This window comes from Oncorhynchus clarkii, chromosome 27 (assembly GCF_045791955.1).
Source record: "Oncorhynchus clarkii lewisi isolate Uvic-CL-2024 chromosome 27, UVic_Ocla_1.0, whole genome shotgun sequence".
Classification (NCBI taxonomy): domain Eukaryota; kingdom Metazoa; phylum Chordata; class Actinopteri; order Salmoniformes; family Salmonidae; genus Oncorhynchus; species Oncorhynchus clarkii.
Genome location: NC_092173.1, coordinates 12,794,419 through 12,916,314, shown reverse-complemented (window position 1 = coordinate 12,916,314; position 121,896 = coordinate 12,794,419). Strand labels below are relative to the sequence as shown.

The window sequence follows — 121,896 nt, the reverse complement described above, 5'->3', positions numbered from 1 at the left end:
TTTTACAGTGCAAGTTAATTTATACACACACACACTCAGTTCATACGCAAGACCTTTGTCCACCAGTCACTGAAACATCAACCCTTCAAGTGCTCCTCTTAATAAACCATGACATAGAATTGGTAGGGTCAGTGGTAATCAACTGTTAATATAAATTTGGTATGTTTTAAATCAAGCAACTCCTACCCCCATTGATCACCTCCAAGACTCTGTCAGTCAGATCCACAGAATGAAGGATGAAAGGAAGAACAGGAGGATGGATTAAATAAAGAGAACACATGAGTCAAACAGTTACTTTATTTTATGTTCAGGTAAAAACATTAACCTGATGCAGTAAATTATTGCAGATCTTAGAAACCAGCACATGAACGATTGGGCCAGGAGAGAATTGAGTGGGGCCCTCCCCTGGCCACAGACTGCAGGTGCACAACAAGGTTTGTTCCAAGCCAGCAGTCCAAAAAAAAGACAGCAAGAAGAAATTGAAAATTAAAAAAAGGTGAAGCAGACATCCCCACCTCAAACCGGGCATGAAACTGCATATAAACTCTTATTCCATAAATGAACTTGAAATGCTATCTGGCCGTGAAACGATAAAATTAGTCCAGCCAAATGGGTGCGCTCAGCTACAATAGGGATTGGGGGGGGGGGGGGGGGGGGGGGGGGCTCAGAGCTTGGCCTAAGCCAGTCAGTCTGTCAGAGCGCACTCCCTCAGCGTCCATCTGAGACACACTACTACTATCAAAGTGAGAGCAAAAAGTAAGTTAACTTATTCAACACACTGGATAACTCTTATCATGTTTGAGCTGAAGCTCTTTGTAATTATAGACTAGAACACAATTTCAACTTGGGAAAAAAAAAAAAGATATATATATATATATATATCTCTATAAAACAAAAAAAGCTGTCATCACTACCCGCAGTCAACCAACTCCAACTCTCATTTCCAAAAAATGTATACGCAAACACACACAAAAGGAGGGGAAGCAGAACCAAAATGCAACAAACTGGGGCCGGGCCGTATAATACAGGAGAACAGAATGGAAAACAGACAAACTGAAGGGGAAAGGAGACATGAGAACAAAGAGCTATTCTATCAAATGTGTAGAATGAGCAGTCTGGAATTTTTTTCTGTACAAATTATCTTTGGAGCTAAAGTGAACCTAGCTTGCTCTATGGACCTCCACCACAGACATTCACCACTAAGGAAACATCCCTTTAAATATCACACAGCAACGCATTTTAAAATGTAACTCAAGTTTTTTTTTTCCTTCTTGTTTTTTTTAAACATTACTCAACTGATAATTTTTTTGTTTTGTTCTGTGAGTCATTTAACGCCTTTTTTGTAGGAGACAGGGGCAGCAAATATATAACTCAAGTCCTTCTTTAATTTCTGCAAGCTGTGTTCTCTAACAAGAAGGCTGTACACACTTGGCCTTGATGTAGGTGATTACAAAAAGAAAAACTAAAAAGGAAGTCATGATTTCGTCAGTTTGCTGTAGAAGGCATTTTGAATGGGAGAGACTGCGAGATCAGGACAGGTGGAAGGACTGCTGGCCCTCACGGGCCGCAATCAACAGTTTCTTGCGCATTATCTCGATGCTGGAGTAGTCAGGCAGCTTCAGGTAGTTGACACAGGTCATAACCGACGGCAGGAAGTCGTCCGGGTTCTCCGTCGACTCAAATGTCTTCCGCACGATGGTCAGCGGCGGGTTCAGACTACGGAAACCTGGCGAGAAAGTGGTGGCATGATCAGAATCAGCTCAAAACTGCCATGGCTGGATTTGTCTGTCGACATAGTTTGTTGTCTTGTCCTATTCTCTGTACTTGAGGTCTGATATTTTCATGTGCATTTGTGGGTTTCCAGTAGAGTGAGCAGTGTCACATTCATTTATTTACTAAGTGCATGAGGGTACGACATAACTACAGCATCAGTTAAAGTGCATTGCACACTGAAAACATGTCACCCAAAGTGTGGGATTGTTCAATTCTCAAATCGGAGAATGGGACCACTCAACTTCGGAGCACAACAAATCTTTAAGTGTGTATGGTGAGTATGTATCCATGACCACTCACCTCCAACAGGCAGCCTTGGGCTTCCTGTTACAAATTGCAGGAAAAGTCTCTGCTGCTCTGCATCGAAACTGCTGAGCACGTCAAACAGGAACCTCACAGCACGACTGTGGAAAAAAACAGACAAAACGTCAAACCACTGCACTCTGACAAGTCCTAAACATGACACTAAGTGTAGGTCTGGTCAGAGCTCTGGTCGGTGGAGTAACTCACCTGTCATGCGTGTAGCCGTGGTCGGGACGACAGCACTCCATCAGGGTCTTGACGTCCCAGGTCTCGGACTTGCTGCCACAAAGCAGCTGATCCAACTACAGGCGGAAGGAAGAGCAAAGAGGGGGTTGGCAACGTGACATCCTGAAGATAACCAAACACCTAAATAAATGCCTTTTGGGATTATTGATAGCAGTACTCACCTCTTCAGGGTAGAAATACTGCAAGTGATGCAGGGGGAAGACTGACTCAAACCCTTCCCTGAAAGATTCAAACTGCCGGGACACACCTTCGTTCATCGTCCAGTAGACCACCAGCTGTGGAGAGAATGGGACCAACGGTCAGCTCCATAAGGAGGTGGACACTGGTTTGTGGAGAGTCTATGTAGGAGCGATGTATGTGTGTGTCTAAGTAAGTGTGTGTGCACAAGCTACCCACCCTGAGGTACTCCTCCAGATTGTAGATGGTGACAGGGATGTCCTTGCCTCCCTTCTTCAGCTCAATGTTGGGGAAACCGGGGAGGGTAAAGTCCAGGCCCAGATCCTCCACAGAGCAGCCGTTCATGTTGAGACTCTCCAGCGCCTGCTGCAGGGTCTCCCTCGTCTAGGAGGAAACAGGCCTTTTATTAATATGGGGAACGTAACATGAAAAGCATCATCAATCTGATAGGGAGGGGCCATAACAGTTTCACACTCCACCAAGCACTCTCCTTAGCAAAACATCACTGACACTTGAGTACAGCTGCAAATTCTGACACACATTACATTTACGTGTGGACTGCAGCACCCTTTGCGCAGTGCGTGGGGAGAGCCACTAAGCGGATGTCTATTGGAGTGTAAATCAAGCCTTACTAAAGCTACCACTATGAACCCCATCTCTGAGAAAGACCTCCATAAGAGTATCCAAGTTCTCATCACCAAAGACAAATTGTAATGACTGAGGTTAGCTGCATCTGGGGAGGTTGTGTATCGGGGACTGACTTGGGAGCGGTCCTGCTCCAGCCTTCTCTTCTGGCGGATGATGTCCTCCAGGTGCTGGATGGACTTGGCCACGCCCGGGTCGATGTTGATCAGGTCGTGGGAGCTGATGGACGTCTCGTGCCGCAGCATCCACTTGTAGAAGGGCAGCCCCAGGGGCAGGTCCAGCTGGGAGGGAGACAGGTGTTAGATCAGCAGAGGGCTCCCTACTGAGAGGTTCAGGTAAGTGTACAATTCTGCTTGAAAGGTGAGAGCATGTAGGAGGGCTTTAGAAGAGGGGAGTTAAAGTAGGAGCGCAGAAAAAATTAATATACAAAATCACCCAAATACAAATCATCCTTATTCTGGCAAACAGGGCTTAAGGCAAGTAATGTAAGTGTAAAATCCACTCCAAAACAACTAAAAGTGAAGGTCTAGAAGCATTAGCAGTGTAGACTACACAGAGACTGGTCCACTGGTCAGAGGTACAAAGTGTTACTGTTTACCAGTCTGAAGTCCATTATAGCCTTGGCCATCAGCTTGCCCAGGAAGCGGAACTTCATCTTGATTTTGGCGATGTGTGCCGGTTTGGTTGTCCTGCCAAAGGGAACGGCAAACAGCCCTCTGGAGCTGAACATGTACTTGGTCCCTTCTTGGCTTCCTGGGAGAAGAGGAAATTTAGGGAGAGGAAGAGTTGTTCCAATGTAGGTCTCTAAGACAAGCTACTCAGCAATGATCCGTCCTCTTTAGGAGCCCATATCTCCGCATGTGACTTAACAGCTGCCACCCAGGCACATCTTGGAAAACTGTAGGAGAGCCTTTATATCTCAAATAAATCATATATTTCTGTCCAAATTACATTTTGTTGTTTGTTGCAGAAATCACTTCTAAAATTATTTTAGGAGCTCCTATTTAGAGACAAATATATTCCCCAGAGGGTTGGAGTAGAAAGTTACCTTTTGGGTTGGACAGGGCGACCTCCTCACCCCTCCACAGCCCGAGGTCGGCCCTCTGCAGCTCCTGGGAGACCAGGGCGTAGAACTCCAGGGTGGGACCCAGCCCTGTGCCCACCTGACAGAAGGACAGAGACCGGGGGAGTAAGGGAGAGCGAGAAAGAAAGAGGCAGGAGAGCGATGGAGCTTCTATCTAGATAAGTCTAGGCTCATGTTCAAAATCTACCCCACCAAATGACTCCATGTTCTGTGGTACCTTATGAGAGGGACAAACTAAAAATGGAGGTGATTGAACAGTGCTCTGTAATTAGGGTGTGAACGCGTGTACTGTACCTCGTTCTCATACTGGATCTCCAGCATGGCTCTGGAGCTGCCGAGGTCCTGCATCACTGACTCTGCCTGCTTCAGCAGCTCCTCACGGTTTATCGTTCGCTAGAGACAGGGGGAAGAGCAGAAATTAGGAGTTAGTGAAAAGACAAACAGGAGTCAGTAGAGTACAAAAAGCAGGCTGGATATTTAATTGGTGATGTTCACTCCTCTTGGCTACACTTATTAAACCAATTCCAGAAAGGCATACATCGAGTCGATTAGGTGACATTACACCAAAATATTCAACACCTTTTTTCTGTCGAGGCGGGGCGCCACACGGCTGTCCTGGGAATCTGACTGGTTGATCTCAGGATTGGTGTCAAGGAGGCGCTGCATGGCCCGGTCGCGGTCAAAAGCAGTCACATAGAAGAGCATCTGCCGTGTGTCGAATGGGAAGAAGAAGGGACTGGGGAGAAGGGAGTAACAATGATAGTTGGTCAAAATGCAAAGCATCTATGTACTCACCGGACAGTTTATTAGGTACACCCATCTACACTGAACAAAAATATAAAACGCATCATGTTAAGTGCTGGTCCCATGTTTCAAGAAAAATTGTTAACACATTTGTTCACATCCCTGTTCGTGACATAATCCATCCATCCGACAGGTGTGACATATCAAGAAGCTGATTAGACAGCATGATCAGCACACAGGTGCACCTTGTGCTGGGGACAATACAAGGCCACTAAAATGTGCTGTTGTCACAACACCAGATGTCAAGTTGAAGGAGCATTGACATGCTGACTGGAGGACTGTCCACCAGAGCTCTTGCCAGAATTTCTTTACCGTAAACCTCCATCCTTTTAGAGAATTTGGCAGTACGTCCAACTGGCCTCACAATGGAAGACTGTGTAACCACACCAGCCCAGGACCTCCACATTTGGATTCTTTACCTGCAGGATCGTCAGACCAGCCATCCGGACAGCTGATGAAACTGTGGGTTTATATAACCAAATTATTTGCACAAACTGTCAGAAACAGTTTCAGAGAAACTCATCTGCGTGCTCACCAGGATCTTGACCTGACTGCAGTTCGGCGTCTTAACAAGCTTCAGTGGGCATATGCTCACCTTCGATGGCCCCTGGCACGCTAGAAGTGCGCTTCATGCATGAATCCCGGTTTCAACTGTACCAGGCAGATGGCAGACAGCGTGTATGGTGTCGTGTGGGCAAGCAGTTTGCCGATGTCAATGTTAGGAACAGTGCCCCATGGTGGCAGTGGGGTTTTGATACTGGCAGGCATAAGCTACGGACAACGAACACAATTTTATCGATGGGAATTTGAATACAGAGGTACTGTGATGAGATCCCAAGGCCCAGTGTCGTGCCATTTACCCACCACATCACCTCATGTTTCAGCATGTTAACCTCTCTGGGATACGTGGGACGCTAGCAAATGCAGAGCGCCAAATTCAAATTATTTCCTATAAAAATCAAACTTTCATGAAATCACACATGTAAGATACCAAATTAAAGCTACACGTTGGCTGGATTCACAACATGTCAGATTTCAGAGAGGCTTTTTGGCAAAAGCAAACAATGCTATTATCTGAGCATAGCACCATAGTAAACAAAAGAGAAAACATTTCAACCCTGCAGGCGCAACACAACGCAGAAATATATAAATCATGCCTTACCTTTGACGAGCTTCTTCTGTCAGCACTCCAATATGTCCCATAAACATCACAAATGGTCCTTTTGTTTGATTAATTCCTTCCATATATATCCAAAATGTCAATTTATATGGCGCGTTTGATCCAGAAAAATCACTGGTTCCAACTAGCGCAACGTGACGACAAAATATCTCAAGTTACCTGTAAACGTTGCCAAAACATTTCAAACTACTTTTGTAATACAACTTCAGGTATTTTTTAAAGTAAATAATTGATCAAATTGAAGACGGGATGATCTGTGTTCAATACAGGAAGACAAACAAGCATGCTTTCTGGTCTTGCACCTCTATCAAACAGTACACATGAAGTGACACTTGTTGAAGATGGCCATACTTCTTCATTACACAAAAGGAATAGCCTCAACAAATTTCTAAAGACTGGTGACATCCAGTGGAAGCGGTAGGAACTGCAAGCAAGTCCCTTTGAAATCTGGAATCCCAATGAAACCTCATTGAAGAGAGGGTGAACTCAAAAACAAAACCTGAATGTTTGTCCTCTGGGTTTCGCCTGCTACATAAGTTCTGTTATGCTCACAGACATGATTCAAACAGTTTTAGAAACTTCAGAGTGTTTTATATCCATATCTACTAACAATATGCATATCTTATCTTCTGGGGATGAGTAGCAGGCAGTTGAAATTGGGCATGCTTTTCATCCAAAATTCCAAATGCTGCCCCCTATCCTAGAGAAGTTAATGCACATGTCGCAAGGATCTGTACACACTTCCTTGAAGATGAAAATGGCCCAGTTCTTCAATGGCCTGCATACTCACCAGACATGTCACCCATTGGGCATGTTTGGTATGCTCTGGAATGATGTGTATGACGGCATGCTCCAAATCCTGACAATATATCCAGCAACTTCGCATAACCATTGAAGAGTGGGACAACATTTCACAATCAGACTGAAATTCTATGTGAAGGAGATGTCGCACTGCATGAGGCAAATGGTCACACCAGATGGTTCTCTGATCCACACAACTACCTTTTTTCTTTAAAGGTATCTGACCAACAGATCTGTAATACCATCATGTGAAATCAATAGATTATGGCCTAATGATATTTTTTTAATTGACTGATTTCCTTATATGAACTGTAACTAAGTAAAAACTTTGAAATTGTTGCATGTTGCATTTATATTTTTAGTCAGTGTAGTACCAGGTCTGATCCTTCTTTGCCTCCAGAACAGCCGGAATTCTGTGGGCCATTCTACAAGGTGTCAGGAAACTTTCCTGGTGCGATGGCATCCCGCAGTTGCTGCAGAATGGAAGGCGGTGCATTCATGCGAACAGCCCGATCCATCTCATCCTAAAGACGCTCTATTGGGTTGAGGCCACTCAAGTAAAGTGAACTTGCTCTCATGTTCCAGGCTGCTTTTCCACTCAATTGTCCAGTGTTGGTGATCGCGTACCCACTGGAGCCAATTCTTGTTTTTAGCTGATTGGAGTGAAACCCGGTGTCTGCTACAATAGCCCATCCGTGACAAGGATTAACAAGGTGTGCACCACTACTGGTCCACTTGTGGCTTGCCTGTTTGCACGATTCTTGCCATTCGCCTTCGACCTCCCGTCCGGTTTTCGCTGAAAGGAAAGCCATTAACTGGACGTTTTTTTGTTCATCGCACCATTCTTGGTAAACCCTAGACACTGTCTTGGGTGAAAAGCCAAGGAGTGCGGGGTTTGAGATATTGGTTCCGGTGCACCTGGCACAGACAATCATACCACACTCACTTAGAATGGGCAAAAAAAGTGACCTAACGTTCAATCAAACAGTAACTGAATGCCTCGATGCCTGCTTTATATAGTTGGCGACGTGACTCCCTGTGTGTAGGCGCGATCCATTTTCATGGAAGAGGTGGTGTACCTAATAAACAGGGCAGTAAGTATATATATATATTCAGTTGCTTATGTGGGGTTAACCTTGGGCCTGGAATAGAAAATTGAAGTCTCAGTTTACTCCCTGAATTGAAATGGAATTGTCCCCAACCTTGGTCTAGACATGCGGTTTGAGGACATTGCATTAGTTAGTGAATACTCTGTCAAATATTCAAGAAACGCTAGGGCAGGTTTTTGTGGGTGTTTATGAGCTGAAAAGTAGTTACCAGGTCTTGCCGAGCTCTGTGAGCCAGGTGGGGATGTTGCCGGTCATGATGACCAGAGGGTCCTGCAGCTGTCGGTTGGCCTTGGCTGTCAGCTTACTGTTGATGAACTCACTGGTGGGGATGATCTCCTTAGAAACAGCATTCTGAAAAAAACAACCTCAGTCTACTGGAACTACAACACAGTGCCCCTTCTCTGATGCAAAGAAACAGGGGGTTAGGTTGTTTGAATGCAAAAAGGACCATTATTTTGGGCAACTGTGTGCACTAAGACAGCTGTCTAGCTAGCAGACAGTTATAGTCATATGGTACATTTACCTTCTACAAGCGCACAAAGACTATAAAGATATCTTTAGCATTATGTTGAACATGACAGACAGTGGGCAGACATACAGGCTTGTGTCACAAATGGCAACATATTCCCTACATGGTGGACTACTTCTGACCAGATCCCTATTGGTCCTGGTCAAAAGTAGTGCATTATAAAAAGGTTATAGGGTGCCTTCTGGGACTCAACCAGTATGTTCAGTTAGTGCCAGTATCTGCGGGCTGGAGAGGGGATAGGACAGGCTACTCACGTCGTACAGGTAGAACCAGTAACTACTAATGGAGTGCAGCACCCTCAGCAACAGGTTGACATCCAGAGACGGGTCGTCGAAGGTGATGCTCTCTGGGGGTTCTGACATGAGGTACATCTCCAACGGGCTGGCCATGCTGGGACACACTCCGTCTGGGAGAGGAGAGAGCAAGTCAGGGTCATAATTTGTGCACACTGTAGCAAAACGTTTTGCAATGGGAAACAAAAACAAGCGTTTCTTATTGGACAAGGGCAGGTAGTCACTTGTTCGTCCTTTTCTTCCGTTTTGTGGCCAATGAATACGACACAGATGTGGTAGCTAAACTAACATGATACAATGTATAGTATGAGATAAGGATTTGAGTGGACAGATTTAGTGTAGGTTAAAGAATGGTCAAATATCCTATGTAGTGCACTACTTTCAAAGTAATAGGGTGTCATTTGAGACTGTAAAAGCCCTTTGGCCAGGGGGTTAGCGCAAAAGCAAAGATTTGGAAAGACATTTGATTAATTGATTAGACAGACCATATCTGTGGGTTTGTGTGAAGAGGTTATCTCAGGTCACTAATTCAGACGGTAAAAAAAATAAGTAAATTCAACAGTCACTAAGCACCGGCCCAGAATTTTGGGCACACCGATGGATAGCAACTGTAGTCCAACACCTCGGACAAGCTCATGTTTAAAACCCTTGGAAGCCATGGAGGGCTATGATTTTTTTTATTTTAACTATGATACATGAAATATAGAGCGTGTTGTAATATTTTTCGAAAGCAAAATTATACTGAGGTTACATTGTTTGCTCGCTAGCAACGTACTAGACCATTCGGAGGAGCAGAAGGGAAATATATATTTTTTGCACCAATCTCCGATAGTGTAACGACACTGATCGGCTACCATATGGGGCCAAAAGTGTTTATTGGGATCTCTTCTTGAAGATAGTGGTTTCCTTATGTTTTGATCGCATACAGACCATTCACCAGTGGTTTAAAGACAATGTTACATATAGGGTTAATATAACTGGTTCTCCAAATGCATGTTAGCTAAGTTGGCTATATTCAAAGAAAATAATGCTCATCTGCTGTTGGCATTAGCCAACAATTGAGAGCACTTGGCAGAACAAGTAAGAAAGCTCAGGAAAAACATTGCCACATTTATCCTCTTATTTTTGTTGCCACAAAACGACCTCCATATTTCCATGGGTTACCTTCAGATGAGTCCCATGATACTCGTGGGGGTCGTAGAGCAAAACAGAGAACATCCTCGTGAGTCATCTTTCCACTACAGACGTTTTCATGAGAAGACCAATTTTCTGGTTGGAAAAGCACCGCTATAACTCAGCCAACTTCCATCGCAGATGCGGAAGGACGACATGGGCAGATAAGGTGGATTTAGACGCAGCCCCCCCCCCCAAAAAAAAACATCTCTAGCTTAAACTGACATTTCGATGGGGATTCTTAATTGTTTAATTTTTTTTTACTTAGATTGACGCACGGGTTCGGAAATAGACTTAAGGATTAAAAACAGTTTGAGGGGTTTTCTCTTGTGGTTTGAAAGATTAATTGGGCTTCGTGAAAATGTTGACCGAGGCAAGGCTTAGCGAAGGGTCTGTTAACTTGTTTCAAACAGAAGAAGCAGGTCAGCTCACTCCCTCCCCACTGTAAGGAGTACATTAGAGTTGCACTATGAAATAAACCAGCAGAACTTGTCTCTCAGTCTCCAGGCCAGTAGACAACACAGACACCCACCTAGGCCCAGAGGTGGTGGTAGTGGTTCCTACCGTGCCACAGCTCGTCCTGTTTCTTGGCATTGCGGGGCGAGGTCTTGGTGGGGGCAGTCTGTGCCCGGCCCCTCTTCCCTCCCACCACATCCTTAGTGCCATCCTCATCCTCCCTCACTGGCTTATACCTAATGGGATAGAGAGTCTCTACGTAAAGCATATCGTGGAACATGACTACACTGCCATGTCAGTTGCATTTGATCACTAACTCAGCCACCTATTAGACATGTGTGTTTGTGTGTGAGACATCTCAACCCTAACAGCCACCCACTACAAGCATCAGTCAGATATGTTCAGGGCCAAATGCAGGTAGATTTAGGTATTGGCGGGCAAGAACGTCTATTTCACCCGCCACAATTGTCAATTTGCAGGGCTCTAGTGTGAGCATTACATTTGCGACTTAAAATAAACAATTGCACATGTGCTTATACTTAGAAAAATGCTGTAGTAGCCGTTTACAAAGTATTTCTGCTGTTGTTTCATAGCCGTTTATTGCACAAATAAAAACGGATCCTATATCCCACCTCAAGCAGCAACACTGCCTGGCAGGGGAGCTAAGCTCACTGAGTGAAGTGATGATAGATACATTTTTGGAGGCACTGGGCACAGGCAAAATATTGTCTAATATACTCTATTTACATAGTTTTTTTCACAAGTTCAGTTGTTTTCAACGTTAGTTTGAGTCTGCTGCGTCAACTGAGAGCGAAGAGAAGCCTTAAGATGCCAAATTTTAGACATGTGACTGGACTCGGGTGGCCCCGTTACTATGATAACCATGTGCCCTTAAAGAGGCAGCATAACATTTTGTGTCTGATCATTTTAATTAAAAGAGAGGTAAAAAAAAAAAATGAAATTGAGCAACACACTACAATACTTCTTTCTAATACATTTCATGTTTTAGAAACATGGTCATCTGTTTTATGTAATTACAGCAAAAAGATATTTGGGCTGATAAAACAAATCTGAGGGGCAGGTAGATTTTCACATCTACCTGCCACAGTGGCTGGTGGACAAAAACACAATTTTAGGCTATGGTTGGGTTCGTTAATCAGTCCAGCCTATAGACTGGTGTGTGTGGACAGCCAGCGTAAAGGAATTACCATATGGTGTGGGTTTTGGTCCAGATGCCGGCCCGTCCGAGCGGGTTGGCCTCGTCATCTGTTGACTCCCTCTCCTCCTCTGCCTGCAGGCTGAACTGCCGCACCGCCTGGTAAACCGTCATGTTGTAGGGCAGCAGGTGGTCGCCGATGTAGAACTGCAGCCGGTGGCGCACGCTGCCTGAGTTCAGGAACTGGGCCGCCTGGACAGAGATAGACGGTCAAGTTAGGGTGGAAGGTAACATCGTTATTGGTGGGGGAAAGAGGTATTATCCAATATGGAGAGTATTTTGCAAGGACAATGTAGCTACGTACCAGAGATTCATCAATTTCATCGTCTGAACCATCATCGTCACTGTCCTCATCCTCCTCTCTTATTCGTCCGTAACCTGTAGAGACAAAAGTCCCATTGAGCACGTCAGCATGTTAACCATAAATGTCAGTAATACAAGGAGACATTCTATTCTGCCAGAAGTGAAGGACAGAAATACTCTGGGAAGGAACTTGAGAAAGCAGCCCCGTTGGATGAAGATCATTTGTGGGTGACCTATGTTCCTCACAGAGTGAAAGGGCTTAAGTCAAGTCAGTAACTCAATGCAAAGAGACAGTTCCCAGTGCTCACCTCGGACCACCAGGTAGCGTTCAATGGCCTGTACCAAAGCCAGGGGGTCAATTTTCACCGGGCCCCCCTTCCACTGCTTCACATTGGTGCAGTCCGGGTGCCTCTGCAGCTGACACTTGAGTTGGTGTGTGTTAAAGAACTTCAGAGCCTGAGAACCTCTGAAGAACACGCATGTCAACAGACAAGATCACAATGATACAAAAGAGGTAAATACGGGCAAGTCCCCTTCCTTGACCTAAACCCATATAGACTTCAATAGGGAATCACACATTAAGTAAACACACATTAGTGAATGGCTGACAAAAATAGGGTTTGTGGAACAAAAGGAAGGGATGGAACTTGGTAACTGAACTAACCTGCTCCCGTTGCCGTTGCCACTGGGGAAGTCGTGCACCTTGACAGGGAACTGCTCCATCTGGCTTAGGCAGTTGTTCATCTTGCGCACCAGTGACAGCAGGGGCCCGTTCTCAGACGGCTCCAGGCGGCCTGCCGGCTCCATCCCCGGGGTCTGGACAGGCATGCACGGGAGGGACACACTTCAAACAAACTGCAAAGACTTGTCGTATTAAAACAGGGCACACCGTAGAAACATTTTTGAAACAGAAAAATGTTTTTTTTAAAGCATTTATTTCTGGGATAAGGTAGTTCCTCCCTTTGTCAGTTTTATTCCATTTGTTTCCTACTGAGTACAACCAGGGTTGAATATTGCCGTTGTAAAAAAAAAAAGACAAAGCATGGTTTATCAATCAATTGTCATACAGTGCAAGGAGCTATAAAAAAGTTGAGCTGAAAATGATGAAGCTTTTTGTCCGTATGGAAAATGTCTGCAATTCCCTAAAATGCTGTGCACAAATGTGTTTACATTCCTGTTACTGAGCATTTTTCCTTCGCCAAGATAATCCATCCACCTGACAGCTATGGCATTAATCTTTCAAGGAGCTGATTTAACAGCATGATCATTACACAGGTGCACCTTGAACTGGGGACAGTAGAAGTCCATTCAAATGTGTAGTTGTCACAACACCATGCCACAGATGTCTCAAGTTGAGGGAGTGTGCAATTGGCATGCTGACTGCAGGGATATCCACCAGAGCTGTTACTAGAAGTTTGAACAGTCATTTCTCTACCATAAGCCGCCTCCGTGGTTTTAGAGAATTTAACAGCATATCCAACCGGCCTCACACCCACAGACGACGTGTATGGTGTTGTGTGGGTGAGCTGTTTGCTGACGTCAACGTTGAGAACAGAGGTTATGGTATGGGCAGGCATAAGCTACAGACAAACAATTTCATTTTATGAATGGCAGTTTCAATGCACAGAGATATCATGACGAGATCCTGAGGCCCACTGTCGTGTCATTCATCCGCCGCCAACTCATGTTTCCACATAACACACAGCCCCATGTCGCAAGGATCTGTACACAATTACTGGAAGCTGAAAATGTCCCAGTTCTTTAAAATGACCTGCATACTCACTAGACATGTCACCCATTGAGCATGTTTGGGATGCTATCGATCGATGTGTACAACGTGTTACAGTTCACACCAATATCCAGAGGGACAACATTACACAGCCCACAATCAACAGCCTGATCAACTTCATGCGAAGAATGTGTCACGCTGCATGAGGATACACGTCTAATTTTATTAATATTTTTCTTATTTTTAAAGTACCAACTCTATTCCCAGTCATGTGAAATCCATAGATTAGGGCCTAATGCGTTTTTTTTTTCCAATTGAATGATTTCCTTAAATGAACTGTAACGAAGTAAAATCTTTGAAATTGTGGCATGTTGCATTTATATTTTTGCTCAGTATAAATAAAAAAAGGAGCATACATTTCAGCCTTATGCCTTCAGTGCTGTACAAACAAATGAGGATACTTATTTAAAACACCTGCTGTGTGTAACAGGAGCAAGCAGCTATAGTTCATCAGATACGGGCAAATTGGGAGTTAAATGTATATTAACAGGGAATATGTAGAAGAACATTAAACTGACAATTCAAATGTCTTTTTTTCAATTATATGTGACAACAGTCTAGGCCAGTGTTTCCCAACTTCCATTGTGTTGTAGCCCAGGACAAAAACACCCGATTCAACTTGTCAACTTATCACCAAGGCCTCAATGAGCTGAATCAGGTGTTTTTGCCCAGGGCTACAACAAAAATGTGTGCTGTTGCGGATACTTGAGGACCGGAGTTGGGAAACACTGGTCTGAACTTCATAATGTAGGGCTCCCGAGTGGCGCAGCAGTCTAAAGCACTGCATCTCGGTGCTAGAGGCGTCACTACAGACCCTGGTTCGATTCCAGGCTGAATAACAACCGGCCGTGATTGGGTGTCCCATAGGGCGGCGCACAATTGACCAAGCATCATCCGGGTTTGGCTGTCAACTGATTTGACTAGTTAAATAAAAAAGGTTTAAATTTTTTAATAAAAATAATACATTATGTAAGCAATAGATATAGATGCAATACTCTAGTAGGCCACAAAACTTGAGGATGGGGCTCAGTTGAGTGAGTACCTTTTGAACTGTAGGAGAAAAATATACATATACAGACCAGCTGCCATTCATTCTAGCCTGAGTGCAAACCCTCATACTGGCTTTATACTGTATTTAGAGCCATGAGATGTATAGCCAATAACTAGGGCCTTGAGTTTATCCTGGTCAGGTCAATCTGAAGTGGTCAGGGAAAAACTTGGATGCCCTACTAGCGCAACATGGCCCATTTGTTTGTGTGACAGCCTTCCTAGACAGATGTTTTTTTTATTTTTTAAATGCCCTCAGCTCCAGTCTCTGCCAAAATGGCCTATTAGACTGGAGTTGGCTACATTCAGTCACTGGATACTGAGAAAGGATGAACGTCTTCATCGGGCGAAAGACAAACTTCTGATAATAGAAACAGAATCTCATTATAGTTCTGTGCTTCAGACCAGCCGAACAGCCTTACCGGGCAGCCGTAGAAGACGTGCAGGAACCTCTTGAGGCGGACGTCACGGCTGACCAGGTCACGGTCACTGCTGGAGGTCAGGTAGAGCAGCAGCTGCTTGACCAGGCCGCTGTGCTGGATCTCGAACGACGACACGTCCGACTCCGACACGATGCTGCAGATCTCCACGAGGCACTCCACGCCACCGTCCATCTGGTGGGGGATTGGGGGCGTGACAGCCCAAGTCACTCACCATCATACCTTAATGACCTTGTCTTTAGCTAGCAATGTAGATAGTACCCTGTACCGTCAAAACAGCAAAGCAAAACAGCTGTTCTCAAGTTAGTATTAGCAAACAGGGTTTCCAAAGCAGTCTCCAAGCAGTCTCTCATTTACTTTCATCGAGTGCAATACTACAACGTGGGTGAGTGTTGGGAAGTACAGTACCTGTAGGCTGAGCTGTTGCGTGGCGGTGCAGAGTCTCTGGAGTACATTTAGTGCGGGGTTGCTGCCATCAATGTTTTCATTGTTGAAGTAGCGTGCCACAAACTTACAGGCCTGCTCCTTGATCCAAGCCTTGATCTTGTCCCTGTAAGGGGATGACCATCTTCATCACCACTACTACTACTACTACTACTGGCTGTCTTGTTTTCTCAATTCCCAACTCTCAACTCCCACAAAGCCCATTGGAGGAGGTTGTACAAGGGGAGAGACCTTGGAACCAGGAGGAATCTAAGATTTGACAGCTTGGGTGCAATCGGTTTGACTAAACCAGGGGTGTCAAACAGAGCCCAAGGGCCAAATCCGCGAGCCCATTCAATTTTAAGTGCTGCCCTCAGGACCGCCAAACGAGGGGCACATTTTTTGGGATTAAACTCGTGTCGCGTGACAGTCTGTACTGGATGACACCTTCCCCCAAATCATTCAATGTTCTTGAACAGACTGAGGTACGTTTGCACCGTGTGGTGGGGTGTGGCATGAAGCAATGAGTGAAATATTTAAAGGGTAACGGTGCATTTTGAATGCTCATATTTACAACCAAACCTCTCCATGTTTTCCAACTGATCTTCAGGAACAGCACCGTTGCACACCAATTTTCATACTGAACACAGCCCTAGCTACATTTTCTGAGCGAGCCAATGGTAATCTCCACCACTACTACCAACACGGCGATAAAATCATCATCACCACGGTTTCCGTCGTACCTGTTGTTGGAGACCGAGTCCTTGGGAAGGGCGCGTGCCAGGCCACTCACACTGGCCGTGCGAGAGGGCTCAGAGTTTGTGCTGTTGGTCTGGGCGCCCAGCTTGCCCCAGGTCTTGGGGTTCAGACTGGCCAAGAAGGAGGATTTGGGGGACTGAGTAGTGGTAGGACTCTTGGCTGTAGGAACAGTAGAATGGTTAGTCACAGGATGAAACATGACAAAGTGGGTCTCAAATGATACCCTATACTTCAGTGTTTTCCAAACTCAGTCCAGGGACCCCAAAAGGGGTGCACATTTTGTTTTTTGCCCAAGCACTAGACAGCTGATTAAAATAATCAAAGCTTGATGATTGGTAGATTTGAATCAGCTGTGTAGTGCTAGGGCAAACACCTAAACATGCACCCCTTGGGAAACTCTTATATTTGTTTGAAACAGACACCAGATATTAAAGAATGAAGTCATGCTGTATGTATTTATTTATTTATGTCAAGAAATCATAAGGATCAGTTTGCATTCTGCATAAATGTCCCAAATATACCAGGACTCCAGGCACAAAGAGGCATGTAGACCAATGATGCCACAAATGAGAACCAATTTTGAAGCGTTGACTCGTCATGGTTTTACACAAACAAACAGTCAAAAGGTTGTGACACCTACTCATTCCAGAGTTTCTTTAAAAATATATATATACTCTGCATTGTACAATAATAGTGATGAAATTAAAACTATGAACTAACACATATGGAATCATGTAGTAACCAAAAAGGGGAAAAAAGCGTTGAACAAATAAAAATATATTAGAGATTCTTCAAAGTAGACACCCTTCGCCTTGACAGCTTTGCACACTCCCGGCATTATCTCAACCAGCTTCATGAGGTAGTCGCCTGGAATACATTTCAATTAACAGGTATACCTTGTTGAGTTAATGTGTGGAATTTATTTCCTTCTTAATGCATTTGAGCCAATCAGTTGTGTTGTGATAAGGTAGGGTTGGGTATAGAGGATAGCCCTATTTGGTAAAAGACCAAGTCCATATTATGACAAGAGCAGCTCAAATAAGCAAAGAGAAACGATAGTCCATTACTTTAAGACATGAAGGTCAGTCAATGCGGAAAATATCAAGAACTTTTAACGTTTCTTCAAGTGCAGTCGCAAAAACCATCAAGCGCTACGATGAAACTGGCTCTCAAGAGAACCGCCACAGGAAAGGAAGACCCAGAGTTACCTCTGCTGCAGAGGATAAGTTCAATACAGTTACCAGCCTCAGAAATCGCAGCTCAAATAAATGCATCACAGAGCTCAATTAACAGACACATCTCAACATCAACTGTTCAGAGGAGACTGTGTGAAACAGGCCTTCATGGTCAAACAAACCACCACTAAAGTACACCAATAAGAAGACGTGCTGGGCCAAGAAACACGAGCAATGGACATTAGACCGGTGGAAATCTGGTCTTTGGTCTGATGAGTCCAAATTGGAGATTTCTGGTTCCAACTACTGTGTCTTTGTGACGCGGTGTGGGTGAACAGACGATATCTGCATTTGTGGTTCCCACCGTGAAGCATGGAGGTGGTGTGGTGGTGCTTTGCTGGTACGCCGTCTGATTTATTTTGAATTCAAGGCACACTTAACCAGCATGGCTACCACAGCATTCTGCAGCGACACGCCATCCCATCTGGTTTGAGCTTAGTGGGACTATCATTTGATGTTCAACAGGACAATGACCCAACAAACTTCCAATCTGTGTAAGGGCTATTTGACCAAGAAGAGTGATGGAGTGCTGCAGCAGATGACCCGACCTCATCCCAAACCATCTCAATTGGGTTGAGTTGGACCACAGATGGATGGAAAAGCAGCCAACAAGTGCTCAGCATATGTGGGAACTCCAAGACTGTTGGAAAAGCTAGGTTAAGGTGAAATTACAGGTTAAGCTGGTTGAGACAATGCCAAGAGTGTGCAAAGATGTCATCAAGGCAAAGGGTGGCAACTTTGAAGAATCACAAATATATTTTGATTTAACACTTTTTTGGTTACTACATGATTCCATGTGTTATTTCATAGTTTTGATGTCGACTACTTTTATACAATGTAGAATAGCCTAAATAAAGAAATCCTTGAATGAGTAGATGTCCCCAAACTTTTGACTTGTACTGTACGTATGCATACATGCATGTATACACACACAGGAATTTCACCTTTACTACTACAAATGTATCATTGACATTTAGCACTATTTGTATCACCTGTGAGAACCATGTGCATCCAGGCTTAGAGACTGATTGTTATTGGAACTATTACCCTGATTGTCTACTTTGTCGTCGTCCCTGGGAGGAGAGTACTTGGGCCTTCTGGGCCCTCTCTTAGGCAGACGTTTTCTCTTCAGCACATCACTTAACCGCCTAGGAGAGAGGGAGAGATTAATGTTGTTCTATGGAGGAGTGTGTGAGTGTCCTTGCGTGTGGTATCTGACCTATCATACATGCACATTCGCATGTATTTAGTATTTGTGTTCTCTCACCCCTGTGGGCTGAGGTCCAGTGAGTCATCCATGCTGTGCTGGAAGCTAGGTGAGCCCAGGTCTGGGGTGGCGGTGGTGGCCGCCGTAGTGTTTGCAGTGCTGATGGTGGTGGTACACAGGCTAGCCGTGCCGCTGGTGCACGCCTTCGGGGGACTAGTGAGGAAGGCCTCCGACTCAGCCAGGTTCTTCACCTGGTGCATCACACCTGGCAGGGGAGGAGGGCAGAGGTGAGGGCTGATGGAATACAGCGAAATTCCTCTTTTCCCAATTCTCTGATATTAAAGAGGTTGGTGTGAGAAATTGTGATTCAATAAATCAGGCATTTAACTAGATAAACAGCGTTCTGTGGTCCACGACATAAGTGCACTGTGGTGTGACATCCCAATTTTGTGACCTCAGTGTTGACTTCGCTAAAAATACATTGAAGCTCAAATAGCAGTGGAGGACCAATCATAACAGGTCCTCTGAACAGCAGCTCCTGGTGCTAGAAAAGAGCTGTGTGTTAAGGATCATTACGGGTCAGCTCCTCTAGGGAGGAGACACCGGCTCAGGCAAGATTTATCACCTTCTCTTCTGAAGAAGACACTGAATACGTCGGGCAGCTTCTGCATGAGGATCTCAGCCATCTGCAGAGAGCCCACTACAATTTTCAGGTCCTGGCTGGACAGCATGGAGGCAATGTGACTGGGAGAAGGAAACAGACAAACACTGAGGTTCAGGTGTGATGTGAAGACGCATGTCGTACTGACTATTTATTTTTGTCAATGGAGACAGCAATCGTGACTCAAAAGTTCACCTGGACACCGCGTGGTTCCTCAGCACGTCCTTGAGGAGCTCGGCATCGGCGAAGAAGATGATCCTGAGGATGGCTCGGAGGCACTTATGTCTGACGGCTGGGCCTGCCGACGAGCTGTACACCTCGTACAGCACCCCAAAAAGGGTCTTGATGAAGCACTTGGCCAGCTCAGGGTCTTCCTTCATCAGCTGGGCCCGTGCATCCTCCCGCCTCACCTCCTGGTGACCACCTGGGGGACAGACAGGGGAAGACTCACGTAAGATTTGATAGTTCTTTTGACTCAATAGGAGAAATTGGATTCCATCAGCTAGTGCAGAAGACACAAAGCAGCCTGTTCAATTTCACAAAAGATGCGTTAAGAGCACGTCTGCATTGGGAAAAAGGTAGTCTGCCCTCAATGGGATTAACTGGTTCAAAGGCTCAATAAAAATACCAATAAGTTGGGGCACTGACCCCTTTCTCCACTGGGTCGGTCTATAGCGATCTATAAAATGTATATTTTCCAGTGAATAGAGCTAGTCTCAGAACCCAATCAGGGCATCATACAATAGCAACTGACATGAAACGCATACAACTGACACCAGTTTGGGGATAGTCTATGACTAGAGGTAATGATGGTCTCTCTCTCACCAGTAGTGGGGTTGGCTAAGGGGTTGGGTTTCCTCTGGATACCCCGTGCTGTGCCAGTGTCCTCGTTGATCTGCTGCATAGAGTTGAAGTCGATAGTGTAGACGCGGCCCAGGGTGGACAGGCTGATCTCGTCCTCTCCGTTCTGGTGGGCCGTCTGGAGGGGAAGAGAGAACCAGACACCCCCAGACGTTAGTGTAACACTGGGCTGCACAGGGGATTCACACAGCTCACAACATATCAAGACGGAAACAGTCTACTTCCTTAGTATAGGTAGGGCATAGTTTTTTCTGACTACCTGACCTGAAGAGGACAAACTCTGGGCCCCAAGTCTGGAAGGAAATTCCCTAAAATGGAGCGGAGCAGCATGTCTGTTCTTTACCTCAATGATGCGGCTGTCGATGCGGTTGTAGGGGTGCCACAGGCCCCGGTCGTCCCTCCACTGCCAAATGGCCGCCTCTGTGGCCTGGGCACTGCCCTTCTTCAGCATGAGATCCACAGCAAAGATGCCTTCTCTGGGCAGGCAGGGCATCAGCTCGCTGGTGGAAGGGGAACAACAAACAGTTAGCAAAGTGCATCAAGGAAATTCGCAAACAAGCCATCTGTGACGGGTGCATGGAGGCCGCCATTTTTATGCACATCCACCATTAGGGTAGAAAAGGTTGTTGTAACGTTGAGAGCAGCAGAGGGGGTTCCTTACCAGATGAGTGAGGTGAGTTCATAGAGCTCCTGGGGGCTCCGGGGCACCAGGTCAATCTGCTCCTGGCAGCTACCGTTGGCCGCTCCGCACAGAAGGAAGCGCAGAGTCTCTGCAATATCTGAACAAAGACAACGTGCTTAGTTTGTCCTCTTTCCACAGGCTATTGGCTTGATACAGTCAAGGACTTTGGCCTTGGAGGCATTTAGACTGTCATTATATAGTTAACTTGCCCAAGATTTTGTAAGCTGCATTTTTAGGCTTCATTCATGTGAGCAGTGTAAATGCGTACCAATAGAAAGTGTGTTTGTCTGCATGAGCCACTTACTCTGCTTCATGAGCTGCACGGCCAGACAGGGGCAGTTGGAGCACATGAGGGAGAACATACGCACCACCATGATGAACATGCCCGAGCTGAGCACGGGCGGGGTGACCACCAGCAGCTGCTGGATGTTGGTCAGCAGGTCCCGCGAGGCCACCTGCTGTAGCAGGTTCTGTGGACAGCGGTCACACAGAGGTCAGTCATAATGAGTCTGTTCAGGAGGGTGAGAGATGTTAGAGCCATAGAAACGTGTTGAGTAGAACCGCCTCACTCACCTCCTCGTGTTGAAAGTTGTCCACCAGCCTGGCAAAACAGAGACAAGTGCTTTCAACGGATTTCTTATCCTGTACGGGGGGGGGAAGAGAGAAATAACCACATTAGACACGTCTTCACAGGGAACATACCACAGACAACACCAGTGGTGGAAAAGTCCCAAATGTACATGCTTGAGTAAAAGATACCTTGACTCAAGTAAAAGTGGAAGTCACAAAGTAAAATACTACTTGAGGAAAAGGTTTGAAATATAGTTAAGTATCAAACATTTAAAAAAAAATTGATTTCCTTATATTATGCAAACCAGACAGCATAATTTGCTTGTTTCTTTAATTAACAGATAGCCAGCATGTAAAAGGTGAATGTATGTGTACCTGGTGTGTGAGTCTCTGGGTCAGCAGTGGCAGAGAGTCAGAGACAAAGTGGAACTCATCAGGGGTGATGCTCTGGCAGCAGTTGGCTGCAATGGCCAGGGCATTCCTCTGGGCGTTGATGCTGAAGAACTCCAGGTACAGCAGACAGTCGGCTAGACCACCCTGCACGACACAGGAAACACATTTAAAACGAAACAGTTAAACAAGAATTAGGGATAACTGGCACATACAGTGGGGCAAAAAAGTATTTAGTCAGCCACCAATTGTGCAAGTTCTCCCAATTAAAAAGATGAGGCCTGTAATTTTCATCATAGGTACACTTCAACTATGACAGACAAAATGAAAAAAAAAAAAAAAAATCCAGAAAATCACATTGTAGGATTTTTAATGATTATATTTGCAAATTATGGTGGAAAATAAGTATTTGGTCAATAACAAAAGTTTCTCAATCCTTTGTTATATACCCTTTGTTGGCAATAACAGAGGTCAAACGTTTTCTGTAAGTCTTCACAAGGTTTTCACACACTGTTGCTGGTATTTTGGCCCATTCCTCCATGCTGATCTCCTCTAGAGCAGTGATGTTTTGGGGCTGTTGCTGGGCAACACGGACTTTCAACTCCCTCCAAAGATTTTCTATGGGGTTGAGATCTGGAGACTGGCTAGGCCACTCCAGGACCTTGAAATGCTTCTTACGAAGCCACTCCTTCGTTGCTCGGGCGGTGTGTTTGGGATCATTGTCATGCTGCAAGACCTAGCCACGTTTCATCTTCAATGCCCTTGCTGATGGAAGGAGGTTTTCACTCAATCTCACGATACATGGCCCCATTCATTCTTTCCTTTACACGGATCAGTCGTCCTGGTCCCTTTGCAGAAAAACAGCCCCAAAGCATGATGTTTCCACCCCTATGATCATTAAATGTGTGAATTCAAAATGGCTTTTCAACCCCATTTCATTTATTAAAGTGATACCGTTATTCTGTATTGCACAACTATCATATAGCAACCATTTATTAACTCTGACCATGAAATTGTTGAATTCAAAAACGGCTTCCGTTCATCTCATCGGTTTTGCACAGGTGTTATACTAGACATCAGGCCAATGACGGCATTTTTAATATCGTCCGATTCCAATATGCTTAATGCTATATCGTGCATCCCTATTATTTTGCAATGGGATTTTTTTAAAACTCCCATAAGGTGGCCTACAATTGGCGACGTCCGTGTTAAGCATGGTTTGGCCGGGGGGGGGGGGGGGGACCGTCATTGTAAATAATTTGTTCTTAACTTTTCTAGGGTAGATGGCAGTATTCTGAATTTTGGATGAAAAGCATGCCCAAATTAAACGGCCTGCTACTCGTGCCCAGAAGATATGATATGCATATAACTGGTAGATCTGGATAGAAAACACTCTAAAGTTTCCAAAACTGTTAACATAGTGTCTGTGAGTATAACAGAACTGATTTAGCAGGCGAAAACCTGAGAAAAATCCATTCAGGAAGTCGTTTTTTGTTGGTTTTGTAGTTTTCTATTCAATGCCATTACAGTACCCATTGACTTAGGACTCAATTTACAGCTCCTATGCTTCCACTAGATGTCAACAGTCTTTAGAAATTGTTTCAGACTTGTATTCTGATAAATGAGGGAGTAAGACCAGTCTGAATGCGTGGACCCTGACGTGTCACAGAGCTTTTTCATACGCAATCCTGAGAGAGTGCATTTCTTGTTTACCTTTTATATTGACGACGTTATTGTCCGGTTGAAATATTACAGATCATTTAGGCTAAAAACAACCTGAGGATTGAATATAAACATCATTTGACATGTTTCTATGAACTTCACGGATACAATTTGGATTTTTTTGTCTGCCTGTTTTGACTGCGTTTGAGCCTGTGAATTACTGAAGAAACCGCGAACAAAACGGATGTTTTTGGATATAATGAGACTTTATCGAACAAAAGGAACATTTATTGAGTAAATGAATATCTTCTGAGTGCAACCATATGAAGATCAAAGGGATTAATTTTCACTATTTCTGAGTTTTGTAACTCTTCTGCTTGGCTGGTTACTGTTTGTAATGATTTGTCTACTGGGCTATGTTCTCAAATAATCCTAAGGTATGCTTTCGCCATAAAGCATTTTTAAAAATCTGACACCGTGGTTGGATTCACAAGAAGTTCATCTTTAAACTAATGTAAAATGTGTTTTGTTTTCTGAATTTTTATAATGTGTATTTCTGTATTTGGCGCTCTGCAATCTCACTGGATGTTGGCCAGGTGGAGCGTCCCACATACCCTAGAAAGGTTAACTATGTTAACTTGTTGAATCTAAGGGTCTTTTTATTTTATTTTTTTGAAATAACATTCCCAAAGTAAACGGGCTATTTTTCAGGACCAGAAAATAGAATATGCATATAATTGACAGCTTAGGATAGAAAGCACTAAAGTTTCCAAAACTGTAAAGATACTCAGACTATAACAGAACTGATATTGCAGGCAAAATAATGAGAAAAATCCTATCAGAAATGCAGCGGTTTCTAAATAAGAGTCGCTTCCTATGCTTCCCTTTTCAGCAGTGAATGGGATATCAACGAGATTCCTTTTTCTATGGCTTCCTTAATGTGTCTAGTATCACAAGACATAGTTTCAGGCTTTATTTTGAAAAATGAGCCTGAGCGACAACATTGCGTCAGTGTCCACCTGATGGCTCTTTGTGCATTTCTCGCGCAAAAGACAGAGGTAGCCATTTTTCCACCCGGTCTTACTGAAAAAAGCTCTGTCCCGGTTGATATATTATCAAATAGAGATTTGATTATAAACAACGTTTGCCATGTTTCTGTCGATATTATGGAGCTAATTTTGAATATTTTTCGGCGTTGTCGTGACCGCAATTTCCGGTTGTTTTCTCAGCCAAACATGAAGAACTAACGGAGCTATTTTTGGCTACAAAAATGATTTTTCAAGAAAAAAGGAACATTTGCTATCTAACTGGGAGTCTTGTGAGTGAAAACATCCGAAGCTCAAAGGTAAACGATTTAATTTGATTGCTTTTCTGATTTGTGACAAGATTGCCTGCTGCTAGCTAGGCATAATGCTATGCTAGGCTATCAATAAACTTACACAAATGCTTGTCTTGCTTTGGCTGTAAAGCATATTTTCAAAATCTCAGATGACAGGGTGATTAACAAAAGGCTAAGCTGTGTTTGAATATATTTCACTTGTGATTTCATGAATATTAATATTTTCTAGTAAGATTTTTTGTCCGTTGTGCTATGCTACTTAGTGTCAGTTGATGACAATTCTCCCGGATCCGGGATGGGTATTTTTTTTACACCCGTTCATTTTGGCCGGCAACAGTTTTATTTATCAACTATTATTTCCGGCTAATGGTAAACCTGAGACATATCTAACATACAGCCACCACCATCACTTATTTTAAGGGGAGTACATGAGAGCCGGGTAGGGAGCAGAGATGAGAGAGAGAGGCAGAGCTGAGCCAGAGGGAGCAACACTTACAGCCTGCAGGATGGCTTTGCTGTGTCGCCTTGACAACATCTCCAAGGCAGTCAGGGCCTGCTCCGCCACGTCAATGAACTGAATCACCTGAAGCTGCAGACAGAGAGAGCTATTATCATATCCACCACCGTTTTATGACTGCATATGAATGAAGAGGGAACAAGAACATCAGAAAGACAAATGGAAGACAAGAGAACAAGGTATGGGCTAGGAAAACCTGGGTTGCATTCAGTAGGTATTAATTGTTGGGACATGTTTTCAAACGTACTAGGCAGTACTGAAATTTGAATGTGTGTGTTTGGTACCTACTGAACCTGAGCAGAGGGGGTTATCCTACCTTCTCCAGGAAGACGGGGATGGCATCCACGACCACAGCAGAGGACCGAGGCAGCGCCTCCATCATGTAAGTGAGAGCACGGGAGGCGTGGTTCATCTGAGCAGAGGCACGGGGTAAGATACAGATTTCACAAACATAACTCCAAAGGAATCCTTGTTGGCTGGAACCACAGTTAAAACACTGTACTGAGGTACAGTTATTTGCAACAAAATATAACCAGGAGAGAGTGTGGCACCTCGCAATGTAGGCCTAATGTCATGGTGAAAAACAAATATCACTCCCCCCCCCCAAAGATATAAGCTCAGGATACTCACAATGTCAAAGTTATGCTCCATCTGTAACAATGTCATCTGTAAAGAAGAGGGGATTAAGGGACTTAGCAAATCAAGTCACGGTGTAAAATGACTTAAGACTAAAGGCAGACAAAGCATTTTGTGACTCACCAGAGCAGGCACCACGCTCTTCACGGGGAAGCCTCCTAGTGTCTCCTCGTTGCCCATCACTAGCAGCTGGCACATCTCGATAGCGGCCTGGAGCTGCTGGGACTCGTCACCGGTGGCCTGCAGGCCCTGCAGCAGCTGCTGAGCCTTGGAGCCTGGGAGGAGAGGAGGGATAAAGCAGGTCAGAGTAGAGACTAAACAGCAGGGCCAGTATTCACAAGAGTAGGAGTGCTGATATAGGATCAGTTTAGCCCTTAAGATAAAAGCTAAACCCCTCGCCATATAATGAGATTATATGGCGAGGGGGAATCAGACCCTAGATCAGCACTCCTCTGAGAAACATTTTTAATATGGGCCCTGCCAAGAGTGCAGTCAGCACACACTTGGATTAGAGTTGAGTGAATAGCAGGTTAGAAGAATAAAGACAGACATAAGTGAACTCAACATGCCTCCCCTGAGGGAGAATGGAAACATCCTGCTCACTCGGGGCTCCCCGAGTGGCGCTGCAGTTTAAGGCACTGCATCTCAGTGCTAGAAGCTTCACTACAGACCCTGGTTCGATCCCGGGCTGTATCACAACCAGTGTGATCGGGAGTCCCATAGGGCGGTGCACAATTGGCTCAGTGTTGTCCGGGTCAGGGGAGGGTTTGGCCGGGCTAGGCCGTAATTGTATATAAGAATATTCTAAACTGACTTGCCTAGTTAAATAAGTTTTTTTTTAAGAAATAAAAAAGAAGTGGTAATTAAATGGATTCTGGACACAGACAAGATGGTGTAGCACTCACTGGCTCCACTGCCTATAGTTCTGTGAAACAGCTGGGACATGCGGGGTCCCAGGGGCCCAAAGAGGTGTGGGGGTAGACCCCTGGCCTCCAGCAGGGCTGTGGGGAGAAAACAGCTAGGTTAGACAACAACCAAAGATCCCGCAACACCAACAAGGGCTGACAGGGAACTCTTAGACAGGAACATTGGCACCTGTATCTAAGGAAAGCTGTGATCGTCATACCTTGGAGTCTGCCCATTTCAGAGTCATCGGACTCACTCTCACCGGATGTGGTCATCCCTACAGCTCCGGCCACTGAGCTAGAAGCTGGAGAAAATTAAGGGGCAATTAAATCACCATTGTCCTCATCAAAATTACAACAAATGTATCAAACAAAGAGTTCAAGTAAGGATCATACACACCTAGGCAGGCCTAGGAAAACAGTCAACAATCTTTTAGTGTACACACACACCAAGCAGAGGCTACATCAAGCTTTAGCTGGCTCCTATGCGTTTAGAACAAACACATACCAGAAATTTGTGGGATAGTGCAAAGGTTTTTATCCACTAAGGGTCAAGGGGAGAGAATCTCTGCTACCACAAGCAGGTAGTGCTACACCTATAATGGTACACCGAGTTTGTCCTTGACCATGTGAGCTGAGAAGGAAAAACTCTGTGCCCTAGTCGCAGTAGGTACCTGTACCCGAAGCCCCCTGCGGGGCCTCATCGGTGCGGGCAGCCGAGGAGTTGGCCCCATCCTGGTTGTTGTCCGAGTCAGCCATCTTCTCTTGTCGGCGAGCTTCGGCTGCCCCGCGCTTGCCCAGGCCTGAGCCTCGCCGACTGGGGGGGGAGCATAGTGGGACTGAGTGACTACACAAACTAGACCACAAAGCCCACAATCAAGCATGGCAGCACACAACTGACATTCCTGGTCATAAGGTATCACTAACTTACACTTGTGTTTCGCAATGTGAACATCTGTTCACACACACACACACACCTGTGAGCAGACATGTGCAGGTACCGACAAGAAGCGCGTTCATAAAATGAGTGAAAACTATTAGGTCATATTTTAGAAACCAGGAAACACTGGACAGTTAATTGAAAGGAATAATTCAACTAAAACCACTAATTCAGTGTTAAATAAAAACATTTTTTTTTGTCATAATAAGGTTATTAGCAACATGTCGAAATCTGTTGCAGCTCAAATCGACCATAACACACGGCACTCTCACACGGGGGGGGGGGGGGGGGGGGGGGGCTAGGTAGCTGGCTAGCAAATATAGCTACAGATAATAATGACAAACAATATTAGCATGTGAAGTAGCTAGCCAGCTGTAAAATCGACAAACTGCAGGAGTCTACAACCATGTTCAACCTGCAGATCGTCTGAGGGGGGTGCTGACCTTGCTATGGCAACAGCCCATACATGTGGTAAAGAGGTTCATGGAACGCCGGGGCAAGAACAAGGATGAGTACTTGGCAGCCATTAAAAAAAAATATATATATATATATATATATATATCAGATCACTTCTAACGGCCTCACAAATGTGGTTACTATAATCCGATATGGATATATTTAGTCCTTTTCGGGTTTGGAAAAATGTCTGCTAAATGCTAACTCCTATTTGTATAAGCTGGTAGCATAGCTAGCCTTAGAGATTGGTAGGTGATGTTTTGAGTGTGATGCAGTTGATTGGTGATGTTAACATGTATTGGGGTTGACATCCACTCAATTATTATACTCGGATGTTACCCGCAACATTGTGTGAAATACACAAATAGCCTAAAAGTAGGCACAATAAGGGATTCTGAATCTTTCCCCCATGGGGGAGTTTCCATTGTTTTGGTCAAGTTCCATAGATCTATTTACAGAATCTCTGCTTTCCCACAGACATAGCCCAGGGCAAGAAGGGAGGAGAAACGTTCATTGCAGATTTTTTCAACCCTTATTTTTAACAGGTAAGTTGACTGAGAACACATTCTCATTTACAGCAATGACCTGGGGAACAGTAACAAGGGAGAGGAATGAGCCAGTTGGAAGCTGGGGATGATTAAGTGGCCATGGAATTTATCCAGGACACAGGGGTTAACACCCTTAAGATAAGTGCCACGGGATCTTTAGTGACCAGAGAGTTAAGAAACCCATTTAACATTCCATCCGAAAGACAGCACCCTATACAGGGCATTGTCCCCAAACCCTGTCCTGCGGCATTGGGAAACTGAGTTGAATCATTTGGTCAACTGTTTAGTTTGAACACATCTAAGCGAAATATATACGTCGTCACGACGACAGACAGATTGATGCCTATACCATCTATTGACTGATTTGGTCATCTGGAGTGCAGGTAATTATTTTAAAAGGCTTATGAAATGTGAGAGTTATTCCCCATCTCCAGTGACAAGAACTTTATGACGATGCTTTACAAGACGATTTCCTGATTCCACACTGTCAACTTAGAAGTTAAATCATGGTGAAAATAGTTATTTTATCAACTCACAGAACATGACATGACACATCCTGTCAATTTGGTTTAGAGTGGATTTTCCCCTTTAAACATGTTATGGCTGACAACACTTTTGAATGCACTGAAAGATCGACTTCTCAGGGACAATTTCATTAGGTATTGCCAAGGAAGCCACCCACTTCCATAAAATATTGGATGTATAGTTTAATACTTTTTGTACACACCGAAATACAGCAGACTACAATTGACTTGGGGCTTTAGACTGGAGAAGTTGAGAGATGACCGAGCAGTGTGAGGCTGTAGTACCTGGTGCTGGCGCAGGAGCCCGTGGTCTTCTGGCGTGTGCTCCGCCGAAAGCTGGGGAGCTCTGCTGGAGGAGACTCGCTGCGCTTCTTAGTGGACTTCCTCAAACCTAATGAGACACGAGGAGTCAATGAGTAAACAGTCAAGGCAAAAGACAGGAAAAACCACAGTGATAGTAAACCACTAGAAATGTGTTATATTGTTCTATCATGATAACCAGTTTATCCATTTCCATCACTTATGAGCAATTACAGTGGGGCTAAAAAGTATTTAGTCAGCCACCAATTGTGAAAGTTCTCCCACTTAAAAATATGAGGCATGTAATTTTCATCATAGGTACACTTCAACTATGACAGACAAATTGAGAGAAAATAAATCCAGAAAATCACATTGTAGGATTTTTAATGAATTTATTTGCAAATTATGGTGGAAAATAAGTATTTGGTCACCTACAAACAAGCAAGATTTCTGGCTCTCGCAGACCTGTAACTTCTTTAAGAGGCTCCTCTGTCCTCCACTCGTTACCTGTACTAATGGCACCTGTTTGAACTTGTTATCAGTATAAAAGACACCTGTCCACAACCTCAAACAGTCACACTCCAAACTCCACTATGGCCAAGACCAAAGAGCTGTCAAAGGACACCAGAAACAAAATTGTAGACCTGCACCAGGCTGGGAAGACTGAATCTGCAATAGGTAAGCAGCTTGGTTTGAAGAAATCAACTGTGGGAGCAATTATTAGGAAATGGAAGACATACAAGACCACTGATAATCTCCCTCGATCTGGGGCTCCACGCAAGTTCTCACCCAGTGGGGTCAAAATGGTCACAAGAACGGTGAGCAAAAATCCCAGAACCACACGGGGGGACCTAGTGAATGACCTGCAGAGAGCTGGGACCAAAGTAACAAAGCCTACCATCAGTAACACACTACGCCGCCAGGGACTCAAATCCTGCAGTGCCAGACGAGTCCCCCTGCTTAAGCCAGTACATGTCCAGGCCCGTCTGAAGTTTGCTAGAGAGCATTTGGATGATCCAGAAGAAGACTGGGAGAATTTCATCTGACCATATGACACCAAAACATAACTTTTTGGTAAAAACTCAACTCGTCATGTTTGGAGGACAAATAATGCTGAGTTGCATCCAAAGAACACCATACCTACTGTGAACCATGGGCGTGGAAACATCATGCTTTGGGGCTGTTTTTCTGCAAAGGGACCAGGACGACTGATCCGTGTAAAGGAAAGAATGAATGGGGCCATGTATCGTGAGATTTTGAGTGAAAACCTCCTTCCATCAGCAAGGGCATTGAAGATGAAACGTGGCTGGGTCTTGCAGCATCACAATGATCCCAAACACACCGCCCGGGCAACGAAGGAGTGGCTTCGTAAGAAGCATTTCAATGTCCTGTAGTGGCCTAGCCAGTCTCCAGATCTCAACCCCATAGAAAATCTTTGGAGGGAGTTGAAAGTCTGTGTTGCCCAGCAACAGCCCCAAAACATCACTGCTCTAGAGGAGATCTGCATGGAGGAATGGGCCAAAATACCAGTGTGAAAACCTTGTGAAGACTTACAGAAACATTTGACCTCTGTCATTGCCAACAAAGGGTATATAACAAAGTATTGAGGTAAACTTTTGTTATTGACCAAATACTTATTTTACACCATAATTTGCAAATATATTCATTAAAAATCCTACAATGTGATTTTCTGGATTTTTTCTCTCTCATTTTGTCTGTCATAGTTGAAGAGTACCTATGATGAAAATTACAGGCCTCTCTCGTCTTTTTAAGTGGGAGAACTTGCACAATTGGTGGCTGACTAAATACTTTTTAGCCCCACTGTATATGTAACGCAAATGATTGAGCTATGCAGAGATGCCACTTTATACAATGTCGGTTTAGTCTACAACCATTACTAACCAAACGGTGGCTTAAGATATTTCACCCAATCAATTCCGGGAGTGATAAGGGGTGTTTTTCCAGTAGAAAAACTGGAATTTCAGTTTACTCCTTAAAGTTTAAATTTTTTACCCCAACCCTGATTTTAACTGACAAGTACAGGAGTAGTTAGTGGTTGACAAGTGACATAACGGTCAAGAGCATAGCAAGGACTGGTTCAGAGGGGGTCGGCACCAGTCACTCATAACAGTAAGGGAGGACAGTCACACACTGACAGCTCTGGTGTTCTTCTCAGTCAAGAGCACAGTACCACCGACACTGGGTGAGAGTATAAATAGCCCATCTCTCATTAGTACAGAACAACCTTCATGCTAAACCTGAGGGTCCCAACAGAATGCAAAAATATGACACCGACTGACCTTTTCAAGTAGCCACAAACGCAACCACACACCTCAGTCATGTCCCCCAGTAACACCAGTTAACCAACAGAATAATCAAAATGGCAATGTGTTGTTGCTACAGCAGGAAGCCTGTTGCGTGCCATCACAGCCACACCGCGCACCCACCATGCAATCTAGCTTACTCACCATTATAGCAGCAGAGAGGACAGACTGAGAAGATGTGTGTGTGACAGTGTGCACTACAAGTGACAAAATGTGCCCCTCCCCCCTTAATAAAAGTGGGTGAATCACTCGCACCCCCCCCCCCCCCCCTAGGTCACATGTTTGGAGCTGGGCCCTGTGGCAGCGTGCCCAGCCTCAGTTACCATCTTGGAATCCCCTACCCCAAACCAGAACACACTGATCATCTTCCACTCACCCGCATGCACTACATTTGTGACAGCTCCCCCCTAACCCACCTAGGAGCTTTAAACTCAAAACAGTACGAGTCTGAACATTGAGCCATGCAGTCACTCTTCTTCAAAACAAACTACAGCCAGTCTGACCTTCACCTTACACTACAATTACCATAATGCATCGCTGTGTTGTGACCTCTAACCTCAGGGCTGATTGTGTCTGATCTGACAGCAAAAATGTAATGTCTCCAAGCACGTTAGCGAGCCCTTACCACCTACCTAACACCTGAGAGGCTGTAGTAAAATCAGTCTGTCCTTTACAAATATCCATTTGCGCCACAGTCCAACTGGCTACAGTAGAGCCACCAGACAGATTATTTACATTTATAGTTTGAGGCTGGCCTGGTACTGAAACCTGAAACAGTCAAGCCAGGTATTTGCAGATCTTTAAGGCACATTTTCTCCCCAATTTCGATCTCGTTTCATCGCTGCAACTGCCCAACGGGCTCCGGAGGCGAAGGTCAAGTCATGAGTCATCCGAAATACAACCCGCCAAACCACACTTCTTAACACCCACCTACCTAACCCGGTAGCCAGCCGCACCAATGTGTCGGAGGAAACACCGTTCAACTGACGACCGAGGTCAGCCTGCCAAAAAGAGTTGCTAGAGCGAGATGAGGCAAGTAAAGCCCACCCTGGCCAAACCCTCCCCTAAACCGGACGACACCAGGCCAATTGCGCGCCGCCTTATGGAACTCCCGAACTCAGCCGGTTGTGATACGGACCGGAATCAAACCCAGGTCTGTAGTGACACATCCAGCACTGCAATGCAGTGCCTTAGGCCTCCCGAGTGGCGCAGCAGTCTAGGCAATGTGGTTAACCACTACACTTATACTAATCCATACACTCCAGATCTGTAAACTTTAAAGGGTTAGGGCCAAAGGGAACAAAGAAGCAAATTTGGACCACCTATATCAGTTACATGTGTGTCTGTGGGAGTTTATATGCAAGGTTCGCTCTGTGTGTCCATGCATGCTTATCAGCACCGACTGTCTGCGCAGGGTTAATCCCTGCCTGGTGTGTGTGTGTGGTGGAGTGTGCCTGGTGTGAGAAGCAGTCACCCCAGCAGGTCCCAGTGCAGAGTGAGTTTCTGTAACTGAAGCCGCAACAAGGGTCCTGTGACATTTAATCCCGGAGTGTAACCTCTACCAGAGCACCACAACGACCCTCCAAAGACTGCTGCTCACACTGCCTTACAACCTTTGAACCTGAAGGAAGCAAACCCTTGGACCCTGGCTGGCTCACCACCATCACAAATATGAGCACCCCAAACCCAACTCCCCCTTGGTTGAAGGGAAATGTGACACGGTACACACAGGTACGAGGAGAGGGCAGGACAAACTCACTTGCTAGTTTGGCTTGTAGTCCTGAGGGTCCAGGTTTGGAGGCGGTCTCTGTCTTGGAGGAGCTGGGTAGGGACAGTTTGGGCTTTGGCAGGTTGACCTTGGGACTGAAGCGGGCCGCCCACTCAAACTTGGACGAGACGGCGGCTTTGGCCTGCTCCTTGTCACGGGTGCTTCGGCGTGGAGAGGGGCTGGAGGCGGAGCGGGAACGACGTGCCCTGTTCTGGTCTTTGCCCTGCTTGAGCCTGGCACCCTGTGTGGCGGTGGCACTGTTGGTGCCTGTGGAGGAGGAGGAAGAGGTGGAGGCAGAAGAGGAGGAGTCAGTCACCGTGCTACACCCAGCTTTGGCTGAGGCGGCCGACTTCGACGCCAGCTTGGTGGGTTTTGCAAATCTGCCGTCGGTACGGTTGGGGAGCGACCCAGCAGTGCTGCTCAGACAGGGGAGGGAGTCAGCCTTCTTCCGTTTAAGATTCGGTGAAGCCCCAGAGGCCCCGCTCTTCTTGCTCTGGCCACGGCCTGTAGGCAGCTCTGGAGCCAAGGGTCTCTTCTTGGAGGATTTGGCAGTGCCTTTCTTGGCCTCAGTGGTATGGTCTCTGGGTGGGGGGTTGGATTTTGACTTCTTGGCTGGGGTGGGGGTGTAGGTGTTAAGGTCAGGTGCAGAATTTCTCTTCAACCCTCGGGTGGTGCCTTCAGTCTTGGATTGGTGTCCTGTTGGCTCTCGCTCTGATGTACCTGCGGCCTCTGGGTTGCCTTGCAGCACAAATGAAGCCACAGACAGTGACAGACTGCTACTCCCAGGGCGGTGGAGGACAGGAGAAAAAGAGAACCTTTTAGCACAGTGTCCAAACTGGAAAGTGATTAAGTACAACGCTTCCATTCAGTTAATTTAGGCCTACAGTAAATAGCCATTGGCGCTATAGATTGAAAAACAATAGTTAGTTACATTTTTATCTAAGCGCAATAGTCTGTCAAAAGCAGACCCCACAAACACACAGTGAGTGCAAAGGAGAGAGGAGGGGTACCTTCTTGAGCTGTGCCCTCTGGACTGGCCGGAGGCTGAGCTGGGTGCGGCTTTGGAAGCCTTAGATTTAGATCTTCTACTTTCAGGAGGGGAATTTGCTTTATGTTTTACCTGCTCTGACTGCAACCTGTAAGGTGGGGAATTAAAGAGCAAGTGAGTGTAGATTTTGTGTAAATCACTCCATATCATTATTAGAAGACTTGATTAAGTCATTCCCACATCATTGTTCACCCATCCTGTACTGCTCCAAGGAATTCCTCTGGAGAACACCATGCAAAAACAATCTAAATATACCTGAAGATTAATACACAAGACACCAAATAATGCTTTTTCCTTTAACTCAACACATTGGAAAGGCTTAAGACATTTGTAATACATTAGAATGAACGTCAAGCATTCCCTTACTTGTTCAAACAGACAGACTCCAAGAAATAAGCACACCAAAACAAACACACAAACATGTGAGAACACAGATATAGATGTTCGGGGGGGGGGGGGGGGGGGGGGGGGGGGGGGGGGGGGGGGTCGACAACGATGACTTACCTTCCTGCGACTGTATGGTCTTGTGGCTGGGCCGCAGCAGTGTTCCTCTGTGAACGGCGCAGTGACCCCCCTGGATTGGAATTAGGCCGGTTGGACATTGGCACCTCTCTCCTGAAGGGACATACCCTTTCTAGACACTACCATTCACTAGGCCGAGGAGAAGAGAGTAAAGATGGGTGAGACATCATGGGTGAGACATCAGGGTGCCCTTGCGATTACCATGATCCCAAACAAAGTAAAATCCAATGGACAGATGTGTTGGCTATTGATGTCAATGCTGCCATTTTACTCAAAGTATTCCATAAACCCCACTAAATGATCACATGAATTGGGATGCCTGTGTAAACACAGACCTGGTAAATGAATCACAAAAATGTACACCTGATACAAGCCCCTGCCTAACAAAACAATCATTACTCACATTACCATTTGTTTGAAGGCAGTAAAGGGCAGTATGCAAGATCAATGAGCCTCAGCCAAACATCACACGGAGACATACACCTCTAAATCTGATCAGACCAAAGATAGATGACAGATTGATCCAATGAGACAATGACAACAGGCCCAAAATAACTGTAAACTAAATTAAAACAAAGAAGCATATAGATTTAAAAGCAGTGATGGACCCATGACAATTTTGGCCAATACCAATATTTTACTTACCAAAAAACCTGATACCGATAATTAAAGTTTTGGGGCCTTTTAAGCATTCTATTACGGTTAAATAGTTAACACACACACAGACACAGCGGTCTAAGGCACTGCATCTCAGTGCAAGAGGCGTCGCTACAGTCCCTGGTTCGAATCCAGGCTGTATCACATCAGGCCGTGATTGGGAGCCCCATAGGGCGGTGCACAATTGGCCCAGCGTCTTCCGGGTTTGGCCGGAGTAGGCCATCCTTGTAAATAAGAATTTGTTCTTAACTGATTTGCCTAGTTAAATAAAAGGTTACACACACTAGAGGTCGACCGATTATGATTTTTCAGCGCTGATACCGATTATTGGAGGACCAAAAAAGCCAATACCGATTAATCGGACTATTTTTTTAAACATTTATTTGTAATAATGACAATTACAACAATACTGAATATACTTATTTTAACTTAATATAATACATCAATAAAATCAATTTAGCCTCAAATAAATAATGAAACATGTTCAATTTGGTTTAAATAATGCAAAAACAAAGTGTTGGAGAAGAAAGTAAAAGTGCAATATATGCCAAATAAGAAAGCTACTGTTTAAGTTCTTTGCTCAGAACATTTGAAAGCTTGTGGTTCCTTTTAACATGAGTCTTCAATATTCCCAGGTAAGAAGTTGTAGTTATCGGAATTATAGGACTATTTCTCTATATGATTTGTATTTCATATCCCTTTGACTATTGGATGGTCTTATAGGCACTTTAGTATTGCCAGTGTAACAGTATAGCTTCCATCCCTCTCCTTGCTCCTACCTGGGCTTGAACCAGGAACACATCGACAACAGACACCCTCGAAGCAGCATTACCCATGCAGAGCAAGGGGAACAACTACACCAAGTCTCAGAGCGAGTGACGTTTGAAATGCTATTAGCGCACACCCTGCTAACTAGCTAGCCATTTCACATTGGTTACACCAGCCTAATCTTGGGAGTTGATTGGCTTGGAGTCAAACAGCGCAAGCTTGAAGCATTGTGAAGAGCTGCTGGCAAAACGCACGAAAGTGCTGTTTGAATGAATGCTTACGCGCCTGCTTGTCCCTACCATCGCTCAGTCAGATACTTGTATGCTCAGTCAGATTATACGCAATGCATGACACGCTAGATAATATCTAGTAATATCATCAACCATGTGTAGTTAACTAGTGAATTTGATTGATTGTTTTTTTATAAGATAAGTTTAATGCTAGCTAGCAACTTACCTTGACTTACTGCATTCGCGTAACAGGCAGTCAGTCTCCTTGTGGAGTGCAACGGTCGTTATTGCATTGGACTTTAACTGTAAGATTGCAAGATTGGATCCCCCAAGCTGACAATGTGAAAATCTGTCGTTCTGCCCCTGAACGAGGCAGTTAACCCACCGTTCCTAGGCCTTCATCGAAAATAAGAATGTGTTCTTAACTGACTTGCCTAGTTAAATTAAGATTAAATAAAGGTGTAAAAAAAGTTGTTTTTAAAAAAAAAATTGTCCCCAAAAATACTGATTTCCGTTTGTTATGAAAACTTGAAATCAGCCCCAATTGATCGGCCATTCCGATTAAATTGGTCGACCTCTAACACACACGCAAAAGTAATTTTGTTGGTATTTACATATACCCCATAACCAGTAAAACAATCAAAAAATGTTTCACTTACTTGCTGTGCAGTTTTGTTGTTCAGTCGTTTCATTCTCAACCAGGATTTCTCATATTATGGAATGCCATTTGGGTCTTTGAGTGTCAAATAAGCTTGTTGACCAATCAGGACCTGAATATGACTGCACGTCAATTTAACACGTTCATCAATTTTGCACATAGTTATTACACTATCACTCGTATTTCACGTCACAACGATTCAGCGATACATATGCCATGATGCCGGTAGAGTTCTCGCGCACCTACAGTTCTGGTCACAAAAAATATATATACGGTCTTCCCCAAAAACATAGCAAAACGACAATCTGTTTCAGTAGCTATATAGCTAGCTAGCGAAAATAACGAATAACCCAAATTTATAACAGTTCTTATTTAATTAATGGTGGTCGGACGCATCTGTGAAGCTAGCCACATTAAGGATTAGCCACAATAGTGGACTTTGCGGTTAGCCTTCAAAATAAAAGTGGCATAATTCAACTATATGTATTAATTTACATCAAAATTAAAGTATGTCATTGACAATGATGTAAATTAATACAAATAGTAGAATTATGCCACTTTAATTTTGAAGGCAAACCGCAAATTCCACTACTCTGCCTAATCCTTATTGTGGCTAGCTTCACAACAACCTGCTCGAGCCTTACTAGCCACTTGAAGCTAGCTGGCTGCTTATAACATTAGCTTTGGGCAACAGGGTTAAGTAGCTGGCTAGCTATTTATTTTCATGAATTAAAGTTAAATTTCAATAGGCGAACAAGTGGCTACTCACAAGATTCCTAAATCATTGCTAAGAATAATGAAAATGACTGCAGTTTCTACTGGTCATTGTTTTCAGGCTGGTGCTAGCTAGGTACCAAGCTAAAGCTAGCTACCCCAGAAGTTGCGGTGGAACAAGTAATGCCTTATTACCAACACGGTATTGTAAACACATCGTTCGTGGCCAGTGTGCGCTTGTTTGCAGACTTCTGTTGTACAGCTTTGACAGTACTACTGATAGTGGTGGCGCTTGGCTTGCACGTGCAAATTCAGAACACAACTTATTTGACATGCATCTTTTTTGACACGCAAAGACCCAAACGACATTCCACAGTATGGAGTGAGGCTAATAGCAGTGACGCTATTACTGTGTAACGCCGGTATGGCAACATGTGTACTGTGCTCAACCAGTCGGCGAAAGCCAACTTCACACAAGACAGAGAATGGTTGATTGTCAAGGGCAATGAATTGCATTATCCTGGCGTTAATGGATTAATGGAGTTGTAAGACATTTTCAGTGAGACTCTAACGGCTGCTCGAATTTGACTGCTCAAGCCACACAGCAGACATTGTGGGCTAGGTTATGAATAATGTGTTGCACGTGGCGTTATTACGCCATGTACCTACGTTACATAGGTATGCACTGTTGCATAGACATTGGTTTTTAACATCGGCGTTAAACTAGACATCGGGCCAATACCGATGCTGGCATTTTTAGCTAATATCGGCCTATTCCGATATATCGTGCATCCCTAGTTATTTTAGATTATTACACGTAGCTATATAGTTAGCTAATTACAGCTACTGAAACAGATGTTTTGCTACGTTTTTGGGGAAGAACAGTTTGCATCCATGAGCTAGCTAGCCTTTTAATTTTTATGACCAGCACTTTAGGTGCCCGAGACAACCAGCATCATAGCATAAGTACTGATGAAACGCTGTGACATATGAAATATGAGTGATAGTGTAATAACTACATTTTTTTTAACGTGTGTTAAATTGTGACGTGCAGTCATTCAGGTCCTGATGGGTCAACCGGCTTATTTGACACATCTAATGTGTATCTTTGACAAACAAAGACCTAAACGGCATTCTATAGAAATCCTGGGTGAGAATGAAACGACTGAACAACGAAACAGCACAGCAAGCAAGTGAAATAAATAGGTTTTGATTGTTTTACTGGTAATGGGGACATATGTAAATACCAACAAAATAACTTGTGTGTGTAACCTTCATTTAACTAGGCAAGTCAGTTAAGAAAAAAATGTTATTTACAATGACAGCCTACCCCAGACCATTTGTGCGCCGCCCTATGGGACTCCAATCACAGCCAAATGTGATACCGTCTGGATTCGAACCAGGGACTGTAGTGACACCTCTTGCATTGAGATGCAGTGCCTTAGACCGCTGCATCCATGTGTGTTTCAACTATGCAACTGTACTAGAACGCTTAAAAATCTGTATTTTCTCTTTTGCCAAGGAAAATATCAGAATCCGCCAAAAATGTTATATCGGCGCATAACTAATCTTGATAGCATGTCTTGTTTTGACGTGTTAACTTATTAGCATAGACGTGAAATATGTCTAAAATATACTCTCACTTTGAGACTAAATATAACTCATGTCAATAATCTTTTACCCCAAAGTTGTGCATGAATCGGTTGTTGCTAAACAACCCACGTGTCTATATCCAAGCCATATTGATGGAGAATGGTGATATCGTACAGGCCACGAATACAAATCATGAGTAAGATAATTGACAGTTCCCTCCAACCTTGATATTGAGATACCAATGGCGTGCTGTTCTGTTGCACAAGACTTGATTCAACCCTGAATTGAATTGCTAAATCTAAAAAGCAAATGCCCAATTTCACAAGAAAAACGCTGCAGTTTGAAAATAAGTAAATCTAGATATTTACATTTGTCTTCTAATAGAGTGGAGGTGAGAATGCCAGGGAGGCTGAAATTAACAGCTTAGCGGGGGTTCCAATTTTATTTCACCTTTTTTGATTCACGCAATGCATCCTCAGATCCTCAAAAAGTTCTACAGCTGCACCACCGAGAGCATGGTTGCATCACTGGTTGCATCACTGCCTGATTTACAACTGCTCGGCATCCGACTGCAAGGCACTACAGAGGGTAGTGTGTACGGCCCAGTACATCACTGGGACCAAGCTTCCTGCCATCCAGGACCTCTATACCAGGCGGTGTCAGAGGAAGGCCCTAAAAATTGCCAAAGACTCCAGCCACCCTAGTCAGAGACTGTTCTCTGCTACTGCACGGCAAGCGGAACCATAGCGCTAAGTCTAAATCCAAGAGGCTTCTAAACAGCTTCTACCTCCAAGCCATAAGACTCCCGAACAGCTAGAATGGCAACCCATACTATTTGCATTGCCCCCCCTGGTATTCTGTTTATTATCTATACATAGTCACTTCACCCCTACCTACATGCACATATTACCTCGACTAACCGGTGCCCCCGCACATTGTACACTGGTACAATGCACCCATGGTATAAAGCCTCACTAGTTATTTTACTGCTGCTCTTTAATTATTTGTTATATTTATTTGTATTTTTCTTAATACATTTTCTTAAAAACGGCATCATTGGATAAGGGCTTGTAAGTAGGCATTTCACTGTAATGTCTACACGTGTTGTATTTGGCGCATGTGACAAATACAATTTGACCTAGGCCTACTGCCATCAAAACGCATTACAGAGGAACTTAACAGCCATGAGTAAAAACCCCAACTGGAAGGAAAGGGAGAATCACAGTGCAAAAAAGGGGGTCAACTTCATGCAAGAATCAGATACTAGTCACTCTTAAATTATGGCTGACATTCATTAATGCACTTCCAAATTTAGGTCATATTGTATTATACGCAAAAATAAAATATAATTTGATTCTGCAACAGGCAACTTTGAGATTCCATATTATATACACTGAACAAAAATATAAAAGTGTTTTTCACAAGCTGAAAAATGAGATCCCAGAAATGTTCCATATGCACAAAAAGCTTAGTTCTCAAATTGTGCACCAATTTGTTTACATCCCCGTTAATGAGCATTTCTCCTTTACCAAGATAATCCATCCACCTGACAGGTGTGGCATATCAAGAAGCTGATTAAACAGCATGATCATTACACAGGTGCACCTTGTACTGGGACAAAAAAAAATGTAATGCTAAAATGTGCAGTTTTATCACACGACAATGCCACTGATATCTCAAGTGTTAAATTGGCTTATTGACTGCAGGAATGTCCTCCAGAGCAGTTTTCATCCCTCCATCGTAAACAGCCTCCAATGTCGTTTTAGAGAATTTGGTGTTAAGTCCAACTGGCCTCACAACCGCATACCACGTGTAACAACGCCAGCCCAGGACCTCCACACTCATCTTCTTAATCTGTGGGACCGTCTGAGACCAGCCACTCGAACAGGTGATGAAACTGTGCTTTTGAACTAAAGAAATTCTGCACAAACCTTCAGGGAAGCTCATCTGTGTGCTCGTTGTCCTCACCGGGGGGGTCTTGACCTGACAGCAGTTTGGCGTTGTAACCGACTTCCATGGGCAAATGCTCACCGTCGATGGCCACTGGCACACTGGAGAAGTGTGCTCATGGATTATTACTGGTTTCAACTGTACCGGGCAGGTGGTGTTGTGTGGGCAACCGATTTGCTGATGTCAACATTGTGAACAGAGTGCCCCAGAGAGGCGGTGGGGTTATGGTATGGGCAGGCATAAGCTACGGACAACTAACACAGTTGCATTTTATTGATGGCAATTTTAATGCACAGAGATACCGTGACGAGCTCCCGAGGCCCATAACCGTGCCCTTCATCTGCCGCCATCACCCCATGTTTCAGCATAATGCAAGGCCCCAATTCCTGGAAGCTGAAAATGTCAATGGCCTGCATACTCACCAGACATGTCACCCATTGGGCATGTCTATTTATTTTGCTCCTTTGCACCCCATTATTTTTATTTCTACTTTGCACATTGTTCCACTGCAAATCTTCCATTTCAGTGTTCTACTTGCTATATTGTATTTACTTTGCCACCATGGCCTTTTTTTGCCTTTACCTCCCTTATCTCACCTCATTTGCTCACATCGTATATAGACTTGTTTCTACTGTATTATTGACTGTATGTTTGTTTTACTCCATGTGTAACTGTGTTGTTGTATGTGTCGAACTGCTTTGCTTTATCTTGGCCAGGTCGCAATTGTAAATGAGAACTTGCCTACCTGGTTAAATAAAGGTGAAATAAATAAATACAAATATTTGGGATACTCTGGAATGATGTGTATGACAGCATGTTTCAGGTCCTGCCAAGATATCCAACAACTTCGCACAGCCAATGAAGAGTGGGACAACATTCCACTGCATGAGGCAAATGTTAGTCCCACCAGATACAGATTGGTTCTGATTAACGCAACTACCCTTTTATATTTTTTTAATTAGGGAGCCAATGTGTTTTCAGCACTGATTTCCATGACTGATCAAAACCTGTTCTCTCATGCATCTCATCACTATGCAGCAGACAGACGTATGGTGAGCAATATTTTGGACCATCAAATCACAATAAAATCTCAGTATGGAATCACAATACATATCGAATCACATTACATATAGTATCAGCAGCTAAGTATCATGATAATATCATAGAGGTCTGTGGCAATTCCCAGCCCTAGAGTCAACACAGTAAGATGGTAGGTAGACAAACATGCTGATTTGTAAACAACATTTCTGCTTCCATTAATTAGCTATGCATTTCTTTAAGCAAAGTATCACCATCAATGATTCACTAAAGATCCTACACAAATCCACATGAGCAATATCCAATGAAATATGGCACTATGACAAATGAATATTTCAGGCCTTGCATTCTAAGTAAAAAAAATAATCATAGGCTACATCACAGTAAAGGGCCTTCACCATGTAACGTTCCAGTAGCTCACCTACAATAAACACGCGAGTTTAAGTAAATGCTCATGTTAAGAGTCGAGGGGACTCAAATATGGAATTTGATCAGACTTATTTCGTGAGTTGATTATGATGCACGTCTTAACATTTGAAATCTGATAAACTAGCTACATGTTCTTCACGCCCGATGTATGCCGTCACTCATGTTAAGACCCAATTTAACTGCGATATTGATCATAAAATAAGAATACAATTGACAAACTCGCAAGGCCATCTTTGCCAGGCCTTCTGACTCCATCCTAGTCTTTATTTATTCGTCCCAACTGACAATTAGTGTTTTACCATGTTCCACTGTAGTCATATACAATAGACAGTTCATTACTTCGATTACTATAATAGCTGTCATTATAACTGGCTTTTATTAGCCTACACTAATTTCAAGCTCGTTTTACAAAGCGGCCTTCATGCTGACGTAGTTAGCACCAGCTAGGTGGTTAGCAAACCCAGTCCCGTAATTTCAATTTGACAGTAAAGTTAGCTACCAATAGACAAAGAGCCTAGTATGGCACCTTCCAGATTGTAAAGCGATAACGTATGACTTGGCTAAAATGTCTGGTTATTAATGTAAAAATACATTTAAGTCCGCAAATAACATGTTAGCTAGCTATGTATGAATGTAAGATGAGCTATGTGACATGAAAATGCGTAGGTGGTGGATTGTTGTCCTAAACATTCAGCTAACGTTAAAGACAACCGCACAAAAACATGTAGTTAACTTTAGCATGGAAACCACCTCAAAGGGAATGGCTAGCAAATCTAAATAACAATTGTCTAATCTTTCCATCGAAAATGGCAACATCGGTAGGACTAACATTAACTTCGCACCAGAGCAAGCTTGCTAACGTTAACTAGCTTTCTTGTTAGGACAGGCTAGCTACGTTAATTTAATAGTTGTTCAAATGGGATGTCAGACCAACTACATCCAACGATATTCACACGGCATTAACTAACGTTAATCTGGTCATTTAAGTTTTGTATTTAGCTGACGTTAGCTAGCTAACAGAATCTAGTTACATAGCTAACGGTAGATCACGCTGGCTAGTTTTGATAATTATTGTATCGCCTCAGTAACTTGCCAGCTGTCGACGTGTAAGAAACGCAAGGTTTAAAAGTAACGTTAGCTATGTAGCTAGCTGAACAAGCGTTTACTTGGTTAGTAATGGCTAGCCAAATGGGAAGCTAACGTTTCTTGCCGCTAGTTAGCAATGTTAAATTAGTTACCTGCTTACTTTCTAGCCTGACGTTATAAATTACTGTAGCTAGCTAACGTTAGCTCTATTAAATGGGGAATGCCATATTCAATAACACGATAACTTAACTTTTACACACAAGTTGCAAGGTGGTAGCCAGCTAACGTTAGTATCTAACATAATATTAAAAAGTGGCTAACGTTACATGTTGACCTTAACCCGAACAATATCGGGTTAGGTAAGTTAGCTAAAAAGTTAGTGTTAACCGGCTAACAAATGTCGCTAACTTAGACAATTGCTAACGTCGTTAGCTATATAGCGAGGTACCTAGCTGGTAGCCAACCAACTAGCTAAAATGTTTGTTTCGGCCACTGGCTAACCGTATGCCATTTCCAATTCAAGAGTTATTGTTTGGTTAGCGAGCTTATTTTGTTTTACTAGCTACCTATGTTTATGGAAGAGAAATTGCAACACGAAATGGCCTCTGAACCTTCTTTGCTGCTTGCATCACACAGAGAAAGCAGGAACAGGATTCGAGAGATGACAATTGGAAACCATATTTTTTTCGCGAGACGGATACTCCATTCCTCACAAGTATTTCAGTCTTATATTATCAATGAGGCCACCCCCAAACTACTGAATAAGACGCCACTGAACGTTAAATATATTATGTTATTACCTATTTGTTCCAGTGTTGTAGTTGTAACAGACAGTGCACCAACTCCACTCTCTCAGCCTTCACATCAGCTGAGGTACCTGCAACTGCAATATACCTCCGCTCTAAAGTGCCCCATTCTTCCGCTCGGAACTACTTTCAATTTAGATGATAAAGTCGACAATGAAACAAACCTGCGCCAAATAAATACATGTATTCAATAACAATTTACTGAATGTATTTACTATTGTCTACAGTTGTGTTCAGAAAATGTACAATTATATTTCACAATAGGATAGCGACGAAATATTAATCCGCTGGGTCGTGACCCCCTAATCCAACTGTTTTCTCGAAAATATACATGACATTGTGGGTTGATCATTATTTTATTTATATACTTAAATTATCAATCACTCAATATACAGTTGCGAATAGAATTCGCTTTCATTGTCACACAAAATATTTCGCTGTTGTTTTCTCTCCGTTGTCATAGAAACTCTTTAGCGTCTAAAAATGGCGTCTTTACTTGGCAAGAAATTGTTTGAAATAAATGGCCAGGGGCCCCCTCCTACAATATATTTTTTTCAGCTTACTGTCACTTAAACTGAGGTAAATTATTATATTTTATCATCCATTTGATATGTATCTTGGGATTACTGAGAGTTAAAAACAGATAGTCTACTTTATCAGCACAATGCTGGACTGTGCCTGTGGAGAAAGGCTACACATCATTAACTACAAGGCTCTGATGATTGGAGAGAACTGAGTTGTATAACGGGCCTATTTATTTTTTAATTTCTCTTCAGGTGATATGGAGATCGTGGAAGATTTCTTTGCGGATTGAATTCAAGGGTGCTGCACCTGGAGAAAATAAGAAGACCCACAATGACCATTTGCATGATTCCTGCATGCAGCGTAAGGTTTCCATTACAAGTCTCTGCCATGAAACTCTTTAAGCCTACATCAGCTACTGTATTTGTTTTTGTGTAGATACACGTGGTTCTGTTGGTGTCTTGAAAAGTGCACTGCCCTGAGTAGGTATGTACTACTCCTTCTCTAGAACAGGTAGGTGTGGTGTTTGGCCAGCAGATTTTACAGTGCACCCAAGCACTGTGCCATGGGAACTTTGATTACCTGGAGTGCCTGCCGAATGACTTACTGCTCCAAATCCTGGCCTTCTTGGAACTGAAGGACGTTGCACTGCTGGCACAGACCACAAAGAGGTTCCACAGGGTGAGCCTGGGCTTTACAAACCCAAAGGACAGGTTTCTCAGATGAAAATGAAATCTACTCCTGGGAAAAGATTCATAATAAGAGAATTTCCATTTTTGAAATATATTTTTTACCCTTTATTTAACTAGGCAAGTCAGTTAAGAACAAATTCTTATTTTCAATGATGTCCTAGGAACAGTGGCAGAACAACAGATTTTTACCTTGTCAGCTCAGGATTCGTTCTTGCAACCTTTTGGTTACAAGTTCAACGCTCTAACCACTATGCTACCTGCCGCCCATTGACATTGCTTGCTTTTAAATCCAGGACTAGTCTTAATGTGTCCAGGAAACCAGTCCATATTGTGCACCCAAATAGTTTACAAAAGCACATTTTACTTTCATATGCACATTCTTTCATTAAGGGCCCTGAGTTTTTACTGACCATGTGAACGGACAAGGAAAACCTCAGGGCTCTAGTTAGGCTATAACATGGCCAGGAAAATATGATCTGGGTTTAGTTAGTGAGCTAGTGTTTGTCTGCCTGTCTGTCTGTGTGTGTGTGTTGTATTTCAATACGGAATGGGATATCCCAGCTCTGCAACTCTCCAGAGTTCTGGGAACAGACTGTGAGGGGTCACTGTGATAAACTCATGCCTGACATTGAGGCCCTAGCCAATGCCACGGGCTGGAGGAAGATATTCTTTGCCTTCAACACCAAAGAGAACCAGCAGTATGTACATGGAGGTAGCTAGACACTTAAACAAGACAGTGTTACTCATCTCATAATAAAGATTTGAGGAAATATAACTTTCTCTGCCATTAGCACAAGGAGTTATTTATGCATTTGAATGGTGTGTTGTGTCTCTGTGTTTAAAATGCACTATTGATTGATTTATGTTGTGAATGTGTATTTCAGAGCTTGTTTATTCTCTCTGTAAAAATAAAAAGTGCCAAATGCTGTAGGCTTCCTTCGAACAAATAACATTAAATTATTTAGTCTTGATTTTTGTTATTGCATTTGAGTTCTAAATCCAGTATGTTATATGCACTGTTTACAAGTAAAGCCATACTATTACTGAATGAATGCATGTTGCAATGGAATTGTTGAGGTGTTTATTATACTCTCTGGGTGTGACTGTGGGTCGTGCTCTTCAGTTGAAATTAGATACTTGGTAAAGTGTCCAATCTTTATCACACTCAATAACAGTAAGAACACATTAGTATGGTGTTTTAAATTGTATTAAACATATTGTTACGTGCATGCCTGTTATAATAAAGAGTAGGCCTAAAACAGATTCAGCTACTTATAATGAGCTCATGGGTCAGACGTAATGCTGGAGATGTTTCCTGTTTGATGATCGATTTAGCGTTCCTGCGCCCTCTGCTGAAAACTAGCTGTACTGAAGGAGCTGTGTGAGGAGGGGGGACCTGATACAAACACTAGCCAGCAGAGGGAGCAAAGTGGCAGAGAAATACACATCCTTACTTCAGGATGTGGATCAAGTAAAACAAAGGTGACGTGTGCAAAACAAGTGCTATCAGTCAGACAAACTTAATCCTGCTGTTGAACTGTAACCACACTGGCATGAGTTCGAAGGTAATCGAAGATAGGCTTATTTAGCGCATGTATCAGAGAAAAATGTGTGAACCCTCCAAGTGCAAGGGAAGTTTGGTGAAAGGGGATTTTTTTTAAGAGCAAACATTTTAGTAGTATAATCAGAAAGATAGGCCACATAACCCCACTTAATTTGTTTAAATAAACGAACTCATACTCACCCTTTACATTATAAGAGGAGAGTCATGTAAAACAGAACATGTTTATAAAAAAAATTGTATCTGTCTTTTACATTGCAACATTACAAAGGACACGATGGAGATAGTTTTTAATGCATGTATGGTTGTTTAAAAACGTGTCTTTAAATTGTAAAAATCGACTAATCATTCAATCTTGTCCAAATACCTCACTTCGGGGGGTGAAATGGATCAGATTCCCGCACACACACGGCCCTCACTGGTACTGAGCTCTATTATTAGAGTTTAAACACCGCCTCCTCAGCTGGGTCTGGGAGGAAAAATATTCATTACGTAACAAAATATCTGTCTCTGGCTCCACTTCCTGAATAGCACAGTGGCTAGGCCTGCGACAGCCGACCAGCCCGGAAGCCTCACTTTCTCTCTATTTATATGTGTGGGCAGAGCTCACTCTCTTTCGTTTATCCCTTGCAACACATTCCCACCACCCCTCCTCATGTCCTCCTCATCTCCTCTTTGTGGGTCAGTGATGCACCAGGAGTGACGCAGCAGTGTCAGCGCCTCATCGGCCTCAAGACGGGCAGCGTCTCAGGAGTGGACTGGAGGGAGAATTTGTGTGCCCAGGCTGGGCACAGACACACACACAGGCAGCCAGCCACCAGTAAACAGAGGAGAAGGCGGAAGGTAAATTATATGGCTAGGCAGAGAGAGAGCAGGCCTGGAGCTGGCTAGCAACAACTCTCCTTCCTACACTCTCTCTCCAGAGGGACTGCTCACTTCCATAGCGATAGCAAAAGGGCCTGTAGGACCATCCGGGAAGAAAAATGTTAGTCGGCTACTGAGCATGTGTGAGTTGGATGTGCCAGCGCAACAGTAATGAGGATCAGTGTTTATATACGCAAGTGTGTGTGTTTTGAGAGAACAAGGCCTAGTCAGGCTTGCGCTATGGGCTCTGTTTCCCTGCCGATCAATGTTCCTAGTCTACTCTAGCTGGGCTCTGCAAGTGGCTCCGGACAGAGGGCATGTCTTCTTTTGTTGTGGTTTTGAAAATATCCCAGCTGTAAAACAGTTGTGTGTGCCAAAAAAAAATAGAGGATGTCAGAAGGAATATATCTAGACAATTTCTATTAAAACAAAATTAACATGTTAAAAGTAAATGGTAAAGTCACATCAAACATTGTTGATATGTGATCTGTCTGACAGGGATGAATCTCCAAGCAATTATTCAAGAGTGAAAGAAGAATTCATCCCAGAGAATGGCAACAATGAATCAGCAGGTTGGATCATTTTAATTTCTCCAATATCCACAAATAATCATGTGTTCATAGCAATATAAATTTGTCCAAATGATTTGTTCAAATTTCAACCACTCTTTATGTATTCTTTGTTTGCAAGACATTCGAAGTACTAACAAATACTGTGGGAGACGGGTTGTGGTAATTGAGACAAACAGTAGGTACTGCAGGCACTTAATTTGCAATTCTCAAAACTAAAAAAATAAAATAAAATAAAAAACAGCATGGATGGTAAAGGAGGACTAGACTTATTATTTGTTTTGGGATGTTGAGTTCCCCTGCAGTGCACCAGTGGAAATCGATTGTGCAGGCAAGACTACAAATACAGGAAAAGTGGGGAGGAAGCAGGCAAGACCATTAACCATACATAGCAGGAATGTCTTAACACTGAAGGAAGAGAACGGAAAGACACCAAAGGAAAAACTGAGATAAAGGCATGATAGTGGCCACTCAAACATGTCAAATCATATTTCCTTTGGCTTTAAGAGGCTCCCTCCCAGAACGTGTAAGGTTCGCAACCTTTACTGTTTCATACCACGATGCTGTTAAGGTAGCACTGTTTTCTTCAAAGGTTGCCACAACAACAAGGTCATGCCAAAGTGCAGCGGCTTACAGAAGTGTGAGGGCTGGTGTACTGCCTACCCAGGCCAATGCAGACAGGGGCCTTGATCGCACTCAGGTAATGTCAACAATCAAGCCGGGTAGGTCTGCACCAGAAATAGCTGGCAGACGGCTGAGCTTGTGGTTAATTGTGTGCGTCTCGATCACAACACAAGGCCATGTGACTAGTAATGAGCAGAGGAGAGAGATAGCACAGAAAGCAGGAGGGGACAGAGGCACAGGGATTTTCATGATAAGCTGAACGAACACTGGTAGAAAGTGCACAACAAATGTCTTCCATGCATTTCATGAGGCAAATCTGTTCTGTGAGACCAAGTAAATGTAAAATGTGCATGGATTTCACACCCGGGTGCAGAAGCCTCATCCCTGACCCCGGAAAGAAAGCAAAGACACGTTTGCAAATTCAAAAACACTTGTAATAAAACCCCTCCGCCTTCATACGCATAAAGCAACTGTGTGCATCTACAGCAGCTGGTGGGGCTAGCATTGCCCTGCCTGCCTGGTTTAGCCCCTCCCTCCTGCACTCTGCAGTGCTGAGGCATCCCTCTGTGTTCCCATCCATCAGCAGCCTCCACAAAGATGACGGTCCTCCTCTCCCCCTGCTCTCTTCTACATCCTTTTTTTCTCTCACTTTCTCTTACTTTGAAAGTGCAGAAGTAGATGAGAGAAATAAACCATATATAGTCACAGATATCTCATTGATTATGCTGCTATATACAAACAAGCTTTGTAGGCTTATCATGTTCATGAGGCAATGCACACAGATGTGCTGACAAAGAGCGAGAGAGGGTTGAGTGTACACAGTAACACACACAAAGAGAAAGTGCATGTGTGCATAGGCATGAGACAGATGGAGAGCGTGATGTGACTGTTTGAAAGTGAGCTACAGATCCAGCTTCCCTTTTGGACTGTGAGATACAGTATGAATGGTGTCGGTGTAGAAGTTGAGCAGAAATGTTATTGTGGGTGCACTTTGTGGTATGGTTGACGTTGTATCGTCGTAACAACGGTAGCAGGCGTGCTACCTAGGTGTTTTCTCTGATCTGTGCAGCACGGCGTAGTGCTGTGTGATGTAGCACTGAGCCGCTCTCTCTTACCGTCCTCAGCCATGATTAATAAAGTTGCCGTTTCCTGCTTGGCGACTGCAAAGTAGATGCCGCTGGGCTTCAGTTGCCCGGGCAGCACAGAGGCAGCAGACAGACCCGTAGTCCAGTCTAGTTATTTTTAAACTTCAATGTGGGAATCCTGTGGTCAATGGTCTGAGAGCTGGGGCAAGCCAGGACAGGACTGGGTGGAAGAGGAGAGTGTGGGAGTACTTGACCAGGACCTAGGGAGAGACGAAGGACGTTGAAGCAGAGTGAGCAGCGTAGAACGAGAGAGGGAGGGAATGAGAGAGGGAGAGGAGGAAAGAAAGACAACAGCGAAAGCTCTGCCTCCAACGGCACCACTGAGCAGCGACGAGTCTAGAAAAAAAAGTGCCTACTTTCGCCTTCCTTTCACAAAAGTTTTTTTTCCTGAACGGTAGAGAATATGAACTATAGTGGAAGGACACTGCGTAATGTTTTTGGCTGTTCGCCTTCTGTGTCAGCTGTTCGCCTTCTGTGTCATTTTATCTGATTCGCAAAGGTATGTTCTGCACGTTTCCAACCAATCTACAATCTATCTTTAACGGAAATACACATATTGCATGGGGTGGCTTGACTGGGTTCTGCTATGCCATTTTCGCTCTTTGTTTGACTAGACAGCTTGTATTCAAGACAGTTTTGTTCTCGCCTTGTGGATCACAGAAATTAGGGAATTTTAATTTTTAAGGTTTTGAAAATGCATATCGCATGATATTCTAAGGCACAGTGTACTAGGGTGTGGCAAAGAGAAAACCGTTCATGACAAATTCAAAATTTCCGCTCAATGTGTGAACAGAGTAAAGCACATCAAGATGAGAGAAAATTGGTCATATCAGCCCTTATTGAAAATAATCAACTGAAACCGCAGATATGCGGGCAATTTCCAGATGAAAATACAAGGAAAGCGGCACAAACCAGGGGAAATCAGCATCAAGGCTGAAGCACATCGCCTGCCATAAGCAGAAGAGAGAAAAGTCCATCGGGCTGCTGCATTTCTGCTGCAGACTCACACACACACACTGACACATATCCAGAGTGGAAACAAAGGGCGGCGAGCCTCCATTGCGGTGGTGTTGGAGCTCTGCGGTGCTGTGGCTCTCAGACAGGCAGGGCTCGCTGCGAGGAAGGACCAAACCAAATCCCCGGACGGCTAATGCAGTCGCCCACCAGCCCCGCCATCCGTCTGAATCTGAATCCCAATAAGTGCTGCGCCACAGCATGTTGCCATGACAACATAGGCCTGTCAGACGGGGAGGCAGGAGGCTGTGTTTCCCAGCGATACGCAAGGCTTCTCTTCTCTGTCTGCTGCCAGCCATATTGTAATCGTGGCACCTAGAGAAAACATGAGCAAAAATATGTATTTTATTAAGATTTCTTTTTCTTCAAACAAGTGTGCTTGATCACTTTAATAATAAGTTAAGTGACTATGCATTTTTATGTTTCAATACGGACATGTTAAGTCAAATTAGTGTTTATGGCCTGGGGCGGAATGTATGGTTTATTGCTGTGCAATTATGTAAATCTAACCTCTGTAATTAGGTTATTCGTTCTTCCCTGCCTTTTCTGAGTAATATGTAGAATGTGATGCTTAGGACAGTCAGTTGAAATATAGAGACTGAAAATGAGTACAGTTTCAATATTAAAACACGTAGATGTAATGTAGTTGAACAAGCAATTGGGTGCAATAGGGATGCCTCTAGGGCAGTATTCAACTAAGGGTATATGGAAAATTATATTTTTGTTACGAAGAGGTGGTCTCATCTCAACATCATGGTCTAATGGCAATCTGGAGCAGGGACAAATGGTACCCCATAAACGGGCAGCCATTTTAACCTACCCCAACAGCTCACCTTCAACAAGGATAAAGTAGACTATAGAAAATGGCCGCTATGCCATGGAAAATTACAGTATCAGCATTTGGTAGTACACATTTATAACCTGCCCTACTATATGCATAACAACAATGCCACAATTGCAGAGCAGACCTATACCATCAGATAGCCTTGTTCTCTCTGTAAGCAAAGCTGTGGTGCGCTCCAAAGCACCTCTGCCGGACATCAGGGATTGCATTTTTAATGTCAGACAGGGAAAGAAGACATTTTGCATTAGGAAGTATGTTGTGACGCTGATCTTAAAATAAACATGTTTCCAGAGACCTCTTTGAATAGAAGTCAGGGACAAAAATCACGGGATGCTAATAAAAATAGAACTATGTTGCCTAGGCTTCAGCAGCATATAGGCATAATCATATTAATAGTCATGCAAAAAGAAAGTCAAAAAGAAATGCTGATAGCCTAAATATAGCCTACCTCTAACTTAGGATAGGCTTTTACACAAGCTGATGCTTAGGTTGACAGAGGTGTTGCCTCAGACCAGTCCACACAGTGACATAGGCCCACTCCCCTGGGAGGAACACACAGGAAGTGCTGTGCTCTTTAATTTCCTTTTAGGTTAGACAGAAAGACAAGAGATATTAAAATCGCCCTGAACCACATGCAAAAGCATCGGAAGACGTTACACACAAACATAAAACAACCCACTGGGCACAGACTCCAATTCAACATCTATTCCACATTGGTTCCATGTAATTTCATTGAAATGACGTGGAAACAACGTTGATTCAACCAGTGTGTGCCCAGTGGGAATGCTCTACAGATGTCTATAGATATAGTGAAGCAGATGGCGTGTTTGTGTAAGCCGTATGTGCGCGCCATGAATGTGCGATTAGGGACTGGATTAGCAACTGAATTCTACACTGAAAAGAGCTAAATGGTCAACATTGGTCGTTCCACTACAGTGGCTCTGTAACCCAGTGCAGCGGACCCGTTTCAATTATAGGGCGTTGGTTAACTATTCCTGTAATTGTATTAGCTCTGTCTCAGCTGTGTGTGGGTGAGAGCAGTCAAAACAATCCTATAATGCTTATAAATAATGAACTAACGATAGGGGCAGAAAGGGCGAATGAGTCAGGTGAGGCAATCTTACCATCTCATTTACTGCCATTAACCCGAGCCCTCAGTATGAATTATGCTGATGTACCTACCAGCCAGTAAGGGCAATGACTCTAGCATGGCTGGTGACCTGGAGTGGCATTGAACCTTTGACTGAAGCAGATAGAGCAACTCCACATCCTGGGTGAATCACGTTTGTCCTCATTCTAGTTTCCACTCCACCAGATATATCACTTGCCAGGTACAAGTCATTTTTCTTCAGGCACTTGACTAGCGCATGTTTAGTCAGTGTTTATTAAGAACATAGTGTGGCACCTCCAGACTGTAGTCTTTCTGCGTTAAGTAGCCTATTGTGCCTCACCAGATTAGGGAACAACAAACCAGAGAAGAGTCTCCAGGAAGCCATACGTCTTCAGGAATAGGTTCACAAATATATACTGAACAAAAATATAAACACAACATGCAACAATTTCAAAGTTTTTACTGAGTTAGTTCATATAAGGAAATCAGTCAAATTAAAATAAAAAAATAAAAAAATGATTAGGCCCTAATCTAAGGATTTCACATGACTGGGAATACAGATATTCATCTGTTGGTCCCAGATACCTTAAAGTTAAAAAAGTTGGGGCGTGGATCAGAAAACCAGTCAGTATCTAGTGTGACCACCATTTACCTCATGCAGCGCGGCACATCTCCTTTGCTCTGCATCAGGCTGTTGATTGAGGACTGTGGAATGTTGTCCCACACCTCTTCAATGGCTGTGCGAAGTTGCTGGACATTGGTTGGGAACTGGAACACAATGTCGTACATGTCGATCCAGAGCATCCCAAACATGCTCCATGGGTGCCATGTCTGGTGAGTATGCAAGCCATGTAAGAACTGGGACATTTTCAGCTTCCAGGAATTGTATACAGATCCTTGTGACATGGGGCTGTGCATTATCATGCTGAAACTTAAGGTGATGGCGGCGGATGAACGCCACGACAATAGGCTTCAGGATCTTGTCACGGTATCTCTGTGCATTCAAATTGCCATCGATAAAATGCAATTGTGTTTGTTGTCGGTAGCTTATGCCTGCCCATACCATTACCCCACCATGAGGCACTCTGTTCACAAAGTTGACATCAGCAAACCGCTCGCCCACACAGCCTTACGCGCCATCTGCCCGGTACAGTTGAAAACGGGATTCATCTGAGAAGAGCACACTTCTCCAGCATGCCAGTGATCATTTGCCCTCTGAAGTCAGTTATGAACCTGGTGATGAGACAGTTTGTGCAGAAATTATTTGGTTGTGCAAACCCACAGTTTCATCAGCTGTCCGGGTGGCTGGTCTCAGACGACCCTGCAGGTGAAGAAGCTGGCTGTCGTGGTTACATGTGGTCTGTGGTTGTGAGGCTGTGGGAAATACAGCCAAATTCTCTAAAACAATGTTATGGTAGAGAAATTAACATTAAATTCTCTGGCAACAGCTCTGATGGACATTCCTGCAGTCAGCATGCCAATTGCACGCTCCCTCAACTTGAGACATCTGTGGCATTGTGTTGTGTGACAAAACTGCACATTTTAGAGTTTATTTTTATTGTCCCCAGCACAGGATGCACCTGTGTAATGATCATGCTGTTTAATCAGCTTCTTGATATGCAACACCTGTCAGGTGGATGATTACCTTGGCAAAGGAGAAAGGCTCACTAATAGGGATGTAAACAAATGTGTCCACAAAATTGGAGAGAAATAAGCTTTTTGTGCGTATGGAACATTCCTGGGTTATCTTTATTTCAGCTCATGAAACATGAGACCAACACTTTACATGTTGCGCTTATATTTTTGTTCAGTGTAGTTCTATTACATGCGAGGCAATTATTCAGAAATGTAAAATAGAAACGTCTGAAAGCAAGGAGTTTAATTGAATTGGTTTTCAGACAATGGTGAGTGCTCATTTCCAGGTGTACACATTTTTCCAATGTATGGTCAATGCTGTTTTTTCCAACAGAGAATCATCAGAAATTCTTCATGTACAGCATTGTAAACATTTTGTAAGGGTAATGTCAATAGGACATTTTTGTACTGTTGTTACTTTTCACTGAGTAAATATTACATTAGTATATTCTCATGAGAACTAAGCATTGTTCTGGTTAATCTATTTAAATAGGCTTGTGGAAAATAAGATAGGGCCTACAGTTCTTAAAGATATGGTATGCCAGCATCATCTCCTTAAACTTTGCTGCCATCTAGTGTGACAAAGTAAGAAGAGCTGGATGGCTTTCTTAAAACTCACACATTCCACTTGATTTCTATAAGGGCATTACTGCCAAATCCAGCCCATGCCCATGCTTAATCAAAGTAACATAGATTATCTCTGTATGAAAGGAAATGTTATTGTTTGCACAATTATAGCCAACTAATATTTTGAATACTAAAGAATCTAACAGAATAAATAACACAATTTCTACTTCCACATCAGAAAAAGTATGTACCCCTTTCATATGTTTTTCTTAAATTCCAGAATGACAATTTAGTCATTTTACATTTTAGTAATTTAGCCGACACTCTCATCCAAAGCAATTTACAGTAGTGAGTGCATATATTTTCATACTTGTCCCCCGTGGGAATCGAGCCCACAATCATGACGTCGCAAGCGCCATGCTCTACCAACTGAGCCACATGGGACTCAGTTGGTACAAATGTAATGATATTTTTCATTGTGACTATAAGCAATGGGTTAGCAATGTTTCGAAACCAATTCGAAATTTCCTTTATGTCCTCTATGCAGATGACCGTGACGTCTCCCTGCACCCAGGGCTTGATGGACAGCTCCCATCCCCAGGCGCTCCTCAGCAGGCTCAATGAGCAGCGCTCCCAGGGCCTCTTCTGTGATGTCACCATCGTGGTGGAGGATGTAAAGTTCCGGGCCCACCGGAACATCCTGGCTGCCTGCAGCGGATACTTCCGCAGCGCCTTCACCTCCACTGAGGTGTGGACTTCCAGCCAGGTGCTGGAGCTCATGGACCTGAGGTCTGAGGTGTTCGCCAGCATCCTCAACCTCCTCTACTGTTCTAAGGTTACATCATCACCTAGCACAGAGGACACTAGATGCCTGATGGCAGCTGGAAAAAGACTGGGGATTCCCTTCTTAGAGAAACTAGTGGAACAAGACAGGCAGGACTCAGGTGGGCCACAGATCCAGACCTCAACCAACCCTGTGAAGACCACAGGCCGTAGTAAGACCCAAGGGCCTCGTAAAGCAAAGAAAGAGACCTCCAGGCCAGAGGAACCAGACAGTGCTAGAGGCCCGAGGATCACCAATGCTTTCTCTATCACTGAGGTGGGTCCCGGGAACAACCTCTTCACCCCACTAGACCTGCACAGGGGGGAGAGGCCATCACCTGATCTTGGACAGACCCCAGCGGGCTGTCCTGCCCCCTGCCCCCTCGCAGTGGACAATGAGCCCATGCAGGCGCTGTCAGAGCACTCCTACGCAGTCATTAGCCAGGGACCCAGGGACCCTGAGCACAGGGATGGCAACCAGGAAGACAAGAAGGGCACCAAGCCCACACAGTCCCAACCAAGACAACTGGCCAGCAGAAACAGTGGCCCACTCAAAAAGCGTCACAGACTGCGAGCCGCCTTGAGTAAAAGCACACCTCAAACACTGGCTGTAGCACATGAATCTGTGCATCCAACTGGAAGCAGCCCGACATTAATTAAGCCCATTGTACAACCTGTGGGAACGTCACCCCCGTCATTATACCCGCAGACAAGCACAAGCAGGACCAATGAGCTGCCTCTAACCATTGATAATGGCTACAGGGAGCTGGACCCACCTCCACTTTCACCCTACACAGATGATAGCATATCAATCTACAGCTGTGAGCACTGTCCAGAGATATTCACCAATAAAGCACTTCTCACTGTACACACAGAAATGCACAAAAAAAGGTTTGTCAGTCATTTGTTTTGCAAGTTTTGTCGCAGGAAGTTCATGCATTTGAAGCGGTTGCGGAACCACGAGACGGTGTGCACGAAATCACAGAGGGGCTCGCCTGAACACGAGCCCCAAGGCAAAGAGGCCGGGGCAGACCATTATTCAGACAGCATGCCAAGCACGAACAATACATTAACTAATGTCCAGTTATCTCCTACTGAACGTCCTGACCCTTTCCCTCCAAACAGCCTCCAAATGAATCCCAAGTCAAAAACACTGCAGGCTGTAGATAAGTTAGTGAAACCTAGTGGAGGCCAGAGGGTCTATAACTGCAGTGTGTGTAAACGGGCATATGTGACCGTCTCCAGTCTGAAGCGCCACGAGAATGTTCACTCCTGGCAGAGGGCATACCCCTGTCACTACTGCAATAAAGTGTTTGCCCTAGCCGAGTATCGCACCAAACACGAGATCTGGCACACAGGAGAGCGCCGCTACCAGTGCATCTTCTGCTTAGAGACCTTCATGACCTACTACATCCTAAAGAACCACCAGAAGGCCTTCCACGGAATCGATCCCAGATTGTCTGTGAGTAAGAAGTCAGCAAATGGAGGATTTAAGGGCAGCGTTTACCCCATCAAACTCTACAGGCTTCTGCCTATGAAATTTAGAAAGAGACGGTACAAGACTTACAGTCATACCTATTCAGAGGAGCTGGAGGGCAGTGAGCAGGCCCCGCTGGGCTGCAGCTCTCCCATCCCTTCATTTGATGATGGTGGTGCTATGAGTAACCAAGACGCTGCTATATTCTCAATGCCTGTGACATTCATGGCCACTCCAAAAGTGGTGGCATCAGTAATGCCACGCATCAGTTTTGATCAGCCCTGTGACCAAGATGTAGACCAACATGCAGGCACAGGAAAACAGGCCTCTCACTCTGAGCATAATGGGCCTCCATATAGCTATTCAACCCCCTTGGCCATAATGCAGGCAGGTGGGGAGTCCCCTGCAATGGACTATGGAGATGGTGCCGCATTCCAAAGGTTTAAGAACCAGGAGGGCAACAGTCACAATCTACCAATCCTAAAAATTAACCCACCCAGCTCTCTGAACAGGCTATGTGAGCTCTCAGCTGCAGCTCAGAGAATTGAAGCCATGACCAGTCAGCTTTTTCTGCCAGGGGCTGAGAGCCTGGTCACTAGCAAGACTGCAGGGGGGGAAACTGAAACGTACATTGCCAAGCCTGCATGTCCAGGTCCCTCCGTGGATGGTCACGTTCTACCCCTCTGCCAGATCACAGTGAAAATTGGCAACGAGGCAATCATTCGCCGAAGGATCAAGGGCTCCAAGCTGTTCCCCAGGAAGAGGAAAAGAAGGAGCGGGAACCAGGTAGAGGAGAGGTGTTGGGACCAGGGCCGGCCTACAGAGGGCAGCATGGAGATCTCCAGCCTCCGCTTCAGGACAGAGGTCACTTCTGTCATTGAGCCAGAGCCATGTGATGACCTCACTGACCGTGACACAGCTGACAAGCTCTGGCGTCCCTATTACTCTTACAAACCCAAGAAGAAGAGTAAGAAACTGAGATCCAAACACAGAAAAGAGAGACATCGTCTATGCTATTCCATGACATCCTCATTAGTGCCCAGGGCCAGCAAAGACTACCTGGATAAAGGATGCAGAAGTGCTGAAGAGAGCATCTCCAGCGAGGGTACAGAGCTGAAACAACGTCTCAGAAACACCAGCCCAAAGACGGCATACACCTGTGACATCTGTGCAAGCACCTTCATAACGGCATCTGGTCTGAGAGCGCATGTCATTGGCTGTCACCCAACTTTCTGTCGGACCTGTGCAAAGCAGTGTCCCCCCGGCGAAGCCCCCAGTGCCAGCTTTGAGACCGCTGAGGACAGCAGGGATTACGTATGCAAGAGCTGTATGGAAAATGGCTCCTGCTTTGACAATTGTGCCCGCAGCCCCAGCACAGAGAAGCGGTATCGTTGCTCCTTCTGCCCCCAGCGCTTCCTCTACCTCGCAACCAAGAAGAGCCATGAAAAAAAACACCAAGAGACAGCAGCAAAGGGGTACAGCAGCGACAACTACTCCACAGTCCCAAAACGCCAAGCAATTTTGGACTTAGGCTTAAATCTGAAAAAGCATGTCATCAAAACAGAGGAAGGGGAGGATCAATATAGCATCGACAAGGAGAGCAAAGTGCCAACGGGATCACTAGGCAGGTTCTCAACAGAGAAGATAGAGCCTAAGCACGAGGAATGGGAGGACACAGGTCACATGTCAGTGGCGCCCGAGAAAGAGATTCCATTTAGAATTAGTGATGGACACTATCAGAAAACTCCAATGTCACCCCCCTGCACCGACACCTTTTCTCCTTCCCCTTCAGAGATGCAGTATAGAAAGCCTTCCCCTTCCAAGATGCAGTATAGAAAGCCTTCCCCTTCAGAGATGCAGTACAGAAAGCCTTCCACTTCAGAGATGCAGCATAGAAAGTCTAAAAAGCGCATTGAACACAAACAGCAACATCAGACAAGCCTCACGTCCAAAAGGCAGAATCAAGTAGACTATATCGGTAGAGAGACACCCAGCCATAAGGCCCCTATGACCACACCAGGGGCAGACAGTCATTTTAGCTATGGGCAGTTTTCTGCTACATATCTGAAAAGAGACTCTGTCACTAGGGCAACCACTCCCTCCTCGCCCAAGTCAGAGAAGAGTACATACAGTGCAAAGAAGAGACCTCTTTACAAACATAATACTTATCATTCAGGAGGGAAATACTTTTAAGTGATTATATGCCTATGTAGTAAGTTGCAGACCTACAGTCAAATACATACAGTACCAGTCAAACGTTTGGACACAGCTACTCATGCCAGAGTTTTTCTTTATTTTTACTATATTTATAGAAAATAGTAAAAATAAAGAAAAACCCTGGAATGAGTAGGTGTCCAAACCTTTGACTGGTACTGTATGTCAATAGATTTCAAAGCTGTGCTTGATGTAGGTTAGTTTGATTTAGGTTAGTTTGCCCAAAATAATGGACACAAAGGAATTGACCCAAACTAAATCAAGTTCACCTCAAGTACTTTGAAAACATTATTTGATATTGTGTTTTTGACCTGGGCCTGGAAAACAGATCTGAAATAAGTTGCCAATGGAAAGCAGATATTGAATGAGGACCTAACTGACATTATGTAAATATAATTTTCTTCACTTATAACACAATAGGTAATTTTTCATGTTTAAAAAAAAAAGTGATTTATTTTTGTACTTTATTTAGCTTTGAGACTAGTTCATAATTATTGAGCTGTCCATATTCTATACCTATGCATAGTTATTTGCACTTTATTATAATTTATATTTACACTGTATAGGCTACCATTCATATTAGTCTGTCCACCACTTTGGTAGTGTCATTACCACATGCACCATCAAAATGAATGAGTCCTTATGTGTGTCTTAAAATAATATACATGAGTGTTACAAAGTTGACAAACTGCAGTTTGTCAGAGGGAATAAATAATCAATCAACCAGTAGATAATGACAGGAAGAAAACATACATGCTTGTTTTTATATTCCTGTGTCTTGGGTTATTTAGATAAATAAACAAACAAACAAACCTGTCTGGAATTGCCGAGAAGAGCTGTTAAGCTACATTCTCGAATTAAGAGGACAAATGAATGCATGGCACACACACACCCTCCTATTGTTTAGATTAAATAAGCACACAGGAGGACATAATTTGTAAGTCCTTGCACTGATGCAGTTTGCAGCTGTTACTTTCATAAGACAAATATAAAAACAAATCTAAGCCATCTAATATTTTTCCTCTTTACTTTACTGAATGCTCCTCTACCTTTGTGTTAAATGTTTTACCTAACTTCTCAGTTGTATTACCTTCGGTAAATAAAAGTGTGCAGAGTTTGCAAAAGTTCAAATGCTTAGTAAATCTGACTGTCTGTTTACTCTGGAGCTCTGTTGAATTCAGTTCAACAGTCACTTGGTGGCCTCGAGGGTCAGCCCATCTGAGAAGTTAATTCCTTTCCCATCATCCCTCAACAAAACCCAGCAACATTTTAGAGTCTGGCCCACACAAAGCAAAATCCAGATGTTCCCCTCTCCCCATCCCCCTGGAGTCGGGACTGGCCCCGATCTGGTAACAGGTTTATTAGGTAGTACAGTACTTACCTTCTCCTCTGCAACCCCCTTGTTACCTAATGCTACCAGTTTCTGGATAAACCTTAACTACTACTCTCTGCTCCTTCAATTATTAAGTTGACTGTGTTAATGAAGATAAACCATTGAGGTTGCTGTGAGTCACAGGCCATGAGAGTTTAACTATTTACAATTGGCTACACAGTCTAAATAAAGTTATTGATGAATAATACACACTTGACAAATCAAAGCATAGTCATGGAGTAGTCATCATGGCTGATACCCATAAGGACCACATAACCAAATGCAAAGCAGGTTAGGTTTATACATTGAAACTTCCTCGGGTTTATAGAAACGGCAAATTGAATCACACTGGTCTCCTCTTCTAACACAAGCATCTGGTCATCTAATCTACTTCCTTCATGGTGAGGTAAGTGGTCACATAGATAAAAACATCCATATGGGTGATTCCTCACAAAATTAGAACAAAAAGAAGAGTATGATTTTGGGGATTTTCATGAAATGTAGTATATATATATAAGGTTCCTTTGGTTGAAGGTTTGTTGACATATTAGACATTTGCATCTTAAAGCATAATTGAGAAATCATTCATTGAAGCTGGAATGTGACATTTACCCAGGCCTCCTTAATGGTTCATCTGTAGGTGCTACAAAGCAGAAATTGTCATACGAAACCACTTGCTCTGCAATATGAGTAGTATTTTGATTACAAAACCAATTTTCTTTCATTCATTTATGAATATTTAAAATATACCATTTTTGATTTGGCTAATGTTTCAATATATTGTTGATCATAACATACTCTACAAGCACAAAATTCCCAGAATGGGATCTCTGCTACTTTGGAGTTATAATCCAATATGTAAGCATTACCAACAGAGTGAATGTGAAAACAGTTGCCCTCTGCTGCCGATTTGCAGGATGTGCAATGATACAAATAAAGGAGCATGCTATGCCAATTTATCTGAATAAAATGGGCCATAACTTTAAAACTAGGAGACATCCCACTCTGGAACTTTGATATGTCCGTATTGTATATTATGTTCATCACTATATAAAAACATTTGACTAATCACATTTTTTATATTTTCATTATAAGATAATTTGTATTAAAATAAAACTACTACTCATATTAAAGAGCAAGCGGTACAGCTTCAAATTACACACATTTTTGCATTGTAGCACCTACAGATGAAACATTATGGAGCCTAAACGAGGCCTGGGCAAGGCCAAAATGTAACAAATGTTCCAACTAATTATTTCTCAAGTATGATTTAAAGCGCAACTGAAGGCAATAAACTACTTCTCTGATAGAAAACAGCCCATGTGGCATCGATATTAGTCAGAAACATTTATTCTAGTGTTAAAATTGACAACAAAGTGTAAACAGGATCATTTTGATAAAGTCAGTCATGTACATGTTTAAAGTGTTGTTTAAATAGAAAACAAATTGACAATACAACTTTCATAACAGTTACATAAAAATAAAAAGAGACTAGCCTGCTGACCTTACTGGGTCGATAGGAACATTAGCCCGAGCTATTTAGGAGGGATATCACACCTGGCACAAATTATTGTCTAGTTCTGTTTTCCTGCCGAGGGGTGCCCTATACCTACACCCAGAGAGGATTAGTTGAAAGTTCTAAAAATGATTTTGTGCAGAGGGCCCTGAACTTAAAGATCTCATCCAGACCTGTCTGTTTGACTCAAAGTACCTTGCTTGCTGTGGTGATAATCCTTCTCAGCATATTTCTCTGGCTGACAGTGGCATTGCCAAACCCACAAACAATACAAAAAGTTTAAATAATCTCAATGAAAGATTCAGTATAGCACAGTCAACATTAAAAGATCCCAGCTTTTTGAGAAAGTACAGTCTCTGACCCTTTTTGTAGATCAGGTCTGCACATTTACTCTACTGAAGCTTATTGTCCAAGAGGACACCCAGATATTTGTATTTCTCTACAATCTGACCTCTGATAGATGTTGCAGAGGTAGGTGTTGTACGCTTCCTTAAGTCTACGCACATCTCTTTGGTCTTGTTGGTATTGAGGACCAAGCGTGATTTGTTACACCACTCTACAAAGTCATTTAGGACTGGGCCATGGTGTTCCTCGTCAGCATGCAACAGGCTGATCAAGGCAGTGTCATCAGTAGTAAAGTAACTACATGTAATCTAAAATGTAATTTACATCATCTCCAAAAGTCATTATTAATCATGAGAGGACAATAAACAGTAACTAGTAATGCATCATACTCCCAAGAAAGGTTCAAATCTCACCTTTCTGGTAATTGTTTTTAGAAATTGCTCAGGTGTAGTCACGTTTGAAGACACAAGCTCAAGTACAAATTATGAAAATATGAAATATTTTATATGACGTATTTCCTATTCAACAAAACTGTTTGAATATGGCTTGAAATGACATATGCTTTCTAAATGTAGTATAATCAAATTATAAAACCTCTTACTATAAGATTTCACCTTCCTTATAACTGTAAAATACATATTTGTTTGTCTAGTGTTAGAGAAAATGTGCATATTTTTCAAGGTCTCTCTTGATCAAAACACCTGCCCCCACCTCTGTGAACATCAAATAGAGCTATATTAATTTCATATTAAATTTGTCCATCTATGACAAACAGAAATGTTTTTTGTTTAAAATCTATAAAATATTTCAGATTAATGGCTATAAATCAATCTCTGAATATGCTATAGTGATGAAACCACTCTCACCTGCTGCGCTATGATGTAAGGATTGCAGGCATGCACTTTTTCAGTGGATGTGATGTAGGGTTCAGCCAGGAGTTGATGGACAGTCAGAAGAGCGAATTAAATGGTAGGAGCTTCAAGTGGTTTCATATTTAATGTCCTACGTCACACAGGCAGACAATATACTACTGTGTCCGTGGGAACCAGGGTTATCACTCAATGCATGCCATTTTGAGCTAGTGTCCACAGATCCAATTTCTAAGTGAAAATGTCAGTCGGAACGGTACCAGAACCATGCAGGTCCCCTAAACAGGGGACTTTACATCTAAGAGGGATACAAATGTCAAATATATGTTAACAATCCTTCCTCCAAAGGACCCTTCTATTGATTACATTTTGCGAAAATCCCCCAAATCATGATATTTATTTTCTAGTTTCATGAGGAATCCCCCATATGGAAATAAGATCAGGTTTAGGATTAAGGTTTTCAAAAGGGCTTGCAATAAAGTGGGCACAAGGGTTTGGTTAGGGTTTTGAGGTCAAGATGGACTGGTGCTACGGTTAAGGGTTATTAGGACATGGGTTACAGTTTTGAAAAATGAGTGAAGATAAGACTGGGGCTAGGGTTTTCTAAAGTTAATATAAGGTTGGGTCTAGGGTGCTGTTCCAGTGGTGTAAAGAAGATTGGCACCCGAATTGACAGGCTCAAGGCACTATCATTTCTGCTTGCCTTGAGCAGGCAGGTGTGCATACCTGTATTCCCTCTGTCCTTGTGAATGTCCTGAATAGTCTTGGATAAGAAATCCACCATCCAAACTGTGACTACCTTGAAATAAGAAAGAGATGAGAGAAGTGAACATAGCCAGTATTACTGAAAAAAGCACATAATCCGACTTTGCAAAACTATATCAGCAGTAGTAGGCCTGAACATTTTTTACTTTCAAATAACAAAATATCAAGAAATGCTCCTATGGCAAGCACAGAAGTTACAAGTATTGTCTGTGCAAATTCCGTGTCTGTCTTTCGGTCGGGTACCGAAAGAGGAGGGGGGAGGCGCATCCTCTCATCTTTGACACTTTTCTTTGGTGTGAATCCTGCACAGAGCTTCCACTTGTTTGACAAACTGTGAGTGTCAGTGCAGTGAATACTATTCACACAAGTCTCTCCAGTCTAGTCTAATGTCAGCGTACGGCCAATAGCGCTCGTAGTGACGCTGCAGTAGGTTGGCCCTTTGCTTGCATTCATAAACGGATATTATAGCTAAGCGTTGAATGTACTAGCTACAGATACAGTCAAGTCGGACCATGGCGGAAGAAGAGGACACGAAAATACGGATTTTACAAAGCCTGCGGGGAAAGATATGTAAGTGCGAACAATGTATTTATTGTATCGGCATTCTTCAATTGAAGGGTTTAACAAAAAAGTAAACGACGTGAAAAAAGAGGGGCGCGGTACGATCAACACAGCCAGTTCATGAAGATAGATTGAGACATTGTTGTGAATGAATGTTGCCCGGGCCCGATTAAACTTGTTTTATATTTTCAGAAAACGTTGTCACAACGTAGCTATTTATTTTAATATCACAGCTAGGTTATCTAACAAAAGCCTATGCAAAGACGGGCTAGTTGGTACAGTCAGTGGTTTGAAATCCACACACACGCATCAAAACACATGAGCAAGGACTGGCTAGCTTAACTGTTAGCTGGCTCGCGCTAGTTAGCTACGTTGCTAATTTAGCTGTCTATTTTTCTAGCAAACGTAAAGTGCTTTCCGTGAAATTGTGCCACTCCCTATACAGGCAATTCATTTGTTTCAATGTATCTTATCTTAGCTAGCTATCTAATAATAATTTGTCATTCATAGCTAGTTCACGCTACCAGTAGCTAGCTAGTTACCTTGTCTCGGTTCTCATCTTGCGAAACGCTCGTGGCAGGAAGTTGTCTCCGTGTGTTGGTTAGGTTCTGAAATGTAACTGTGTTGAAATAACTAACTAGTTTCGATATTACTCTATTCCAGATTAGTCATCACTTGAGAAATTATTTTGAAATTTTAAGCCATACCCTTTATCCAGCAGGGTTGGCTAATAGCTGGTTTTCGTTACTGTCATATTGATAAGAAAGGGAAAAAAACGTGAATTTACCCAGATTTGAGAAAAATACGAATTTCATCAAAGATAATGGATACAATATATTCTTCTTTGAGTGGAACTTTTACACTTTCTGGATATATTTGGTCACAAACACCCTTGTCCATCATTCTTTGAGCAGGAAAATAACCTGAATTAATAAAAGTTCCATAATACATTCTATTAGCTCTGTGTGGCCCTTGCAATGCAGTTTACTCACGTGAATAAGATCAATTAAAAGTCGTAATCATAAGGACCGGTGGATTACTGAAACTGCTTCCTTCCAATGGATGTCGGGTGCATGTTTTTTTTTTTTTTTTTTGCAATTAAGAAACGTCTTGAGGTCCTAAACACAATTCCACATCAAGACCACATCCATCATTGTTATTATCCTCTGTAAAGCATGTCATTTCATGACTTGCATCTATGAATAACAGCTAGCCTATAGCAGATATTTAAGTAACTTTCTCAAAGTCCATTTGATAAAGAATTGGTTTGACTTCATAAACATGCACCTGGCTTTTATGCAGACAGTTTGTTAGTTTTGAATGAGCACAGTACCACACAGGATCTTTTGATGGAATGTTACTGGCACACAAACAATACTGTCAGCTTTGTTAGGGTAGCTGTGCGAGAGAACAACACCATTCACACTATCTACTGCAAAAATGAGAACACAACATGCTAAGCATCACATACATAAACCTGTTTTGATTGCAGGAAGTCTAGTAAAGTATGAATTTATCTCAATGGTCTAAAAGATGGGACTCCTCTTTTGATCAGTGTTTTCACTAAAAAGTACTAATCAAAGTACCTGCCCTTGGTTATAGACCACTCTACCAGTATTCGCCCCCCTTCCTCCCCTTCGCTCTGGCTCTGATGCTTACTTCTGCAGATGCTGTCATGCGTGTACAAACGAGCACAGAAGTTGACATGCACAAAGTACTGTCATCATAGGTGTGCATTTAAACATAATAAATGAATGCATTATGCACTTGCGCGCACACAAATCGTCTGCAAAACAAATGGCAGTTTCACTAACATGCATTGATTAGCACCCAGGAAACGAGAGAAATTGAGGAACTACCCATGGCAAGAAAATCAGTTTGCCATCTTGCGAAACCTTTTTTCCTCTTGGGGTTTCTCTTTGTCTTAAATGAAAAAGTGTCAATGGAAGTCGTAGTCTATTCAGTACAAACAGAGAAGTTTGTATAAGTGTAACATTTGCTCTTTGACTTCTTGCCTCTGTGTTTCCATGGCAACCAGTACTTTTTCTTGTGAAGATGGCATGGAGGAGGATGGAGTTAGCGAGGGCTTGAACTCTCCTGCAGGTCAGGCTCACCGGGGCTTAGTGGCAGCTCAGGGCTCTGCTGTAGGTTTTCACAGCCCTTTTCTGGGATTAGACCTATATTAATAGCCCTTTTAAAGAGCCTGATCCCCGACTCTGGCTTTTCTCCATTCAAGTTTGTTCACCCTTATGTATCCCAGACCAATTTAGATCACTGTCAACCACTACACAGTGAATAATCTTGTGGTTCACACACACATTGATGTGTGAAACTATTAAAACATGAACCTGGTGACGTGCCATATAGCAGATGTAGACAGACAGAGCTCTATTACAGGTAGTGGTGTGCAGTCCTTCTTATGGTGCAGTAGTATATACATTTTAGTGGGTATTCGTTTCTGTGCTGTTGATCCAGGTGCAAACAGTTTACCTGGCTGGAGATTTCCGAGGTGTTTCACATTTGTGAATCAGCGCTCCACTGTCAGAGCCAGGAGCATGATGAGAGGAAGTTCATGCGCTGTCCTCAGTATCCTGGCTAAATGCATCAATGAAATGACTAGACTTGAAGCCTTCAGAGAAGGCCTAACTTCAGTTGAAACAAATTATCTTTAGGGTGTTTTTTATTATTTAAATAAGGGCTGTTCAATGTCAATCCTGGAGGGACAAAAGCAATTCTGTTTTTCCTCCTCTCCTTCTAACAATGAACTACCAGGTAGAAACAAAATCCAGAAGTGTTTAGGCCCTCCAGGACCGGAATTGAACAACGCTGATTTAAATGTTCACATTGGTATTATCAACCATAGTAACAGCAGGTCGATGGAAAAGAGACCTTGACAATTATTTGACTGAAGTCTATTTTCCACGTTAGCACCACCTGCCTCTCTGATCCTCCCCTCCATATCCTGCAGGTGAAGGCAAGAACCTGGGTCCGTGTTCGGGGCCCAACCGACAGCGGGACCTCTGCACCTTCTGCACCATCAGCCTGGACCAGGAGGAGGTATTCCGGACCAAGGTGTTTGACAAAAGCCTCAGGTAACATTTTTTTTATAGTAGTATTATTATAATGATATTATATAATCTATGCCATTTAGCAGACGCTTTTATCCAAAGCGACACAGCCCTGTGCATACATTTTACGGATGGGTGGCCCTGGGTTTAAATCCACAAATCTGGTGTTGCTAGCACAATGCTATATCAACTAAGCCACAATCTCCATCCTCATCCTCAGACTAAAGGTAGTCACTATCTGGCCATGCTACAAAAGTCTGAACTCGGAAGTATGACTTTCTCTCATAAAATATGATTTTAACCACTAACGATAGGCCTAGTCCTAAATAAAGAATACACCATTTATATACTTGCTCATCAGTCACAATAATCTAGCCAATTATGTTCTTTGTAGCATGGGCATCTAGTGATCACCTTACAAAAGGGCACATGTAGGCTACCTTCGTATGTTCAAAAGTACCTCACAGCACTGCCTGCAAGAATAGCGCAGTGAAGACATTGCTCTTGTCATGTTAGCCTAGTCTATATTGCACTATTGCCATGGTGATATCATATGATGTGTAACATCCTCTTCCTGCAGGGCCCAGATCTTTTTTCATTGATAATTTTGTGTCAATGTCATCAGGCAGGGTAATAACAGTATAATTTCCTTAACATCTCCCCTAATGTTGAAATGTGTTCTTCACGATCGATGTGGAGGTGTCATGTAACACAATTGAAACCCTTTAGCCTTAATGTTTATTGTAACCTGGAGACGACTAGGACTGCCTCCCCAACTAGATACGCTTCTCGAGTCCAGGAAGAACAGAAGGACACCCTGCCGAGTTGGATGTTTGTGGGCATAGTGTCAGTTGGGCAACACCAGACGAGGACAGTGTTAGCTAGGCTAAATCCTCTACGAAGAGAGCAGACATATTTGATTTGAAACGAACTATGCTGCTTACAAGCTCCCCATTCAGAGCTGTCTGGGGGAGATGGACACGGGTAGAACCTAATGTTTCTGGTTCCAGTCTCGCTCATCTCACTGTAAACACGGTGCTCGTCTTCTCTAGGTATTTCACAACGCACAGCAGTTTTTTTTCTTTTTTCTCTCCACTGTCGCAAACCCGCTGTTCAAAGGGCTCCTTTTAGTGTCTGAGGAAGTGTATCCTCCCACTCTCTCTCTCTACTTCTCTATCTCTACCTCGCTATCTATCTATCTCTCTATCTCTCTCTCTACCTCTCTCTGTATATGCATGGTCTTTCATATGGCTGTAAGACTTGAAGAATCTCTCTCTGTAGATTCCCAAGGTTGTTGCCTCCCGCCACTGTCACGTTGCACAAAGTTGTCATATGTGACAACAATTGCAGTGGAGCAGCTATACCGGTACCATATTACTCTCTACTTATGTGGGTTCAAAGGACCAATGCCACTCAAACTATATAGAACCTTCAAAATACAGAAAGCACAGTATAATGCATTTTGTGACAATCTGTGAGAACTGTGACAATTTTAGCATTTTGATTGCTGGCAAATGCCAGAAGATTTTGAGTGGAATTTTTCTTTAACGTTAGGATGTGTTTTGTTGATTCTAGGGCGTATTCATTACGCCGATTCTGTTGCAAAATGTTTCTTAAACGGAAGCGAACTGGGCGAAACGGGGAGGGACCTACCTGAATTTGTCCAATAAAAACTTGTTTGGACTAATGCTTACACCCGTTTTCTGTCTGAGAGGGAAGGAACGGGACAACGAAAGAGAGAGTGTGTGTGTGGAGGCTACAAGTGCGTAAATCCATGTGATTATGTGCACTGAAGGATGCGTGGGTGTCTGCAGCCTGTTGCCAAACCCTCACTGCGGAAGTGATAGGCAAGGCATTTCACCAACCGTGCATGCAGTATTACATAGAAGCTAGCCTTACTTGAACAGATCATAACGTTATTAGCACTGTTTGACTTTATTAAGATAATGGAACAAATGTCTGTCAGTTGTCCTGTTTTCGTACTGGTTTGTCATACACCTGCTAGCAATGCTTAAACCTGCTTAGCTTCTACTGTTTTGAGAAGGCTGCAGAATGGTGTAGCTAACAGCCACTCTGGCTTCTCTTTACATAAATTATGCCTCATACCAGAGTAACTACCAAAGTAACAATTTAGCATAATAACCATGTAACAGGCTAGTAACTGTGTGTAGTTATGGTACATTACCATAATTGTATTTTCTTGAAAAATATTAAAAACAGTGACTGTTAGGCTCAGAAGGGCTCTTTCTCAATTGTCTAAAAACATCTGTCCTCGCCACTTCCTTCATTGCACTGATCTGAAAGAACTGACCAGGTGAAGCCTGATGCGCTTTCCCCATATTGCTTTCACCTAGCAACTATTTCTAAGTGATGGGGAGGAGATGAAAATATAAAAGATTTTTAAGCAATTGAGATTGGGCTCAGGACTGTGAGCGAGACACGTAACCCAATGGAAGGGGGGAAAAAATGTACAAGGTTTAAGTTTCACCAGCTCCTTTTCAAAACATTCTCGCCTGTCGGCCCATGCATAGTAGTGAACACAAATGACCCTGGTCATAGCTGGATGGTACATCTGCTTGGCACCCTCTCTGCCTGCTTTTCCAAACCACTTGTATGCTGGTCAGTCAGTCCTAGGAGGCCTGGCCACCACAGAGCTAGGCTATATTTAGCACCTGCTGTTTAATGATTGCTGATGGAGGGCGGTCTGTGGATAAGGCCTTGGTTTGTGTTGTCGTCGGTGTGTTGTCTTCTGGCCCTTGAAATAGTATCCTGGTCCCAGATCTGTTTGTCTTGCCAACTCCTTGTCACATAAGTTGTTTGGCTCAAAAAACAGTTCTGGGATCAGGCTAATCAGTCATAAACCCTTCCCAATGAAAAGCCAACCAAGTTTTCAGTAAATGTTCCCTTTCCACAGAGGTCAGTCAGCCTGTTCTCTGAACGTAGCCTAAAGATGGTGTTTTACACTTCACTTCAACGACTTCCTGTGTGGTTGTTTTCCAGCCCTTTCTACGGTGAGGACTTCTACTTTGAGATCCCACGACCATTTCAGTGTTTGTCCTTCTACGTATTCGCCAAGGGTGTTTTTCAGAGGGACCTGCCTGTCGGTGAGTAGGAACTGACACACACACACAGGTACACTATGCTTTCAGCTGGAGGATTTCCAAGTATGTTGACGTCTGTCGGTCCATGTGTGGTTTCAGGGAAAGTGTCCATCCGGAAGGAGGAACTGTGTAAATTCAGTGGGAAGGAGCACTGGTTCGGCCTGCAGCCCGTTGACCCTAACTCTGAAGTCCAGGTGGGTGTCAGTCAGACAGTGTTCAGACCTCTTTATGTGTACCCAGTTGGTCTGGGGGGGGGGGGTAAAGTTCACCTTCTAGTCATAGTGCTAGTTCCTATATGTGGTCATTTAGCCAACATAAGGCTGTCCAATGGTATTGATTCTAGTTGGTCACCAGTCAGACATTTGGCTTGGTCCAACTGTGTAACTGCAGCAGACACCTCCTCCTCACATCCTGTTGTTGTATTCTCTCTAAGCTGAGAGGCTTGGCAACTGGGCTGATCCACAGGGGCTCCAGCTCAATTGATAAAAAAATCTCTTCTCCCCTTTAATCTACACTGATTGGAAAAGACTTGACAGGTGAAAACAATATGGTGGAAGCTCATTGGTTGGCTTTCACCTGGTCAATTCTTTCAGATCAGCAATGAGGCAATGAGAGGATGTGCTTTTTCGAAAATTGAGAAAGAACCAGGAGCTCTGCTGTTTCTGATGGCAGGACTTCTGGCTCAAAGGAAGGAGAAAGACTGGGAAAAAAAGAGGACTTCCGCTCTCCAAGGTGTATTCAATTGTTGTTCTTCTTACCTCTTGGTTACATAATGGTGTCATTAACCTGGTGGTGAGTGTTTTTTGTTCTTGAGTGATGAGCAGAGTTTAGGATATTGAAATCTGTCTGAGAACGGGCTGAAATAACCCCGTGTCCTGCTGCCACAGCATCCTGAACTGACCTAAGCCCGCAGACATGTTACCCAATCACAGTAGGCTGTGTAGGACAGTTCCATTTAACCCTATTTCACGCCACAGTTGTAGCATTTCATGTTTAGTCGTGCCTTAGTCTGGGCTATTCTGAGGAGTGATTTGCTACAGTGACTCACTCTGAAGATGACCAGGGCTGCCTCCCCAACTAGAGGCACAGCTTGAGTCCAGGAAGAACAGAAGGACACCGAGCCGAGTTGGATGTGTGTGTTTGTGGGCATAGTGTCAGTTGGGCAACACCAGACGAGGCCAGTGTTAGCCAGGCTAAATCCTCTACGAAGAGAGCAGACATATTTGATTTGAAACGAACTATGCTGCTTACAAGCTCCCCATTCAGAGCTGTCTGGGGGAGATGGACACGGGTAGAACCTAATGTTTCTGGTTCCAGTCTCGCTCATCTCACTGTAAACACGGTGCTCGTCTTCTCTAGGTATTTCACAACGCACAGCAGTTTTTTTTCTTTTTTCTCTCCACTGTCACAAACCTGCCGTTCAAAGGGCTCCTTTTAGTGTCTGAGGAAGTGTATCCTCCCACTCTCTCTCTCTTTCTCCCTCTGCCTCTCTCCCTCTCTCTCTGCAGATGCATGGCTTTCATATGGCTTTAAGACTTGTAGAATATTTTTTCTATCTCTCTGCAGAATCCCAAGGTTGTTGCCTCCTGTCGCTGTCATGTTGCACAAAGTTGTCATGTGAAAACAATTGTAGTGGAATTGCCTTAGTCTAGGCTATTCTGAGAAGTGTTTTCTACAGTGACTCACCCCGAAGTAGGTGTTCCAAGTCTTGTTACATCAGTGATGGACTGCAGTGTGTGCTTGTGTTCTCTCTGAAAAAGGGGTTGAAATTGATGCAGAAACTGCGAGTGCAGTTGGCAATGGGCTGAGAAGAACAGAGTGAGTTAGAAGTGGTTGCTTCTGTGCAGTTGTTTGATGGTACAGATTGGAGTATGTTGAAGTTGCCCTTTTAGAAGTGCTTAAGGTTAGAGCTTGGGGAGGATAATCTGTTCCTATATCTGTGCCAAGTGGATACTTGTACATGGACCTGATAGTACAATACAGGCCATGTTTTGAAGGTGAGTGGCAGTGAGCTGGGTCGCTTACATTAGGCCACGCAATAGAAAATGCTTTGCAGCAGAACATTAGAGTGCTTCTTAGTCCAGGTAGTTTGTCCCTGTTTCAGTCCATTTTCCTTCGTTCGGTGTCTAATGAACACGTACCGAGGGACATTAACTCAGCCCAGCAGGCATGCCAGGGTAGTTCTCACCATGTCGACCAAGGCTTATTCCATTGGCAACAACGTAAGCGACAACAATCACTGTCTGAGCTCAACTTATGCTGTATTGCGGAGGGGAGAGGGAGTGCGCGCATTTGTTTTTTTTCTGCCTCCCTCTGACACTTCTGAAGGCAATGCAGCAGCCTTCACCACATCCGACCTGATAAAGACTTTGAGCGTTGGTTCACATGACAGCTAGCTGTGGCTTATCACACTCCCTAATGCACACACAGCCACTACAAACCTGAAGCCACCATAGAGAAAGACTGGGGAGGTTAGAGGAGTCAGCCTTACTCATATCCACCACTTTAGAATTAACGTTTAACTCATTCATAGAGTAGGCTGCACTAACCTCTGAAAGTAAATTCTAAACGTATGTTCAGAGTACAGGATCTGGCATATACCACCAATGTTGATAGGATAAATACTGAAGTAATTCCTGTTGACTTTCAGAATGGTCTGATGTCATGTCACGTCTCTTCTCTAACTCCCCCCAGGGAAAGGTCCACCTGGAGATGCGTCTGAATGAACTGATCATAGAGAATGGCTCCATGTGCCAGCAGCTACTGGTTCGGTGAGTACTGATCCAGGGTCAGAATGTTTTCTTCCCCTTGATGGGTAAGGTTAGGGTGGGGTGTGTAGTATAATCTGATCCTAGATCTGTGGTTAGGGGCACCTGTTACCCTAAGAAGCATTGGAAGACTGTACAGTGACAAGTACATTAACATGTGTATTTTCTCTATGCAGTCTTATTTGCTGTCGTTAAGCCTTTGTTTGTGGCTGGGCTAGATCGGCCAACACCATTAAGCCTCCCAGTCAGGCAGGCATCAATAGGCTCTAAGGAGCCAGAGCCCAGAGACCCAACCATGGTTTACCCTCTCTTCAGTTCCTCTTACCGCAGCTGTTTTTTTCCTACTCGCAAATTCACCTCTGCTGTGTTCATTTTCAACATCCCTCCACACACACACACACACACACAGCTCTCACAAACAACTTGTCTCCTCTGTTGGTGTTTGACTGTGCATCCATACTGTAGCGCTGTCCCTGAGCACTCCCTTTGGCATTGCATGTGTGTTTTGTGTATTTCCAAGAGATTGTCATCTCAAGGGTTTTGTGTGCTTGCATTGTGTGTGTGCGTTAGTCAGTGGATGTTGTTGTTGCTTGGCTTCACTCATTCAAACCGCGGCAAGCAGGTTAATGAGGAGGAAGTGATGGCATCTCGACAGGAAACTGCTGTAGCACTGCTCCCACCGCTATGGTCGCTGCAGCTGGCGTCTCAGAACCGCCGCGCTGCCGTCGTTGGTGTGTCACCACTACCTGCTCACTGTTACTGTCTCCTCCACCCTGACTTGTCACTGTGGGAGGATTAGGGTAGTAAAGCTACTGGTAATTTACCAAAGTTACCAGAATCTTTGGCAGTTTTGGTAATTAATACAAAATATATGGCAATCTATAGTAACTTTTGGTTATTTTGTGTATATATATACTTGAATAACTTTAAAAAAAACTATTTATAGTATTCATAATATACACTAAGGGTGCAAAATATTAAGGATACCTGCTCTTTCTATGACAGACTGACCAGGTGAATGAGTTTTTAAAATCTACTTCAATCAGTGTAGATGAAGGGGAGGAGACGGGTTAAAGAAGGTTTCTTAAGCCTTGAGACAATTGAGACATGGATTGTGTATTCCATCCAGGGGGTGAATGGGCAAGACAAAATATTTAAGGTCCTTTGAATCTGTTGAGGCTGCTGAGGGGCTCCTAATAATGGTTGGAACGGCACAAATGGAATGGCATCAATATTAGGAAGGTGTTTTTAATGTTTTGTCCACTAAGTGTACGTGTCCCATGAGTTTCTAGTGGATAGACCATATGTTTCAAGAGAAAATGGCCAAATTAATGAAGGATGCATCTAACCAACAATGGGACTATTTTCAATTAACTCTGCAACTCTTTCAGCTGTTCACTTTTTTCACAACTGCCCCTAGTTTGACATCAAAATATTGACTAAACAAATACATATTGACATGGTGAAAAATGTGTATATATATATATATATATATATATATATATATATATATATATATATTTATTTATAAAGGATATTTCATGCTATTAAAGGTTATGGTTTATTTAGGATTGTTTTACAGGTTTGTTTTTCTTTTTTTAATGATGCCCTGTGCCTAGACAAACCTACACATCCTGCCTATCTCTTCTCTGAGAGTTAACAAATGAATAAGCCAATTCATTCACACTTTTGGTTGCATCCTGTACTGCTAATTTGCATTGCATCCTGTCTGGTGTTTATGTAGGCGCTGTTCTGGCAATCTGACCTACCAACTCAGGATGTGCTATTACCCTCAATCAAGATTTTTTTGTATACTTGTTGGATACATGTTGTAAAAGTATACTAGCCTTACTTTAAAAATAGGAAACGATAGGGATAACTTGAAGGGATATTTCAAAATGTGCATCCTGTCTGGTGTTTCATCTCCAGCACCACCCCAACATCAACATATGTGAAAATTGCACATATGTTTCATAGTAAAAAAGATAGAGGAGGAAGATATGTTTCCAATGCATCATGAGATTATTTTTTATTTTTTTTAACCAATTATGGGCAGACATTGCCTACTAAGTGGTCTAATAATGGTTGATGATGTCATTGGAAACACATTTCTTCCTCTATATTTTTAACTACGAAACATAGAAACGTGCCATGATCAAACACCAGACAGGATGCAATGCAAATTAGCAGTACAGGGTGCAACCAAAAGTGTGCATGAATGAACAAATGAATAACAATCATTTAGTGAACCTGGGGGCCGTCCAGGAGCACACAGTCAAGCACACTGCAGAGGGAGGTGGTTACCCTCTGGGTCCCTGCATAAAGTGAGCAGGTCTGCTGCTGTTGAGCGCCTGTACAGTGAGCAGGTCTGCTGCTGTTGAGCTCCTGTACAGTGAGCAGGTCTGCTGCTGTTGAGCTCCTGTACAGTGAGTAGGTCTGCTGCTGTTGAGCTCCTGTACAGTGAGCAGGTCTGCTGCTGTTGAGCTCCTGTACAGTGAGTAGGTCTGCTGCTGTTGAGCGCCTGTACAGTGAGTAGGTCTGCTGCTGTTGAGCTCCTGTACAGTGAGCAGGTCTGCTGCTGTTGAGCTCCTGTACAGTGAGCAGGTCTGCTGCTGTTGAGCTCCTGTACAGTGAGTAGGTCTGCTGCTGTTGAGCGCCTGTATACTGTGAACATACAGTGAGTAGGTCTGCTGCTGTTGAGAGCCTGTACACTGTGAACATACAGTGAGTAGGTCTGCTGCTGTTGAGCGCCTGTACACTGAACATACAGTGAGTAGGTCTGCTGCTGTTGAGTGCCTGTACACTGAACATACAGTGAGTAGGTCTGCTGCTGTTGAGCGCCTGTACACTGAACATACAGTGAGCAGGTCTGCTGCTGTTGAGCGCCTGTACAGTGTGAACATACAGTGAGTAGGTCTGCTGCTGTTGAGCGCCTGTACAGTGAGTAGGTCTGCTGCTGTTGAGCGCCTGTACAGTGAGTAGGTCTGCTGCTGTTGAGCGCCTGTACAGTGTGAACATACAGTGAGCAGGTCTGCTGCTGTTGAGCGCCTGTACAGTGAGTAGGTCTGCTGCTGTTGAGCGCCTGTACAGTGTGAACATACAGTGAGCAGGACTGCTGCTGTTGAGCGCCTGTACAGTGAGCAGGACTGCTGCTGTTGAGCGCCTGTACAGTGAGCAGGTCTGCTGCTGTTGAGCGCCTGTACAGTGAGCAGGTCTGCTGCTGTTGAGCACCTGTACAGTGAGTAGGTCTGCTGCTGTTGAGCGCCTGTACAGTGAGTAGGTCTGCTGCTGTTGAGCGCCTGTACAGTGAGCAGGTCTGCTGCTGTTGAGCGCCTGTACAGTGAGCAGGTCTGCTGCTGTTGAGCGCCTGTACAGTGTGAACATACAGTGAGCAGGTCTGCTGCTGTTGAGCGCCTGTACAGTGTGAACATACAGTGACATGGAACATTACCCTCCAGGCATACAGGAACACTCTTCCTGACACCTTATTTGTATATAACCACACATTCACATACCACCCCCCCCCCCCCCCTTTGCATAAACAGTGGTAAAACTCTGTTTAATCCTAACCATTAAGTTATTATTGACACCTTCTTCCTCAAACAAAGGTGCTCATGTTCTGCCCTTCAACTGAAAACAGTACATCAACTAATCATGACAGATCAACTTTGGTCATCTTGTTAGATGCAGGAAAAATGCAACTTGAAAAGGATGTTACAATCTGAAAAGGCATTGGAAATGTATTCATGTTCGCTGTAAAAAAGGGGGGAAATTAAATGTTTAAGGAAATTGTGTGGGGGGGGGGGGGGGGGGGTTCTTCTCTGACTCCTTTATGGTCAAATAATTTATTTGCTGTGGTTTGGTTCAAGTTTTGGTCAGACTAGGGGGTTGAACTCCCCCTCAACCCCCTGGCTGGCTGTTAGTAATGCCCAATAAGCCCCACCCCTCATAGACTTAAATATATGTTTCTGTGTGAGTTTATTTAAGCAATATGGCCCGAGGTGGTATGGTGTATGGCCAACACCACGGCTGAGGGCTGTTCTTATGCAATGTGAGGCGCTTGGTTGTGGTATATTGGCCATGTACCACCAACCCCTGAGTTGCCTTATAAACTGGTTATTAGAGCAGTAAAAATAAATGTTTTGTCATACCCTTGGTATACCACGGCTGTCAGCCAATCAGCATTCAGGGTTCGAACCACCCAGTTTATAATTGTGAAATATATGTTTATATTTAGCATCACTGTTGTACTGTAGTAGCTTCAGTTTAATAAAACAAAAAAAAGATGTAACAAGTTATATCTTGTGTCCTCTTTGAAAATCTATGGTAGATAAACTGTTGCGTCTCTGTACTATAATGAATAGCAACTACTGTAGTATGTACCAAATACACCCGTGACCGTGTCCATAAGAATATTTCCCACATTCTGGACTACTTTTGGCTCCCTATGTCGTAGAAAGACATACCATATCTCTCTGTCAACGTGGGGCTCCCGAGTGGCGCAGTGGTCTAAGGCACTGCATCTGTGCTTGAGGTGTCCCTACAGACCAAGGTTCGATTCCAGGCTGTATCACAACCGGCCGTGATTGGGAGTCCCATAGGTCGGCGCACAATTGGCCCACTGTCGTTAGGGTTTGGCCGGGGTAGGCCGTCCATTGTAAATAAGAAATTGTTCTTAACTGACTTGCCCAGTTAAATGATCAAAATCTGCCAGCTGACTGAGAAGGTAGGAAGTGTAGGCATGGTTTGTCTAAGGCTGTCATGACGATTTTCCCTAACCACTCACTCAGCCATGGGACTAATGAACAGCTACAGATGTCTGTGATGTATGCTGTAAGAATGTCACAGTGTACCAGTGTGTGTGTCCTCCCTAGTGTTACAAAGGGAAGACTTACTGTAAACTTTCTAAGTTTACCAGTAAACAGTAAACAGAATTTGGTAACTTTTTCACGTTTTGGTGGGGAATTTTATAAAATTACATTTAGTGGCTTTTTTGGGTACTTCAGATTGTCACAGGTGTCTCTGGCCCTTTGTGTGGCATTATCACATGTAAAATTATATTAAATAATTAAGATTTTAAAAAATAAAATAAAAATGTTTGAATGACAAACCTGTAAAACATTATCCTAAATCAAACATTTAATACCACTTAGATTGTGCTGCTACCCTCCAATGAAGATTTGTTTTGTCAGTCATACATTTTATAAAAGTGGAATAGCCTTACATTAAAAATAGGAAACGATAGGGATAATGTTCCACTTCATATTCATCATCCCCCAACATCATTATATGTGAAAATGGCATGTTTCTATGTTTTGTAGTTAAAATAGTTAAAAATATAGAGGAAGAAAAGTGTTTCCAATGACATCATCAACCATTATTAGACCACTTAGTAGGCAATGCCAGCCCATAATTGGTTAAAAATCGCATGATGCATTGGAAACTTAGAAAGATTTCTTTTTTTTACTACAAAACATAGAAATGTGCAATTTTCACATATGTTGGGATGGTGCTGGAGATGAGGTTGAAACCTTTCCCTACAAAGATTAAATAAGGTGCATGTTTACAGTTTTTGTAGCATATTTAATCTATGTAGCACATTGTGAGTGGTAGGTCAGATTGTCAGAACACTGTAATATTGATATGAGAAACACTAAGGTCAATCCTGTCAAAGTTGAGTGTATTCTATGGTTTTATTAGTGTTTTCTCCTGTTGCTTTTGTCTCCCCCAGGATAATAGAATGCCAGGGCTTGCCACTGATCAGTGGACAGAACTGTGATCCGTATGCCACTGTCTCGCTCGTTGGGCCTGCCAGGTAAGACTAGACTACAATCCTCTGCAGTGGCACATGATTATTAGCTCACTTCAATTGAACCCACATAGCTAATGCAATGTGTCAACATCTTAGGCATTATATCCATTATTCTTTCACATAGACCCCCCATGAGAAAGGTTTGAGTATATTTCTGACTCTTCTGTCTCCTTTAGGTCTGACCAGAAGAAAACAAAGGTGAAAAAGAAGACCAGCGACCCTCAGTTTGAGGAAACCTTTAACTTTGAGGTAAACTTAATTTACATCTGGGGGCTCATGTCATCTGTTTTCTTCCCAACAGAGGAAAACAGACTAAAATGGGGACGGACTAACAGGAATGCTCACATTTTGTTTTCCATTCCAAAATGTTTTAAACAGTTTTCCATTGCGTGCCCTAATGAACGCAACCTAGGTGTCTGGCTGGTTTTAACAGTTCATCAAATCAAAAAATGTTCACATGCACCGAGTACAGCGGGTGTTGACCTTACAGTGAAATACTTATTACAAGCCCTTAACCAACAATGCAGTTTTAAGAAAATATCAACAAAAAAACAGCAGTAAATAACAATAGCTGGGCTACAGTATATACAGGGGGTACCAGTGTCGAGGTAATATGTACATGTAGGTAGAGTTAAAGTGATTATGCATAGATAATAAGAGAGTAGTAGAAGGTGTGGTGGTGGGTGGGGGGGGGGCATTTGATTAGCTGTTCAGGAGTCTTATGACTTGGGGTAGAAGCTGTTTAGAAGCCTCTTGGACCTAGACTTGGTGCTCTGGTACCGCTTGCTGTGCGGTAGCAGAGAGAACAGTCTATGACTAGGGTGGCTGGAGTCTTTGTCAATTTTTAGGGCCTTCCTCTGACACCGCCTGGTATAGAGGTCCTGGATGGCAGGAAGCTTGGCCCCAGTGATGTACTGGGCCGTACGCACTACCCTCTAGTGCCTTGCGGTCAGAGGCCGAGCAGTTGCCATACCAGTGATGCAACCCGTCAGGATGCTCTCAATGGTGCAGCTGTAAAACCTTTTGAGAATCGGAGAACCCATGCCAAGTCTTTTCAGTCCCCTGAGGGGGAATAGGTTTTGTCGTGCCCTCTTCATGACTATCTTGGTGTACTTGGACCATGTTAGTTTGATGGTGACGTGGAAGCCAAGGAACTTGAAGCTCTCAACCTGCTCCACTACAGCCCCGTCAATGTTAAGGAATGTGTGCTCAGTCCTCCTTTTCCTGTAGTCCACAATCAACTCCTTTGTCTATGGGAGAGGTTGTTGTCCTTGCACCACTCGGTCGGGTCTCTGACCTCCTCTATAGGCTCTCTCATCGTTGTAGGTGATCAGGCCTACCACTGGTGTCATCAGCAAACTTAATGATGGTGTACTTAATGATGGTGTTGGAGTCGTGCCTGGCTGTGCAGTCATGAGTGAACAAGGAGTACAGGAGGGGACTGAGCACACACCCCTGAGGGGCCCACGTGTTGAAGATCAGCGTGGCGGATGTGTTGTTACCTACCCTTACCACCAGGGGGCAGCCCGTCAGGAAGTCCAGGATCCAGTTGCAGAGGGAGGAGTATAGTCCTAGGTTCCTTAGCTTAGTGATGAGCTTTGAGAGCACTATGGTGTTGAACGCTGAGCTGTAGTCAAGGAATAGCATTCTCACATCGGTGTTTCTTTTGTCTAGGTGTGAAAGGGCAGTGTGGAGTGCAATAGAGATTGCATCATCTGTGGTGCGGTATGCAAATTGGAGTGGGTCTAGGGTTTCTGGGATAATGGTGTACATGTGAGCCATGACCAACCTTTCAAAGCATTTCATGGCTACAGATGTGAGTGCTACGGGTCGGTAGTCATTTAGGCAGGTTACCTTAGTGTTCTTGGGCACAGGGACTATGGTGGTATGCTTGAAGCATGTTGGTATTACAGACTTAGACAGGAAGAGTTTGAAAATGTCAGTGAAGACACTTGCCAGTTGGTCAGCACGTGCTCGGAGTACCCGTCCTGGTAATCCGTCTGGCCCAGTGGCCTTGTGAATGTTGACCTGTTTAAAGGTCTTACTCACATCGGCTGCGGAGAGTGTGATCACACAGTCGTCCGGAACAGCTGATGCTCTCATGCATGTTTCAGTGTTACTTGCCCTTGAAGTGAGCATAGAAGTTATTTAGCTCGTCTGGTAGGCTTGTGTCACTGGGCAGCTCTCGGCTGTGCTTCCCGTTGTAGTCTGTAATAGTTGGCTAGCCCTGCCACATCGAACGGTGTAGTACGATTCGATCTTAGTCCTGTATTGACGCTTTACCTGTTTGATTTGTCAGAGGGCACAGCGGGATTTCTTATAAGCTTCCGGGTTAGAGTCCTGCTCCTTGAAAGCGGCAGCTCTACCCTTTAGCTCAGTGCGAATGTTGCCTGTAATCCATTGCTTCTGGTTGGGGTAAGTACATACAGTCACTGTGGGGACGATGTCCTCGATGCACTTATTGATAAAGTCAGTGACTGATGTGGTGTACTCCTCAATGCCATCGGAAGAATCCCGGAACATATTCCAATCTGTGCTAGCAAAACAGTCCTGTAGTTTAGCATCTGCTTCATCTTCATTTTTTTTAATAGACCGAGTCAATGGCGCGTCCTGATTTTAATTTTTGATTGTAGACTGGAATCAGGAGAATATAATTATGGTCAGATTTGCCAAATGGAGGGTGAGGGAGAGTTTTGTATGCGTCTCTGTGTGTGGAGTAAAGGTTGTCACATTTTTTCCCCCTGGTTGCACGTTTTAACATGCTTATAGAAATGAGGTAAAACTGATTTAAGTTTCCCTGCATTAATGTCCCCCGCCACTAGGGCCGCCGCCTCTGGATGAGCGTTTTCCTGTTTGCTTATGGCCGTATTCAGCTCATTGAGTGTGTTTTTAGTGCCAGCATTGGTCTGTTGTGGTATGTAGACAGCTATGAAAAATACAGATGATAAACTTTCTAGGTAGATAGTGTGGTCTACAGCTTATCATGAGATACTCTACCTCAGGCGAGCAAAACCTCGAGACTTACTTAGATATCGTGTGCCAGTTGTTGTTTACATATATGCATAGGCCCCCGCCCTGTGTCTTACCAGAGGCTGCTGTTCTGTCCTGCCGATAGTGTATAACCCACCAGCTGTGTGTTCTTAATGTCGTCTTTCAGCCACGACTCTGTGAAACATAAGATATTACAGTTTTTAATGTCCCGTTGGTAGGATATACATGCTTTCAGTTCGTCCCATTTTATTTTCCAGCGATTGAACGTTAGCTAGCAGGACGAAAGGCAGATTAGCTACCCGTCACTTGATCCTCACAAGACACCCTGATCTTTTTCCGCAAAATCTCAGTTTCCTTCTCCAGCTAATGATTGGGATCTGGGCCTGGTCGGGTGTCTGTAGTAGTATATCCCTCCTGTCCGACTCATTGAAGAAAAACTGTCTAATCTGAGGTGAGTAATCGCAGTTCTGATGTCCAGAAGCTCTTTTCGGTCATAAGAGACGGTAGCAGCAACATTATGTACAAAACAACGCAAAAAATATTTTAAAAAATAGCATGGTTGGTTAAGAGCCGTTAAGACTGCAGCCATCCCCTCCGGCGCCATCACGTTAGCTCGTCTGAGTTGGTATTTGCTGGAGAAGACTGATGTAAATTCCGTCTTGTTGTCCTCAGGTCACAAGGCCCAACAGTTACACAAAAAAGTCTAATTTCCAAGTAGAGGAGGAGGACATTGAAAAGCTGGAGATCAAGTGAGTGTACCGTCTCCCCTTTCCCCTCTTCTTTTCCTCTTCTTTCCTCCTCCTTTCTCTTCTATTTTTCTCTTCTCTTTTCTCCTTCTGCTTTTCTCTCTTTTTTTTTTTCTTTTTTTTTTTTACTTCTCTTTTTTTTCCTATATCTTCCTTCTGACCTTTAACAGAACATCTGTGGGTTGGATTTTTTCCACACACTGACAAACAGACCGCCATACCTCCATCTCTCTGGAGCGACTTCTGGGATGGAATCAGAAGAGGATTTTTCAAGTGTGTTTCAACTCAACCAGATTTGATTGGATTGTGTTAGTCACAACCAGTGTAGTGTGTAATGCAAAGTTGGTGGTTAAGGACCTGTGGGGTTTGTGTCTCTGTTTGCGTCACCTACAGCCGACTGACTCATAGCTACATAGCTCACTGGGTTTACAGTCGGGTAAGACTAGGCTGGGCCGAGAGAGGTAAACACACATGCATGACTTTCAGGTTTGGATTTGAGGTGATTTTAATTGCATGTGTATTTTTTTAAGTGTACTGCAATTTGTATAGTTCACACCGGTAAGGAGTAACTCATCAGTGTATTTTGTGTTTATGTGTTGAGATTGATGTGGTTGTGTTTTCCATGAGAGTGCCAGCTAGCCAATGGTAAGTGGTGTGTTTGGAAGGGGAAGGGGCATTGGTCCCTTTTTCGTAGATTTTTATAGTGTATTTGCAAATATCACATTCACTTAGTATGTGTGATTGAGTGTTTCTCTCTTTGTCTCTCTCTGTGTGTGTGTGTCTGCAGAGTTGACTTGTGGAACAATGGGAATTTGGCGCAGGATGTCTTCCTTGGGGAGACGCGGGTATCTGTCAAGATCCTGCGAAATGACCACATTCACAGGGCCTGGTAAGAACGGTGACACATCACACAACACTACAGCTTCACCTCGCACATTGTCTTCCTGATGCTTCCGCGCCAGGTCACTCACACTAACTCGAGAGATTTCGCATACTGACACAACAATATGCAAAGGTGCACGTAGCGTCCGCATGCCCACAGGAGCCCACAGCTCTAACTTCTAACTACAAACACACTGGTTGCATTCGAAAGTGGCATGCTATTCCTTCTACACTGCATTACTTTGTACCAGAGCCACATAGTCTACCAGGGAAATCGGGTGACCGTGACACACTTTCTTTCTCTCACATGGACACGTCGTGCACTCACTGCACGCAGCCACACGCCTGCTGCTGCTGCGCTCAACCTGAAGAATGTAATCTGACTGCCGCGCTAGCTAGCTGAAATGAATAGACTGATTAGCAGATGACAGATAAGGGGACATGACACAGAGGGTCTTACGTACTCTGCTGCTACTCGCCTCGTTTTATCAGCCACAACAATCCGGCGACTCTGACGTCACACCCCTCACAGTGCGGACCTTCTTTTCTGCGTAGATCCGTGGATGCTAGATCAGATCTGCACATTGTGAGGTGGATGTTAAAAAGGCACATACTCAAAAATAATCTGAGGGGTACTGTTGATCTAGGATCATGTTCCCCCTGTCCATGTAATCTTATTCATTATGATTTAAAAGGCACAACGGATCCTACAATATAGAAGTCCTGCTGCAATACTCTTTGTGAATAGAGGAATAAGGGCACATCCAGTTCCTTGATATTTTTTCTACTTAATAGTGAGTTTTTCTCTAGTCAGATTTTTTTTTTTTTGTATTGTAATTTCAGAATTTCCATTTATATCTGGCACTAATAGTGGAATTATAGTGTTTCACAGTATTACTTACCTGCCAGTGTTGTGATTGGCTATGATATTCGCCTATTGATTTCTCCCGCCAGAACAGCGTCTGGCGGGAAAACACAGCCACAAAGTAAGAACAGTTATCTACTGGAAATCACTATCATTTCCTGGTAGCTAAAATTTGACACCTCTCTCAATTTCAGTTTACCTGAGAAAATAAGCACTGAATATTGTAGGGAATCATTGTATTATTTTTGCAGCTGTTGTCGGTTTTGGTCTACCAGCTTCAAACAGTCTGAAATTATACAAAATCCTACGTATAGGACCTTTAACAATATATAATTGGAGATGAACCTGTGCCAGATCCTGTCCCCCGGTCTAGCAGCTCTATATCTGTGGTACTTTTTTGGACTGGTTACTTCCGTCGTCTTCAGACTGCTTTGAACACTGCAATGGTGGTGTTCTGTAAACTGTGTGTGTGTGTGTGCGCCTCTAGGTGATAAGGGATTATGCAGATACTGATCTATGTGTTTTGCATGAGGGCCGTGAGACTAGTGTGTGGGTGTCAGTTTGCATGGAGACTGCAGAACCCCATCTCCTGTAAAGGGAGGGAGAGAAAGCCAGGGATGATCTATACATACACTCTAACATACAGACCCACAACTCGGCTGAACAAAATGTATATTGATCTATTGACTGTCCCAGAATACATGGGCTCAACGGAAGTTTCTGGGTGTCTGAGTACTGCAGTACGATTACAGTTCAAGCAGATTAGAGACAAACATAGCTGCAGCTTTCGAAGCGATGAAGAGTTCCAGCCTGATGTAAATCTGTGAAAACTGCTCCATCTGTTGGTGGCTAGGCAGCTATACAGGCTCACCCAGCTCATTCACACACTGCTTAAACACTCAGCTTAATTGCTCAACTATGCATTGTTTTTCGCGTTCTGTTTGAAATCTTTGCATAGTTTTGTTATTTTATTTTAAAGCTACTACACTACCAGAGGTGTAAAACTCTAACTCCAAAGATTTTTTTGATATAAATGCTACTTTATTATGTTTGTTTAATCGATGTGGACAGGAAATGGATTTCAAAGTGAAAAAGCACTATATGGCTGAAAACGTCACATTTCATGACCCATGTTGAGGACAGCATTGACAGCATCATTTGCGTCTCACCACTAGGGTTGTGAAATTCTGGCAACTTTGCCAAAACTCCCAGTTTTCCCAGACATTCTGGTTGGAGGACTCCAGATGTCCTGATTCCATGAAGCTTTCAACCGGTATTTCTATATTTAATCCTGGACATAAGTTATCGGAAATGTGCAACCCGACTCACCACTGTCAAATACAAATGTGTCGGCTGGCCATCACTCTTAACGCTGACTGGGTGTGTTTTGTTGGGTGTCTTTCTCTGGTCCACAGGTATCTCCTCCAGCCTAAAGGGAACGGGAAGTCCAAGACAGACGACCTGGGCTCTCTGAGGCTCAACGTAACCTACACCGAAGACAATGTGCTGCCATCCGCCTGCTACACACCGCTCCGCACGCTGCTGCTCAAGTCCCCAGACATTAAGGTACTAACCTCAGACCGGTCTTGTTCACACACCTGGTCCGCCTGAATGGTACATTATGCTCATTAAGGAACTTAAAGGGATGCTAGCTGATACCCATATGCTTCCAGTCATTGTGCTAACGCTAGTTAGCATTGGCTCGGGAAACTATCTCAAACTTCCTTCATACTGGACACAGACATAACAATGGCATCTACAAGTTCATCTGACTCAGGGGAAGTAGATACAGGGCCTCATTGCCCAAATCCCCAAGTTTCCCTTTAAGGAAGAAAGTGTACAATAGAGGACGCATAGTTTTTTACAAATTGTTGGTCCTATCAGTGGCCAACCATCGCCCACAGACCCCACTGTGTATTCCACACCGCTGCCAGTAGTTTGAAATGAGTGGTGGCCGTTTACACATTGAATTGCGGTCAACTAATAACCATTAGTGGCTGACCAATCATCGCTCACAGTATGGTGCCTTTTGAGAATAAGGGGATTTTTTTCAGAACCTCTCTGTCCCCCCTAACTCTCTCCATTTATCTCTCTTCCCCCTCTCAGCCCATCTCGGCGTCAGCGGCCCACATTCTGGGGGACATCTGCAGGGAGAGGTATGAGGCGGTGCTGCCCGTGGTCCGCCTGCTGCTCCACCACAGCCGCCTGGTGCCCTTCGTCTCCGCCATCACTGTCCTAGAACTGGAGAACACTCAGTGAGTAGTACACACTTCTCCTGGGCCCTATCGGCTCTGGACAAAAGTAGTGCTCTATATAGTGAATAGGCATCCTGTCCTCTGACCCCCGTCTTGTCTGTCTAGGGAGGCCAACACCATTTTCCGTGGCAACTCCCTGGCAACGCGCTGCATCGACGACATGATGAAGATTGTAGGGCGGAGCTACCTGACCGTCACCCTGAAGCCTGTATTGGATGAGGTAATGTACATCCATATGTTACCTGGGGAATAATGTGAGAAAATGGATTATGTCATAGATCAACACCGATCCTAAGAAGTAAGCCCTGCTATGAACCACATCGTAGAAGCTCATTTCATAACCTAGGAACAACATGTTTGAAAATGAATTCAAAACTCGGCATAACAGCTAAATACAAAGTAATTTTTTTCGTAGATTTGTGACTCCAACAAAACCTGTGAGATTGACCCGATCAAACTGAAGGAAGGAGACAACGTTGAGGTCAACAAGGTACAGTATACATTTGTCCGGTGCATCGCAAGCTGTCTATCAGTGTATTGTCTAGTAGTGGGGTGGTATACAGAAAGAACTGTTATAATAAGTGTGTGTGTGTTCACGACGTGCGTGTTCACGATGTGCATGTCCGTCCTCTCCAGGAGAACCTGCAGGGGTACGTTCAGAAGGTGTTCTCGTCCATCACCCAGTCCAGCTCCAGCTGTCCCCCGCTCATGTGTGACGTGTTCCGCTCGCTGCGTCACATGGCCTCCAAGCGGTTCCCAGGTGAGCGGGGCATCACACGCATCTTCGTCCTCTCTCCTCACCTTCATCCTACCTCATCCTCAGCCGGATTGCAAAGTTCTGGAAACCTTTCCAAAGTTCCTGGGTTTTAAAAATAATCCTGTTTGGGGAATTGCTAAACTTTCAGGGAAAGTTTCTGGAGTTTTTCAACCCTATTCCTCAGTCACAGCTCTCTCATCAATACTCACTGTGCCTCATCACATTAGAGAGAACGTCCACTAACCACAAATCAAGTTTCTGAGATGTTTTCATACCACAAATGTAGGGTTGATTTTGTGTAAGTCCCTTTTTATAAGCATTAGTGTAGAAAGGTCCAGGTCTCTATCCAAAGGAAAAGATGGTAGATTAGATACAGAAATATTATGCCAATCTTTCCCAAGTATTATCTAGTTACTTTTACAGAGTGGTTTTTATAAAGTATCTTCCATCAGTAAGCAGCATGTTGTAGAGACCATGTCCACCATGAGGTGGAGCCAGAAGACTGACTAAAGTGCAGGAGATTGTCTCATAGTATGTATGACAGAGGCCCTTCAAGTAGAAGCTACTCTATCTGTGAGAAGGTCCTGTTAATGTGTAGTATTGGAACTTTGTATGAGCCATGTTCTCATAAACCGCTATGCTCATATGAATTGGCACCTTTTTAATGGTAGGAGGAGCATGACCTGTGTATGTCTGTGTGTGTTTGTAAAAGTGTGTGTACTGTGGACAGCAATGCACAGTCCCAAATCAATTATTGTACCCTTTGTTGATTTGAAAGTAGTGGATGGGTATCAACCCTGATATAGGGTCTTTGCTTACGCCAATCCCAATCCAGTCCTTTCAAATCCACTAGGTGAGTCAATAAGGTCCAGGGAACAGTCTGGAACTGGAGATCAGTCTGGAACTGGGCCTGTCCCAGTTGTTAGCCTGTCTGGTGTCAATGGGTGTATCTGCATTGCTTGCTGTTTGGGGTTTTAGGCTGAGTTTCTGTACAGCACTTTGTGACATCGGCTCATGTAAAAAGGGCTTTATAAATACATTTGATTGATAGATTTGATTAATGGGATAGTTCACCAAATAAAAAAAATGACATCCTAGTTTTCTCACCTTGTGAGCAGTCAATGGATAAGGACAGGTAGCAAAGCTTTATTTTTATTTGTGCTTCTCCTGTCCCCTAATCTGTCCTCTACACCCCCCCCCCCTCCTCCTTCTCTCACTTCCTCCTCTCCCCTGTAGATGATCCTCACGTCCAGTATTCAGCAGTCAGCAGCTTCGTGTTCCTGCGCTTCTTCGCCGTTGCCGTTCTCTCGCCACACACCTTCCAGCTCCGCCCACACCATCCTGTGAGTACGCCCATATGCCTATGTTTTTTACATTTGTGTCACATAGGAGGTATCCCAAGTGTTTGCACTTTAGTGTTCACTTAGAAGTGGCGCAGTGGTGTAAGGCACTGCATCTCAGTGCTTGAGGCGTCACTACAGACACCCAGGTTCGAATCCAGGCTGTATCACAACCGGACGTGATTGGGAGTCCCATAGGGCGGTGCACAATTGGCCCAGCGTCGTCCCGGTTTGGCTGGTGTAGGCCGTCATTGTAAATAAGAATTTGTTCTTAACTGACTTGCCTAGTTAAATAAAGGTATAAAAAAAAAAATATTAATTTAGAAGCGGGACCTCACTGCTGCTAAATCATTAACACCACTCCCAGAAATATGATTAGAAAATATATTTTTTTTACTAAATATTTATTCTGAGACCTGCTTTTCAGATAATTGACAAAATCTTGCGCTAAGTGCTTTTTCTACTTACCCAGAGTCTTATCTCATGGATACCAATTTTGTCTCAACATGCAGAAGTTGCTAACTAGCCTTAGCGCAATTGCTAACTAGCATTAGCACAATGACTGGAAGTCTTTGGAACAGCTAGATTTTGTGCTAGTAAGCATTTACTCACAAACATACTTCAAACTGCACACAGAGACATACAAATGGTATCCATGAGTTTGTCTGACTAGGTAAGTTGAAAAAGAGCTTTATTGCCAAAATCTGTTTAAAATCAGTGACAAGTTATAACATATATTTGTAGCAAACCAAGCGAGCAGTGCCCTCGAATGAGAGTCATGAGTGCACAGCCACTGCTTGCTCTTAATCTCCCTTTAGTGCAGTGGCGCGCATCAGTTATATTTTAAGATGGTGTCAACATAATTACATTTTCATGCATTTTGGTTTAAAATGTTCAACTGATTTCTTTTTTAAAAGGACATCCCAAATAATGTACATTCTACTCATTTAGCAGACACTCTTAATGTAGTGAGTACACAAACACTAGTTAATGCATATTTTTTCATATTTAGTTCATACTGGTCCCCTGTGGGAATTGAACCCATAACCCTGGCATTGCAAGTGCCATGCTCTACCAACTGAGCCACACGGGACCACTTAAACTCTTCCATGAACAAATCGCACCAGCAGTTACCAGAAGCTACAATGGAAAAACAAACATTGACATCCAGGAACACTTTTGAACGACCAAGTAGCTCCCAAGTAAAGTAGGCTAGGCTACCGACAATGACTAAACCAAGCACGAAACACTAGTCAACTGTTTGATTATAAAGTTGCTCTAGGCCTAGCCTACTATCAAACTGAATTGTTAGCCAAGTTGTTCTAATGAATCCCATGTAGCCTATGATATTACTGTGTTGGCCTAATTAGCATTTTACCGTGTCATTTATTAGTAAATGTACCTGTACTGTAGCCTAAATGTTAGAATTGGGTCCTACAGGTCATAGGCCTATTTGTTTTTTCAAAACCACAGGACAATCGTTTCACTTAGATTACTGCAGTAAACCCATCCCCTAGCTTTCTGGAGGGATATGTGGTTAAATATGAGCATCGCTCAAAGCATTTCATACCATTTTAAATGGTAAGAGTCTGTGAATATTACTGCGGAAGTACATGTTCATTGGTCCTTGAAAAGAAGGCCTAGAGCATATATCATGGATTTAGGAAGGTGCGGTGAGGGGCCAGAGGTGTGTTACTACTCTCCTCTAATCTGCCAGCCAGTGGTTGCACACATACAACAACCACTGAGCCCCCCCCATAGGGGGCAGTGTTGGACCAGATCTCTCTATGGGCCAGGTTAGCCAGGTGTTGTAAAACAGTGGATTTTCCAGACATGTAACACTGTGGGCGTGTGGGACAAGGCTCTTAGATTTAATCTCCCAGGGGAGATGGTGAATATATGGAGCTATCCACAGGTGTCTATCCACGGGCCACTGGCCTCCCACAGAGAGGGGGAGGAATGCAGAAGGAGCCCTGCTCATTATAATGAGGGAGGGAGCCAGAGGGGGGCAGAAGAGAAGGAGGGAGAGGGGAGAACCCTGGTCATTATAGTGAGGCCCACTTGGCAGCGTCCAGTACTCTACTCCTTGCCTCAGTGGAGCACAGCCATATATATACACACACACACACACACACAGGCTAGGCTCCTGGTTTCTCTGCCAGGCTCCTGTAGTTCTTGAAGAGAGGGTGGCTATGAGACGCTGGGGGCTGCTGCCATAGCAGTATCACACACACCAGACCTAACAACCTGCATGCATTTTGAGTACCATGCACACAATTTGAGGTCAAAGTATACTGGTATGAAAACTAGAGTTGCGTGTGTGTGTGTGTGGTACTCCTCTGATCTGCCAGCCAGTGGTTGCTTATGATGCGTTGTTGATGCTGGAGACTATTAGACCCCTGAGGAGATGGAGATTTGCCTTCTATCATTCAATCAAATCAAATCAGCTGGGCTTGACAATCTGGACCCTCTATTCCTGAAACTATCCGCCGCCATTGTCGCAACCCCTATTACCAGCCTGTTCAACCTCTCTTTCATATCGTCTGAGATCCCCAAGGATTGGAAAGCTGCCGCAGTCATCCCCCTCTTCAAAGGGGGCGACACCCTGGACCCAAACTGTTACAGACCTATATCCATCCTGCCCTGCCTATCTAAGGTCTTCAAAAGCCAAGTCAACAAACAGGTCACTGACCATCTCGAATCCCACCGTACCTTCTCCGCTGTGCAATCTGGTTTCCGAGCCGGTCACGGGTGTACCTCAGCCACGCTCAAGGTACTAAATGATATCATAACCGCCATCGATAAAAGACAGTACTGTGCAGCCGTCTTCATAGACCTTGCCAAGGCTTTCGACTCTGTCAATCACCGTATTCTTATCGGCAGACTCAGTAGCCTCGGTTTTTCGGATGACTGCCTTGCCTGGTTCACCAATTACTTTGCAGACAGAGTTCAGTGTGTCAAATCGGAGGGCATGCTGTCCGGTCCTCTGGCAGTCTCTATGGGGGTGCCACAGGGTTCAATTCTCGGGCCGACTCTTTTCTCTGTATATATCAATGATGTTTCTCATGCTGCGGGCGATTCCCTGATCCACCTCTACGCAGACGACACCATTCTATATACTTCCGGCCCGTCCTTGGACACTGTGCTATCTAACCTCCAAACGAGCTTCAATGCCATACAGCACTCCTTCCGTGGCCTCCAACTGCTCTTAAATGCTAGTAAAACCAAATGCATGCTTTTCAACCGTTCGCTGCCTGCACCCGCACGCCTGACCAGCATCACCACCCTGGATGGTTCCGACCTTGAATATGTGGACATCTATAAGTACCTAGGTGTCTGGCTAGACTCTAAACTCTCCTTCCAGACCCATATCAAACATCTCCAATCGAAAATCAAATCAAGAGTCGGCTTTCTATTCCGCAACAAAGCCTCCTTCACTCACGCCGCCAAACTTACCCTAGTAAAACTGACTATCCTACCGATCCTCGACTTCGGCGATGTCATCTACAAAATTGCTTCCAACACTCTACTCAGCAAACTGGATGCAGTTTATCACAGTGCCATCCGTTTTGTCACTAAAGCACCTTATACCACCCACCACTGCGACTTGTATGCTCTAGTCGGCTGGCCCTCGCTACATATTCGTCGCCAGACCCACTGGCTCCAGGTCATCTACAAGTCCATGCTAGGTAAAGCTCCGCCTTATCTCAGTTCACTGGTTACGATGGCAACACCCATCCGTAGCACGCGCTCCAGCAGGTGTATCTCACTGATCATCCCTAAAGCCAACACCTCATTTGGCCGCCTTTCGTTTCAGTTCTCTGCTGCCTGTGACTGGAACGAATTGCAAAAATCGCTGAAGTTGGAGACTTTTATCTCCCTCACCAACTTCAAACATCCGCTATCTGAGCAGCTAACCGATCGCTGCAGCTGTACATAGTCTATTGGTAAATAGCCCACCCATTTTCACCTACCTCATCCCCATACTGTTTTTATTTATTTATTTTTTCTGCTCTTTTGCACACCAATATCTCTACCTGTACATAACCATCTGATCATTTATCACTCCAGTGTTAATCTGCATAATTGTAATTATTTGCCTACCTTCTCATGCCTTTTGCACACAATGTATATATAGACTCCCCTTTTTTCTACTGTGTTATTGACTTGTTAATTGTTTACTCCATGTGTAACTCTGTTGTCTGTTCACACTGCTATGCCTTATCTTGGCCAGGTCGCAGTTGCAAATGAGAACTTGTTCTCAACTAGCCTACCTGGTTAAATAAAGGTGAAATAAAAATTTTTTTTTTTTAATTCCCAGAAGCTCCTCCACAGATGGAGCTGAAGGGAGCGGTTGGACCCTTTCGTAACCGGTAGAATTCTGTGGCAGGCTGAAACTATATGGAAACCAGGGCTGACTAAAAAGCATGCAAAGAACCCATTTAGCACAGCAGAACAAAGTAGCAGTGGCTTTAAACGTGAATGTACATTCACTATAGGCCTACATCATGCCATACCTGTTGCATGTACATTTCCCAAATTTGAGGATGTTCCAATGATGGAATGGTGTGTAGGCTACTCCAAACTTCCTATGTTTGTCAAACCATTTTTATGTTTAGTAAAATAAATGTTCCAAAAATAAGATGCCTTCAAAAGCTAAACAAGATAAAAATGCTTAATAATGATTGAACCTCAAATGACATATTTGGAAGGGTAGATTAGATGGTTCTGAATGGATTCCCGGGGACCCTCAGGGAGAGCACACTGTTATATCATCAAACCCTTGATTTATTGAGTTAGGAGTGTTCTTACTGGGTTAGAACAAAAATGAGGGTCCCCCATGATTTGATTTGATAAACTGGATTAGATTCCAATAATGTTTTGATGCATATTCACATGAGCTGACTGTTTTTACAGTTTTCTAGAGAATGTGTACAGTCGTGGCCAAAAAGTTGAGAATGACACATATTAATATTCAAAGTCTGCTGCCTCAGTTTGTATGATGGCAATTTGCATATACTCCAGAATGTTATGAAGAGTGATCAGATGAATTGCAATTAATTGCAAAGTCCCTCTTTGCCATGCAAATGAACTGAATCCCCCAAAAAAACATTTCCACTGCATTTCAGCCCTGCCACAAAAGGACTGGCTGACATCATGTCAGTGACTCTCTCGTTAACACAGGTGTGAGTGTTGACAAGGACAAGGCTGGAAATCACTCTGTCATGCTGATTGAGTTCCAATAACAGACTGGAAGCTTTAAACGGAGGGTGGTGCTTGGAATCATTGTTCTTCCTCTGTCAAATATGGTTACCTGCAAGGAAACACGTGTCGTCATCATTGCTTTGCACAAAAAGGGCTTCACAGGCAAGGATATTACTGCTAGTAAGATTGCACCTAAATCAACCATTTATCGGATCATTAAGAACTTCAAGGAGAGCGGTTCAATTGTTGTGAAGGCTTCAGGGCGCCCAAGAAAGTCGAGCAAGCTCCAGGACCGGCTCCTAAAGTTGATACAGCTGCGGGATCGGGGCACCACCAGTACAGCGCTTGCTCAGGAATGGCAGCAGAAGAAGACAAGGTGAGCACTACCAATCAGTCCTGTGTCATGCCAACAGTAAAGCATCCTGAGACCATTCATGTGTGGGGTTGCTTCTCAGCCAAGGGAGTGGGCTCACTCACAATTTTGCCTAAGAACACAGCCATGAATAAAGAATGGTATGAACACATCCTCCGAGAGCAACTTCTCCCAACCATCCAGGAACAGTTTGGTGACGAACTATGCCTTTTCCAGCATGATGGAGCACCTTGCCATAAGGCTAAAGTGATAACGAAGTGGCTCGGGGAATAAAACATCGATATTTTGGGTCCATGGCCAGGAAACTCCCCAGACCTTAATCCCATTTAGAACTTGTGGTTAATCCTCAAGAGGCGGGTGGAACAAACAAAAACCCACAAATTCCGTCAAACTCCAAGCATTGATTATGCAAGAATGGGCTGCCATCAGTCAGGATGTGGCCCAGAAGTTAATGGACAGCATGCCAGGGCGGATTGTGGAGGTCTTGAAAAAGAAGGGTCAACACTGCAAATATTGACTCTTTGCATCAACCTCATGTAATTGTCAATAAAAGCCTTTGACACTTATGAAATGCTTTTAATTATACTTCAGTATTCCATAGTAACATCTGACAAAAAATATCTAAAGACACTGAGGCAGCAGACTTTGTGAAAATTCATATTTGTGTCATTCTCAACTTTTTGGCCACGACTGTACACAGGAGACTCTATTGTGTCAAGTGTTTCCCCTATAATAATTTAGCAGGGGTGCCCTGCTGCTGTGCTGTTGTGATATAAACTGGGTTGTATTCATAAGGGCATGCAACAGAGAACATTTTTTAAAAAAAAAATAAAAAAAATTGCAATGGAACATGAACATTTGTGTTCGTAATTAACAATACGTAATCCCTCCCTGTTTCAGTTTAATTTGATTCAGTTTGGTTCCTAATGAACATGACCCTGGTATTTGACCGTGCTTTGTACACTCCTCTGTCAGGACCTTGAGGTCTCCCGAACACTCACTCTCATCTCCAAGACCATCCAGACTCTGGGGAGCTGGGGGAGCCTGTCCAAAAACAAACTGGTATGTATGAATGTCTCCTATCAGCCTCTCCAACATGCTTATCAATCTTCCCTTGTGTATATCAGTCAGTCAACATGTCTATCAATCATTTAATTCCCACTGGGCACAGACGTCAGTTCAACGTCTAAATTTGATTTACATTTGGTTGAGTTGTCAACTAACATGAATTCAACGTGAAATCAACAAAACATTTCACTAAGTCATTGGATTTAGGTTTAAAAGTTGGGTGAAAAAAATACATTGCCTTTTACGTTGATGAATTTTTGCAAATCCAATTAGTTTTCCATGTTGATTCAACGTCATCATAGATTTTTGGGGGTTGAAGTAACGTGGACACAACGTTGATTTAACATGTTTTTGCCCAGTGGGTTGTGTCTGTTGGTCCGCTCTGAACAAAACTAACACTTTGTGACTGTTTTGTCTTTAGTCTAGTTTTAAAGAATCCTACATGTATGATTTCTTCAAATCATTCCAAGAAGACAAATGTATTGAAAAAGTAAAAAAGGTGAGTTTTTGGTTGTGAAGCGACCTTCCTATTACATTTTGATTTTGTAGGCCATGTGTCAAACTCAAGATTTTACCAACCTCATGTTGGTAAATCTCTTTTCCATGTTAGTTTTGTATGTATTGCTGATTTAGCTGTGTGTGTGTGTGTGTGTGTGTGTGTAGTTCCTAGATGAGATCTCCTCCAACGTCAGTAAGGAGTCCAGCGGGGTGGAAGACTCTGTGGTTCTCAAAGAGGGGTGAGTGGCTCACATCCAGTTATTGATTATAGCTAGTGGAGTAAAGATAATGTGTCCTTTTTCCTGGACTGAAAGTTATTTTTAGTCCAGGACTAAATCTTTAAACTTAATTTTAAAAGTTTGGTGTCATAACTAGGGCCAGGAGTTTGTCCTGACCAGAGGGGTTTGTCGTTAAGCGGGATCATTAACTTAGCTAGCAAACTAACTCTAATAAACAGTCCTGTATATTGATTGGTTGATTTTCTGGTTCATAAAGAAAGCTACACATAAATATTGGTTGTTAGCTGTGAAGTTAAACTTACTGTGCCAATATCAAGTCACTATTTATTTTGCTACAGGGAGATACAGAAGCGGGCCCAGGGAAGGAAACGCATCGGCAAGAGGAACTTCAAGAAGAGGTGGCTCAGAGTGACCAACAGGGAGCTCTCCTACCACAAGCACAGAGGTGAGACATGCGCACACACACTCCCACACATACACCAACCACACACACACCACAACTACTGAGCCCCCCCCCCCATAGGGGGCAGTGTTGGACCAGATCTCTCTATGGGCCAGGTTAGCCAGGTGTTGTAAAACAGTGGATTTTCCAGACATGTAACACTGTGGGCGTGTGGGACAAGGCTCTTAGATTTAATCTCCCAGGGGAGATGGTGAATATATGGAGCTATCCACAGGTGTCTATCCACGGGCCACTGGCCTCCCACAGAGAGGGGGAGGAATGCAGAAGGAGCCCTGTTCATTATAATGAGGGAGAGAGCCAGAGAGGGGCAGAAGAGAAGGAGGGAGAGGGGAGAACCCTGGTCATTATAGTGAGGCCCACTTGGCAGCGCCCAGTACTCTACTCCTTGCCTCAGTGGAGCACAGCCATATACACACACACACACATACACTAGGCTCCTGGTTTCTCTGCCAGGCTCCTGTAGTCCTTGAAGAGAGGGCGGCTATGAGACGCTGGGGGCTGCTGCCATAGCAGTATCACACACACCAGACCTAACAACCTGCACGCATTTTGAGTACCATGAACACAATTTGAGGTCAAAGTATACTGGTTTGAAAAACTATCCAAAAATAGGCTTCAAGTTGGCACATTGTGGTTTTTGACCCGACCGTCTGAAGTTGGAGCTGAGCCAATCCGAGGACTTGAGCGAGGACGAAACAAATATCTAGTTCTCTGCTTTGTCACCAATGACAACAAGACATGTTGCAATAAAGCCTAGTAATCAGACCTAATTTGATGGATTAGGTTCGGGGATGGAGATCTGCAATAAATGTAATAGGCCTAGTCTAGTTTCATATTCCAAATAGCCTACAATAAGCTACACTACAACATTGTATCCAGTAAATCCCTAAACAAAATGAATAAGCCAGTTTACATTTTCACTAGACTATCCACATAAATATATCTATTTATTAGAATAATCATTACCCCTAATGTAACCATAAAAAGGCGAGTCATTGAGACCACCTCAATTTTTATTTAATTCATTTTTTTTGGTAAGTATTTAAGGGGTGGATCAGCTTAATTTTGCTGAAAGATTGTTGCTTCCATCATTGTAAATGTCTGCATCATTTCCAATCCCCCATATATTTTTGGGGGGTAAATATATATCCATATACATACATGTATGCATACATATATACATACCTATATACATACTTTTTAAAGAATATACATTTATTATTCCCCACAGACCCTACCACCCTTCCCCCAATTGGAGTAAACTAATTAACAATAACACTTAGGCTTCTACCTTCAGTTTATACATCTTATACACATTTTACAGACAATCTATTTTACAATAGTTATATTTAGTTTGTTTTTAGTCCTTCCTCTATTTCTGATGTCCATCCAGTTTGATTTGTAACTGTGCTATTTCACAATTTCTAAACCTGTATACATTTTACAGACCCCATATGTTTTACATTGGTTATCTTGTTATTAGTCCCACCCTTCAGCTCCCTTCAACCCCTCCCATCCAAATCAAATCAAATCAAATTTATTTATATAGCCCTTCGTACATCAGCTGATATCTCAAAGTGCTGTACAGAAACCCAGCCTAAAACCCCAAACAGCAAGCAATGCAGGTGTAGAAGCACATCCATCTCTTAACACCATCCATTTTGGAATTCTATTTGCCATATCTTTTTAAACTGTGCTGTGAAGCTTTACAAAAGTACTGAACCTTTCTATTCTCATAGCTTTTACAGATTGTAATTTAAAAAACAAACATTTTTGCTAAAATAAATATATTATTGATTGATTGACTATGGCTTTTCAAATCACCCTGTATTGCTATCTGCAGCGTTAGTTCTAGGCAAATGTTGCAATTCTTCAGCCATTCCTGGACCTGTGACCAAAAACGAGCTACATATGGACAATGCCAAAATAAATTATCTAATGACTGCCTCCTCACAGCAAAATCTGCAGAGCTGGGAAGATTGTACCCCCATATATATAACATTCAAAGTTTTGAAGCCAACATTATTTTGCGTATCAATTCATAAACCATGTGCCATGGAATGGGTACATAGAAAATCTCTTCCCAACTATTTTTCAATGTATATGGCACAGCTGTCCGTTTTTTGGTCCTTAAATGAAAATGGTATTTATATTTATCACACTTTTCTTTAACCATTTATATTCTGTAATACAGGGCCGACATACAAGTTCCTTGTTTTTTTCCCCTTCTACTTGCCTCTTCCAGTTTTGTGGTAATGCTGCAATTAGTTGGTTGTAATTTTAGGTAGAGCAGGCATTTCCATATGTCTTTGTTAGCCGCATGTGTGACAACTCCAACAGTCCTATTTATGACTGAAATTGCAACCAACTTTCTAAGGCTTGTTTAAAAAATAACTATATTTTGGAGATGATTTCCTTTTCAAACAACCGAAAGTGAGCAGGTGTAATCTGAATAAAGGGAAAAAGGCCCTTCTTGAACATAGGATGAGACATTCCTACCAATTTACTAGAGAACCAGTTTGGATTTAAGTATAACTGATGCCTTTAGTGAGAGGTGAGAGAAGAAAATAGGTAAACTGTGATATGACTAAATAGCTAATCAGGGTTATTTTTCCAAAAATAGACAAGATCTTGCTACCATGGAAAGGAAAATACCTGTCTATTTTTGATAACTTTCTATAAAAATGTATTGGAGGGAGAATTTCTTTCTTTCGGGATTTGTATACCGAGTATGTCCACCTCAATTTAATTGAGGATCATATACAAGACATCTGTGTTGGCTGCGTTGTTTGTTGTAATTTAAGACTAGGTTTCAGGAATGGCTTTTACAGGTTTTTCAAAACAATTGCCTACAATTCCTTCTGAGAGATTCTTCTGCCAATATCATTATTAGGCAAAATAATTAGCATTTGCCTATGATTTGAGTAGTATACCTCCAGTCCAAGTCAAGTACAGATTGCCTCCTTTGGATCTGTCAAGTTGGGACTGCAAAGCCAAACCATGTTCAAGTCGAGTCTTGTGATCTGCTTGGACTTTGTCATACCTTTCTGATCTCTTGGTCCTATGAAAGTGAATAGCAACCACATGGTTCAGGCCATACTTTACATGGTATGATAGCCTGGACATTGCAAATGCAATGAACTGAAGGTCTTGTGTAACACTTTTTTTTTTCCCCCTCTAATTATTGTGTAGATGTCAAATGATTTTTCAATCCGTTACGTAAATTGCTTGGAACGGGCCCCAGCCAAATCCAACCTTTTCGTTCAGTTACTGCTGCTCCCAGTTTCCTGGCACACTCTACCAAAACTGTTCCCTCATCCACTCTGCTCTGTCGATTTGGGTGTGTGTGTCAGAGGGCTGAGGAGGTGTGTGTGGTGAGGTAATATTCATAATGGATTTTATATACAGTGCATTCGGGAAGTATTCAGACTTCTTCCACATTTTGTTACGTTATAGCCTTATTCTAAAATGTATACAAACAAATTTCCTCATCAATCTACACACCATACCCCATAATTTCAAAGTGAAAACAGGTTTAGACATGTTTACGTGTGTGTGTACATGCATGCATGCATACATACATACATACATACATACATACATATTTTGGGGTCACTTAGAAATGTCATTTTTTGAAAGAAAAGCACTTCTTTTTTTTACCATTTAAAATAACATCAAAAATACAGTGTAGACATTGTTAATGTTGTAAATGACTATTGTAGCTGGAAATGGCTGATTTTTTTATTTTTTATGGAATATCTACATTGGTGCACAGAGACCAATTATCAGCAACCATCACTCCTATGTTCCAATGGCATGTTGTTAGCTAATCCAAGTTTATAATTTTAAAAGGCTAATAGGTCATTAGAAAACCCTTTTGCAATTATGTTAACACAGCTAAAAACTGTTGTGCTGATTTAAAGAAGCAATAAAACAGGCCTCCTTTGGACTAGTTGAGGTTCTGGAGCATCAGCATTTGTGACTTCGATTACAGGCTCAAAATGGCCAGGAACAAAGCACTTTTGTCTGAAACTCGTCAGTCTATTCTTGTTCTGAGAAATGAAGGCTATTCCATGCGAGAAATTGCCAAGAAACTGAATATCTGGTACAACGCTGTGTACTACTCCCTTCACATAACAGCGCAAACTGGCTCTAGCCAGAATAGAAAGAGGAGTGGGAGGCCCTGGTGCACAACTGAGCAGGAGGACAAGTACATTAGAGTGTCTAGTTTGAGAAACGAATGCCTCAAGTCCTCAACTGGCAGCTTAAACAGACAACACTCAGACAACACTCATGGATATTTAGCAACATCTAGTTAGTTGGTCTTGGCAAATTAACATTGGGTTGTTATTTTCCCTGACATGCATATGGGCCTCTTTTTACCTTGTTCTGTGTATAATTTTGACCCGGAGTCCTACAAAATTGTATGTTTCGTTACTCTGATTAATCCACACATTTAAAAGGGAAATCTAGTTAGTTTTTTAGTAAGTTAAATTTAACCTCTCCCTGTTTGTCTTTCAAGCATCCATGTGGGTTTGTATCTTCCTGATGCCCAATAAGGAGGGGACTTAGTGCTAGGCTACTCAGACAATTGTTTACACGTGTGAGCGGTGTGGTTGAAATGATTCAATAACAAAGTTGAGTACTAAATGCAAGTTTGAATGATATTGGAAAATGATTGATTCAGATACAAGGCTAAAGCTTAGGTTACAAGTTATCACCTGCACTAACAAAGCCGTCACCTACAGCAAGATGGTCCTGGTGCTCTTTTCACAAACACAAACAGACCCCACAGAGCTTCAGGACAGCAACACAATTAGACCCAACCAAATCATGAAAAAATAAAAATATATTATTTCCAACGTGTCAAGTAGAATGCTAGGAACTAGAATGCTATTTGGCCTTACCTGACCACTGTGACAAACCCAAAATGAAGAAAAGCTTGACTATGTATAGACTCAGTGAGCATAGCCTTGCTATTGAGAGTCCACCTAGGGCATACCTGGCTCTCAAACCCACCATTTTATAAACTCCCATATAGATATCTATATAACAGAATCTGACTGTTGCGTTAACTTCCAATCACATCATCGTACTACATGACATCACCACAACAGCACCTACAGAGTCACATTTGGGCTGTCTGATTGGTCCAGAAACCGATGGGTTGGGCCAGAGCCAGAACACATGTGGGTAAAGCGACAGTTTCAAAATTCGTCATTGGCTTTGATACTCAAATTGGTTAAATCCAATCCCTGATTACTTTGTTTTGTACAACGCCCCTTCTACCTCACGTCACCATAAATGACTACAGTTGAAGTCAGAAGTTTACATACAACTTAGCCAAATACATTTATACTCAGTTTTTCACAATTCCTGACATTTAATCCTAATAAAAATTCCCTGTCTTAGGTCAGTTAGGATCACCACTTTATTTTAAGAATTTGAAATGTCAGAATAATAGTAGAGAGGGAGAGAGCTGGTGTAACTGAGTCAGGTTTGTAGGCCTCCTTGCTCACACACGGTTTTTCAGTTTTGCCCACAAATTTTCTATAGGATTGTGGTCAGGGCTTTGTGATGGCCACTCCAAAACCTTGACTTTGTTGGCCTTAAGCCATTTTGCCACAACTTTGGAAGTATGCTTGGGGTCATTGTCCATTTTGGAAGACTCATTTGCGACCAAGCTTTATCTTCCTGACTGATGTCTTGAGATGTTGCTTCAACATATTCACATCATTTTCTCCCTCATGATGCCATCTATTTTGTGAAGTGCACCAGTCCCTCCTGCAGCAAAGCACCCCCACAACATGATGCTTCCACCCCCGTGCTTCACGGTTGGGATGATGTTCTTCGGTTTGCAAGCCTCCTCCTTTTTCCTCCAAACATAACGATGGTCATTATGGCCAAACAGTTCTATTTTTGTTTCATCAGACCAGAGGACATTTCTCCAAAAAGTACAAGGAGGCTGGAGATTTGTGAGAAGACAACCTTTTACATAGTGACTTCGGTCAAGAAGGTCGAAGGTTTGAGACCTACTCCCTGCTGTTTCATTACATTGGTGTCAGAAGTGATCAGACCTTGCATCCACGACAGTGCGTGTGCTTGGTCAATGAGCACGTTCCTATAAGACGTAGAGTTGCAAGCTAGCGCGAGGACGCGCTCTTTCAAAGGAGGGAGTAGTGTAACAACCCTGGGTTTATAAGCGCGGATATTGACTGTCACTTGAGCATGCGGCACAGTCGATTTCAGGCTAGAAGGTTGAGGGTTAGAGACCTGCTCCCTGCCTGTTTCATGTTGATAAAAGCAGTGGCATGTATTAATGGTTGCAAAGCCAGGCTTTTGACCAAGAAAAATGTACCAATATTTTTTTTTAAATAATAATAATGTACCCTTGGTCTCGGTTTCATAATTTCCCATCAATTCGCAAGAGACTGAATGTATCTCACAAGAGAACGCATCCAAGCGAGCGAAACCATGCCCCTCTCTACGTGTAGGCCATCTATCTGATGCTGTCTGGTCCAAATGAGTATGGCATTGTTGCTGTCCGTATCATTGAATCCAAGGGGAGCCAGCAAGCATTTGGCCTCCCTTGATTAAAAAAGAAAAAAGTGGCTAGCTAGCTAAAATTGTACCCTTTCCTAAATTAGCCTTATAGATAGGGATTTGGACTTGTACCATACTTATTTCTCTGTATAACAGGGATTCTGATCCAACCATTAATTCATACATTGTTGTGCCCCTGGCCTAAGAGGATGGAAGTTCAATATGTAGCTAGATCCTAGCTAATGTTAACTAGCTAACATTGACCATGAATGGAATTTAGGCTAGCGAGCAAGCATTTTAGCCAGGTAACCTAGGACAAAAAAAATAAAATCGTGTACTGGATCACAGAGTGATAGACCGTTTCATCAACTTGAAACGGAGGAGGATAACATTTGGCGTGTCTCTACAAGTAATGAGTTAACATGTTTTTCTACTTGCACGAACGCGCACACAGAAATCAAAACCATTGACAGCTAAATTGTTTTTGGTATCTTTTAGTTGTCACTGTATTAGACTAAGCAGAGGTGGTTTGATGGTGTTGAAATGGTGCTAGAATAGAGGCAGCTTCTGTTTACTTTGCAACTTGCGGTAACTCTCTGTGGTTCTAAATCAATAGTTCCCAGAGGTTTTACCCACTGCTACTGCATAAAAGTGATGTTGGGGATTGGGCCTTCCTACACGTGTGTATCTGTGCTTGCAACTGTATGTTTGTGAACGGTACTGTTTGCTTGTTTGTGTGTCTGTCGGTGTTCTTTGAAACATTGTTTATGTAAATCCCGGCCTCGACTCAGGGCAATGGGCCCTAAAGCTCCAGCCACTCCTTCTACTCCTTGTCTCACTCTTTCTCAAGTATTGGAGCTATGTAAACTCACATGAATTCTTTGAAGAAAGAAACCGCTCTAGATCCAATCTTTTTAGTCGGGTCCTGGTCTCCTGAGTGTGCTCCCAACTGCTTACAAGCTACCAACTCCTTCACCGCCATGTCAACAGTCAGTCTGGACACATTTAATTATCTATTTATTTTGTTTTTATTGGAAAGTGGGAAAACCCGCTGTCAGCGTGTGCATCCATCTTGAATTCCGTAGGGAGGTAGCTGTTTTTCATTGAACCGGGATGCACTTGAAACCCATGGTTTGATAAAAAACACAGGGCATGCGAACAACTGCAATTTAAACGTGTATTTAATCATATCAAAGTACATATTTGGTGAAGGAGCCAACTTCCTGATGTTAATTTATCATATTTAGCATTGGGTGTGTAGGTTTGGGAGATTGTAGATTTGTATTCTATACTCCCACAACATACTTCTCACTCATTCCTCCACAATCACATGACTTAGATGTTAAACATGAACATGCATGCACATTACATTTGGGTGTGTTTTGAGTGGTCTCTGGAGCTGTGCTCTGCCACTAAAGTGCTGGTTCTCCTACAGCAGAACAGGCAGATAGATGGGGCCTCTTGGTTGGTGTCACACTTTTTTTTTAACCTTTTATTTAACTAGGCAAGTCAGTTAAGAACAAATTCTTATTTACAATGACAACCTACTGTTCCCCGGTAGGCCAACTGCCTTGTTCAGGTGCAGAACGACAGATTTGTACCTTTTCAGCTTGGGGATTCGATCCAGCAAGCTGACAAGGTAAAAATCTGTTGTTCACTCTAAATCGAATCAAACTTTATTAGTCACATGCGATGAATACAACAAATACAACAGTGCAGTTCAAGAAGAGTTAAGAAAATATTTTTCAAAATAAAGTAAGACAATAACAATAACGAGGCTATATAGAAGGGGTACAGGTTAGAGGTAATTTGTTCATGTAGGTAGGGGTGAAGTGACTATGCATAGATCATAAACAGTGAGTATCAGCAGTGTACAGAACAAATGTAGGGGTGGGTGTCAATGGAAATGGTCCAATGTCCATTTGATTAATTGTTCAGCAGTCTTATGACTTGGGGGTAGAAGCTGTTAAGGAGCCTTTTGGTCCTAGACTTAGCGCTCCGGTACCGCTTTCCGTGCGGAGGCAGAGCGAACAGTCTATGACATGGGTGACTGGAGTCTCTGACAATTTTATGGGCTTTCCTCTGACACCGCCTATTATATAGGTCCTGGATTGTAGGAAGCTTGGCCCCAGTGATGTACTGGGCTGTACGCACTACCCTCTGTAGGGCCTTACGGTCAGATGCCCAGCAGTTGCCATACCTGGCGGTGATGCAACTGGTCAGGATGCTCTCGATGGTGCAGCTGTAGAAATTCTTGAGGATCTGGGGACCCATGCCAAATCTTTTCAATCTCCTAGGTTTTGTCGTGCCCTATTCACGACGATCTTGGTGTGCTTGGACCATGTTAGTTTGTTGGTGATGTGGACGGCAAGGAACTTGAAGCTGTTAATGGGGGCCTGTTCTGTAGTCCATGATCAGCTCCTTTGTCTTGCTCATATTAAGGGAGAGGTTGTTGTCCTGGCACCACACTGCCAGGTCTCTGACCTCCCTATAGGCTGTCTCATCGTTGTCGGTAATCAGGCCTACCACTGTTGTGTCGTCAGCATACTTAATGATGTTGTTGGAGTCGTGTTTGGCCACGCAGTCGTGCGTGAACAGGGAGGGCCGAAATGCACACCCCTGAGGGGCCCCAGTGTTGAGGACCAGCGTGACAGACGTTTTGTGGATCTGTTGGGGCGGTATGCGAAGTGCGAGTGTGTCTAGGGTATCCAGGAGGATGCTGTTGATGTGAGACATGACCAGCTTTTCAAAGCACTTCATGGCTACTTACGTGAGTGCTACGGGGCGGTAATCATTTAGGCAGGTTACCTTTGCTTTCTTGGGCACAGGGACTATGGTGGTCTGCTTGAAACGTGGATATTACAGACTCAGTCAGGGAGAGGTTGAAAATGTCAGTGAAGGCACTTACCAGTTGGTCCGTGCATGTGTTGAGTACACGTCCTGGTAATCCAGCTGGCCCCACGGCTTTGTGAATGTTGTTTAAAGGTCTTGCTCACGTCGGCTACCAAGAACGTTAGACAGTGACAAAAACAGGGTTTGGGAGGTGCAGCTGAACCACCATGACATCAGGAAGCACTTGGGCTCTGGTGGTGCTGTTTTCAGGGCTTTGTAATAGTCAGTGCCAAAAAGGTTTGAAAGGCTTTTTGGAGGTTGTGAACGAAGTCTCCTGTTGCTGTAAGTGTTTAATGTGACTCGTAACTTGAGTATGGGTTTCAATTTCTAATGGAATGGAGAAGGACGGGGGTCGGTGTCAAGGGATTATGATGGTTTAGTATGCACATTTATCATTATGATCCCTGCAGATGGAACTAACCACTAGGACTACATCTCAAATGGCAACCAATTCTAGAGGGCTCTGGTCAAAAGTAGTGTGCACTATGTAGGGATGAGGGTGCCATTTGGGGCGCACGCTGTCTGTGTGTCCCCCTAGGCTAAAGTGTGTGTCTGGGTTCACTTTCAGACTAGTAGTGTGTCTGATTATTCTCCCATGTTTTTCTCATAATATTGGCAGGAGGTTTCAGTAAAATTGTGACGAGAACCATCGATCAGAATGTTAAGATCTGTATCTGGTTGGCTAGACATATATTTTTTTATTTAACTGTGCTAAGTGTGTGTGAGACTGAACTGGAAGGCAGAAGATATGCAGAGAATCAGATGGCGCTGGAGGTATGAGAGGTGGGGCCAGGGGGTGCCTCAGCCTGGAAATGCAGAGAAAGGAGCTCCCTCTTAAATGAGAGATTGGGATAGCAACATTCATCACATACCCAAAGCACCTGGATTCACGTATGCAAGGGAGAGAGAAGGACGGGGGAGGGAATGTGTGCGTGTGTGCAGTGAATTATCATCAGTGGATCAGACACTTCACTCTATCAGCTAGATAAAGGGAAGGAGTGTGAGCTGATAGGTGGAGACTGAAGAGAGACCAATGGCAGGAGCTGATACTGAGACTGCTTTTATAACTGTATATGTTTTGTGTGTTTTGGCCCGGCTATTGTCAGACACAGCGATGGAAATGGTTGTCTATCGAGTTTAAAGACTGTTCTCTATTTTTGTTGGAAGAGTTGGTGTGAAATGTAATGCTGCACGTCTTCTCGTAGTCAAGGGTCAGATGGTGTAAGACCTCAATGTTCCTCCTAGTGATGCAGTTTGACCAAGACATGAGTGCTAAGGGTGCACATAAGGGTAAGAGTCCAATGTAGACATTTTGTGTGTGTGAGTATATTGAACATTTTCTTTTTATTTCTGTTTTCCAAGGGAAAGAAGCACTCTGCATTATCCCAGTGAAGAATATCCGGGCTGTGGAGAAACTGTACGAAAGTGCGTTTAACCGCAAAAATGTAAGCAGGACTGTCTTTGTCTGATGTGGTCTGTTTAGAGCCAGGAGTTTACCCTGGCCACCTACCTGACCAGTAAACGGTCAAGCACAGTTAACCTCTGGGCCCTTGCATTAGCCTATAGTGTTTCCTGGTCAGGTCAAAATATGAGGAAAAACTCTGTTGGTTCTGTGTAAGTTGTGAGGGAAGTCCTTTGAGTTTCCGCATTGAATTTGAACAGAAACATGAGGACTATGAGTGTGTTACTCAAAAGAAAATCGTAATTGTCCGCAAAGGGCAATTCATTTGCACCATATTGACAGCCTGTCAGATATTTTGTTTGTGTGTTATTGACAACCCCTCTCTCCTCTCCCCTTTTTAGATGTTCCAGGTGCTCCACAGTGAGAAGCCACTGTACGTGCAGGCGGGGAACTGCGTGGAGGCCAGTGAGTGGGTGGAGGTGCTGAGCCAAGTGAGCCGCTGTAACCCGGACCGCCTGGGCACCTTCCACCCCTCGGCCCACGTGGCGGGGGCCTGGCTCTGCTGTAGGAGCCTGAGCGACAACCAGCCGGGCTGCAAGCCCTGCACACCGTGAGTACTCACCCCTGAATCTCAAATTAACCTCTACTAGTCCCTAGGTCAGTGTTCCCCAATAACATTTTATAAAAATCACCAGGAAATTACCTCTGTTATTTTTAATGTAATAAATCTGTTCGCCAAGTATCACCACACATAAATAGAGGGACATACAGTGAGCTCCAAACGTACTGAGACAGTGACACATTGTTGTTGTTTTGTCTCTGTACTCCAGCACTTTGGATTTGAAATGGCTATATGAGGTTAGACTGTCGGCTTTCATTTGAGGGTATTTTCATCCATAGTGGGTGAAGAGTTTAGAAATTACAGCACTTTGTGTATATAGTCTCCCCATTTTTAGGGAAACAAAAAGTATTGGGCCAAGTTCCCTTATGTGTATTAAAGTAGTAAAAATGTAAGTCTTTGGTCTCATAGTCATACCACACAATGACTACATCAAGCTTGTGACTGTAAACATTTGTTGGATGCATTTGCTGTTTGTTTTATTGTAAATAAGAACATCATACATTAATGTGGAGGGGTGGGGGGGGGGACTGGACTGGACTATGTACAGAAATGGTTGTAATTTCTAAACGGTTCACCCAACATGGATGAAAATACCCTCAAATGAAAGCTGACAGTCTGTTCTGTTCTCCAACACTTTGGATTTATTTACAAAAACAACAACAAAATTGTCACTGTCCCAATACTTTTGGAGCTCACTGTATGTGAACGTTTCTGAATTTAATCAATGTTTGAGATTATTCTTGGGACACGTGTACAAATGATTTATAACTATGTTCCGGCCCCCGACCGTCCGCTCAAGGAATGAATGTAATTGGTGACCTCTACCCTAGGTGCTTGTGTAGATCGGGTAGGTTTGTATAGATGGCTGTATGGTTCATTTGATTTAATTTCAGTCAATTCATTGTGATGGCTAAAAATACATCTTGTAACTGCGGATAGTAAGTCTGATTACTCCTGGGCTACAGCACCCAAATATTAGTTTATAGAACTTTAAAAAGAGTTGAGCATAGAACATTTTTATATGGTTCATAGTTCTATCTTGGAATTTGCCATATTTTGTGTACTGATGCTATCCTTCCCTCTCAGATCAACACAAGTTCCTAGAAGATAGAGGCTGCTTCCTCAAAGAAATTGACCGTATCAGAATCACTGCCTACTTGTATCAGACACCTGAGTCTTATTCAATAGGGAGCACGTAGCGAAATTGGACAATTCCAGCACGCGTTATTGGATAATCCCAGGTTTTCTGTTTTCTTCCATTTGGTGCCTAATGAACATGACCCTGTCTTCTCTCCCAGTACCTTGCTGGCTAACCTGCAGCTGGACATCGACTGTGATCGCGAGACGGAGAGAATCTTCTCCCTCCTCACCTCCAGCTACTCCAAGCTGCAGAAGATGGAAGGCAAGTGGGATTCTACCAGTCAATCGCCCAACTCTCACACAAATGAATATAAAACATATTCTTATCACAATAGATTATTTCTATAGTGGCTTATTGCATGAGCCATTTTCTCTTGAACCGTACGTACCCTGCTGGCTCAGATATTTTATTTTCACATTGTCCTTTCCAGCTCTGTTCCTGCAACTATTGTGTATGACTAATCAGGCTAGTACAGCTCGGATTGGCTTGGCTCAGTTTGGCCCTTTTTCGGGAATCTGGCAACAGTAGCTTGGTGTGATAGCCTGTGATGATGACCTCATGTATCTGTCTCCTGTGATCAGATGCGTGTGCCAGCATCGCTGTGTACCAGGGACCTCCGAGGGAGCAGGACGACTACTCCCTGTTCACCATCCAGGACCCCAAGGAGACATTCCACACAGTGCAGCAGATCACACACATCCTGGAGGAGCTGCAGAGAGAGCACGACACTCGCAGCGGCACCGCGCAGTACGGCAGCCAGTAAGTACACGCACGCACTCTCAAATACACACATACATATGTGTATACACGGACACTTTTTCACATGCACACATGGATACACACATGCGTAGACAGCCACGTAAATATTTATCCTCTTTGCTTTTCTGTGTCTTTCTAGAGAGAATCCGATAGTTGGGAAGACATCCTAACCAGTCTAGGTGGGTCTGTCTGGCCTGAGTTCAACACTGGAGCCCCAGGGTGGCACCGTCGGGATTGGTACTGAGAACGCTGCCTGCCTCCGTGAATACCAAGAACGCATTACCCCCAAGGTTGTGCTCTGCACCCCCTTCCCCGTCCACCACCGTGTGACTGGACGGACCGTCCAATAGAGGAAGTTAGAATTGTCACCTGACCCTGACCAGAAGCTCTCATTGGTTCAGAAGAGGAGACCCTTAGTTGTTTTTAAAAATTATCTTTCCCCGCCTGTCTCCATCCCTCTCTCGTTCTCACACACCACTGCCCTAATCAGAGGAGAATGTGCTTGCTCTCGTCTTCTACTTGATTTGCACAACAAAACTCAATCATTTCATTGAAATCTCCCCTTTTTCTACAGTTCGGTGAAGACCAGACAACATCATTAGTTGGTGTGTGTGTGTGAATAGGCTGCTAAAATAATCCCTTTTATACACTCAATGTTTTCGATCATCAACCATCAAGATGAAGCTCTCAATCTCTTGGGGCTTCACTGTTTGACGTCTGTTTACAACTAAACAGCAAGCTGATTTTGTTTATCTCATTTTCTATAAAAGGGAATTTTTCTCTCCTTCCTCCTCCTCTACCCACCTCTATATTTTGTGCTTTGAACAAATGCAGGTGTTTCAGAGTACAGTTAAGTGGATGAAACCGATCTGCCTTATTTTTCTTAATGGATGTATGTGTAAAAGTCTCTCACATCCATCCTCGGGTTAGGGAATAATGCCCAAGCACTTTACATATTTGGAATATTCCAGATGGCATCATTTTAGATACGTGGTATCAGTAAACCCCCCCACATTGATCAGTTAAATGATCTCGTTTACGTTCTCGTTTCCATTCCTGTACGATGACGTTTATAGCCTGTAGATTTTAATAGCTATTTTTCTTACACCAAAGATGAAAATTTCGTAGGATCGACTTGGTAAAAAAAAGTGTATAAATGTATTTTGAATACAGACTTTTTGAAAATGGAGAGAAATGCAGGATATATTTAGTTCATGTACATTTTGGTAAATGCATTGTTCCTCCTTTTAACGATGTAGACGATTTGATTGAGTAATGTTCTAATGTTCTCTGGAAATGCAGAGGGACCGTGGTCAGTAGTCTGTGACAACCGCTTCACCATGTAGTGATGTCACTGCATATCAATCACCATAAATCACAACAAGATAGACAATCCCCTTCACTTGCCGATCTAGCCCCTTAGATAGTCATCACTGCATCACTGGCCCACATTAACTAGTAGTCAAAGCTCAGGGATGATAAACGAGTTTCCCACTAGTACACTGAACAAAAACATAAATGCAAGATGCAACAATTTCAAAGATTTTCCTGAGTTACAGTTCATATAAGGAAATCAGTCAATTGAAATGAATTCATTAGGCCCTAATTTATGGATTTCACATGACTGGGAATACAAATATGCATCTGTTGATCACAGATACCTTTTTTTTTTAAAAAGGTAGTTGCGTGGATCAGAAAACCAGTCCGTATCTTGTGGGACCACCATTTGCCTCATGCAGTGCGACAATTCTCCTTCACATAGAGTTGATCAGGCTGTTGATTGTGGCCTGTGGAATGTTGCCCCACTTCTCTTCAATGGCTGTGCGAAGTTGCTGGATATTGGCGGGAACTGGAACACGCTGTCGTACATGTCGTTCCAGAGCATCCCAAACATGCTCAATGGGTGACATGTCTGGTGAGTATGCAGGCCATGGAAGAACTGGGACATTTTCAGCTTCCAGGAAGTGTGTACAGATCCTTGCGACATGGGGCCGTGCATTATGATGCTGAAACATAAGGTGATGGCAGCGGATGAATGGCACGACAATGGGCCTCAGGATCTCGTCACAGTACCTCTGCATTAAAATTCCCATTGATAAAATGCAATTGTGTTCGCTGTCCGTAGCTTATGCCTGCCCATACCAAAACCCCACCCCCACCTGTGGCACACATTTATATCAGCAAACCACTCACCCACACGACACCATACACATGGTCTACCATCTTCCCGGTACAGTTGAATACCAGGATTCAATCCATGAAAAGCACACTTCTCCAGTGTGCCAGTGGCCTTGGAAGATGAGCATTTGATGTCAAAGTGCAGTCAAGTCAAGACCCTGGTGAGAATGAAGAGCACGCAGATGAGCTTCCATGAGATGATTTCTGACCGTTTGTGCAGAAAGTCTTAGTTGTGCAAACCCACTGTTTCATCAACTGTCTGGGTGTCTTGTCTCAGACCATCCCGCAGGTGAAGAAGCCGGGTGTGGAGGTCCTGAGCACGTCCTTACACGTGGTCTGCGGTCGTGAGGCCGATTGGATGTACTGCCAAATTCTCGACAACAACATTTTGGTAGAGAAATTAACATTAAATTATCTGGCAACAGCTCTAGGGGTCATTCCTGCAGTCAGCATGCAGATTGCACGCTCTGTGGCATTGTGTTGTGTGATAAAACGGAACATTTTAGAGTGGCTTTTTATTGTCCCCAGCACAAAGTGCACCTGTGTAATCATCATGCTGTTTAATCCGCTTCTTGAAATGCCACACCTGTCAGGTGAATGGATTATCTTGGCAAAGGAGAAACACTCACTAACAGGGATGTAAAGAAAAGTATAAACAACATTTTAGAGACAAGCTTTTTGTGCATATGGGAAATATCTGGGATCTTTTATTTCAGCTCATGAAACATGGGACCAAGACTTTACATGTTGCGTTTATATTTTTGTTCAGTGTATTTACGAGTTGGAGGGTCGTTCAAGTGGATTTTTTCCCCCCAGTCATATGTGGTATAATGTCAAAGTTTTTATTTGTCGCACACACAGATTCGCAGATGTTACAGCAGGTCCAGTGAAATGCTTATAAAGGATGCAGGTCAGAAAAGTCTAATTTCTGGTGAGTGACCACCGATCTAATGTCCCAAAGTTGTTTTTGGTTGTAGGAAATAATACTACCTAATTCTACCACCTTCCCACTTGGTTATGAACACAGCATTAGTCCACATAGTCGCACCGTTCTTTATCATTTTATCAGTCAACCCGTAGGAACGACGGTGTGTAAACAGTTGCCTAGAAACTTGATCTTGGATCAACAACAAGAAGGGAACGTGTATAGTACAGGGTTAACCATGTTTCAGATATATTTTTTTTGGCTTGTGGAACTATTTGCTGTCAGAAGTTTTGTCTTTGGTTCGTCATATATTCCCGACATGCATGTCCTGTATTTAACTGTATATTTTTTTATGAGTACATTTTGTTTGAATGTATGTTTGTTTTTTTAACACTGCAAAAAAATGTGTTGGTGTGTTACGGCACCTTGTTCTTTGTCTTCAGTGGTACTAGGAAGCTGGCTGCTTTTCATGTCAGTCTGTTTGGTAGCTTGCTGCGGAGTCTACATCTAATAGCTTATGCAACGTTACAGAATTTAACGTTGTCTGGAACACCAGGGTCGTGTTCATCACAGCACACAGCGGAAAACTTTTTTGCAATGGATAAAGAAAATGAGCATCTACCTGTTTGTCTGTTTTCTTGCGTTTGGTGCCTAAATGAACACAACCTAGGTTAGGTCCCACCTGACTTTGTTTGTCAGCAGTGTTGCTGAAGGCTCTTGGCCTCATGGTTCTTGTCCTTTGTCAGCCTATTCTAATGTGTAGGTAAAGATGTCATCATGAGTGAGCTTGTTGGTTCATTGGTTGTCTTTCACCAATCTCAAACGGTTTTCAATCATAAGGGAATTTTCAATCACCTCATCTTACCTTTGACAGTCAGACGTTTTATCATGATGTATCTTTAACGTTGTCAGAACCTTTTTTGTTTTTCAAGCCATGAGAAACAGGCCTTGACTAACCCCCCCCCCCCCCCCCTCCCCCCCAAAGGGAACAAGGATTATCAGAAACATGTCTTACATTATCTGTGTGTGTGTGTAGCCCATTTAACAAAACATGGGAAGTCGAGTGATGGTTAACAGTCGATCCCTCGACAGGCCTTCATGTGAACAGTATCTGTGAATTCATCGCCATGACATAATCAGCAGTCTTTTGAATGTTAAATTCAATCATTGCAAAGAGAATTGGTTATTTTCATATTTCACCCCTGTAAACCTACCATTGCATACAGGACTGGAGTACCTATTTTTGTTATTTAAACTTATTTTATTTTCCACAACCAGAAAGTCAAATCATATCTCCTGTTTTTTTGATTCGTTCATTTGAAATAATTTACAATAAACATGTTGCCAACCCTTTCACTTCGTGTGTGGTCTTTATTAAATGTCAGCTCTAGGGGAGGCGGAGTAGAGTAGAAACATTAGCCTGGACCCAGATCTGTTTGTAAAACTTTGCCATCTCCTATGGTCATTGGAGTTGGTAAGATGGCACAAACAGATTTGGAACCAAGCTATAAAGACATTGGGGGGAGAACACAAGAAGGGGCAATATTATGTAGCAGGTTGCTGTTTTGGGATGAGTTTTGTTCTGGAGGCAGAACTGAGCGATTTCCACTAGATGGGCTGGCTGCGTAGTCAAAATTGGCTATATTGTAAAACTAAATGAGCTTATTGGTCAGAGTTTTAGGTTAGGATTAGCAGTGTGGTTAAGGTTAGGTTTAAAATCAGATTGTATGACTTTGGCTGACTGCTAGTGACCACTGCAGAGCTACCTGCAGAACTAGATTCATGATGCAATGCTAACCTTCTATCCTTTTCATGAGACCATTAGAGAGCTGTACAGTCAACTAGCCAACAGTGTATACTGAACTCTGCGATGTAGAAGTTGTTTTCAGTTTGGGAAATGGGTTTACTATTGGCAGCACTTCACATGGAACAACTAATCATCTGCAAACCTTCCCAGTAATTGCCTCTGTCACTTCAGTGGACTCGTCTCAATAAGAATGACTTGAACATCTGTGGCATGTTTGGATTTAAGTCTCTTCCCCCAGATGTTCTCTTGCTTTTGGAAGTACTGTAGATGCTGTAATGTAGATTCGTAAATCAGTCTGTGTAGATCAGGGGTGCCCAAACTTTTGGACTTGGAAACCCCTTAAACATGGTTTATCAATATATAAGATCATTCTGGAAGACTTGCAAGCCCAATCTAATTTTGTTGGGGGCCATGTTTGGCCCGCAGGCCCCACTTTCTGCTGTAGATAAAGAGGGAGAGACGAGGAATAGTGTGATAGCCCGCCTCCCCTGTCCTAACCAAGGACTGCCCATGTGCACAACAGCATAAGTTACTCTTTAGCCCTGGTACACTTTTCAAGCGCCAGCTGCATTCTGCTGAAGGCACATATTGGACTGTCACTTTTGATAACTTCCGTGACCAACAAAAAGTACATCTTAATACATTCATCTGTGTGAAGACAAAGGCCGTTCTCTTTACACAACAAAGTTGTAACTGATTGACTAAGTCAGAACATATGTTGGCTGTTTTCTGCATTTGTTTTGTCCCTGTCATCGCACATTGCTTTGATGTGTTATTTCGATGTCGACCACATAGGGTGAGACTTCTCAATTTCCACCTGCAGTCTACTCTTCCCCTGCAGATTAACACCAGTCTTGCTTTTCAAATGAAAGGAAGCATGTAATATCAAAAACATGTTGCAACAAATCTCTTTATGATGCCAGAACATGGCTTACGAAGGATTTGGAAGCCATCCTTTTTCTGACACCAAACCAATTCCTTAAATAGCCTATTGAGAAAAAAATTACACTTGCCAAGAACAATGACTTTAAAATGGGTCAGTGTTCCCTCTGTGTTTGGACCAAAGAATTACATAATAGTGTCCAAACCACAGACGCTATCTGACACACACAAACACACACACCTCCTTGACCCAGACATTGACCTCCCCATCATGGTTTATTTTGTTGGCTCATCTCCATCCTTATCTGCCAGGGCCAGGTTTGCCGAACTCTGGGAAAGAGACCAATTTCTCAAGACTTCTCAGCTTCCCTGTATCTCTTGTCTCATCAGGTGATGCTCCAGCCCAGTACATAGCCTAGAGGGCCAGACGAAGGACCAAAGAATCGGACTTGAGACGAGCATACAGCATAAACCCCTCAAGGAACGTCTGGTTAAGAGAATCAAGCACCCCAAAGGACAGTGAAAAGAAGTAGACGGAAGTAGATTGTTTGCATGGAAGAGGTTAGTGCTAGCACTGCTGACCCTAGTGATGTGGGTTCATCCAACGCTTGAACGGATACTGGAGGTAAGTGACGAAACAATGACATTATTTTACTATATGGTTTTACTCACACAGGGTTGGGGAGTAACTGATTGCATGTAATCTGATTACAAAACGGTATCAGTTACGGTACCACAAAATATTTGAATCAGATTACAGATACCTTTGAAAAAGTACTCTCTAAATTACTTTGTGACAGTAGGCTATGTTATAACCATAACATAATTACCATGTGGAAAATGTACAGGTAAATGCCAAAATAAAGGAAACACCAACATAAAGTGTCTTAACAGGGCGTAGGGCCACGACAGCTTCAATGCGCATTGGCATAGATTCTACAAGTGTTTGGAACTCTATTGGAGGGATGTGACACCATTCTTCCACGAGAAATCATTTGGTGTTTTGTTGATCGTTTTGTTGATCGTGGTGGAAACACTGTCTTTGGCGCGCTCCAGAATCTCCCATAAGTGTTCAATGGCGAACGTGCATAAAGATGTCAAAATTCTAATATGACTTCATTGTTTTACCAGCATGCAATGAGGTTTTGAACTACGGCGCACAATATTGTTCAATGTGCCAATAAATCAGCATAATCTACTTTTTCGTTTTTTCTAATTGCCGGCATCTTGAAGCTAAAATGGGGATCATGTTTACTGTGCTAGAGTAATGGATAATGTACAGTCGTGGCCAAAAGTTTTGAGAATGACACATATTAATTTTCATAAAGTCTGCTGCCTCAGTGTCTTTAGATATTTTTGTCAGATGTTACTATGGAATAATGAAGTATAATTACAAGCATTTCATAAGTGTCAAAGGCTTTTATTGACAATTACATGAAGTTGATACATAGAGTCAATATTTGCAGTGTTGACCCTTCTTTTTCAAGACCTCTGCAATCCGCCCTGGCATGCTGTCAATTAACTTCTGAGCCACATCCTGACTGATGGCAGCCCATTCTTGCATAATCAATGCTTGGAGTTTGACGGAATTTGTGGGTTTTTGTCAAGCCTCTTGAGGATTGACCACAAGTTCTCAATGGGATTAAGGTCTGGGGAGTTTCCTGGCCATGGACCCAAAATATCGATGTTTTGTTCTCCGAGCCACTTAGTTATCACTTTTGCCTTAAGGCAAGGTGCTCCATCATGCTGGAAAGGGCATTGTTCGTCACCAAACTGTTCCTGGATGGTTGGGAGAAGTTGCTCTCGGAGGATGTGTTCATACCATTCTTTATTCATGGCTGTGTTCTTAGGCAAAATTGTGAGTGAGCCCACTCCCTTGGCTGAGAAGCAACACCACACATGAATGGTCTCAGGATGCTTTACTGTTGGCATGACACAGGGCTGATGGTAGTGCTCACCTTGTCTTCTCCAGACAAGCTTTTTTCTGGATGCCCCAAACAATCGGAAAGGGGATTCATCAGAGAAAATGATTTTACCCCAGTCCTCAGCAGTACCTTTTGCAGAATATCAGTCTGTCCCTGATGTTTTTCCTGGCGAGAAGTGGCTTCTTTGCTGCCCTTCTTGACACCAGGCCATCCTCCAAAGTCTTTGCCTCACTGTCCGTGCAGATGCACTCACACCTGCCTGCTGCCATTCCTGAGCAAGTGCTGTACTGGTGGTTCCCCGATCCCGCAGCTGAATCAACTTTAGGAAATGGTCCTGGTGCTTGCTGGACTTTCTTGGGCACCCTGAAGCCTTCACAACAATTGAACCGCTCTCCTTGAAGTTCTTAATGATCCGATAAATGGTTGATTTAGGTGCAATCTTACTGGCAGCAATATCCTTGCCTGTGAAGCCCTTTTTGTGCAAAGCAATGATGACGGCACGTGTTTCCTTGCAGGTAACCATATTTGACAGAGGAAGAACAATGATTCCAAGCACAACCCTCCTTTTGAAGCTTCCGGCCTGTTATTGGAACTCAATCAGCATGACAGAGTGATCTCCAGCCTTGTCCTCGTCAACACTCACACCTGTGTTAACAAGAGAGTCACTGACATGATGTCAGCTGGTCCTTTTGTGGCAGTGCTGAAATGCAATGGAAATGTTTTTTAGGGATTCAGTTCCTTTGCATGGCAAAGAGGTACAGCATGAGATATTTGTGGTAAGTGCAAGGGGGCCGCCACCTTTATGCACCTCTGTAATTGGGTTGAGATCTGGTGACTGAGACGGCCATGGCATATGGTTGACATTGTTCTCATGCTCAAACCATTCAGTGACCACTGGTGCCCTGTGGATGGGGGCATTGTCACCCTATGGGGGCATAGCCATGGTATCCAAAATAATGCCCTGCCCAATATTTTTATACGCAACCCTAAGCATGATGGGACATTAATTGCTTAATTAACTCAGGAACCACACCTGTGTTGAAGCAACTGCTTTCAATATACTTTTCTATCCCTCATTTAGTTAAGTGTTTCCATTATTTTGTCAGTTACCTGTGATAGCCATGCAATAGCAATGTAATAACCATGTGGGCCATGTAATAACCATGTCAATACAATGTAAGACCCACATGGGCTATGTATTAGTGATCCAATACCAATGTATTATCCAATGTAATAACCATGTGGGCCATGTAATAACCATGTCAATACAATGTAAGACCCACATGGGCTATGTATTAGTGATCCAATACCAATGTATTATCCAATGTAATAACCATGTGGGCCATGTAATAACCATGTCAATACAATGTAAGACCCACATGGGCTATGTATTAGTGATCCAATACCAATGTATTATCCAATGTAATAACCATGTGGGCCATGTAATAACCATGTCAATACAATGTAAGACCCACATGGGCTATGTATTAGTGATCCAATACCAATGTATTATCCAATGTAATAACCATGTGGGCCATGTAATAACCATGTCAATACAATGTAAGACCCACATGGGCTATATATTAGTGATCCAATACCAATGTATTATCCAATGTAATGACCATGCAGTAATAGTGTTGGTCTAAGGGCCAGCGTAAAAGCCATGCCCACATATGACCTCTGAACTCATCTAAATCTTACCTGTACATTATGGATGCCGATTACA

The 121,896-nt window shown here is 43.4% G+C and overlaps 3 protein-coding genes, 1 long non-coding RNA gene, 2 other non-coding genes and 1 pseudogene across 12 annotated transcripts; 3 read left to right on the top strand and 4 right to left on the bottom strand.

The window, feature by feature from the left end:
* Positions 1 to 279: 279 nt before the first annotated feature.
* LOC139385598 (E3 ubiquitin-protein ligase TRIP12-like) lies at positions 280 to 45,801 on the bottom strand. 4 transcript variants are annotated; one of them, XM_071130799.1, is made up of 43 exons: positions 45,569 to 45,633; positions 42,197 to 42,316; positions 35,628 to 35,774; positions 35,086 to 35,211; positions 34,067 to 34,851; positions 29,969 to 30,074; positions 27,890 to 28,032; positions 27,437 to 27,520; positions 27,216 to 27,311; positions 26,434 to 26,585; positions 26,305 to 26,340; positions 25,991 to 26,086; positions 25,654 to 25,746; positions 22,142 to 22,303; positions 21,770 to 21,838; positions 21,501 to 21,666; positions 21,176 to 21,293; positions 20,858 to 21,014; positions 20,479 to 20,632; positions 19,849 to 20,077; positions 19,618 to 19,736; positions 19,053 to 19,257; positions 18,833 to 18,933; positions 16,535 to 16,709; positions 15,777 to 15,918; positions 15,351 to 15,542; positions 12,757 to 12,908; positions 12,401 to 12,558; positions 12,094 to 12,167; positions 11,782 to 11,981; positions 10,682 to 10,809; positions 8,906 to 9,057; positions 8,331 to 8,473; positions 4,808 to 4,964; positions 4,523 to 4,621; positions 4,193 to 4,307; positions 3,743 to 3,897; positions 3,261 to 3,425; positions 2,719 to 2,883; positions 2,484 to 2,597; positions 2,284 to 2,378; positions 2,074 to 2,177; positions 280 to 1,726 (listed from the first exon to the last, which is right to left on the bottom strand). In XM_071130799.1, the coding sequence occupies exons 3-43, from the start codon at positions 35,723 to 35,725 to the stop codon at positions 1,530 to 1,532; spliced, it is 6,177 nt and encodes a 2,058-aa protein (XP_070986900.1). In that variant the 5' UTR covers positions 35,726 to 35,774; positions 42,197 to 42,316; positions 45,569 to 45,633; the 3' UTR covers positions 280 to 1,529. The 4 variants fall into 4 exon arrangements, with proteins under 4 accessions (XP_070986900.1, XP_070986899.1, XP_070986903.1 ...); XM_071130798.1 differs by lacking the exon at positions 42,197 to 42,316 and having other exon boundaries at positions 45,569 to 45,801; XM_071130802.1 differs by lacking the exon at positions 42,197 to 42,316 and having other exon boundaries at positions 20,479 to 20,620; positions 45,569 to 45,801.
* Positions 45,802 to 46,057: 256 nt separating this feature from the next.
* LOC139386352 (F-box only protein 36-like) lies at positions 46,058 to 47,508 on the top strand (annotated as a pseudogene).
* Positions 47,509 to 48,851: 1,343 nt separating this feature from the next.
* LOC139386338 (zinc finger and BTB domain-containing protein 38-like) lies at positions 48,852 to 62,377 on the top strand. 3 transcript variants are annotated; one of them, XM_071131867.1, is made up of 3 exons: positions 48,852 to 49,192; positions 49,712 to 49,785; positions 57,270 to 62,377. In XM_071131867.1, the coding sequence occupies exons 2-3, from the start codon at positions 49,765 to 49,767 to the stop codon at positions 61,212 to 61,214; spliced, it is 3,966 nt and encodes a 1,321-aa protein (XP_070987968.1). In that variant the 5' UTR covers positions 48,852 to 49,192; positions 49,712 to 49,764; the 3' UTR covers positions 61,215 to 62,377. The 3 variants fall into 3 exon arrangements, with proteins under 3 accessions (XP_070987968.1, XP_070987970.1, XP_070987969.1); XM_071131869.1 differs by lacking the exons at positions 48,852 to 49,192; positions 49,712 to 49,785 and adding an exon at positions 50,381 to 50,482 and having other exon boundaries at positions 57,270 to 62,362; XM_071131868.1 differs by lacking the exons at positions 48,852 to 49,192; positions 49,712 to 49,785 and adding an exon at positions 51,710 to 52,050 and having other exon boundaries at positions 57,270 to 62,362.
* LOC139386351 (uncharacterized) lies at positions 49,779 to 67,289 on the bottom strand. Its single transcript, XR_011629034.1, has 3 exons — positions 67,206 to 67,289; positions 66,064 to 66,136; positions 49,779 to 52,880 (listed from the first exon to the last, which is right to left on the bottom strand). It is a non-coding gene; the product is annotated as an uncharacterized lncRNA (long non-coding RNA).
* trnaa-ugc (transfer RNA alanine (anticodon UGC)) lies at positions 57,094 to 57,167 on the bottom strand. Its single transcript has one exon. It is a non-coding gene; the product is annotated as a tRNA-Ala (tRNA).
* On the top strand, positions 66,566 to 116,909 carry LOC139386340 (ras GTPase-activating protein 2-like). 2 transcript variants are annotated; one of them, XM_071131873.1, is made up of 24 exons: positions 66,566 to 66,672; positions 69,632 to 69,755; positions 72,732 to 72,835; positions 72,932 to 73,026; positions 75,527 to 75,603; positions 81,332 to 81,415; positions 81,589 to 81,661; positions 85,076 to 85,152; positions 85,937 to 86,038; positions 88,312 to 88,462; positions 89,003 to 89,151; positions 89,257 to 89,371; positions 89,567 to 89,641; positions 89,788 to 89,911; positions 91,145 to 91,251; positions 97,802 to 97,888; positions 98,316 to 98,393; positions 98,558 to 98,631; positions 98,970 to 99,076; positions 109,892 to 109,974; positions 110,333 to 110,541; positions 111,852 to 111,955; positions 112,276 to 112,453; positions 112,593 to 116,909. In XM_071131873.1, exons 1-24 carry the CDS (start codon positions 66,615 to 66,617, stop codon positions 112,621 to 112,623), a joined length of 2,466 nt encoding a protein of 821 aa, XP_070987974.1. In that variant the 5' UTR covers positions 66,566 to 66,614; the 3' UTR covers positions 112,624 to 116,909. The 2 variants fall into 2 exon arrangements, with proteins under 2 accessions (XP_070987974.1, XP_070987975.1); XM_071131874.1 differs by lacking the exon at positions 98,316 to 98,393 and having other exon boundaries at positions 112,593 to 112,875.
* On the bottom strand, positions 92,268 to 92,343 carry trnaa-ugc (transfer RNA alanine (anticodon UGC)). The gene has a single exon. It is a non-coding gene; the product is annotated as a tRNA-Ala (tRNA).
* Positions 116,910 to 121,896: the final 4,987 nt, after the last annotated feature.

Excerpts from the sequence above, each read along its gene's own strand:
- LOC139385598 (XM_071130798.1), bottom strand. The coding sequence starts at position 35,725 with ATGTCCAACCGGCCTAATTCCAATCCAGGGGGGTCACTGCGCCGTTCA. Across the intron at positions 26,586-27,215 it reads AACTATAGGCAGTGGAGCCA|GCTCCAAGGCTCAGCAGCTG; the intron begins GTGAGTGCTACA and ends CTCTCCTCCCAG. Across the intron at positions 10,810-11,781 it reads ACCAAAACCCACACCATATG|GTATAAGCCAGTGAGGGAGG; the intron begins GTAATTCCTTTA and ends CTATCCCATTAG.
- LOC139386338 (XM_071131867.1), top strand. The coding sequence starts at position 49,765 with ATGGCAACAATGAATCAGCAG. Across the intron at positions 49,786-57,269 it reads TGGCAACAATGAATCAGCAG|ATGACCGTGACGTCTCCCTG; the intron begins GTTGGATCATTT and ends TCCTCTATGCAG.
- LOC139386340 (XM_071131873.1), top strand. The coding sequence starts at position 66,615 with ATGGCGGAAGAAGAGGACACGAAAATACGGATTTTACAAAGCCTGCGG. Across the intron at positions 86,039-88,311 it reads GACCACATTCACAGGGCCTG|GTATCTCCTCCAGCCTAAAG; the intron begins GTAAGAACGGTG and ends TCTGGTCCACAG. Across the intron at positions 97,889-98,315 it reads GCCTGTCCAAAAACAAACTG|TCTAGTTTTAAAGAATCCTA; the intron begins GTATGTATGAAT and ends TTTTGTCTTTAG.